The sequence below is a fragment of the Eucalyptus grandis genome, chromosome 4 (assembly GCF_016545825.1).
Source record: "Eucalyptus grandis isolate ANBG69807.140 chromosome 4, ASM1654582v1, whole genome shotgun sequence".
NCBI classification, from domain to species: Eukaryota; Viridiplantae; Streptophyta; class Magnoliopsida; order Myrtales; family Myrtaceae; genus Eucalyptus; species Eucalyptus grandis.
This window is the reverse complement of record NC_052615.1, coordinates 11,153,556-11,297,734: the sequence shown is the minus strand read 5'-3', so window position 1 is coordinate 11,297,734 and position 144,179 is coordinate 11,153,556. Positions and strand designations below refer to the sequence as shown.

Here is a 144,179-nt window from a genome sequence, read left to right as displayed (position 1 = left end):
TCCAATACAAAACTGTGTCTATTTTCCAAAAGTTTGTTTTCCGAAATCAATTTGGTTCAAAGTCTAAACCATGTCTATTTGATCTAAAATTTGAGTATGTTAAACTAGAAGATATGACAAACAACTTTTGTCAATTTTTTTTTTTTTTTTTTAAATTTGAACTCTAAGAGTCGGTAAAAACCCCTAGAATCCTCAAAGGTCACTTGTTACAGCACGGTCCGAGATTCTGTTTACAAATGACGGGAGCTGATATCTCCATCTTATAAATCTCTAAAAATCCTGAGTAAAATATAAGTTTTAGCTGATGATGTATAAAAAATTTATCAAAAAGACATTAACCTCAAATTCGTAACCCATTTCGATCTACAAAAATAGCAAATGGCGAGAGTCCAGAAATTAAAACTGCAGGGATTTCACTAGATTCGACTAATCTATCATCTATTGCACAAATCTCACTAATTAAGTTACACTAATCCATTCTAGCTTATCACTAATCCATACTTAAAATAATCTAAATAACCCTGAAGCATAATTAATCGACTAATAAAGGATTAGTGAGCAAAACTCACTTGATTAACCATCCGCTCATATTGAAACGTTGGGAACGTCGCAAAGGACGTTTTTCTCCAAAATGGGCCTAGGTTCCAAGGTCTATAACCACCTTAAAAAGGGCTTGGAGCGGTGTTGAAAACCCACTGGAAAAGCTTCTGTTCTTGGCTGGTTGGTGCAGCTTTGGCGGCTGAAATGGCAAGCAAAGGCCAGTAATAGCTAGGCGGAGCTTCAGCGGGTTGAACGGTGGCTCCGACAAGCCTCCTCAACCACTCATGGCTACTGGAACGATGGGAGAGAGGGCTGTATAGCGTGGGGGAAGCATGATCGAGGGCAGACGGCATGTGGGCACGGTAGAGCGTGCGGGCGACGTTCCGGCGACGGTGGCGGCGTGCGGCTGGCTCCGTTGGTTGCTGCTCCTTCTCCTCTTATTGCTGGTCAAAAAACAGGATGGAGGGAGAGAATGAAGTGATTTTGGCTAGCCAAAGGGAGAAGATGAGGGAGAGAGAGGAGTGTGTGGGGCAAGTTTGCTTTGGTGGGGTCTCTTGGCCAACTTCTTCCACACTCTTGTCCCCAAAAGACTTGTCCATCAAGCCAATAACCATGGTTGCTATTAAGCCACCAACACCTTCTCCACAACATATGAAATGGTCCAAAATGCTAGAGGAAAGGGGGAGTTACGAATTTGTAATAAATGGGTTTCAATTGGATACTTCATCTCTCTTGATTTAATCTCATATGGCTTCAATTAATTCAATTGACACCCAAATACTTCAATTGATATTTTCCTCACCCATGAATCCATCTTGCTTCCCAATTTTGTAATCAAAATTAATCCCCATCTTTTCGCACAAAAACGGTTTTAAGCCAACCTTTTTTCCAAAAAAATCTCGGTTGTCAGAAAATCTTATGAGACTAAGTCGATACTCCTAAAATTTATTGTGACATGACATAATCTTCAATTTTTGAAATCGGACTTGAATTGACGGTTAATTTTCATTCTGCACATTTTTAGCGTAACCTAAACTATCGGGTAGTTTTCAGAGATTTTTAATGCAAATGACTTGTGGTCGATTTTCTTCGAGCCACAATGAACCCACTCGACACATTAATGACTCTCGATTGTCGTAAAAATCTCGAGAATTCAATTATGGACATAGGGTACTAAAACGATAGAAGAATCAGTCTAGGGTCGGTTGATGAGAATTTTCCAATTTAGTGATGTCACCCATGATCAGCCACACATCTCAGTCAAATCGACCTATCTCTAATCTCAAATTGATTTTATACTGTGCCGTAATGGCCTCTAAAGATGAGCACGGTCAAGAAGTCGATTCCTAGTCGAATTCTCAAGTCTATTGCCTTAAAATCTCTTAATAGCTTCCCTAGATAGTCTAGTTATCTCGAGGGTGATCAGCTCTAAGAACAGCCCTATAGGTGCATCAATGAAATGTCCGATTTATTCAATAGAAAACATAACGGAAAATCTGGAATGTCACAATACTCACCAGAAGCTGCTAGATCCATTGATCCGCTAATCTAATATATATGCTCACCAGAAACTGCTCAGTCCATTGATCCGCTAATCTAATATGCTCGCCAGAAGCTGCTAGCCATACTTTCATAATATGATGATAAATGTATATATGCTCGTCAGAAGCTGCCAGCCATACTTTCCTAGTATGTTGATAATTAATCATTTAATCAATCCATCATTTTTATCTTTCTTGATAAAAATATCGGTGCGTGAGTACACGGTCGGCCTTAGCCAAAATATAAGATTTTCACTTTTGAACCTCCCACTATTTTCAATAATCCCAAAATAGATTTTTGGCGCTGTAGACCGACGCTTGATAATTTTCCACTTAATTACCAAATTTAATTAATTTAGGAATAAAATCCTAAAATCATAATCAATTCAATTCGGCACAAATCAACGCTCAAATAAATAAAAGGACTACACCACAATATTCAACATAAAATTTCGGTTGTTAGCTATCCTAGGTTAATTTTCGAAAAATAAATATTTAATTAAATAATTACGAAAATTATTAAATAAATTGCAATAAATCCAATTTACGCCCGTATTGCCTAATTAGAAGCTGAAACGGACCTAGAAAAATTTCGAAGTTTGTTCAATAAATACTATAAACTATTCACTAGCTAATATCACTAGCCACTTGCCTAACATGCATTGATGATGTACTAATTTAATTGCTCTAATCTAATCTATCTACCTAATTGCACTTAATTAAATCTACACAACCCCTAAGCATCATTAGCATACTAATAAGGAATTAGTGAGCAAAACTCATTTGTTTAAAAGCGGAGACCGGAACACCGCGACGACGGCGTGACAGCAGCCAAATTCTGAATTTTCAGTAGTGTCGATAGACAATTAAACCGGGCCAAGAAACCTCGCAAGCCCACAACAAAAAGCTGGGCTTGGGCCTTGGGCTTTGGCTGTAGACTGGGCCTGCCTTCGTGGGCTTTAATGGACTGGATCAAGGTTGAAGCGGGCTTAAAAAACTGGGCTGTTGGGCTTGATCATTCACGTGGGTTGAAGACACGGGCCCAAGACGCTGGATGGAGCAGAACATTTTGTGGGTTGGCGCAACAAAACCGAATTGGGCTGTGTGAAGATGGGCTTTGAAACTTGCCTCGGTGGAGATGATTTCGCTGGAGACGTGGACTGAATTGTAGTTGGGTTGCGGACATGTTGCTTCGGTGAGATGAACTGCATGAGGATGGGAGCAAGCTAGCGTGAGTCTTCGGTGGAATGGAGCTGCACGTGGGGATGGTAGCTGGCGGTCAAAGATGGGAGCTTCAGGCAAGGGATTGACTCAGCAGAGAAAGAATTTGGTGGACGTTCGAGCAGCTTGAGTCTTCGTTGGTGGGGAGGGCTTCTTCGATTGACCGTTGAAGAAGAAAAACGGGCAGGTGGCATGAAGAGGAGAAACGATGGGTGAAAGTGGGCGTGTGTGAGTGGGGAAAGGTTTTCGGTGGAGGGTGATGGTGAATGTTAGTGCGGTGTCGATGGAAAGAGAGAAAACGAGAGGATGAGAGGGGCTTCAGTTGAAGAGTAAACAAAAGAAAAGAAATTGCAAGAAGAGCTGATGGAGTTGGCGTCGAAGGGGAGGCAGCTGGCAAACGTGATGGAGAAACCACGGTTAAAGGGGCCAAAGTCAACATATTTATCTATTCAATTTATTGCTTGTCCCCCATTACTTTCCAACAAATTAAACCCATAAATTCACCAAATTGATGCCAAAATGCAGCCCTCAAACCATAGCTCCGAATTTCTTAAATTTCAACTCCAATTTCTTGCGAAATTTCCCAAATTGACGTCCAATTTCGATGAAGAAAAATCCCGAACAATTTTCTGTAAGTCCCCAACACTCAAAGGCTCGGTTTAGAAGTCTCAATTTCCATCGATTTAGCCAATTTGAATTTCCGCTAATTTTCTGCGACGTCTGAAACGGTTTTCCGTAAAAATCCTAGAATCTCTGAAAATTTTTCGAAGGATGAGTCGATGTTCCTAAAATAGATCGTGACACCACAGAACTTTCAATTTCTGAAATCGGGTTCAAATTCACGGTTAATTTTTATTCGGTGCGTTTTAGCGTGATCTAGGCTACCGAGTAATTTTTCGAAGATTTTTAGTGCAAATGACCCGTGGTCGATTTTCTTCGAGCCACAATGAAACCACTCAACACATTGGCGACTCTCGGTAGTCGTGAAAATCTCAAATTTTCAATTACGAACACTAGGTACCCAAAACGATAGAAAATCGGTCCAATCCTGTTTGACGAGAATTTTGCCATCAGATGGAATCACCCACATTTTGATCACACATCTCTGTCGAATCGACCAATCCTTGATCTCTTATCAATTTTGACAATGCTGTAATGACCCTTGCATACTAGCACGATCGAGGAGTCGACTTCTGGTCGAATTCTCAACTTCATTGCATTGAAATCTCTTAATGACTTTCCCAGATAGTCTAGTTATCTCACGAGTAATCGGCTCTGAGAATAGCACTATAGACGTGTGAATGAAAGGCCCGATTTATTCAATTGAAAACAGTACTGGAAATTCAGGATGTCATAGTTATGATGTGAAAATTGCACATGAAGACATAATCAATTCAACGGAAGAGTTCGACATTATGTATTGCATAGTGAGTGGATGTTACGGTAGTGTCTATATAGTACGATTGCCCAAGGAAAATTATGGCATTGGAGTAATTTCACTATCTTGAAGCAAATGACCCGTCTTTTGGCAAGAGCTTCCGAAATGAAGTGAAACAATTGACAGAAGTATGATATAGAAGCATAATTAAGTTTTATGGTTTCTGCTTACACAAGCGATGCATGTTCTTGGTTTATGAGTACATGATAAAAGGGGAAGTCTACTATGTGCTTTGAGAAATGATTCCAATAGGGTCACTATCATTGATGCACGACACGCTTTGATATTTATAGTGTGATTAGAATTACAAGGATTGTTTCCTTTCTAAGTTGAAGGCTTGTTAGTCAAAAGAAGAAAAGGCTGAAAAATTGGTCTATGACCTTTCCCTTACGAAGGGTTAGAAATTTTTAAGGCCAAACATCACCCAATAAAAGTGTCATAAAGACCTTGACTTCCCATGAACCATTGACCACGTACTAATCCAAAGTCAACACACATAAAACCCCAAAAGATCTTGACTTCTTGATGGATGTGCACAAGATCCATCCTTACATGGTTTACATCCTTTTGTTTTAGCCAGTATACTTGTTTAAATTCCAATCGAATCACAAAACTACGAAATTCAAAGATTTGCAAGAGTAGAATATTTTGTTTCCTCAGAAATTAGAGGCGTAACTTTTAAAAACCGAATATCTAAAATTACAATAATGATTTTTTTAACTTGAAAATTCATTGTGGCATTAATTTAATATTAAATAATCCAATTGATTTGCCAAGAATCAATGCCACATAGGAATTTCTAGTAAAAGAATCACCTATGTAACTTAAGTGAGCTAAAAACTATGACACTTAATTGATTACTTAAAAAGTCATAATATTACTATTGCTGATTTTATGTTGCATAAAATCACACCTGATGAAGATCCATTTATCATTAGTATTTTGGCACTTACCAACTCTTTCAGGAATTTATGGTTATGGAAGAAGATCCTTTTTTCTTTTTTCTTTTTTTTTTGTTTGAAATAATAGAATAGTCCTTGATGAAGCATTGTGACTCTGCAAGGACGTCAAAAGTAGAGATGATATTTGATACACAGTTTTTGGTTTGTAGGGGGATTGAACCTTGGATTGCTTCACAACCTAATTCAATTTTTAGTAATTAGTTCCCCTTTTACAGCCCTATGAGTTGATGGCAACTCCATCATCTCAAAAGAAAAAGGAAGGGAGGAAAGAATAAAAGACAGTAAGTGTCAACTCAGTACAAAGATAACGCGTGAATTGTGGAAATCGTGTTTCCTTTGACGCGTTGGTACAGTGTCTTGCTTTGCTTTTTAAATGCCATAGTCCAAAGAATATGGCAATAATAAGTGACTAGAGTTGCAACATGATGAGCATAATCTGCAACATGTCCTTAGCTATACCGATCACTATAGCTTTCTCCTGCTACAATTCGATCGTTACAGCACCAGCACCTTCTAAACAGTCAGAGGCAGGTGCGCTTTTCTACAGCGGGCGGTGGCCTCCCTCTGTCACTACCTTACCTCATTGCGAATGGCCTGGGGTATTATGCGACGCCTATGGGAGCGTCAACGGGATTCGCTTGCCATATGAGTACCAAATAGGAGGTAATTTCAGCAACATGAACTTCTCTCTACTTTCGAGCCTCACCTTACTTGATTTCTCTCATAACAGACTAGCCGGCAAAATCCCCCTTCAAATTTGTACTTTGTCAAGGCTAACTTACCTTGACTTGTCCTCCAATTCCCTCACTAGCGAGTTGCCTCCCTGTGTCCAAAACCTCACTAGGCTTCAAGTTCTTAATATCGGTGTTAATTACATTAGTGGCTCTATCCCTGCTAAGTTGGGAAATTTGGAGAGATTGACCAACTTGGATCTCGAGTACAATTTGCTTAATGGTGCAATCCCTCTGACTATTGGTTGCTTGCACAATTTACGATCCCTTAGATTTAGCTCAAACAATTTAAGTGGCTCAATCCCTCTTGAACTAGGGAACCTTGCAAAAATGAATGTTATTGATTTAAGTTTCAACAACTTCACTGGTCCCATTCCGTCCTCTATAGGGAATTTGACAAGCTTGACTAATCTCTCTTGGCGAGGAAACAAACTCGGTGGATCTATTCCTCCAGAAATAGGAAATTTGACAAGCTTGACTTATCTCTATTTGCAAGAAAACAAACTCGGTGGATGTATTCCGTCACAAATAGGCAATTTGAAAAGCTTGGTTGAGCTGAATTTACATGAAAATAGAATTGAGTGTGCCATCCCATCAGAAATGGGAGATTTAAGAGATCTCCAATAGCTAGATTTGAGCTCAAACAACTTGGTTGGGGAAATCCCCGTTGAACTTGGGAAACTGAGGTTGTTAAACTATCTCGATCTTCGCAATAATCCTCTTTTTGGCTCCATTCCAGATAATCTCAGGGGTATTATTCCTAATAGTGCTTTTCCCGACGACAAAGATTTGACCCAATTTTCTGAAACCCAAGGCCGCAAAAGAAGGTCTAGCAATATTGATTTTATGGTGGTGTTCATTCCACTTGTTGTGATTTCTTGTATAGTGGTCGAATATTGCTTTCTATTTCGACATGCAACAAAAACAGAGCAACCAGAGACTACAGAGAAAAATGGAAATTTCTTGTCAATATGGAATTATGACGGGAGGATTGCATATGAAGACATAATTGATGCAACAGAGGACTTTGATCTTAGATATTGCATCGGGACTGGTGGTTATGGTAGCGTCTATAGAGCACGATTGCCCAATGGGAAAGTTGTGGCATTGAAGAAACTTCACTGTCCTGAAGCAGAGGACCCGTCCTTCGACAAGAGCTTTCGAAATGAAGTGAAACTCTTGACAGAAGTAAGGCATAGAAGCATAATCAAGCTCCATGGTTTCTGCTTACACAAGCGATGCATGTTCTTAGTTTATGAATATATGGAAAATGGGAGTCTATTTTGTGCTTTGAGAGATGACATTGAAGCTGTAGAATTGGATTGGTCCCAAAGAGTCGATCTCGTTCGAGATATGGCACATGCTTTGTCTTACATGCACCATGAGTGCACTCGGCCAATTGTTCATCGAGACATATCTAGTAATAACATCTTACTTAATAGTAAAATGCAAGCTTTTGTATCAGATTTTGGCACTGCGAGACTTCTAGATCATGATTCCTCATCTAACTTCACTGCAAATATCGCTGGCACCTATGGATACATTGCACCAGGTGAGCAATACTTTATGCTTCATATATACTTTTTTTTTTTTTTTTTTACTGAAAGTTACTACTAGAGGTAGATGTTAAATAAACAACATTGTAGAAATTTCGCTATCCATGCATATCAGTGACTTGTAGACTATTATTGTACTTGCCAACAATAGCTAAGGATTGGTTGTGCCACGATTGGCAAAATGTCCCCCCGGAACCACCTTGTTTGCTGTGGCTCTCACTCTTGTATTCATTTTATTCATTTCTATATATTTGAATATTTTTGGAAAATGAATATTTATTTTGTATGCTACTATTGTTAGTATTACTAGGTTACTTATTTTAGAATAAAAATGTCTCATAAACTATAACTTTATGTTGCATCTAAGTAAAAGCATGTCGGAATAGTAAGATTTTTAGATTTTGTATCACATCTATATTGGCATTACTAAATCATTCATTTCTATTAAATGTTTTATTGTGGAAATAAAATTAACTGTTTTTAAATAAAAATTGGAGGGGCAAATGGAGCAGGGTGGGGTGCCGCACATAGTTATGTGGGCCACGATGAAGAGGGAAAAGTTGACCCTCGTGGGGCGGGCGGCTAAGGGTGTTGTCATCCCATCCAAAGCCTCAATTGCTAAAGTTTTGTATGCCTTTTGTGTTTTTTTTTTTCAGAGCTCGCGTATACTTTGGTCGTTAATGAGAAATGCGACGTATATAGTTTTGGAGTGGTAGTAATGGAAACAATGATGGGTGAGCATCCGGGAGATATTATATCTATCTTGTTGACATCCTCTGGAGAAGATGTCATGCTACATAAAATTCTAGACCGGCGGTTGCCTTTTCCAAGAGAGAACTCTATTGTAAGAAGTATAGTTTTGATAGTTTCTCTTGCACTTGCTTGCTTGAGTGCTAATCCAAAGTCTCGACCAACTATGAAGCAAGTCTAGGAAGCTTTTCTAGCTCAAAAGTCACCATTGGCTCAGCCCTTCCATGAGATATCATTGGCTCAGCTCCGATATATGAATAGATCACGGTTGGAAGGCGAATCAACAGAAGCTTCATCAGGATAGAGCGATGAGTAAGGGTCATTAAGTGTTTGTCCAGGAAAGGGATAATTGATAAATTGAAGCTGAAGTTTGGTGAAAGTGATTGAGGAAATAAAATTGTATGGCTTCTGCAAATTAGCAAGTCTTGGAGAACTCTTTTCCATTCTATGCTGTAAGAGTGAGATGCAGTTTATATATGACATCCGTTTATTTTTCATCTTTTCAACGAACAATGCATCAAGAAATGACTAAACCGACTCTAGTCCCAATATAAAACACGAGTATCCATTCACAATTTCCATAATGTAATTGATTATATTCAGATGAACTCATAGAGTAAGTCTATCTGATATTATATTTCGCTCCATAAAAGATGGGTATTTTCCAAGGCCAAACATCGGCAAAAAGTCTCTGTAAGGCCATCATTTCTCACGAACCATGTAACGCGTAGTCGTCCAGAAAATCAACATATCAAACCCCAAGGACCCGCTGTATGTTGTAGTTCTCACGGTCTGAATATCTACACATAAAACCACGAAGACCATGACTTCTAGTGACACTCGAATTACATACTCTCCACAGAAGACCTTGATGAACGGGTACAAGTACCATTGAAAAAATGCCTTTTCATTTAAGCTCTGATTCTTTTCTTGTCTTACTCCTCTCTTCTATGTACATGTATATTCTATAGTCATGGAGATCAAACATCGGGTCCAGTACTCTCTGGCCCCACCCCTCAATCCCCTTACCAACAAGGTAGCATGCCTATTGGTGGTTTAAGTTCTGATTGAATCGTTAAAAGTTATTGATTTTTGAACGAGTAGTATTATTTCTCGACGGAGAGGCCGAAACTTCTTTAGGATGTAAGATTCTTAGAATACTTCAGCTTAAGACTCGCTCCTTTGTATTATCCTTCGCTTGTGAATTAGTTAATCCTGTTGCAGATCCAATTTTTATCCCATATATTAGAGGCGAAGTCCCCCTCTGTGAGATCAAACAAAAGCAACATGTGTTAAGCCACTAAAATTGAACGTGCCTTGTACTAACCTGTGAGAAGACTTTTTCGTCTTCATGATCGCTTTAGACATGGTTGGCCTGAACTCGAACCCAAGAAATATAACACCGATATCATCTAACAATTGAAATTCATTGGGATATTGTGCTTCTGATTCATGCACGTTTGGCTTGTATCTACACTAAAACCATGGGCCCAACGCCTCATGACCATGTAATGTCTAGTATAGGGAGATGTGGTGACGGTGACATTAGACTCGTGCCGCTTTCTCGGTGCAAGAAGGCTTCGAGGCGTCTTGAAGTCTTTCAAAGAACAACACAAATTGCTAGAGAAAAAGTAAATAAACGAGAAATTGCATCCGCCATGTTACATCTGGAGGAGGACCTTTCTCAATGACTTGTGACGTGTGATTGTTGCCACCTCCCTTTCGGGATAAGGAATATGTTTAGAGATATTATCTAAAAGATGAACTTACAGCCCATGATTAAGCATGGGCTCTCCCAAGCCCATACCTTGTGCACTTTGGGACGTTCATAAGAATTTTGTAATAAAAAGTCGCTACTAGTCTATTGGGATCAGTTAGAAATCAAGTGAGACATATCAGTGTATCTCAATTCTTACGCAACTAGAAAGTCTAAGATCGGGACTTGATTACACTAATTAACCAATTAGTACATTTTCGATACCTAATAATGACTCATTTTGCAATGGTAAGTGACAACTATATTATCATCGGAATAAGTAGAAAGCAGTATTGGTGTAAATGGGACAAAGATGAAAAAGCTGACATTTTTCATTTTGATTTGGATCACTCAATGATGACGAAGGATTGGGGACTCCTCATGTTTTCAGATAAAGAGAAGAAAGCCCCAAGTGCATCTTATACAAAACTAGCTTAGCATCCTAAAGTACTAATCATTTGATTTAAAGTGGTCATACAATTAAAATTACTTTCTCCAAGCAGGAAATAGTCGAACAACTATGGTGCTCAGACTCCTGGTGTGAAACGCCAATCCTCAGTCGGGCGCAGCAAATGTGGCTGCGCTCTTCCACCATGCCATACACGGGAGCACGGCGCACGGATAATCATGAGAACAAGTTTGCAGTAAAACCACAAACAAAGTTTTTTTAATAGGGCCACACACAGATTCACGGAAAGCAACAGAAACAGCACAAGCCAGAGGATGGAGTGGAATGGGTCATGGAGCAGCAACCACGTGAGTGAAAACACCGATGCCAAGCCGGTGAAGTGGAAGAGGAGGTGCGCTGCTCCATCACGAGATGGAGCAAGGCCTTGAGGTGGTGGTGCCCAATTAGCGAAACGCAGCAACGAGAAATGTAGGAGGAGGCTGCAAATGGCGACGCGGGTGGTGAGGGGTGGGTTTCAAAAGGTGAAATCAACTTCCCCTAGTATTTCACTTCCATGAAGTCGATCAGGATAGAGACAATTGAGGTAAAATACATGGCACCGTGTTGGGTGAAGGCAGGGACATCAGTTCTTTTATTCAAAGTGGCTCTAACTAAAAGGAACTGATTTCCCTACCTTTACCCCGTCACTGGAGTGGACAGTGGAATAATGCCTTTGAAATTTCCTATTTTTTTTTCTTGGGTTAAAAAAAAAAAAAGACTTATGTGTTGTCCAACTTGAATTCTTTCATGAAGCTGACCGCATCAACTGAAATAAATGGAGTCTAATTCTCCTCTCTCTTTTCAGTAGAATAAGGAAGTCAGACTTCATATCTGAAACTAAACCTCCTCATCCCACATGGCTCATCCCATTCAATTTTCTTACCACCAGGAAAAATCACCTTATTCTCTCTCCACATAGTTTTGCATCAATACATAACAACCGAATAGATTTATCTCTCTGATTAACGTTTCAATAACCGGGCTTGCAAACCATAACAAATAAGAGCAAAACATTAAGCCCAAGCCCAAATGTATCGTTTAAGCGCTTTCTTTGTCTTGCTTTGGACTTGCTTCACTTGTTGCCGTTCCAAGGGAATTTCTATGGCGGAAAGAGAGAGACAAAGAAAGAAAACATAGTCTGGCCAAGAAGAACCCAAAAAAAAAAAAAAAAAAAACCAAAAAGGAAAGCAAAAAGACAGAGAGAGGAAAATTAATGCAAGGTAGGCCCGATGCGACATGTGTTGCTCAATGAATGGACTGGTAATTTGTTGAGTTAGCCTCCCTAATGTACCCAATATTTTCTCAAAACAAAGGGGGCTCTTGATGTATGCACGTTTGAGAGGCTTTATCAAGCCCAATTATTTTTGTTTTGTAGCAATCAATAAGGATTTGAAACTTTTATTTCTGTGAGAGAGAGAGAGAGAGAGAGAGATGTAATCGTTGTCACAAAAATTAGCCAGCGCTCGCATGGAGAGACAATGGCTTTGTCCGGAGAGAGAGAGAGAGAGATGTAATCATTGTCACAAAAATTAGCCAGCGCTCGCATGGAGAGACAATGGCTTTGTCCGGTAGGCTGAGAAGCTGTTGAAGAGAGGTTTTCATATATCCACGCGCACACCTTAACAGGAGAGGATGAATATGATAAAAAGAGAGAATTCTATCTTCTTCCTCTTTTTGGCTGGGGAAAAAGGATGTGACCTGGTTCAAACAAGGATTGACCCTTATTAGCATAATAAATTCAGAAATTTTAGCAGAAGGAATATACATATTAGTGGAATGAAGATGATCACCATAGATGAAAAATGCGTGTGCATCACAATCTTTATTTCATCCAAATTGCATCGTACATAAATTTCATCTTTTTGAGATAGAGAAAAATTAGGGTATTTTCTTTTTGGTTGGAAAAAACAAAAGGTATCGATGAGGAATATTTGTGGAAACTTTTAGAGAAGTGAGAGAAATGGGGGGAGGAGGGCACGTGAAAGCGGCAAACTGGGGATGAGAAATGAGTAAAAGAAGGGAGGAATGAGAAGGTTGTAAGGGGACACATATGATGAGGGAAAAGTGCCAAAAAAGTACTAAACCTTTTGCTTTTGTACCAATTTAGTCCTAAACATTTTTTCGGTGCCAATTCAATCCTAAACCTTTTTAAGTTGTGCCAATTCAGTCATTTCCGGCAATTTTGACCGGACTTTACTGACTGGACGCCGGCCGGCTAACATGGCTTGATAGGTGTTGACGTGGACAACTTTTAATAATATTTTAATATTTTTTTAAATATTTTAATATTTTTATATTTTTGTCTTTTTCTCTAGCCGATCGCCGGGGGTCCGGCAACCGCCGGCGAGGCGAGGCCGACCTCGCCGGATCGGCAGGCGAGCCTCGCCCATGGCCGCCTTGCCGGATCCGGCCATGGGCGATGGGCGAGGCTCGCCTCGTCGGATCTAGCGAGTTCGAGCCTCACCGGCCCTTGCCCGACCTCGCCGGATTAGGCCATGGGCGAGGCTCGCCCTCGCCGGATCTCGGCAAGGTCGAGCCTCACCGGCCATGGGCGAGGGCCGGCGAGGCTTGACCTCGCCGATCCGGCGAGGGCAAGCCTTGCCCATGGCCACCTCACCAAGTTAGGCCATGGGCGAGGCTCACCCTTGCCGGCCTCGCTAGATCCGGCGAGGCTTGCCCTCGCCGACCCTCGCCCATGGCCGGCGAGGCTCGACCTTGCCGAGATCCGGCGAGGTCGACCTCGCCCTCGCCGGCGGTCACTTCGGCCGGTCGCCGGACCTCATTGACCGACTGGAGGAAAAAGAAAAAAAGAAAAAAATATTTAAAAAGTATTAAAATATTATTAAAAGTTGTCCACGTCGGCGTCGATCATGCCACGTCAGCCGGCCGGCGTCCAGTTAGCAAAATCAGGCTAAAATTGGCCGGAAATGACTGAATTGGCACAACTTAAAAGGTTTAGGACTGAATCAGCCAAAAAAAAAAAAAAAGGTTTAAGACTTTTTGGCACTTTTCCCCATCTGATGACTAGGTTTAATTACAAAGAAACTACATTAAACTCGTCATTGTCTTCACCGCTTACCTGTTGTCTTCAAAAGATACTTTGCTCCTTATATCTTTATGTTGGTGTCTTGATTCGCCCAACCGTAAGGTGCATTTATATACAATATCATCTTATTTTCCTAACAAACTTGGTCATGGCATGATGAGATATGCGACCTCACTAGTCTAGTGATATATGTAGTTATATATTCCAATCAATATTTCACCTTTATATATGAAAACCTTCCCTTTCATTCGGATGTGTCTATTGTTAATGCATGGCCCAATGTAGCTTCATCTGCCTAGTTGCAACTAAGCTCCGACAAGGATTCTCAGAATGTGGCCATCCAACAAATGCACAAGATCATCTAGTCACATTCCATCATCTCAGGATTAAAAGTAGAATCAAATGCAAAGACTACGAGCAATCGATCTTGGGGTAGGTCTGTGGTGCTATGCGTGCATACTTTTCTCCACAAAACTTGCATCGAGTCTCCCGCGAAGATGACACTCTCTCTCTCTTGCTTTCGAACAAATGGAGGAGCTAAATTTAATGATTAGGGAGGATTTGGTAACTCTCTTCGAAACACGTATTTCCGTCTTTTTGTTCTCTAGAATAGAAATAGGATAGAATCGCATTTGGTAATTTTTTTTTATTGGAAACAATTTGTTTCTGAGAATAGATTTAGAACGGAAACAAAAAACAAAAATAAAATTGTTTCTTGTTCCAGGAAACAATTCTAGAAATAAAAAATAAGTTTTTTCTTTCTTTCTTTTCTTCCTATTCTTTTCTTTCTTTCTCTTCCTCTCTTCTTCCCCTAGCCGGTCAAGCAACCTGCCAAACGAGGTTCAACGACCTCGGCAACGTTGGTGTCGCTCAGCCATGACCTTGCCCAGCCACCGTGAGGCTCGGGGGACCTCGCCGGCCCTTGTCGGCCGGTCGCTGGCCGACCATGGCCAAGGTTGGCAGTTGGCTAAGAGGGAGAAGAAGAAAAAGAAAAAGAAAAGAAAAGATGCAATAAAATTATTAATAAATTAAAAAAATTCTTAATCATAAAAATATTTGCATATCAAATGTATTTTTGTTCTAGGAACAAAAATTTTATATATTTACCAAACGTCTTAAAATACTCAGAAATTGTTCCTGAGAACAAAAATAAAAAAAAGTGCTTCCGAAAAAAAACTGTTTCCTAGAACAGAAACGTTACCAAATATGTCCTTAGTTGTTTATCATGGTTTCCGACTGCAAAAAATGCAAATTCAGCTTCGACATGGATTGCACGCATGGCTTTATCTCTATGTTCGCAAGATCTGGAGGCACTAAGGACTCGGTTCTCTACCATTTCGACCGTCAGCATCCACTGGTCTTCCACACGAAGCTCTAAAACAGAATCAGGTGCACAGGTCCATGGTTGTCTTGGTTGCCCCTTCTTTCTGCACTGCACTATCACCCTCTGCCGCTGGAACTATCATATGAAGGCTGGTCCGTGCAAGACTTCTGATGAATGCATCAAATGTTTAGCCTATCGCTGGCTGGAGCAAAGGTGCTCTTTCCTGCTCCATAAATCATGTGCTGAATTGCCCTCAGTTATGCAACAACCTGTTCACCTGCACATCCTACCTTCTTCTCATATCAGGATGGAGCACTGTTGACATGTCATGAAGAGTGTCGATGCTCTGCTGTAAACTTTGCAGGTTCGAATTTTACAGTTGTCGGCATTGCAATCTTAATCATCACAGATTGCCTTCCACTACAGTAAAAGATTCCCATTAACTTCCATCAACTCACACTTTACGCTTCGATAAAATGATACCAGTGAGTACTACTGTGACCTTTGCAAGAAGACAAGGGACCTGAATCTGGGTGCTTATGACTGCAATGGAAGCCCTTGCCCATCGATTACTCATATCAAATGCGTTTTACCCACGGTGCATTTTCATCCCAGAAGTGCTCTCTCACCAAATAGACTTTATCCATCTAATGGATACAAGATGCTGCCAGCGCCATTTGCTGTGGTGAATAGCCTTGCTCCTTTTTAACATCATATAGATAGACTCATCCTCCACAATAAGTAATAATTAACAGAAAACTTGCTAGTACCAAATACAGGTTGCTGGGATAGTGGAAGCACCTGAAGACCCTGCCGTGGCTGAACTAGATGAAACAATTGCAATTCTGCAGGAAAAAGAGGACAGAGCGAGCACACAACTGAGGGTACTAAAAAAAAGATGGGCAATGCTGGTCTCAAAAAGATGCAACCAAACCACATGTAGTTGCAGAGTTGGGTAGGCACTTATCGATAAGAAAAGAATTGCGGAGGCGGGAGACCACCTTCCTGTTTGATGTTTCAACTTACAGGGATCACTGCAGACACTCGACATCTGAGATTGTTATTCTCTGCAGCAAAGCAGATAAATGTCATATTTTTTAGTGTAAAACTTGTGTGCTCAATGTTATGAGTTGGAGTACTCACATAGGGATGCATAATTTGATTATGAATCAACTTGTCAGGAAGCTTGCCGGTCTTATTATTTTTGAAAAATAAATGTCAGATGTGAATAGTTTGCATGGACTAGTCTCAGCCTTTGCAAACTACCTACAGGGCTTTGCATTCATGAACTGCAAAAATTCTTTTCCAGCACATGAAGATGGGAAAGTTCAATTCTAACATCTGCAGTCTACCAAAAGTCAGTTATATTAAACTAAAGCCTCCGGAAAACGAAATCTGTATTTCAACCTTCTTTTCTCACCTTGGCCCCGGCAACTTGAGTCTCTGACAGAAGCTACAATTCTAGCTCCTGACGAAAACCAATCAGCCAGTGAGACAACAGTCTTAGATTGCATTACTCAGACCCAAGAGCTTCCAGATTCATACAGGATCCATCACAAAAGAAGTCGCTGCCTTTATAAATATTATTTGCTGAAGCAAGTTGACGCATTCACAGCAACAAAGATCTAGTTGTCACCTCTGAGAGGAAAAGTGCTGACTATATGATGTAAGTACTCGTCATTCTGCGATGACAAACTCAAACGAAATTATCATGAGAATAGCTAGTAAGCAATACCTGTGCATATGGGACAGAGATGAAAAAACTGACATTTTTCATTTGATATGGATAACTCTGTCATGAAAGAACAAAGCTTCTATATTGTAGCCGTTCTCGTGTCTCCAAGGTATCCTAGTTCATGACTTTCTTTTGGCAACTAGAAACGACCATGTGACAACATTTGACACGTGCCAATGCGATAATAAAGAGTTAATATATGAAAATGCTAGTAAAAGCGCCATTTTTCATTAACGTGCCTCTTTTTCTCTTTTCAGTAAAGAAAAAACTTCTTAATCTTTTGGTCTACCAGGATCTTGGTTACCCTTGAAACAAACAATGAAACATCTCCCCATCCTCCTTGTCATAGTGATTGTTGAAGTATTTTGGTCTCTCCAGTAACATTTGCACTCCAGTTAAAGGTTACAAGTTTTAAGCATCTGCTACTGAATTAGCAGAAGGATTTGACAGTCCTGAGAACAATGATCTAGTTGTCTTAGATTGCAAGTTCCACGATAAGCATTCAGGCTTTTATAAAACCGAGAAGAATATCAACTTCCAAGTTCATATCAAATGATGAAGAAACCTGCTGAAAATTAAAATCAATATGATTTGGTCCTCCTACAGGAATCTGCAGGGATTAGTGACAAAGTAGTCTTGGATTGCAAGTAGATGCATTTGCCACAACAATGATCTAGTTGTCACCTCTCAAGAGGTCAAATGAAGACTATATGATATAACCACTTTCATTCTGCAATGACAAACTAAAACTTTATCATCATCGGAATAGCTAGTAAGCAGTAATGGGGTATGTGGGACAGAGATGAAAAAACAGACGTCTTTCATTTTGATTTGGATCACTCAGTGATGTTAGAACAGAGCTTTTGAAATTGCAGCTGTGCTCGTGTCTCCAAGGCATCTATGTATCCTAGTTCATACGGATATATGAGCAAAACCATAGTATACTAGCAAAGAATGTAAAATGGCACATGTTGATCAGAGGGCCAAACAGAAAGCTACAAAGAGATTCACCAGAAAAAGAAGGAAACCTGCAACGCTCGCAATGTTTTCAAAGAGGTCAGAAGCTTTAACCTCAAGAACAATTTCTACGCTTCATATGGCTACTCGAAACGATTATTCTCCTTGTAACAATTTTTGAGATTATCTTTGATCTCTTTGATAACAAATAGATCCCAATTTCTTTTGAGGGCCACTGTCCATAAAAAGAACCACAAATGATGTCCCTGCCTTCATCCCTCATGGCGTCATGGATTTAACCTCCATTGTCTCTATCCTGGTCGACTTCATCAAAGTAAAATACCAGGGAAGTTGACTTCACCCTTTGAAACTCACCCCGTCACCACCATTGTCGCCATCTGCAGCCTGCTCCTGCATTTCTTGTTGCTGCGTTTCGCTTATCTGGCAGCCATGCTCCTTCTTGTGATGGAGCATCATCCTTCCTCATTGACTTCACCGGTTCGATATATTCGCTTGGTTGCTGTTCCACGACTCCTTCCACTCCGTTCCCTGGTTTGTGCCACTCCTGTTGCTTTCCGTGAGTCTGTTGCAAGGCCCCATTCAAAAACTTTGGCTGTGGTTTTACTGCAAATCATTCTCATAATAATCCATGCGGTGCAGTCTCGTGTATGGCATGATGGAAGAGCGCAGCCGTACTCGCCTCGCACAGTCGTGTATCTGCATTTCATGTTGGAAGTCTGAGTGCCATAGTTGTTCAACTGTTCCCTGCTTGGAAAAAATAATCTTGTTCTATATGGCCACTTTAAAACAAGTGACAAGTACTTTAGGAAGCTAGCTAGTATTTTATAAGAGGCATTTGGGGCTTTCTTCTCTTTATCTGAAACCTTAAGGAGTTCCCAAGCCTTTGGAATCATCAAATTATCTTCCGACCATAAGAAAGTAAAAACTACCCATGTATCGTGCCAATACCTAGCCATGAATGGGAATGCACCTTGTAGCAACTAAACTCCAAACTGACAGTGGCAGTGATCCTCCCAGTTCCAGACTGTCATCTTTTATGCCACTCTGCTATCCCTGCCATCAACCCACCACTGGAGTGGAGGAACGCCTTTGAACTTAACTTTCCTATTGAAGTTTCAAAAACCGGGCTGGCAAAAAACAATAAATAAGAGCAAAACAGTAAGCCCAAGTCCAAGTGTCTCGTTTAAGCACTTTCTTTGGTCTTGCTTCAGTTGATGCCATTGCAACGAAATTACTAGAGCAGATAGAGAGAAAATAAAAGAACAGTCTGGCCAAGAAGAACCCCAAAAGAGGAGGAAAGCAGAGTCCGGAGAAACAGACAAAAAGACAAAGTGAGACGGGGGCTCTCGCTGCATGCACTTTTGAGCAGCTTGGTCAAGCCAGATTATTTGTGTTTCTTAGCAATTGGTAAGGATTTGAAACTTTTATTTATCTAATTGAAGAAGTTTTTGTAGTTAAACTGTAAATTAGGTTTTTGCAGTTGTGCGCAGTGCAATCTTAATCCTCACAGATTGCCTTCCACTTCAGTAAAAGATTGCCATTAACTTTCATCAACCCACACTTATGCTTTGTTCATCAAAGATAATACCAGTTAGCAATACTATTGTCCCCTTTGTAATAAGATAAGAGACACGAATCTGGGTGCTTATGACTGTGATTAATGCCCTTGCCCATCTATTACTCATATCAAATATGTTTTACCATGGTGCGCTTGTATCACAGTAGAACTCTCATGCTAAACAGATTTTAGCCAAAATTGGATACAAGATGCTGCCGTACAATGTGGTGAATAGTCATGTTCCTTTTTAATATCATATATAGAGACTAATCTCCACAGTAAGTAATAATCAACCGAAAATGCGCCAATACCAAACAGTGTTTAATACAAGTTGCTGGAATAGTGCAAGTACCTGAAGACCCTGCTATTGCTGAACTAGATGAAAAAAATTAAAATTCTGCAGAAAAAAGTGGGCACAGCTTGGAGGTACTCAAGAAAAGACGTGCGATGCTGGTTTCCAAAAGCCACAAGCAAATTACATGTAGTTGCAGAGTTCGAAAGGCACTTAACAAGATGAAAAGAATGTGGGAGTCGGGGGAACCTACCTTTCTGTTTGATTTTTCAACTTGCATTCTTATGCAAGTCAATTGGACTCACTGCTAGAGTCAACATCCAAGATTGTTGTTCTCTGCAGTAAAAGCAGATAAATATCATATTTTTGAAGTGCAAGACTTGTGTGCTCCATTTTATGAATCGGAGTATTAACATTGGGCTGCATAATGTGACGATGAATCAACTTGTCAGGTAGCTTGCCAGTCTAATTATTTCCACAGATACGAACATTAGAGATGTGTAGTTTGTACAGAATTGTCTCAAGTGTCTGCATACTATCTATCTAGCTTTGCATACATAAACTGTAAATTCTATAGCACATGAAGATGGGAAAAGTTTGGTTTTAACATCTACAGTCTGCCAAAATTTAGTAATCTTGAAATAAAGCCTACAGAAAAAAAAAAAAAAAAAATCAACATTTCAGCATTCTTTTCTCACCTTGGCCCTGGCAACTTGAATGTCAATCAGCCAGCAAGACAATGTAGTCTTAGATTGCAAGTTAATGCTTTTGCCACAACAAAGATCTAGTTGTCACCTCTCAGAGGTCAAATGAAGACTATATGATGTAATGACTCCCACATTCTGCAATGACAAACTACAACTATATTATCATCGGAATAGCTATTAAACAGTAATGGTGTATATGGGACAGAAATGAAAGAGCTGACATCTTTCATTTTTATTTGGATCACTCGTTGATGTTACCGTTAGATCAAAGCTTTTGAAATTGTAGTTGTGCTCGCCTCTCCAAGGCATCAATTTATCCCAGTTCATATGGAAAAATGAGCAAAACCATAGTACACCAGCAAAGAATGTAAAATGACACATATGGATCCACTGGCCAAACAGAAAGCTACGAAGAGATTCACCAGAAAAAGAAGGAAAATCTGCAACACTAAACAATGTTTTCAAAGAGATCAGAAGCTTTAACCTCAAGAACAATTACTATCTCTTACCTGGCTACTAGAGTAGACCTACTCGTCAAAAACGATTCTTTGAGGTTATCTTCGATCTCTTCAATAACAGTAGATCCCAATTTCTTTTGAGGGCTTAGCTTATCTTAATCAGATCTAGTCGCTACAAGGTCCATCACCATTCATAGGTGGTTTGTACTTGTCCCCTGCTCTCCTTTCTTATGGTTGGGAGATAATTTGATGATGCCGAAGGCTTGGGACTCCTTATGTTTTCATATAAACAGAAGAAAGGCCCGAGTGCATCTTATACAAAACTAGCTTAGACATGCGGCCTTAAACGCTGATCCACGACCGGGAGACCACGATGCACGGCACGGATGATCATCATGAGGATTTTGTCGTAAAACCACAGACAAAGTTTTTGCATGAGGCCGCACAACAGCCTCACGGAAAGCAGCAGGAGCAGCACGAACAACCAGGGGACGGAGTGGGAGGAGTCATGGAGCAGCAACCACGCGAACGAAGCCACCAATATCGAACCGACGAAGTCGATGAAGAGGTGCCATGCTCCATCCCGAGAAGGAGCACGGCCGCTAGACAGTGGTGCCCGATCAGCGAGACGCAGCAACAAGAAACGCAGGAGCAGGCTGCAGATGGCAACGCCGATGGTGACGGGGTGGGTTTCAAAGGACGAAGTCGACTTCCCCTATATCTCACTTGGATGAAATCGACGAGGATAGAGACGATGGGGTAAGATCCATGGCGCCGTGTTGGGCGCAGGGCAGGGACATCATTGATGCTTCGCTTCTGCTTCTTTTATTCGAAGTGAAATTTGGACATCATTCATATTCACAGCATGAATAGGTGCAAATGTCACCTCGAATAAAAGAAGCAGAAACATCAATCATGTCCCTGCGTTCACCCCACTGCTGGAGTGGACAGTGGGGAGACGCCTTTAAACTTGCCGATTTAGTTTTTACTGTGTTTCTGCATTGTGTGCAATTAACCCGGAAGATTCATGTACAAGAATAAAGTTTCAATAACCGGGCTGGCAAAATTAATAAATAAGAGCATAACAGTAAGCCCAAGACCAATTATCTCGTTAGAGCCCTTTCGTGGTAAGGGAATTATTAGAGCAAAAAGGGAGAAAAAAATGAAAACAGAGTCTGGCCAAGAGGAGCACGAAAAAATAAATAAAAAAAGATCCCACTTTCTTCGACGTGAGACTTTGGATTATTTTGATGGAAGCATGAATCATTATGGGCTAATTTCCTAAAAATATGCACAACTTTAATTCTAATCTCAATTTTACTTCAATTTTTTTTGGTTAAAAAAAAATCTCCAACTTCAATTGAGATCTCATATGTGCCCCATGGAGACATAGGATCATCATGTGACGCCACATGGTCCAACCCTATGCGGTTCGTCGGACCATAATAAATTTGAATTTTAGCAAAAAAATCATACAAACTAGTGAAATGAAGATGATCGCCATAGGTGAAAAATGCCTATGCATCCTAATCTTTATTTCATCCAAATTGCATCATAAATGTCATCTTTTCGTGACAAAGAAAGAACGAGGAATTGGGGAGGAATATTTGTGAAAACTTTTAGAGAGGAGAGAGAAATGGGGAGAGGCCACGTGAAAGGGACAAACAGGGGATGAGAAATGAGTAAACGAAGGGAGGAATGAGAAGGGCATTAAGTTGTCACCGCTTGCTTGTCGTCTTTCAGAGATGCTTTTCATCCATTTATGTCGCCGCCTTGATTCACCCAACCATGACACGCATACATAAACAGTATCATTTTATTTTCCTAGCAAAGTTGATCACGACACGATGAAATACACGACCTCACCGGTCTAGTGATATAGATATTATATATATTCCAATGAATATTTCGCCTTTTATATATGAAAACCTTCTCTTGCCATTCGAATGGGTCGATTGTTATTGCACAGCCCGATATAGCTTCGTCTGCCTAGTCACGACTAAGCCTCGATGAGGATTCTCAGAATATGGCCATCCAATATATGCTCAAGAGCCGCTCACATCCCATCATCTCAGGATGAAAAGTAGAAATAAATGCAAAACCTGCGAGCAAGCGATCTTGGGGGAGGTCTATTGAGGCCATGCGTGCATCTTCTTTTTCCACAAAAGCTGCGCCGAATCCCCCACAGAGATGCAACACCTGTCTCTCCATGATCACCCTCTCTCTCTCTCTTGCTTTCGATCAATTGGAGGAGCTCAATGTAATGCTTACCATGGTTTCCTACAGCAGCGAATGCAAATTCAGCCGCGACATGGACTGCACGGCTACGTTCACAAGATCTGGAGCCAATAAGGACTCGGTTTTTAACCATTTCAACAATCAGCATCGACTGGTCTTACACACAAAGCTCGAGAGCAGAATCCAGTGCAAAGCTTGGGAAGAGAACATACCAGGTGAGGTCTCTGCTAGTCTTGATTGCCTCTTCTTTCTCACGTTCATCCTCTGCCGCTGGTATTGTCATATGAAGGATGGTCCGTGCAAGACTCGTGATGAATGCGTCAAATGTTTAGCCTATCACTGGCTGGAGCAGAGCAGCTCTTTTCAGCTCCATAATTCTTGTGATGAATTGCCCTCTGTTATGCAATAACCTATTCACCCCGCACATGCTTTTTCTTTTAGTATCAGGAAGGAGCATTGTTGAAATATGTCGTAAAGATTGTCGACGCTCTTTCACTGCACAGAAAGTGACTACGGCTTCAATATTCCATGCACTTTTGACAGGCCCACTTTGAAACATCACCTCCACAACCAATTACTCTTTCTTAATTTAGACCTACCGAACTGCTTCCTATGCAATGTCTGCGGTAAATTTTGCAGGTTCAACTTCTACAGTTGTGTGCATTGCACTCATAATCATCACAGATTGCCTACCACTACAGTAAAGGATTCCCATTAACTTCCATCAACTCACACTCTACGCTTCGTTCATCGAAGATGATACTGGTGAGTACTATTGTGACCTTTGCAAGAAGATAAGGGACTTGAGTCCGGGTGCTTACAAGTGCAATGATTGCCCTTGCCCATTGATTCCTCATATCAAACGCGTTTTACCCACAGTGCATTTTCATCCCAGAAGTGCTCTCTTACTAAACAGACTCTAGCCATCTAATGGATATAAGATGCCGCCAGTGCCATTTGCTGCGGTGAATAGCTTAGTTCCTTTTTAACACCACATATATAGACTCATCCTCCACAATAAGTAATAATTAACAGAAAACTTGCTAGTACCAAATACAGGTTGCTGGAATAGTGGAAGTACCTGAAGACCCTGCTATGGCTGAAATAGGTGAAACAATTGCAACTCTGCAGGAAAAAGAGGACAGAGCGAGCACACAACTGGGGGTACTAAAAACAAGATGAGCAATGCTGGTCTCAAAAAGATGCAACCAAAGCGCATGTAGTCACACAGAATCACTGCTGACACTCACATCTGAGATTGTTATTCTCTGCAGCAAAAGCACATAGATATCATATTTTTGAGTGTAAGACTTGTTTGGTCTATGTTAAGAGTTGGAGTGCTAACAAAAGGACGCATAATTTGATTATGAATCAACTTGTCAGGAAGCTTGTGGGTCTTATTATTTCCTCAAAAAAAGAATATCAGATGTAAGTAGTATGCACAGACTAGTCTCCAGCTTTTGCATGCTATCCATATGGCTTTGCATTCATGAACTGCAAAAATTCTTTTCGAGCACATGACGATGGGAAAAGTTCAGTTCTAACATCTGCAGTCTACCAAAAGTCGGTTATATTGAACTAAAGCCTCCCATAAAAGAAATCCATATTTCAGCATTCTTTTCTCACCTTGGCCCTGGCACCTTGAATCTCTGACTGAAGCCACAATTGTAGGTCCCCACGAAAACCAATCAGCCTGTGAGACAACATAGTCTTAGATTGCATCACCCAGATCCAAGAGCTTCCAGATACAAACAGGATATGTCACAAAAGAAGTCGCTGCCTTTATAAATATTATTTGCCAAAGCAAGTTGACACATTTGCAGCAACAAAGATCTAGTTGTCACCTCTGAGAGATGGTGCTGACTATATGACATAACCACTCTTGTCATTCTGCAATGACAAACTCAAACAAAATTATCATCAGAATAGCTAAGAAGCGGTACCCGTGCATATGGGACAGAGATGAAAAAACTGACATTTTTCATTTTGATATGGATAACTCTGTCACGATAGAACAAAACTTCTATATTGCAGCTGTGCTCGCGTCTCCAAGGCATCTTATTTATCCTAGTTCATAACTCTATTTTGGCAACTAGAAATGACCATATGACAACATTTGACACGTGCCAATGTGTTAGTAAAGAGTCAATATCTAAAAATGCTAGTAAAAGCACCATTTTTCATGAACGTGCCTCTTTTTCTCTTTTCAGTAAAGAAAAAAACTTCCAAATCTTTTGGATCTTCGGTAACCTTGAAACAAACAATGAAACATCTCCCCAACCTCCTCGTTGTAATGATTGTCAAAGTATTTTTGGTCTCTTCAGTAACATTCACACTCCAGTTAAAGGTTACAATTTTTAAGTATCTGCCATTGAATTAGCAGAAGCATCCTGCAGTCTTAAGTTCTTCTGTAGATCATGTACTTAGCTTCATTATTTGACTTAGGATGATGATAACTCTCCTGGGAATTGTTTTCCACAATATGCATTCAGGCTTTTATAAACCTGAGAAGAAGATTAACTTCCAAGTTCATATCAAATGATAAAGGAACCTGCTGAAAATTCAAATCAATAGGATTTGGTCCTCCCACAGGAATCTGTAGGGATTAGTGTGTGAAAGCGTGATCCACAAACTGATGCATGGGACTCACCCTTGCCTGTGGAATGCAGAGGGGACAGAACCATGCTTATATTAGATCTACCAAACCATGCTTCCTATGGAGCATCTGTGGTAAATTTTGCAGGTTTGACTTTTACGGTAGTGTGCAGTGCAATCTTAATCATCACAGATTAACCTCCACTGCAGTAAAAGATTGCCCTCAACTTCCTTCAACTCATATTTTACACTTTGTCCATCAAAGATGATAACCAGTGAGTATTTATATGACCTTCGCAAGATGATAAGGGACTTAGGACTCCAATGAATTCCCTTGCCCATTGATTACTCATATCAAATGTGTTTTGACCCACGATGCACTTCCATCACACAAGGGCTCTCTTACTAAACAGACTTTAGCCAACAAATGGATACAAGATGCTGCCATATAATGTGGTAAATAGCCATATTCCTTTTTGAACGTCATATGTATGGACTCATCCTCCACAATACCAAACTTTTTTTTAATAATCAACAGAAATTGCGCTTATACCAAACATTTTTTAATACAGGTTGCTGGAATAGTGGAAGTACCTGAAAACCCTGCTATAGCTGAATTAGATGAAAAAAATTGCAACTCTACAGGAAAAAGCAGAAAGAACAAGCACATAATTGGAAGTACTCAAGAAAAGACTTGCAATGCTGGTCTCTAAAAGCTGCAAGTGAAGTACATGCAGTTGTAGTGTTGGGGAGGCACTTACCAAGAAGAAAAAAAATTCAGGAGTCAGGAGAACCTGCCTTTCTGTTTGATGTTTCAAGTCACGTTCTTATGCAAGTCAATTGGACTCACTGCTACAGTCAACATCCAAGATCATTGTTCTCTGCAGAAAAAGCAGATAAATATCATATTTTTGAAGTGCAAAACTTGTGTGCTCTGTCAAATTTCAAAGTACTAACATTGGAATGCATGATTTGATTATGAATCAACTTGTCAAGAAGCTTGTTGGTCTAATTATTTCCTCAGATACGAACATCAAATGTGTGTAGTTTGTACAGACTTGTCTCGAGCATCTGCATGCTATCTATCTAGCTTTGCATACATGAACTGTAAATTCTTAGCACATGCAGGATGGGAAAATTTCGGTTCTAACATCTGTAGTCAACCAAAATTCAGTTATCTTGAAATAAAGCCTCCTGAAAAATAATCTACATTTCAGTATTCTTTTCTCACCTTGGCCCCAGCAACTTGAATGTCAATGAGCCAGCCAGACGGCGTAGTCTTAAATTGCAAGTTAACGCATTTGCCACAGCAAAGATCTAGTTGTCACCTCTCAAGAGGTAAAATAAAGATTATACGATGTAACCACTCCCACATTCTGCAATGACAAACTACAATTATATTATCATCGGAATAGCTAGTAAGCAGCAATGGTGTATATGCGAGACAGATGGAAAAAGCTGGCATCTTTCATTTTGATTTGGATCACTCAATGATGTTAGTGTTAGATCAAAGCTTTTGAAATTTTAGCTGTGCTTGCGTCTCCAAGGCATCAATTTATCCCAGTTCATATGGATAAATGAGCAAAACCATAGCACACCAGCAAAGAATGTAAAATGACACAAATCCATCCACTGGCCAAACAGAAAGCTACAGAGAGATTCACCAGAAAAAAAGAAGGAAATCTGCAACATTCAGCAATGCTTTCAAAGAGGTCAGAAGCTTTAACCTCAAGAACAATTACTACCCCTTACATGGCTGCTAGAAACGACCATTCTACTCGTTGTAACAATTGTTGAGGTCATCTTCAATCTCTTCGACAGATCCCAATTTCTAGTCACTGCAAGGTGCATCACCATTCATGGCTAGGAACAGGAAAGATACATAGGTGGTTTTTACTTGTTCCCTGCTCTCGTTTATTATGATCGGGAGATAATTTGACGCCGAAGGCTTGGGGATTCCTCATGGCTATGGCTTCAGATAAAGAGAAGAAAGCCCCAAGTGCCTCTTACACTAATCTTGCTTAGCTTCCTAAAGTACTAATAATTTGATTTAAAGAGATCACAGAATTAAAATTACTTCTTCCAAGCAAGGAGCAGTCAGTTGAACAACTACGGCGCTCAGACTTCCAGCATGAAACGCATATCCACAACCGGGCGTGGCAAATGTGGCTGCGCTCTTCCACCGTGCCATACACGGGAGCCCCCCTCACGGATAAGAAAGCGTTTGCGGAAAAACCACAGACAAAGTTTTTGAATTGGGCCGTGCAACAGATTCACGGAAAGCAACACGAACAGCATGAACCAGAGGGTGGAGTGGAAGGAGTCGTGGAGCAGCAACCACGCGAGCAAAAACACGGATGCCAAACCGGTGAAGTGGAAGAGGAGGCGTGCTGCTCCATCCCAAGAAAGAGCAGGGCCGCGAGGCGGTGGAACATTTTATAGAACACTATATTTTGGATGCTGTGCAACATTTTATACTCTTTCTTTTAGATTTAATGTAACTTGTATTTTATAAAATGTTCCAGATATTCCGGGCATCCTGTAGGAATCCGGAACATTTTATAAAATATAAGGTACATTAAATCTAAAAAAAAGAGTATAAAATGTTCTGCAACATCCAAAATATATTGCGAAACATGTTGCGAAACATTTTATAAAATATAAAGTACACTAAACCTAAAAGAAAGAGTATAAAATGTTTACAACATCCAAAATATAAAGTGCCCTAAACCTAGAAGGAGTATAAATTGTTTCACAACATCCAAAATATTGTTCAAATTCACCCAAAAGAAAGAGTATGAAATGACGTCCCCGTTTTTTCATCCCATTTGGGTGCAGATCATCAATGGTTTGGACCTAAAAGAAAGAGTATAAAATGTTTTGCAACATCCCAAAGTGTTCAAATTCACCCAAAAGAAATAGTATAAAATGACGTCCCGTCTTTTCATCCCTAACGACGCCCCGCAGCACCCAAAATAAAAACAATGTCCTATGCCCAGACCCAAAAAAAAAAAAAAAAAAAAAAAAAAATTATGTCCTGTGCCACTTTCCATGAAAAAACAAATATCAAATGATGTCCCTAACTTAACCATGACGACGCCATGGAGTGAACGAAGGCCTTCAACTGTCCGATTTATTTTTTATTTGGTTATATTCATAAGGGAGAAAAATACCAAAGAAAATCGTTCGTGGTTCTTGTATGGAAGTAAAACACTAGAACCTTCTATTACCATAACTTAAAATAATAATGCCACTCTCGAAAACAATGTCCCTGCCTTCACCCCACCACTGGAGAGGAGGAAGGGCCTGTGAACTTTCCTATTTATTTTTTCTTGTGTTAGAAAAAGACAAAGACTTTGTTCGGTGCTGATTGAATTCTCCTTTTTCTTTTCTCGGCAATGTGTCCGCATAGTTACATCAATACATAACAACCAGTAAGATTCATGTGCAAGAGTAAAGTTCCAATAACCGGGCCGGCAAAAAATAATAAATAAGAGCAAAGCAGTAAGCCCAAGCCCAAGCCCAAGTGTCTCGTTAAAGTCCTTTCTTTAGTCTTGCCTCAGTTGATGCCGTGGTAAGGGAATTACTATACCGAAAAGAGAGAAAAAAGATGAAAACAGAGTCTGGCCAAGAAGAACACGAAAAAAGAGAGAGAGAAGGAAAGCAGAGTCCGGAGAAACTGAGAAAAAGACAGAGGAGACAAAAGGGGGCTCTTGCTGCATGCGCCAGATTAATTCTGCTTCTTGGTAATTGGTAAGGATTCGAAACTTTTGTTTATCTAATTGAAGGCATTTTTATAATTAATTCGTAAATTAGGTTTTGTATGGATTCTATGCTAGGTTGATTGTAGAGATTATTAAGCTATGAAATTATGTTGTAAATAAATTTTAGGGTATTGTAGAACAAGACTTTAGGAAAATCAATATAGGTTTATGATTTGATTGGGATAAATTTTTAAAATTTTACACATTGCTAGAAATAGTTTTCAAATTGTTGTATTTGGCCATGGATACCATCTTTTGGCTTTATGGTCTCTTAGTAATTCAAAAGTGAAAGTAAGCTCACTTGAATTGGAGTTTTAAAATGAGGTCGACTCTATTTGCAAAGTAATTGTTCAAAGGTCTTTTGTCAAGTGGATGATTTGACTCAAGAACATGGTATCACCTACTAAATTTTTAGTTGAGGTTAGTTGACACGTAAGTTTGACATTTAGTTAATCTTTGATAGGACTTTGAAACTTTTCAAGCGGCATAACTTTCAATTTGGATTTTATTTAGGGGTTGTTGTTATCCTCTACAAATTTATAAGCTTATGTCTTGAAAGTGATTGGGATTTGATATATTATAAGTTTTGAAAAGCATTGCACAATCTGATTTTTTAAAATGAAAAAGTAATGTTTAAAACATATTTGTTGCATAAAATCGGATAGAGCGTTTACTACCCTTTTGGTATTTGAAATTTGAATGAATATAATTGATTAGTATAAAGTTGCATTATAGTGATATTACTCATATTTTGATTCTATTGTACATAATATATTGGATTTGCATAAATGAATTTTTGGTATTGCTTTATCATAGCAAATGCTTGATTTGCTTAGGAGAGATTTGGATTAGTCACTAAGCTATGGTTACTCACACTATTCATTCTAAATCTTTTTTAAGTCAGCTAAAGTAGGATGTGAGCATTATTGACGAAATTTTTTTTTACAGTTGGATTTGGATGTGAGTTTAGATATTTGTATATGTTTGGGATGATACTTGAGGGGTTTAATTGAGTTTCAAGGTATGCTTACACTTTTTTTTTTTTTTTAATGAATTTCAAAACTTTTGATTTTGTAACCAACTCACTATTTATCAAGTATATAGATGAATATATATTTTGATAATTTGAAGCTGCGTCCTTTGGGCAAGACCATGGTAGTGTCGTTTTCCTTATTTTATAGAGTTGGGGTGTGACAATAGATTGATGACATATCTTATTCACAAAGTCAACAAAATGAAAACGTGCATCAATATATCATTATTGTTTCTCTAAATAAATAAATAAAATAACTCGTAAAATTAAAAATAGGTGAATTTGGTTTTTTAAACAATTATGACAAAACTGTTATCACAAAATTGTCTTACGTGAGTTACTTTTAGAGTAAGTTGGATAAGAACTCTCTGATGAATGTATAGACTAGCCCAAGGTGAATGCACTTTTAAGACCTCATATAATTGCAGCTGACTTTAAATGAACAAGACATAAAACTTTTCATGGGCCACTTTAGTTTTATTAACTATTGCGTAGAAGCATAAATGAAATAAAATAAAAATGTAGAAATGAACACTGAAATACGTCAAATAATACGAGAGTAGGGTACGATTCATGTCACCTCATTTACTTCGTGTTGACATCACTCAATAACTCCATACAAAACGCTTTTTTATCTCCTAGTTTGCCTTGACGATCATGCATCGAGTCTCCGGAACCTAAGTGGAAGTTGTAGTTCCTTGGAATGTCTCGCGTGCTGGTCTTCGCTCGGCAGCTCAGCCCACTGCCGTGAATCGTGTCAATTTTTCTTTCACCAGTTGCACTGAATTTGGCATGCTGTCCGCCCTAGGACCCCGTTTCACCTGCTGCCCCGACTTGACCGCCCAGTAGGCGATGATGCGGAGGATTGTCGGAGTTGCCATGCGTGTGAGCAGGCTTCCTTCTTGCTGTTCGGATGGTTAAGCGTTGCTGCACGGCCGATATTGCTTCGTCTACCCAGTCACAACTCTAAGCCTGATGAGGGACCATCCAACATTTTGCTCATTAGCATCTGCTCACATCCCATCATCTCGGAGACGAAAAGTAGAATCAAATGCGAAGCCTGCGAGGAGGTCTATCGATGGTACACGTGTGTATTCTTTCTCCATGAGAGCTGCGCCAAATCTCCCCCCAGAGATGCAATGCCCGTCTCTCCATGATCACCATCTCTCTTGCTTTCGGTCAATTGGTAGACCTCCAATGTAATGCCTGCCATACAGTTTCCCGCTGCAGCGAGTGCAATTTCAGCCTTGACATGGACTGTGCGGCTATAGTCTAGGTTCACAAGACCTGGAGGGCAAGAAAGGCTCAGTTTTTTTGCCATTTCGCCCATCAGCATCTACTGGTGTCCCTCCACGTGAAGCTTGAAACCAGAATCGACTGCAAAGCATACTAGGTGACGTCTATGGTTGCCTGGATTGCCTCTTCTTTCTCCAATTCACGATCATCCACTGCCGATGGAGCAGTGCTGCTCTCATCTGCTCCATAAATCATGTGCTGAATTGCCCTCAGTTATGCAACACCCTGTTCGCCCTGGCACAGCCACTTCTTCCCATATCAGGAAGGAACGCTCACTAACGCATGTTGTGAAGAGCATTGACGCTGTCTTTCTCCGCGTAAAATGCAACTTTGACTTCAACATTCCATGCACTTTTAATAGGCCCACTTTGAAACATCACCTCCAAGAGCATATGCTCTTTCTTGTATTAGATCTACCGACCCACGCTTCCTATGCATTGTCTGGTAAATTTTGCACTTTCAACTTTCACGTTCTTGTGCAGTGCAGTCTTAATGTCAATCATGATTGCCTTCCACAATTACCACCAACAATAAAAGATCACCATCACCTCCATCAACTCACACTTTACACTTCGTCCTTCAAAGATCATGCCTGTGAGTACTATTGCGACCTTTGAGAGAAAAAAGACCTGAATCTAGGTGCTTCCAGCTGCGATGAATGCCCGTGCATTGATTACTCATATCGAATGCATTTTACCTACGGTATGCCTTCATCACAGAAGTGCTTTCTCACTAAACTGACAACTAGCCAACAAAGAGATACAAGATGCTGCCTTGTGATGTGGTGAATAGCCCTATTCTTTTTTCTTTCTTTAACATCGTCTATAGACTCATTCTCCACAATAAGTTATAATCAACAGAAAATATGGTAATACCAAATGTTTTTTAAAGTAATGGAAGTACCTGAAGACCTTGCTATTGCTGAACTAGATGAAAAAATTGCAATTCTGCAGGAAAAGCAGAGAGAGTGAGCACACAACTGAGGGTACTGAAAAAGAAAAATAACGGGCAATGCTGGTCTCAAAAAGATGCAAGCAAAGTGTATGTAGTTGCAGAATTGGGGGGGCACTTATCCAGAAGAAAAGAATTGGGGAGGCAGGAGACAACCTTCCTGTTTGATGGTTCAACTTACGTTCTCAAGCAAGTCAATCAGAATCACTGCTAACACTCGACATCCGATATTGTTATTCTCTGCATCAAAAGCAGATAAATATCCTATTTTAGAGTGTGAGACTTGTTTACTTCATGTTATGAATTAATGCACTAAAATTGGGGATGCATAAGTTGATTATGAATCAACTCGTCAGGAAGCTTGCCGGTCTTATTATTTCCTCGAAAAATGAATATCAGACAGGTGTAGTTTGTACTGACTAGACTCAAGCTTTAGCATACTATCAATATGGCTTTGCATTCATGAACTGTAAATTCTTTTCCAGCACATGAAGATGGGAAAAGTTCCGTTCTAACATCTGCAGTCTACCAAAATTCGGTTATATTGGACTAAAGCCTCCCAAAAAAGAAATCTATATTTCAGCGCTCTTTTCTCACCTTGGCCCTATAACTTGAATCTCTGACTGAAGGAACAATTCTAGCTCCTGGATGAAAACCAATCAACCAATGAGACAACATAATCTTAGATTGTATTATTCAGATCCAAGAGCTTCTGGATACAAACAGGATACATCACAAAAGAAGTCACTGTCTTTATAAATCCTATTTGCTGAAGCAAGTTGATGCATTCACTGGAACAAAGATCTAGTTCTCACCTCTCAAAGGTAAAGTGCTGACTATATGATGTACCCAATCTGTCATTCTGCAACGACAAACTCAAACAATATTATCATCAGAATAGTTAGTTGTCCTTCTGGAGGCACAAAGGACTTGGTTTTTTACCATTTCGACCATCAGCATCCACTGGTCTTCCACACTCAGCTTGACTGCAAAATTGGGTGTGAAGCTTGTGAATGGAACATATAGGTGAGGTCCATGGTTGTCTTGATTGCCTCTTCTTTCTCCAATGCACTATCATTCTCTGCCGCTGGAACTGCCATACGAAGGATGGTGTGTGCAAGGCTTGTGTTGAATGTGTCGAATGTTTAGCCTATTGCCATGCAGCGCAGAGATGCTCTTCTCTGCTCCATAAATTATGTGCTGAATTGCCCTCAGATGCAACGACCTGCTCACCCTGCACATCCTTTTTCTCCTCGTATCAGGAGCACTGTTGACATATGTCACGAAGAGCATGGATGCTCTGTCTTTCACTGCACGGAAGTGACGACTTCAACACTCCATGCACTTTTAAAGGGTGCACTTTGAAACATCACCTCCGCAAGCATATACTCTCTCATTTTAAATCTACCTAACCATGCTACTATGAAGCGTCTGGTAAATTGTGCAGCTTCAGCTTTTGCAGTTGTGTGCAATGCAATCTTAATCATCACTGATTGCCTTCCACTACAGTAAAAGATTGCCATTAAATTCCATCAACTCACACTTTATGCCTTTGTTCATCAAAGATAATACCAGTGAGCAGTACTATTGTGCCCTTTGTAATATCATAAGGGACACAAATCTGGGTGCTTATGACTGATGAATGCCCTTGCCCATTGATTACTCATATCAAATGCGTTTTACCATGGTGTGCTTGTATCACAGTAGTGCTCTCTTGCTAAACAGCCTTTAGAAAAACTGGATTCAAGATGCTGCCATGTGATGTGGTGAATAGCCACGCTCCTTTTTAACATCATATATATAGACTCATCTACACAATAAGTAATAATCAGCAGAAAATGCGCTAATACCAAACAGTGTTTAATACATGTTGCTAGGATAGTGCAAGTACCTGAAGACCCTGCTATTGGTGAACAGCCTGAACTAGATGAAAAAGTTGAAATTCTGCAGGAAAAAGTGGGCACATAATTGGAGGTACTCAAGAAAAGATGTGTAATGCTGGTCTCCAAAAGCTGCAAGCAAAGTGCATTTAATTGCAGAGTTGGGGATGCCCTTATCAAGGCGAAAAGAATTCGGGAGTCAGGAGAAAATCCTTTTGTTTGATGTTTCAACTTACGTTTTTATGCAAGTCAATTGGACTCACTACTACAGTCGACATCCAAGATTGTTGTTCTCTGCAGTAAAAACAGACAAATTTCATATTTTTGAAGTGCAAGGCTTTTGTGCTCCGCCATTTATCAAAGTGTTGACATTGGGATGCCTCATTTGATTATGAATCAACTTGTGAGGAAGCTAGCTGGTCTAATTATTTCCACAAATATGAACATCAGATGAGTGTAGTTTGTACAGAATTGTCTCGAGCATCTGCATACTATCTATCTAGCTTTGCATACATGAACTGTAAATTCTACAGCACATGAAGATGGGAAAAGTTCGGTTCTAACATCTACAGTCTGCCAAAATTCAGTAATCTTGAACTAAAGCCTACAGAAAAAATTACCTTGGCCTCGGCAGCTTGAATGTTAATCAGCCAGGGAGACAACATAGTCTTTGATTGCAAGTTAATGTATCGCAACCTAATTTTTCGGGTTCACCACCTAAAACTTTAATGGATTACTAAGTCTTTAAGCTTAGTTCGGGCTCTCTCAAGCCCATACCAATTCGCGACTTAAAGTTTTAACATGTACAAAATTATTATTTAGGAGTCGCCACTAATCGGTTTAGGTAGGTCGATTAGACACCTTAGGTAAAATAAATTAAGCATTATTTTACTCATGCGAACCAAAGACTAAAGGGTTTGGGGACTTGGTTACACCAGACTATCCTAGTGCCCTTTTGGTACCTTTCTATTTCATTTTCAAAAAAAAAAGATGTTTGGCAATTTAATTGATTTTAATTTAACTTCCTAACATTATAAGTGCGCATACCACCAATTTAACACTTAAGAAAGTAATTAAATAATGCAGAACATACCTCGAAGCAACGAAAGCATCTGTATTGTTAAATTAGAAATTCATATCAGCAATCCTATATATGATTTCTAATTAACACGCAATTTTAATTTTTTATTTTCATTTATTTAATGAAAATCATGACTTATGCAATGCATGTCACTATTCTAACATGAAATGATATGATAACATGACCAAAATTGTATGACATAAATAAGCATGCAATCTATCCTAAAGCATGAAATGAATTCATTCTAATTCTTTTATATTTTTCATGAAATTTGAAATTAAAGAAATGCAACAATTAAATATGCAATCTAAATTAATCAAATGACATAATTCTAATAACGGGTAATGCGATGCTATGACATACAAAATTATTTCAACTAAAATGACATGCAACATACAATTTAATATGCGAGTTATATGTCATGCGACATTTATTAAATGACTTAATCTAATGACGAGGAAGTTCTAATTAAATGAACCTAATAAAAACTAAATGACGTGTTTGATATTTCTATTTTTAAAAATGCAAAAATGATCTAGTTAGATTAAAATTCTATCTAATTTAAACTAAGGATTAAGTCATATTAAATCATAATTTAAACTAAGACATTATCTTAATCTAACATGCAATCTAATGCAATAATGTGCGGAGCATGCCCTAATTTTACATGACATATGCATGATATTTTTTATTATTTTTTTGTTTTTTTATAAAATTCGAAATTTAAAATTGCCACGTAATTAAACATGCAACTTAAATTAAACAAAAACTAAAATCTTAAATGAATGCATTTTTTTTTTCGAGCTGAAATCCCCTATCCTAGATATGCAATAACAAGAAATATTCTAAAATAAACTGAATCTTAATTCGAATATTTTTTTGATTTTTCTTAGTGGTTTTCCAAAACAAGCGATTATCAACTAAACCTTAAATCTAAACAAACAAGATATTCAACAAATAAATGATTAAAATAAACAAAAAAAAATATATTTATCTCACAGGTCAAATTAACGATTAATTTTAATCCAGAACATCACAACAAAAATCAAAATAATTAAAAATTTGATCCGAAATCTTACGGATCAAATTAATAATTATATTGATTCAACAATTAAGATGCTATCAACAAACCCAAAAATTAATATAATTAAAAAAATGACCCAACATCTTACGGGTCAAATTAATAATTACAATAATTTTAAGGATAACTCATGTCGATAATGCCTACAATATCCATAAAATAACACCGAATCCTCTAAATTACTTAATAACAAGTAAATTTGATAAAATAAATAAATAAATAAATAAAACTACCTAAGATTGAGAACCAAAGGGAGGAAGGCAGCACGATGGGTATGGGCACAACAACAGTTGCTGATCGGCGCCAAAACTTCAGCAGGGACAACGACAAAGCACGGGTGAAGAGACCAATGCTCAAACACAGGCAAAAGTAGGGGTGTGCAAAATACCGAGAACCGCCCGGAACCGCCCAGAACAGACGGTTCTTGAGGGAACCGGTCCGGTTCCCGATTCCAATTTTTCGAAACCGGTGGATACCGGTCCGGTTCCCAATTCCATGGGCAGATCCATCCACTTGGACCGGACTGAAACCTTTTTAATATTAAAAAAATAATTTACTAAAAAAACCCTAGATTAGATCTCATATCCATCTCTTCACTTCCTTCGTCTTCGGTTTTCTCTCTTTGTCTCTTCCTTGATTCCTTCTAATCCTATCGCCATTTCAATTCCTCCCCGAGCGTTGACGTCGCCGCCATTGCTCCTCCACCACTGTTGTTTGCCCCCTCGCGTCAGCCGCCACCCGCCACCGCCACGGAAAAGTGTTTTGTGACCGTTCTGTGTTGAAAACTCAATCATAAACCTCCTCCCCTCCTTCCCAACACCTGACTGTTCTATGTTTAAAATCAAAATTGTTTTACGTTAAGATCGGTTTAATGGATCCATCCGGGAACCAGACCGAATCGGACCGGCGGTCCTGTTCCCGAGTGGATCCATGCAACAAACGAGTGGATCCGGTTTCAATTTTTCCGAACCGGTTCTTAACGGGTGATTCCGGTTCTAAGTCGGAACCGCCCGCTCGGACCATGCACACCCTAGGCAAAAGGGGCGCGAGATCTGAAAATCACAGTGATTGCGAAGGCGGGTCTAGCTGCAGGAACGGCAGAGAACTCTGGGGCGTGCGTCGCGGGCGTAGGGCTCCAGATCCGGTTCGGGTGGTCACTCGGAGGGCGGCGAGGTGATCGATCGGCAGATCTCGGACCGGCGAGTAGAACCCAGACGGCTGCAGGAGTGTGTACGCGTCGGTATGGACAACAGAGGTGTCGAGTGAGCTCGGGATCAACCGGGGCGAGGCGCGGGCTCGGACTTTGGAGGCTGGGCGACGGGCGACGCACGGGTCTTCGGCTCCGAAGAGCAGGTGGATCGCGGGTCTTTGGCTCCGAGCAGCAGGTGTCGCGATTCAGGCGAGGCCGGGGAGCAGCGTTCGGTTGCTGGTGCGGGACCGACTCAGGCGAGCGGAGGCGTCAGGCTAGGCTGCAATGGGCTTTGGGTCGCAGCGGCGGCGAAGACGGTCTCCGGCGGCAACGAACAGCAGGATCTTGGGTCGGCGCGGCACGGGGAGGCGTTGGGCGGCAACGGGTCACCGAAATCGTGGGTCGGCGCGGCACGAACGGGAGAGCTCGGGCGGATACCGGCGGGGCTTCGAGCGAGGTGGCCGCGGCTGGCCTCGGCTTCCAGGCGGCGTCGGCGTGGCAAGACGGCAGCGTCCGGCGGGCAACGTCGGTGGCCGATCGGGATGCTGGCGGAGCGGCGGTGGGCGCGGGGGTCTTCGCGGATGGAAGTTGCAGGGGGTGCGAGCAAAGGGGGTCGGTGGTTCACCGAAGAAGAAGCACAGTGTTTTCTCTCTCCTCTGCTGGCCTCCTCACGTCACTTTCCTCTCTGCTTTTTTGTTGCACTTTTTCAGCAGAAGGAAAAACTCTCTTTTGACTTTTGACAACCCCTAAAGCACGAAAACACGAAAACTCCCTTCATTTTCAGTGAATTTTTACTTCGAAAACTAATAAAAAAGCCCCTCTTCTTCACCGTACACGAAAATAAGATGTGATTTCCGTGAAATATTTCATCCACTTTTCAATATACACCGAAGATTTTCCTATAACCTCCTAATCATAAAAATCCTCTTATCTTCCTTATCTCCTAGATATTTTCTATTGATTTTTAAAGATAAGATTACAACCCGATTTTCTTAAATTCCAAAAATTTTCATTTCAAATCTCAATTTTAGAATACGGACTCGAGCCAATTTGTACTCAAAATCACTAATTCAACTCATCCGCTATCGGTCTAGTAAACAAATGTAAAAAATGCAAATTTAAAACAAGTGTACCTAAATCTATATGCTATGCAATTGAATTATAATATTTTTTCTTAGGGGTTAAAAATTAATCCCTAATTTTTATGTAATAAATGATTAAATAGGTTGCCAAAAATTTAGGTGTCAACATAATGCATTTGCCACAGCAAAGATCTAGCCGTCGCTTAGCAGAGGTAAAATGAGGACTACATGACTCCCACATTCTACAATGACAAACTACAACTATATTATCATTGGAATAGCTAGTAAGCAATAATGATTTATATGCGAGAGAGATGGAAAAAGCAGACATCTTTCATTTTGATTTGGATCACTCAATGATGTTAGTGTTAGATCAAAGCTTTTGAAATTGTAGTTGCGCTCGCATCACCAAGGTATCAATTTATCCCATGGATAAATGAACAAGAACATAGTACACCAGCTAAAAATGTAAAACGACACATATCCACCCACTGGCCAAACAGAAAGCTACAAAGAAATTCATGAGAAAAAAGAAGGAAATCTGCAACACTCAACAATGTTTTCAAAGAGGTCAGGAGCTTTAACCTCAAGAACAATTACTACCCCTTATATGGCTGCTAGAAACGACCATTCTACTCGTCATAACAATTGTTGAGGTCATCTTCAGTCTCTTCGATAAGAACAGATCCCAATTTCTAGTCACTACAAGGTGCATCACCATTCATGGCTAGGAACGGGAAAGATACATAGGTGGTTTTTACTTGCTCCCTACTCTCCTTTCTTATGATTGGGAGATAGCCGAAGGCTTGGGGATTCCTTACGGCTTTGGCTCCAGATAAAGAGAAGAAAACCCCAAGTGCATCTTATACAAAACTAGCTTAGGTTCCTAACGTACTAATCATTTGATTTAAAGTGGTCATACAATTAAAATTACTTCTTCCAAGCAGGGAGCAGTCACTCGAACAACTACGGCGCTCAAACTTCCAGCATGAAACGCAGATCCACGACCGGGCGTGGCAAATGTGGCTGCGCTCTTCCACCGTGCCATACACGGGAGCCCCCCGCACAAATAATCATGAGAACGAGTTTGTGGTAAAACCACAGCCAAAGTCTTAGAATGAGGCCCCATAACAGACGCACGGGAAGCAATAGGAACAACGCAAACCAAAGGAGGGAGTGGAAGGAGTCATGGAGCAGCAACCACGCGAGCGAAAACACCGATGTCAAACCGGTGAAGTGGAAGAGGAGGCACGCTGCTCCATCATAGGAAAGAGCAGGGCCGAGAGGCGGTGGTACTCGAGTAGCGACACGCCCCAAAGAGAAATGCAAGAGGAGGCTGCAAATGGCGACACGGGTGGCGAGGGGGTGGGTTTCAAAGGGTGAAGGCGACTTCCCCTGGAATTTCACTTGGATGAAGTTGATCAGGACAGAGACAATGGAGGGAAGATCCATGGTGCTGTGAGGAGCAAAGACCGGGACATTATTTATACTTTCCATCTATGTGCAAGGAAGTCATGGTTCAAGGACATACTTTTCACGTCCAAAAGAAAAGGACATACTTTTCCGACTTTAATAATTCGTCATCCGACACATCATTAAAGTTGGAAAAATATGTCCTTAAACCGGTGTAGGATGATGAATCATTAAAGTCGGAAAAGTATTTCATTGAACCATGACTCCCTTAAAAAATGTTAAGGATATCTTTAAAGGAAGATACCCGTTGCATCCCTAAAATTTTGAAAAGGGAACTTGGAAAAAGGGCATTTGGATGTCCTTGATTGGAATGGACGTCCAAAATAAAGAGTATTAGATTGATGTCAAAAGAAGATTATTAACTTGATGTCCGTGCCACTTTCCATGAAAAAATAAATATCAAATGATGCCCCTACCCTCACTCCTCACCACACTATAAAGAGGATGAAGGCCTTAAACTTTCTGATTTATTTTTTATTTGGTTATATTGACCGGGGAGAAAAGCCATAAGCCTATCACATTTATATTTATTTAGTCTTAAATTTTATAATTATATCAATTTAGTCATTTTAGTTCATTTTGATTAGATACTCATATGGACGGCCATGGAAAACTTTTAATAATAATTTAATATATATTTTTTATTTTCTCTCATTTTTCTCTAATTTTTTTCTTTTTCCTTTCTCTCTTCTTTTGCTGATAATAGGCAATAGCCGAGCAAGCTGGCCTCACCAAATCTAGCCTAGGCGAGGCTAACCCTCGTAAGGCCTCGCCCAAGCCAAGGCAGCCTTGCTTGGGATCGCTCTCGCTTGGCCTAGCCTAGCCTGTGGTGGGCAACAACAACCCTCACCTAGGCGAGGCCAACCCGCTCAACAATGGTCAAGGAAGAATAAAGAAAAAAAGAAAAATAATAATAATAACAAATAAAAAATTGAATTACTATAAAAAAAATTATCTATATTATGGCTAGACGTGCCATGCAGGACAACTAATATCCATATCAGTAATTTCTGATTAAAATTAGTCGAAATGACTGAATTGACACTAATTCGAATTGACACAAATATAATAGATTTATAATTTTTCTTTAAAAAGTGATATGTCCAACTTTAATTTTGAGTGACCTTATCCTCACTCCGAATAGGATCCATCAGTACATAATAACCTAAAGTATTTATCTTCATGAATGAAATTGCAAGAAATGAGCTTGCAAAAAATAATAAATAAGAGCAAAACATTATACCCAAGCCTAAGCCCAAGCCTAAGTGTTTCGTTTTAGCCCTTTCTTTAGTCTTGCTTCATTGCAAGAGAAATTACAAGAGAAGAAAGAAGGAGAGAAAACGGAGCCTGGCCAAGAAGAGCAAAAAAAAAAAAAAAAAGAAAAGAAAAGAAAAGAAGGAAAGAAACGGAGAAAGAGAGAGAGAGAGAAACAAAGGGGGCTTTCGCTCCATGCACGCTTGGGAGAACTCGACAAGACGGATTAATTCTATTTGGTAGCAACAACTTTTATTTATCTAAGTGCAGGAATTTTCGTAATTAAGCCATAAATTATAATTATTCAGATTATGCAGTGTAGACAACAAAAGAGAAGGAGACGTTTTGGGATGCTTCATGTTCTCTGTAATGTGTTTCGTTTCCCTGTTAACTTGTCATTATGCGATTGGTTTTGCTATGACCACATTGCATTTCTGATTCTCCTCATGCCTTTCATTTCCTCATGAATGATAAGTCAGAGGAAATAATTTCTCAAGTCAAAGGGGAAAATTAATGGAAGTTAAGCCTAACGCAACATGTATCACCCAATGAATGGATTGGTGATTTGTTGAGTTAGCCTCCCTAGTATACCCAATATTTTCTCAAGTCAAAGGGGACTCTCAATGCATGCACATTTGAGACTTTTATTTATCTAATGGAACAAGTTTTTGTAGTTAATCTATAAATTAGGTTTTGTATGGATTCTACGTTGTCGGGTTGATTTTAGAGGTTTTCAAGTTGTGAAATTATGTTGTTAAAAAAAATTAGGGTGTTGCATAGCAAGACTTCATGAAAGTTGATTTAGGTTTATGGTTTGGTCGTGATAAATTTTTAAAATTTTGCATGCTGTTGGAAACAATTTCCCAATTACTATGTTTGGCAATGGACTTTGCCCTTCTCGGGCCATCTTTTGGCTTTATGGTCTCTTAATAATTCGAAAGAGTTTTTTTGTTGAAAGTAAGCTCGCTTGAATTAGAGTTCTGAAATGAGGTTGACTTTGTTTGCAAAGTAGTTGTTAAGAGCTCTTTGTCAAGTGAACGATTTGACTTAAGAATATGGCATCACCTACTGAAGTTTTAGTCGAGGTTAGTTGACACGTAAGTTTGAATATGGCATCGCCTTCAATAGGATTTTGAAACTTTTTGATTGGTGTAACTTTCAATTTGGATTTTGGTTAAGGGTAAGTTGTGATATTCTATAAATTTGTAAAAACTCATGTTTTAAAAGTAATAAATTATATGTTAAGAAAGGCATTGCATGATATGATTTTGTTAAAGGCATTGCATGATATGATTTTGTTAAAAAAAAAAATACAGTTTAAAACAAATTTATCGCATAAAGCCGGATGGAGTGTATACTACCCTTTTGGTATTTGAAATTTGAATGAATATTTCCGATCAGTATAAAACCAAGTTGAAGTGATATTGCTCATATTTGGATTTTACTATACATTATATATTGGATTTGGATAAATGAGCATGTAGTAGTACTTTATAATATGCATGGCGAATGCCCATTTGCTTAGAAGAGATTTGTGTTAGTCACTGAATTGTGGTTGCTCACATTATCTATATCAAATCTTTTTCAAATTCTTCAACTAAGGTAGGATGTGAGAGTTATCGACAAGAAAATTTTATAGTTGGATTTTGATATGAGTTTAGATACTCGTATATGTCTAAAATGATATTTGTGGAGTTTAATTGAGTTTTTTTTTTTTTTTTGTCGAAGGGTTTAATTGAGTTTGGAAATACATATTATATACACTTACTTTTTTGATGAATTTCAGAATCTTGATTTTGTAACTTACTCACCATTATATCAAGTATATAGATGAAGACATATTTTGATAACATGTTTACGTTGGTTTATGCTTAAGGCTATCTTTTCTAGGCAGGAGGACCTTGATGTTGTTTTCCCTATTTTTATAGAGTTGGGGGATGACAAATGTCAATGACAGGTCTTATTCACAAAATCAACAAAATAAAAACATCCAGTAATATATAGTTATTGTTTCTCCATTTCAATATAATCTTATCAATTTTATATTGCAATAGTAGCTGCTCATCCCTTTCTTTAAATACCCATCTATAGTGCAACATATTTTAAGCACGAACACACCTATTTTTGTAATTGTTGGATGTACTAGATCCTGTCAAAATACTTTCAAAGCAATTGAACATTTCCTTTTTTGGTAAATATTACGAAAATAGGTTCCCATCTTGACAAGAGATCGCATTTTCTTCAATTTGAGATATCTTGGATTGTTGATGGAATCATGAATTTTTATGGGTTAATTCCCTAAAAAAATTCCAACTTTAATTTCAATTTCAGTTCTATCTTGAACTTTTTTTGTCCCAACTTTCACTATGGTCCCACATATATCCATATGGTAAGGGTCATCACGTGACTCCCCATGGTCCCATTGCAACGTTAACATCGAAGCCTCTTGGAAACTTACTCTCAGAGAGAGAGATGGAATCGTTGTCATGGAAATTACCCAGTGCCTGCGTCTATATATATGAGAGAGAGAGAGAGAGAGGTTTTGGCTGGGAGAGGTTTTTTCTAGTTTTTTCTGGTCAATAAAGGAGACTAAAGGAAACTGAGAAGTTGTTGAAGAGAGGTTTTTTCTAGTTTTTTCTGGTCAATAAAGGAGACTAAAGGAAACTGAGAAGTTGTTGAAGAGAGGTCTAGTGGGAGAGAATAAATATGACATAAAAAAGAAAATTTCTATATCCTTCTTCTTTCTTCCCATAAAAAGTATGTGACCGGGTTCAAATGAGGGTTAGATCCTTATTAGTATAATGTATTTGAATTTTAGCATAAGGAATATACAAATGTCATCTTTTTGAGAGAGAGGAAAAAAAAAGTTATTAAGGAGGAATATTTGTGGAAACTTTTAAAGAGGAGAGAGATATGGGAAAGGGCATGTGAAAGGGACCACGACTGATTGATTGATGAGAAATTAGTGAAAAAGGGAAGGAACGAGAAGGGCATAAGTGGAAACATCTTATGACTAAAAGTCTTGTTACAAAGAAATTACATTAACTAGGTCATTGTCGTTACAAATTATTTCCGAATGATACTTTCCTCCATTTTTTTAAGGAAAAATATCAAAAAAATTCTAAATCTATTACACTTGTACTAATTCAACCCTAAACTTTATAGGCAAAAAAAATAATAATTCTAAACCTTTCAATTTTACTTATTTAGTCCTCAAACTTAAGACAATTTATCAAATAATCTTTTAAGTCAATTTTGATTGGAAAATGCTAGTCCCAACTAGTCGTCATGTGGCGTACCGGCGCTAATGTTGACAACATTTTAATTTTTTTTTTAATTTTTCATCCTTTTTTTTTTTTTTTTTTTCCTTTTTCTGCTTTTTTTTTTTTTTTTTTTTTTGCTTTTGTTTCCTTTCGCTAGTGGTGGGTCTTAGGCGATGGCTAACAAACTTGTCATGACACAAGAAAATACGTGACCTCACCAATCTAGTAATGCACATTCCAATCAATATTTCGCTTTTATATATGAAATTTTTCTCGTCATTTGGATGCGTCGATTGTTATTGCACAGTCCAATATAGCTTCATCTGCCTTGTCACAACTAAGCCCCGATGAGGATTCTCAGAATGTGACCATCCAACAAATGCTCAAGAGCTGCAAAACCTACGAACAAGCGATCTTGGGGCAAGTCTATGGATGCCATGCGTGCATATTCTTTCTCCACAAAAGCTGCACCAAGTCTTCCATAGAGGTGCAACACTCGTCTCTCCATGATCACCCTCTCTCTCTCTCTCTCTTTTGATTAATTGGAGGAGTTAAATGTAATGCTTACTAGGGTTGTCAAATAGGTAGGTTGGGAGTCAAAAAATGGTTCGATTCAAATCAACCCATTTAATTTGTTTTGATTCATTTACATGCAATATAAATCCAGTGACCCAAACTTGACCTGTACCTGAATTGCTAAAACACGTCTATATTTAACTAAATCTATGAAAATTCATATCTACTCATTTAAAACTCATTAGTAGCCATTATTTACGATGCATATACGTATATAACTATTTTTTTTCTATATTTGCTTTACTCTTTCTAATTTTCTACATGGATCGCTATTTTATGATATTTTTACGAGGTGAAGGATGATGAATCGTACTCGATGACAAGCAATATCCTTGCTCTCATCAACCAGTGCGCTTCCAAACCCATATTCAACCTCCACTGGACCCAACCTAACCCAACCCGACCCAACCTGCTTCGCTTTGCCCACATATATATTTTTCTTTTTGGGGTAATCTTGGCCATATCGATCACAAAGAACAGCCCACGGGTGGTTTTTTATTGGGCTTAGAATTGGGGCTTGAGACAAATTGGGTCTCAAATGAATGTGCTACCTCTTTAATTCACAATAATAGTTCGACTTCAAGGTTCTCTTTTAACACAATACAGAGAGACTGAGAAGTGAAGGAAGATCTAGAAGTGCAAAGCGTGCAGGAAGCGGAGTAGATCTAGAAGCACAAGGACAGGAGAGAAACAAGGTGGTGTTGTTCACATTGATTGGAGGCCTGACCATCAACCAGTTGCTGTGTTGAGAGCAGGAAGATGAGTACTCTACCTCGTTGCATGTCCAACTCAGTCGATACAGTCTCACCTCTGTCCCAGCCCCACAACGCCACCGTCGAGGCCCCAAATTTTGTCATCGCACCGAACATTTAGGTCTTTTTAAATCCATTTAGGCCTGGCCCTTATAAGTTTGAAAAACTTGTATGACACGCTTCTGAGAATATGAGTCAAAAAATGGGTCATGGACCCATTTTGACTGACCCATTCTTTGACACCCTCTAATGCTTACCATGGTCTCCTACTGCAGCGATTGCAAATTCAGCCTCGACATGGACATGGCTTTAACTCTAAGTTCGCGAGATCTGGAGGGCAAGGACTCGGTTTTCTACCATTTCGACCATCAGCATCCACTGGTCTTCCACACGAAGCTCGAAAGCAGAATCAGGTGCAAAGCTTGTGAAAAGAACATACCAGGTGAGGTCCATGGTTGGCTTGATTGCCTCTTCTTTCTCCTCTGCCCGATCATCCTCTGCTGCTGGAACCGTCATACGAAGGATGGTGCATGCAAGGCTCGTAATGCATGCATCTATCGCTGGCTGAACCTGGGCTGCTCTTTTTTGCTCCATAAATCATGTGCTGAATCGCCCTCTATCATGCAACAACCTGTTCACCCCGCACATCATTTTTCTTCTTGCATCAGGAAGGAGCGCTGTTGACATATGCCGTGAAGAGTGTTGACGCTCTGTCTTTCGCTGCATGGAAAGTGACTACGACTTCAACATTCCATGCACTTTTGAAAGGCCCACTTTGAAACATCACCTCCACGAGCATGTACTCTTTCTTAATTTAGATCTTCCGAACTGTGCTTCCTATGCAGTGTCTGTATTAAATTTTGCACGTTTGACTTTTATGGTTGTGTGCATTGCAACCTTAATCATCACAGATTGCCTTCAACTACACTAAAGATTGCCATTAACTTCCATCAACTCACACTTTATGCTTCGTTCATCGAAGATGATACCAGTGAGTTCTTTTGTGACCTTTGTGAGAAGATAAGGGACCCAAGTCTGGGTGCTTACCCTTGCCCATTGTTAACTCATATCAAATGAGTTTTACCCATGGTGCGCTTTCATCACAGAAGTGCTCTCTTACTAAACAGACTTATAGCCAACAAATTGATACAAGATGCTGCCATGTAATGTGGTGAATAGCCATATTCCTTTTTAACATCATATATATAGACTCATCATCCGCAATCAGTAATAATTAAAACAAAATGCACTAATAGCAAACATTTCTACGACAGGTTGCTGGAATAGTGGAAGTACCTGAAGACCCTGCTATTGCTGAACTAGATGAAAAAAAATTGCAAATCTGCGGAAAAAAAAATGGAAAGAATGAGCACATAGTTGCAGGTACTCAAGAAAAGACATGCAATGCTGGTCTCGAAAAGCCGCAAGTAAAGTGCATGTAGTTGCAGAGTTGGGGAGGCACTTACCAAGATGAAAAGAATTTGGGAGTCGGGAGGACACGTTTCTGTTTGATGTTTCAACTTGCGTTCTTATGCAAGTCAATTGGACTCACAGCTACAGTTGACATCCAAGATTGTCGTTCTCTGCAGTAAAAGCAGAAAAAAAACATATTTCTGAAGTGCAAGACTTGTGTGCTCTATGTTATGAATCAGAGTATTAAAATATGGGATGCATAATTTGATGATCAATCAACCTGTCAGGAAGTTTGCTGGTCTAATTACTTCCACATATAAGCACAACAGATGTGTGTTGTTTGTACAGACTTGTCTCGAGCATCAGCATACTATCTATCTAGCTTTGCATACATAAACTGTAAATCTTTAGCACATGAAGATGGGAAAAGTTCGGTTCTAAAATCTACAGTCAACCAAAATGCAGTTAAATTGAACTAAAGCCTCCTGACGAAAAATCTACTTTTCAGCATTCTTTTCTCACCTTGGCCCCAGCTACTTGAATGTCCGACTGAAGCAACAATTCAAGCTCCTGGCCAAAAACCAATCAGCCAGTGAGACAACTTCTTACATTGCAAGTTGACACATTTTCCACAGCAAAGATCTAGTTGTCACCTCTCAGAGGTAAAATGAAGACTATATGATGTAACAACTCTCATTCCGCAATGACAAACTAAAACTATATTATCATTGGAATAGCTAGTAAGCAGTAATGGTGTATAGGGGACAGAGATGCAAAGGCTGACAACTTTCATTTTGATTTGGATCACTGAGTGATAGAACAAAGCTTTTGAAATTGCAGCCATGCTCATGTATCCAAGGCATCTATTATCCTAGTTCATATGGATAAATGAACAAAACCATAATACACCAGCAAAGAATGTAAAATGACACATATCCATCCGCTAGCCAAACAGAAAGCTACAAAAAATATCCTTTTTTGTTAACTAATGAAATCTTATAATGTCAGTTAAGAGGACAAGTGCCAGAGAAGACAAGAGACAAAGAGTTGATATACAAATACAGGTTGAATCAACATCACAACCAGCTGTCGTTGAACTTCTAGTTAAAGCAATAGGCCCATCAAGAAAGAAGAAAAATATGGAGAGGAAGCAACTCCAACGTACAAGAAAAAGTAATAGGAAGTAGTGTTGTGGTTGTGTTTCTGTTTGTCGCTGATGAGTTCAATGAAGTGGCATCATCGCCCATATTGTTTGTCAATGATAGGTTGGTTCAGTGAAGTAGTGTCGTGGGTTTCTTTTTCTGTTTTTTGGCTCGATGATGGCTCATTGGATTGGAGGATCGATATACTGTCAGCACTAATATATTGTCATCAGCAACAAACATAGTTGCTTTCTTTTTGTTGGGGGATCAATATACTGTCAGCACAAATATAGTGTTGTTTTTCAGGACAGATTGCTTTGAGGACAAGAAATACAATTTACTATCAGTAAAGATTGCTCTAGATTTTACATAATTCTTCCTTGTGTATCTTCCACATTCGAGCTATTAAGAATACATTTGTATATCAGATTTCATGGGCGAAAAGAAGAAGAATCTTGAATGAGATTTTTTCTCTTCAGCATCAACAACAAAGCTACGAGAGGTGCAGAAAAGAATTGACTTAATTAAATCCCCAATTCCATACTTACCATTGAGGTTGTAGAAACCTTTTTTTTAAAACAGGGCTATAACGCTTTGAACTATTAAAAACCCCAACATCATAAAGAACATTGCCACAAACATATGTGCTTTTTAGATTGCAAAAAGCCTTCACTTCATTTATGCCACAAACAGTGTACATGCATGTAAAAACATGTCGATGAATGCAAAACATGTTCAAAATAACACACTATGGCAAACTCATAATGAATTATTACTATAAATATCAACACTTCCAGGTTTGCCAAATCTTGTTTCACATGTTTCAGTTGTGCCTTGAGAGATTTGACATCAGTGTCCATCAAACAACCATCATCGTCATTATGGGTCGACATTGGTTTTTGTTCAACATTGCTCTGGTGAAAACTTTTGGACAAACTCCTTGCCCATTGGACATGCCGGAATTTCCTTTTGTGATTTTACCATATGCAAGGGAAAAAGTGAGGATAGCATAAGATTAAAGAGAATCTAGAGGGACACTTCCAAAAGGCAAGACAACAAGCAAAAATGATGAATAAACGAATGGATGCTATCAGGTGAATGCTTCCAGTAGGAGCGCTTCCAATGGGAACATATGCTAGAAGAGAATTCAAATGCATTCACAATCAGAAAGTGCACACTTCAAGTATTTTCCTTAGTGATTGTGGGGAGCATCTAGTCACTCATAACGCGGTGAAGCAAGTTCCACTAATAGAAAAAGAGAAAGCAGTTAAGGCAAAAAAAATAAAAAAGAGTTCATCCACTCCTACACCTTTCCCAAAACTTGACTCCTTGTTTGGGAGAACTCGGGTACAATAATTCACTACGAGCCAAATGCAATCCAAGATCAATTTCTCCTCCAAAACTAAACTATCTGAAATTTTCTTAACCCCCAGTAACAATCAGCAATATATAACCTCACAATATGCAAATATAATCCCGAAATGATAAATAGACAAAGCAAATAACGATACCAAGAATTTAACGTGGAAAACCTAATGCGGGAAAAAACCACGGACCGCCCAAAACATCCACCAATTATCAAGAATAGCATAATATACAAATTATTTTTCTTTAGTCACACACTAGAAACACAATATCAATATTACAATCTCATTTCTATTTTCGTCTTCGTCGATCTCTATAACTCATTCATGTCCGTGCATCACTATATAGATGGGCAAACAAATTTGTAGCAAGAAAACCATAATCGCTATTGGAAAATTTGGAGGTGGTTCTTGATGAATAAAAATCATTAACTCGTAGTCCTTGGTCTCACGAACAACATACTCAAATTTGAATCGATTTCGTTAATGTTTAGCCTTCAAATTTGGATTTAAAAAAATTCGGTGCTCTCCTTTCTGCGCTTTCTCTCGGTGGGTCTCTCTTCTTCTACTTTTTCTTTTCTCTCTCTTCTAGTCTGCACAAAGCAACACTACTTTTCTTTTTTCTCTCTCTCCTCACTTTGGGCACACGCGCACACACGCACGAAGGCACTTGTCAAAGTAAAATAACTAGAGTATCATCTATGATTTACACTTCTAAACCTTTAAAACCAAGCATCACTATCGTTCACATACGCTCATTATCAATCCACCGCCAGAGTCACGGGTCACCACCACCTTCCACCACGACAGATTTCCAACCATTCAACATATACAGGTCATATGTCAACACAACACACGGTACATGAACATAAAAGAAGTTGGGGTGCTACCAGCGAGAAAATCACCATGCGTATCAACGATTCCAGACCATCTCTCCAAGCGGAAACTACCATATAAGGCCACAAACCATAGCACATTAAACAGAGAAACAAACATCCTTAGGTTGTTCTCACTTCCGGATTCAAATATCATAAAACGAGAGTAAACGAATTAATCAAAAGCGCTCATTATGATTTGGATACGTGATGTACGTTCAGAAGATATCTAGATCCAGAGGGGAAATCTTTTACAAAAGTTCGCTTGGGCATTTTAACAAACGGCTAGCAGACCACTTCAACCAAGCGATATACAAGTGAGAGTGAAACAATCATTTGTACCCAACTAATGAACAAGTCGTCAAAACACAATTTACATCGGCAGCAAGGCTTCCATTGCGAATGATTTTTTTTTATACAAATCATGTTTAGAGCAGTTCGAACTCCAAGCTATAAAGCAGCTTCCACTGTAATTCGCGGTTTGAGTTGAGGTTGTTCAGAAAAACAAACATCTGCGGTTTCTCTTAAATGTGGAAAAAAAGCGACTCGGGCTTGAGCAAGAATCGTTCGATTTGAGTTGAGATTTGAAGAGATTTGAACGAGATCTCAGTTGATTTCAGGTTAGAGTTCTTTGGACTGGGGCAGCGTTCGAGGATTTGGGCAAGACAAGAGCACAGTGACGATTTTTTTTTTTTTTTTTAATTGTGAAAAATGCTGCCGTTTTGATCTTCGAAGATCACGTCAGCACGGGCTTCCCGCTGGTCCGGCCGTGCAGAACGGCGGGTGCTGATTGGACATTCATGTGGCCAGATGGAAAAATCAAATTAGTAAATTGTTTTTTTATTGTCGATAATTAATAAATTGTTAAAAGAATTAAGATTTTTTTGGTAATATTCCCAAGAAATTCACCAAAAAAAAAGAAGGAAATCTGTAACACTCACAATTTGTTTTCAAAGAGATCAGAAGCTTCAACGTCAAAAATAACATTACTTAATATAGCTACTAGAATCAACCATTCTTCTCCTAGTAACAATTGTTGAGGTTATCTTCGATCTCTTCGATAACAAAAGATTACAATTCCTTTTGAGGGCTTAGCCTATCTTAATCAGATTTAGTTGCTCCAAGGTGCGTGACCATTCAAGGCTAGGACTTGGAAAGACACAGGTGGTTTTATACTTGTTCCCTGTTCTCCTTTCTTATTATCGTCGGGAGATAATTTGATGCTAACTCTTGGGAACTCCTTTTAGCTTCAGATAAAGAGAAGAAAGCCCCAAGCGCCTCTTCTACAAAACTAGCAGAGTTTCCTGAAGTACTAATCACTTGTTTTAACGTGGTCTAACTAGTTTTTCCAAGCAAGGAACAGCAGAACGATCAAGGCACTCAGATTTCCCGCCTGAAATGCAGATCCACGACCGCGCACGGCAAAAGTGGCCACGCTCTTCCACCACGCCATACATGAGACCACGCCCCACGGATAATCATGAGAACGAGTTTGCGGTAAAACCACAGACAGTTTTTGAATGGGGCCGTGCAATAGATTCACAGAAAGCAACAGGAACAGCATGAACCATAGGACGGAGTGGAAGCAGTCGTGGAGCAGCAACCACGCGAGCGAAAACACCGATGTCAAACCGGTGAAGTGGAAGAGGAGGTGCATTGCTCCATCACAAGAAGGAGCACGGCCGCTGGACAGTGGCGCCCGATTAGCGACATGCCCGAAAAAGAAATGTAGGAGCAGGCTGAGATGGCGATGCGGGTGGCAACCAGGTGGATTTCGAAGGGTGAAATCAACTTCCCTGGTAATCCACTTGGATGATGTTGACCAGGATAGAGATGATAGAGGTAAGATCCATGGCGTGGTGAGGGATGAAAAGACAGGGACGTCATTTATACTTTCTATTCCCCTGGTGATCCACCTCGGACATCAATTTGATACTCTTTCTTTTGAACCTTTGGAAACCCTTTCGCAGTCTGATACTCCTTTTGAACCAATGGTTCGGAAGCTTGCTGTCTGATACTCTTTAAACCGATGGTTCGGAAGCAACCAAAGGTTCAAAGAAAGAGCATCAGATTGATGTCAACCAAAGGTTCAAAAGGAAGAGTATCAGATTGACGTCCGTGCCACTTTCCGTGAAAAAACAAATATCAAATGATGTCCCTACCCTCACCCCTCACCATGCCATGGAGTGGATGAAGGCCTTGAATTGTCCGATTTATTTTTTATTTGGTTATATTAGAATGGGAGAAAAGTGTAAAAAAAAAAAAGCCATAAGCCTATTGTATTTGTGCAAATTTAATATTAAACCTTATCATTATGCTAATTTAGTCATTCTGATTAATTTTGGCCAGATCTTGCTCATGTGGATAGTCATGGAAAATTTTATAATAATTATTTAATTTTTTTCGATTTTTTCTAATTGTTTTCCTTTCTTCTTCCTTTTGCCATACATAGGCAATGCCCAAGTTGGGTTGGCCTCACCAAATCTGGCCTTGACAAGGATGAGGGCAAGAGCGAGGTCTTCCCTCCCCCAGGCCAAGGCAGCCTCGCCAAGGATCGCTCTTGCCTGGTCAGGCCTCACCTATGGTGGGCAACAGCAACCCTCATCCAAGTGGGGCTGGAGGCTGATTATTGGCAAAAGGAAGAAGAAATGGGCAAAAAAATAAAATAAAGAGAGAGATGAAAAATAATAATAAAATTGAAAAATATTAAAATATTATTGAAATATTCTATGCTAGCGCTGGTTGTACCACGTTGGATAGTCGATGTCTATGTAAGTAATTTTTTATCAAAATTAGTCCGAAAGATTGAATTAGCACTAGATCAAAAGTTTATGACTAAATTGTTGCAATTAAAAGGTTAAGATTAGATTGACACAAATGTAATATATTTAAAACTTTTATGATATTTTTCCCATTAAAGAGGCCTTGATCTAGCCAACAATTTTTCCCCTAGTGACCTATCCTCACCCCTAGCATAGTTTGCATCATTGCGTAATAACCCAAAAGATTTATCTCAGTGATTAATGTTGGGCAAAAGTACATCCAAGTGTTAAAATTTGGCATGGTAGACACTTAAGTACCAAAATTTTCAAAATGTATAGTTAAGTGACAATTTCAACGTTGTTGAATTTTCAATGTGGCATTATTTCAATAATAAAACTGGTCTACATCACTCATAAGAATGTCTCAATGCTTGTCTCAAAACAACATCATTCTGCCCCAAATATTATTTTTAATATAAATATTAATTAAATTAAATTAAAAAACCTTAAAAAAGAGAGAGAGAGAGATAATAGGGGCAGCAAATTAGCGAGGGTCTCTACAGCTCTCGCCGCCATTGCCCCACCATCGTCATAAAGGGTCAGCAACGGTGGGGCGATGGTCGGTAGGGGTCATCGGGCCTCGGCCAAGTTGCGCGACCTTGGCTGACCGTAGGTGAGGGCCAATCGACCCTTGCCCTACAATTGTCAACCCTTTTCGGCAATGGTGGGGTAGTGACAGCAAGGGCCTCCCTTGTTCCCTTTTTTTTTTTAATAATAATTTTAGTTCTTAAATTTATTTTAATTAAAATTTATATTAATTAAATCAAATTTGGACCAAAACAACGTCGTTTTGGGCTATTTAGTCACATTAGTGTCACGTGGATAATTTTTTTTTTTAAGGAAATGCCACATCATTTTAATTTAATTTAATTAATATTTAATTTATGTTAACACCTAAATTTTGGCGATCCAGTCATTGATTTTTTGCATAAAAAGTAGGGATTAATTTTAACCCCTAAAATCTTTACCAAAAAAAAAAAAAAAATTAACCCTAAAAAATGCATCAAAACAAAAAAAAATGAAAAAAAATGGAAAATTAATTTGATTTATTATACATATGGAAATTTGAAATTCTAATGAGTATTCAGATTTTGATAAATGCAGAAACAATTGAAAAATCAGGTGAATAAGTGGCAAAGATTTCTATAAAATGGAAAGGAACCAAGCAAAATCGAACTGATTGCGAAATCAAACTCCGATTTGCAGGTTTGATTTAATGCAACAGAAGATGGAAACTCGAAAGTTGCCATGGAAAGCGGCTGTCTGAAAATCACTATAAAAGAGAGACATAATTTTCGTGCAGAGGGGGCGATTTTCGAAAAAATTTCAGAGCAAAAATTGGAGAGAAATTCATGCACAAAAAATAAAAGAAAGAGAATTTGTTTTCTTTCTCCCTTCTTTCGTTGGGGAAGAGGGAAAGTTAAAAAGAAAGAGTGAAGGAGACGTGAGTACAGTGAGAGAGACGTGTGAATAGACAGGGAGGAGAGAGAAAAAAAAAAAAAAGAAGAGGACTGTTCCTCTTCTTCGTAGACTCCTCGCCGGCGTCCGCCGGTTTCCCCGTTCGCGCCGACCACTGCCGCCGCTCCGCCAGCCGTCCGCGACCGCCCGGTGCCCGCCCGCAGCAGCCGAGCCTCCGCTTGCCTTCCTCCGCACCGGCCGTCTACGCATCAGCATCACCTCCGCCGGACTCACCCCCGACGCACAGCACCGCCAACGACGCCGGCAGATCAGCTCCCAGCGACGCCACTGCTCGCCGCCGCTGCCCTCCAGCGCTCGACCCCCTTTGCTCACCGCGCCACCGCCGCCTGTAGGACCTCCACGAGCAGCTCGCCGCACCCAGCGCCTGACGTCCCGAACACCACCGCGACGCCATCAACCTGCGTCTCCGCCACCGCTGCTTGCTGCTCCTGCTACACCCGCTTCGCCGCGATCAGCCCTCTGCACGCCGCCTGCACCTGAAATTGCTTGCTGCCGCTGTTCCTCACCGAAGTTTCGAGTTCTGCCGAGTAGCAGCCCGCTCGCCGTTTTCCTCCTCTGTCGCCGACGCAGCAGCGCCCGACTCCTCCGCACCCGACGACCGCGCTCCTGCCCTCGCCGACGCCGCGCCACTGCACCACCTCCGCTCGTCCGCTTCCCCGCCACCGGAGTCCGACGCCGCCGCACTTCCCGCCTGCCCTCCGCCGTGCTCCGCCCCTCACTGATCGGCGCCGTTGCTCCCTCTTTCCAAGTCCCCCTTCAGGTGGCTTTTGTTATTTGTATATATATATTTTTTATTTCATGGTATTTTAGTTTATTTTTATTTTCAATATTATTGTACAGGAATGTGATTTTCATTTTATGCATATTCTGATATTATCCGAGGATTTTGTCCAAATTATTATAATTATTAATTTGATCCGTAAGACGTTGGATCATTTTTTTTAGTTACATTAATTTTTGGGCATTTTTGTAGAATTTTAATTGTTAAATCATTATAATTATTAATTTGATCTGTAAGATTTCGAATAAGATTTTTAATTATTTTGAATTCTCTGTGTGATGTTTAGATTAGAGTAATCGTTAATTTGACTTGTGAGACAACATGTTATTTTTTTGATTATTTTAATCCTTTATTTGTTAAATATTTTGATTAGTTTATTCGACATTTGCTTGTCTCGGAAAAACACTAAAAATATAAAAATAAAAAAATCAAATTTTACATCAAAGCATGTCGATTTAGTAAATTAGATATGTAGGTTTAGTAAATTAGAATTTTTTTAGGAGTGCATTTTTAGATAATTTTTGAAATAGGTTAGGGTTGGACTTAGATAATTTATTTATATAAATAGGGTTTTAGACGATGTTTGCACATTTTAATTATCTCATTTTTCTAAAAATAGTTTTTTAAAATAGGATAGGTTTAAGTCAAATTAATCTCTAAAATAAATTAGAAAATTATTCATTTTTTTAGATAGTTTAATTAGGATTTTTATTAATTCCAAATTTCAAAATACAAAAATATTAGGTGCATGTTAATTAATTTGCATAATAGGATAATTTAACTATAATTTGTTTATTAGTAAAATCAGGTCATGTAGTTAAAATGCATGTTTTATAAAAAATTTCTAATTTCAAGAAGACTAAAAAAAAATTGATTGATTGCTTTGTTTGATGCAATTTATTTATTTATTTATTTTATTTGAATGTTTAACAGTGGATGAGCATCCGTGTGGTCACCATACTTACATGATAGTAAGTTAGGTTAAAATAAATCAGTTGCATGCAAATTTTTTTTTTTAAAATTAAAAAGAAATGGTATTGAAAGGGCATTAGAGCAATGTAGTGTAACCAAGTCCCCCGTACCCTTAGTATTTGGTTCGTAGAAGTAAAATAATCCTCAAATTATTTTACTTAGGTGTTTAATCGACCTATCATAAATTGATTAGTGGCGACTCCTAGATAAAATCCATTTGCATGCTAAAAACTTGAACCTAAGTCGTGAATTGATATGAGCTTGAGAGAGCCCGAGCTAAGTTTAAAACTTAGTAGTCCATTAACCTAAACCCTAGGTGGTGCACCCGAATTTTAATCCGTGACAATTTACAAATCAAATTTGAGGGAAAAACGACGTCATTTTGGGGCTTATATAACCACGTTTGTGCCACGTGGATAATTGTTTTTAAAATAATTGCCACGTTAGTAAAAAAATATCTCCTAAAAATGCCATGTCAGTGGTTTGGAAAGAAATTCTCGTCGTTAGCACTTAATTGTTCATTTCTTCTTCATTTTTAGTACTTAAGTGTACATTTTGAAAGTTTTTGACACTTAAATATTCATCCGTGCTAAGTTTTGGCACTTACGGTATCCAACACTTATTAAAGTTACAATAAATAGGCTTGTAAAAAATAATAATTAAGAGCAAAAAATTAAGCCTAGGCCCAAGACCAAGCCCGAGTGTCTCGTTTTAGCCCTTTCTTTAGTCTTGCTTCATCGCAAGGGAAATTACAAGAGCAGAAAGAAAGAGAGAAATCAGTGTCTGGCCAAGAAGAGCAAAAAAGAAAAGAAAAGAAAGAAAAACAGAACAAAGTTCGGAGAAACCGAGAAAAAGAGAGGAAACAAAGGGGGGCTTTCGCTCCATAAACGCTGGGGAAAATTCGACAAGACTGATTAATTCTATTTGGTAGCAACGGCTTTTATTTATCTAAATGGAGGAATTTTCGTAATTAAGCGTAAATTATGATTATTCAGATTATGCAGTGCAAAAAACAAAAGAGAAAGAGATGTTCCGGGATGCTTCGCGTTCTCTGTAATGTGTTTCGTTTCCCGAAACGAGCTGAAAGTACTGCAATATCTATGCTAAATTGCTCTTGCATGTTCCTTGTTAACTTGTTATCTTGCAATTAGTTTTGCTATGGCCACATAGCGTTTCTGATTCTCCTCTTGCCTTCCATTTCCTGATGAATGGAGGGAATAATTTGATCTAGGCGTTCTAATATTCGTCGCAATTTACTTGTTTCAAGTAAGTTGGTGTTTTGAAGTATGTAACGTGCCTCCTGATCTTGCCATGGCTTTTTTGCTACCGATGACTATAGCAGCAAAAGCAATTGTACTACTATAATTTGGTTCACAATCTGACTATTACAGCTCCTAGCAAAGTTAAGTTAGAATAGAATGGCTTCCAATAACCTTTTGATATGAGCTCTACAAAACTCTGGTTTTTCTTTTTCCAAACGTAGTTCATTCTATCATTTGGACAGTTTTACTTTCAATTCCTCGAAAGAGTACCTCCCTATTTTGTTTGTTCTTTGCAAAAATATTCTCCTGGGTCTTAGTCTTCATAGTTTATATAAACGCGGACTTTTGACCTGTGGATCTAAATTCAGTTAAATTCAGTTTGACTGGCTAAAGTCGTAGCTTGTATATGTGAACTAGGTCTATAACAACTTCATTCTATAATTTGTTTTCAAGGGTAAAAATGCAGACAAATATTTAATTTTTGAAAATGAAATCGAGTTTTATTCAAAGATAATAAACATTGCAAGTTTAATGGTAACTACTACTTTGGTGAACCTTATCGACATAACTTACGGACCATTGTATTGTATGTAACTCTCTTTTGATAATGTGGAATTCAAGATTGCTGCAGAACTTGCACATTTATGGATAAACCGATAGCTAGAAAAAAGTAGATTTGGCTCATACCATTGGTACCATTGTTACGTATTGTATTTAATAGCAAATTTAAACATTACATATAAAGTGAAGTTAGTTTTATAGACTATTAAGTTATGTCAAGTTACATCCATTTTAGCAATTTACAAAACTATTATCTCAATATCGTCTTAAGTAAGTTACTTTATAGTAAGTTGGATAAGAACTTTGTAGTAAATTTATAGACAAACCGAAGGTGAATGCACCTTTATGACATTATACAATGTTTGGAGTTTCATTTGTTAGTTAATTCATGGAAAATTATATTATCATTGCGGCTAATTATAAATGAACATGAAATGAAACTTTTCACCGGCCACGACAGTTTTATAAACCATTGCATTAAAGCATCAATTATATATATATTACAAATTAGCACTGAAATACAACATCAGATAATGCGGGAGTTGAGGTACATCTCATTTCACCCCATTTGCTTCGCGTTGATATCACTCAGCAACTATAACTCCATTCACAACGCCTTTGGGTTTCTTAATTTGCCTCGGTGATCATGCATTGAATCTCTGGAACCTGAGTGGAAGGTCGTACTTGCTTGGAATATCAGTTACTGCACTGAGGTTAGGTCGCGACAGCATTTATACATGAAAACCTTCTCTTGCCAGTCGGATCAGTCAATTGTTACTGCACAGCCCAATATTGCTTGTCCTCCTAATGAGGATTCTCAGAACGTGGCCATCCAACAAATGCTCAAGAGCATCCCCTCACATTCCATCATCTCAAGATGAAATGTAGAATCAAATGCAAAGCCTGCGAGCAAGCAATCTTGGGGCAGGTCTATGGATGCTATGCGTGCATATTCTTTCTCCACAAAACTTGCACCGAGTCTCCCCCAGAGATGACCCTCTCTCTCTTGTTTTCGATCAAATGGAGGAGCTAAATGTAATGCTTATTTGCTTACCATGGTTTCTGACTGCGACAAATGCAAATTCAGCCTTGACATGGATTGCACGCATGGCTTTAACTCTATGTTCGCAAGATCTGGAGGCACTAGCGACTCGGTTTTTTACCATTTCGACCTTCAGAATCCACCGGTCTTCTACATGAAGCTCTAAAACAGAATCGGATGCAAAGGTCAATGGTTGTCTTGGTTGCCTCTGCTTTCTGCACTGCATGATCACCCTCGGCTGCTGGAACTGTCACATGAAGGCTGGTCCGTGCAAGGCTTGTTATGAATGCATCAAATGTTTAGCCTATCGCTGGCTGGAGCAGAGCTGATCTTTCCTGCTCCATAAATCATGTGCTGAATTGCCCTCAGTTATGCAACAACCTGTTCACCCGCACATCCTTTTTCCTTCTCATATCAGGAAGGAGCGCTGTTGACATATGTTGTGAAGAGTGTCGACGCTCTGTCTTTCACTGCACAGAATGATACTGCAACTTCAAGATTCCATGCACTTTTGATAGATTCACTTTGAAACATTACCTCCATGACCATATACTCTTTCTTAATTTAGATCTACTGCACCGTGCTTCCTATGCAGTGTCTGTGGTAAAATTTTCAGGTTTGACTTTTAAAGTGGTGTGCCTTGCAATCTTAATAGTCACAGATTTCCTTCCATTACAGTAAAAGATTTCCATTAGCTTCCAGCAACTCACACTCTATGCTTCGTTCATCAAAGATGATACCAGTGAGTAAAATTGTGACCTTTGCGAGAAGATAAGGGACCTGAATCTGGGTGCGTATGACTGCAATGAATGCCCTTGCTCATTGATTACTCATATCAATTGCGTTTTACCCATGGTGCATTTTCATCCCAGAATTACTGAACAGATTTTAGCCATCTAATGGATACAAGATGCTGCCAGTGCCATTTGCTGTGGTGAATAGCCTTGTTCCTTTTTAACATCATATATATAGACTCATCCTCCACAATAAGTAATAATTAACAGAAAACTTGCTAGTACCAAATACAGGTTGCTGGAATATTGGGAGTACCTGAAGACACTGCTATGGCTGAACTAGATGAAACAATTGCAACTCTGCAGGAAAAAAAGAGGAGAGCAAGCACACAACTGAGGGTACTAAAAAAAAGATGTGCAATGCCGGTCTCAAAAAGATGCAACCAAAGCGCATGTAGTTGCAGAGTTGGGGAGTCACTTGTCGAGAAGAAAAGAATTGGGGAGGCAGGAGACCACCTTCCTGTTTGTTGTGTCAACTTACAGGGAATCACTGCTGACACTCAACATCTGAGATTGTTATTCTCTGCAGCAAAGCAGATAAATATCATATTTTTGAGTGTAAGACTTGTGTGCTCTATGTCATGAGTTGGAATACTAACATAAGGATGCATAATTTGATTATGAATCAACTTGTCAGCAGCTAGCCGGTCTTATTATTTCCTCAAAAAATGAATATCAGATGTGAGTAGTTTGTACGGACTAGTCTCAAGCTTTTGCTTACTATCTGTATGGCTTTGCATTCATGACCTGTAAAAATTCTTTTCCAGCACATGAAGATGGGGGAAAGTTCAGTTCTAACATCTGCAGTCTACCAAAAGTCAGTTATATTAAACTAAAGCCTCCCAAAAAAGAAATCTATATTTCAGCCTTCTTTTCTCACCTTGGCCCTGGCAACTTGAATCTCAGACTGAAGCCACAATTCTAGCTCCTGCCAAAAACCAATCAGCCAGTGAGACAACATAGTCTTAGATAGCATTACTCAGATCCAAGAGCTTCCAGATACGTACAGGATACATCACAAAGAAGTCTCTGCCTTTATAAATCTTATTTGCTGAAGCAAGTTGATGCATTCGCAGCAACAAAGATCTAGTTGTCACCTCTAAGACATAAAGTGCTGACTATATGATGTAACCACTCTTGTCATTCTGCAATGACAAACTGAAAAAAAATTATCATCAGAATAGCTAGTAAGCAGTACCCATGCATATGGGGCAGGGATGAAAAAACTGACATTTTTCATTTTGATATGGATAACTCTGTGACGATAGAACAAAGCTTCTATATTGCAGCTGTGCTCGTGTCTCCAAGGCATCTATTTATCCTAGTTCATAACTTTATTTTGGCAACTAGAAATGATCATATGACAACATTTGACACGTGGCAATGTGATAATAAAGAGTTAATATCTGAAAATGCTAGTAAAAGCGCCATTTTTCATTAACGTGCCTCTATTTCTCTTTTCAGTAAAGAAAAATCTTCCAAATGTTTTCGTCTAGTAGTATCTTCGGTAACCTTGAAACAAACAACGAAACATCTCCCCATCCTCCTTGTCGTAATGATTGTCGAAGTATTTTCAGTCTCTTCAGAAACATTTGCACTCCAGTTAAAGGTTACAATTTTTAAGTATCTTCTACTGAATTAGCATAAGCATTTGACGGTCCTGCAGTCTTAAGTTCTTCTGTAGATCATGTACTTAGCTTCATTATTTGACTTAGTATCATGATAACTCTCTTGGGAATCGTTTTCCACAATAAGCATTCTGGCTTTTATAAACCTGAGAAGAAGATCAACTTCCAAGTTCATATCAAATGGTGAAGGAACCTGCATGAAAATTAAAATCAATATGATTTGGTCCTCCTACAGGAATCTGTAGGGATTAGTGTGTGAGACCGCGATCCACAAACTGATGCATGGGACTCACCCTTGACTATGGAATGCAGAAGGGACTGAACCATGCTTGTATTAGATCTACCACAAACTGATGCTTGTATTAGATCTACCAAACTGTGCTTCCTATGCAGCATCTGTGGTAAATTTTGCAGGTTCAACTACAGTAAAAGATTGTCATTAACTTCCATCAACTCACATTTTATGCTTTATTCATCAAAGATGATACCAGTGAGTACTAATGTGACCTTCGCAAGATGATAAGGGACCCAATTCTGGGCGCTTAGAACTCCGATGAATTCCTTGCCCATTGATTACTCATATCAAATGTGTTTAACCCACAACGCGCTTTCATCACAAAAGTGCTCTCTTACTAAACAGACTTCAGCCAACAAATGGATACAAGATGCTGCCATGTAATGTGGTGAATAGCCATATTCCTTTTTGAACATCATATATATCGACTCATCCTCCACAAACCAAACATTTTTTAATAATCAACAGAAAATGCGCTAATACCAAACAAAATTTAATCCAGGTTGCTGGAATAGTGGAAATACCTGAAATCCCCGCTATTGCTGAACTAGATGAAAAAAACTGCACTTCTGCAGGAAAAAAGTGGAAAGAACAAGCACATAACTGGAGGTACTCAAGAAAAGACATGCGATGCTGGTCTCCAAAAGCCGCAAGGGAAGTGCACATAGTTGCAGAGTTGGGGAGGCACTTACCAAGATGAAAAGAATTTGGGGGTCAGGAGAACACCTTTCTGTTTGATGCTTGAACTTGCGTTCTTATGCAAGTCAATTGTACTCGATGCTACAGTCGACATCCAAGATTGTGGTTCTCTGCAGCAAAAGCAGATAAATATCATATTTTTGAAGTGCAAGACTTGGGTGCTCTGTCATATATCAACATATTAACATTGAGATGCAGAATTTAATTATGAATCAACTAGTCAGGAAGCTTGCCGGTCTAATTATTTCCTCAAATACAAAAAACAGATGTCTGTAGTTTGCAGACTTGTCTCAAGCATCTGCATACTCTGTCTAGCTTTGCATACATGAACTGTAAATTCTTTAGCACATGAAGAGTGGGAAAAGTTCGGTTCTAACACCTACAGTAAACCAAAATTCAGTTATCTTGAATTAAAGCCTCCCGGGAAAAGGAAAAAAAAAATCTTCTTTCAGCATTCTTCTCTCACCTTGGCCCCAGCAACTTGAATGTCTGACTGAAGCAACAATTCAAGCTCCTGGCCAAAAACCAATCAGCCAGTGAGACAACGTAGCCTTAGATTGCAGATTGACGCATTTGCCACAGCAAATTTGTAATTGTCACCTCTCAGAGGTCAAATGAAGACTGTATGATGTAACGACTCCCACGTTCTCAATGACAAACTACAACTATATTATCATCGGAATAGCTAGTAAGCAGTAATGGTGTATACAGGACTGAGATGAAAAGGCTGACATCTTTCATTTTGATTTGGATCACTCAATGATGTTAGTGTTACTGTTAGATCAAAGCTTTTGATATTGAAGCTGTGCTCTCGTCTCCAAGGCATCAATTTATCCTAGTTCATGTGGATAATTGAGCAAAACCATAGCACACCAGCAAGGAATGTAAAATGACAAGTCCATCCACTGGCCAAACAGAGAGCTACAAAGAGATTCACCAGAAAAAAATAAGGAAATCTGCAATACTCAGCAATGCTTTCAAAGAGGTCAGAAGCTATAACCTCAAGAACAATTACTACCCCTCATATGTGCCGTAACAATTGTTGAGGCATCTTCAATCTCTTCGATAACAATAGATCACAATTTCTTTTGAGGGCTAGCTTAGCTTAAACAGATCTAGTCGCTACAAGGTCCATCACTGTTCATGGCTGGGAATAGGGAAGATACATAGGTGGTTTTTACTTGTTCCCTGCTCTCCTTTCTTATGGTCGGGAGCTAATTCGATGATGCCGAAGGCTTGGGGACTCCTTATGTTCTGAGATAAACAGAAGAAAGGCCCGGGTGCATCTTATACAAAACTAGCTGATTTAAATTGGTCATACAATATAAATTAGATTTTCCAAGCAGGGAACAGTCGAATAACTACGGCGCTCTGAACAACTATGGCGCTCAAACTTCCAACATAAAACGTGGATTCACGATCGGGCGCGGCAAATGTGGTGGCGCTCTTCCACCATGCCATAGACGAGACGGCACCGCAAGGAAAATCATGGCAAAGATTTTGTTGTAAAACCAAAGCCAAAGTTTTTGAATGAGGCCGCGCAATAGACTCACGGAAAGCAACAGGAGCAGCACGAACAACCAGAGGACGGAGTGGGAGGAGTCGTGGAGCAGCAACCACGCGAGCGAAGCCACCGATATCGAACCGGCGAAGTGGATGAGGAGGTGCGATGCTCCATGGCAAGGAGGAGCGCGGCGGCTAGACGGTGGTGCCCGTTCAGCAAGATGCAGCAATAAGAAATGCAGGAGCAGACTGCAGATGGCGATGCCAGTGGCGACGGGGTGGGTTTCGAAGGGCGAAATCAACTTGCCCTGGAATTTAACTTGGATGAAATTGACGAGGATAGAGACGATGGTTGTAAAATCCATGGCTGCGTGAGGGGAGAAGGCAGGGACACCGTTAATATATCATATTGATGAGTACTATGGGTCAGGGGGCCGTGGTCCCCACAGTCCAAAATCTTAAAATCTTTCCATGGGTCAGGGACCCATAGTACTCATCTTTCTCTAAAAATATTCCAATGACGATCCTGTCATCAGCCCTCAGTCTCATCCCATCATAGAGTGGAGAAAGGCCTTTGAACTTTTTGATTAACTTTTTTTGTATAAAAAAAAGATTAATGCCACAAAAAACTCAAAATTAATATATTTATGATAAATTTATCTCAAATTATTTTTTTAACTATAAAAAATCCCGAATTAATATATCTTTGATAATTTCATCTAAACTATTACACTTGCAATAAATTTACCATATATTAATTTCCGTTAAATTTTACTATCAAATTATTGAGTTGAATGACACGTAATACTTGGCTGGTATATTTTACCAAAAAAAAAAAAAAAAAACAGTTGGTTGGTATACTTGATTTGGAATTATACTTTTTCATTTGTTGCCATTGTAATAGTTTTGTTGTTTTTATACTATTAAACTAATTTAACAAAAGATATATTTGTCATAAATATAACGGTTTGAGATTTTCGTTAGTCCAAAAATTAGTTTGAGATAAATTTGGCCAATTTAGTTTTTTTTTCTCATTTGTGATAAGTTTATCACAGATATACCAATTTGAGATTTTTCATGATATTAATCCAAAAGAAAAAAGTGCCAAACATTGCAACTGTCAAAATTTGGTTTGGGTGGACACTTGAGAGATACAATTAAATGCTAAAATTAGAGAAAAATGGAAGACTTAAGTGTCAATAGCAATAAATTCTGATCAAATTGCTGACGTGGCATTTTTCCGTTGAGTTCTTTTTCTAAGGGGTGCAGAGAGAGGTCTTGGAACTCAATGAAAAAAAACTTCCTTCAGAAAAAGGCAAGTGTTGGTTATGTTGATACAATTATAAAAAATAGAATCTAAAAAAGTGTTGGTTATGTTGATGCAATTATAAAAAATAGAATCTAAGAAAGTTTTTGTCTTTTTCTGAAAATAAAATTTGGAAATATCAATACAAAATCAGTCACGAGCAAGGTCGTCGACCCTCAACGGTGTCGCTAGCTCTTGACGGCCGATCGTCGACCATGGTCGAGGCCGGCGACTAGCCAAAAGAAAAAGAAAAAGAAAAGAAGAAACAAAAGAGAAGAAAAAGAGAGGAGAGAGAAAATTTGTTTTTAAAAATTGTTAAAACAAGAAACACATTTTTCTTATTTTTTGTTTCCGTTCCAAATATGTTCTTAGAATAAAAAAATAGATTTGGAAAAAAACGCAAACAAACACGTTTTTGTTCTTTTTTGTTCCCTGAACAAAAAATATAAATTTTGCTCATAAACAGAAATAAAGAACGTTAACAAAGAGGGCCTAAGCAAGCCGAGAAAAATTCATCCTGTTTACTTCCCCAACTCCACGGCAGCCTCGACCAGCCGGAGCTAGGTTAGGAGAGTGGCGCCGCGACACCTGTCCCCGCCACCTGTATGGGGGGAACTGTCAACTTCACGTAGATAGATGACCCAGAAGCAATTATCTTTTGCATGGGATTTGTATGGATGGAGTCTTGACAAAAGAAATCCCTTAGGAAAAAAGACAAGTGTTGATTACGTTGATGCAATTATAAAAAATAAAATTTAAATTTTTTTATCTTTTTCGAAGGGCGAAAATGTTAGATGCCTCAAAGGACTACGCCATCCTTATTCTGTACCATTCAGAGATCGACATCTGTCTTTCGGGGCTCACGTGTCAGCCAATTTTAAACCGAGCCCGCGAGAGATGGCCTCTTCTCTCTCTACTCAACTCAGCGCTTCATTTCTCTCTCCTCTCTCTTCTCTCTTCTCACTTCTCACTATCTCCATGACGACGTTCTCTTCTCTCCCAAATAGCGCTCACTCCGACAACGCTCCCTCCAGACGACGGCCTCTTCCTCCCGATGGCATTCTCTCCGCTCACTCTCGTGACCTCTGTCTGCCTGAATTCCGCTCTCTCCCGACGACCGATTGGGCTCGGCTTTCTCCGTCCCTCCCGACTGGCGGCCGAGAAGCAATGGCTCTGCTCTCTCGTCTAATCTTCCATTGACGACTCGCTTCCACTTTCCGCTCTGCTCAAAGCCGTCTCTCCTGAGAAGCCCTAAATCTGCGACGACAAGTCCCGCTTTCCAGGTTTTTTTTTTACTGGTTTTTATATCCGCATATATGTTTTGGGTGAAGCTCGCCTGCTGATTGTCAAAATTTATTGTTTTGCCACAATGTGTAGGGGTGGTTCTCTTCACTGGTCCTGTTCGATCCTCTCAGCTCAGCATGTAAGCCCCTCCTCTTCGTTCCTTTTTTTTTTTCTTTTCTTTTTCTGTTTTGTTATATCTCTTCTTTAGTTTCTCTCGGTATTCGAATTCCTTAATATTTTCTGTACTCTTTCGTGGGTCCTCGCTGGTTTTCGCTTTGTTGGTAGCATCAGATTCTTTGCTAGAAATGAAAGAATTTTTTATTTATTTAAAAATTGCGTGCCTGAGAGTTCTGCTCGGTGGAGTTTAAAATAGAGTCAAACCTTGATGGTCTTGTTTAATCGGAACTGGGGGATGGGTGTTTCACTGGTGCAATAAAGAGGGATGCAACTGCTCCACCATAGGTCCATATCTTATCAGCTTTCTGCTGAGGAGATTCTGTGAAAACTATATCTGGATCATTGGTGTTTTTCTCGATTATCGGCTTTTTGTTCAGGGATTTAGTGAAAAATATATCTGGATTATCGGTAGTTTTCTTGTTTGCCAAGAACTAACCAACCGATATTGCAGGATAACACAATGGCTTCTCTGGCAACAGCCAAAGCTGCGACTCAAATGCATCAGTCATGGCAGTTGCATCAAATTGGGGGTGTTAAAGAAGTTTGAGAGGCCTCCGTCCGCAAATTTGGAGAGCCCACCTACTATAGAATGTGTAAAAAGACAGGAGAATGAATGCATGTAATTTGAAAGAGATGACGAGTATTCTAACGAGTTACTCATTAGCCATGTTTATGGCCTACCAGAATATTTCTTGCACACATGGGAAAACAAACGAACCAATTGCTGCCATCTCCGTGTCCTATGTATCCTCTGAAATGTGGCTTCTGTTTCTTCAATGTAAAAAGGATTGTTGCATAGAAGATGTGTATCTATGGGTACAAATTAGAGTATGTACCGATTGCACTGGCAGGTGAGATTCCTTGTGAGAATTCTCTGCTGAGACAAATAACTAGTCTTCTCGAAAGATTGCCAGCTATTGAATCAGGGAAATTTTAGGACGACTTTTTGATGGCAAGTATTCTGTTTAGTTTGACATGCCCTGAAGTTGAGGTTTCGTTTTTTCCTTTTTAAATTTCTTTTTATACATAAGTCGCTGAATAATTTTGATGTTCACTTTCGAGGAGTGCAATGATACATTGTTGATTACTTACCTGGCCATGCTCGCCAATTGCTCAAGGTATGAACAAACTTTTGAATTATTTACTTTTGACATATTTTGAGTATGTCCAGGAGTCATGATTTAGGATGAAAATATTGCTCTGGACCATCTTTTGGGTTATAATGCTTGAGGATTGTGTATATAAATCAAACCACACCAGTCATGTGCCTGAAAGCTTATCCAATGATGCGAGTTATTAGCTGAATCTGGAAGAATATATACTATAAGTTGAAATTTTCATCGGGAACAATTTGACTGAGATGACATCTCCCTAGTATTTGACTTTTGTGCAATCTACTTGTTAGGAATTGCTCTAGCAGATATGGTGTTGGGAAAACCTTCTCCAATATTTGGCCTCGAGCAACACAATGCATTTGTTCTTTCACAAGATTTCAAGTTAGTCTGTTTATAGGAAGCCTTGGAACATGATAAACCTTTGGTACGGGTCAGCTAAGCTTTGGGGAAAGTAGCAAAGTCGAGAGCTTTCTTTTGTGAAATATGCTTAATTTTGGTTTGTTGGCTTTATAACTTAGAAGTTTCTATGGTGCACAGACAAATTGATAATGACTGGATTGACATTAACTTGTCAATGCGTGGGTTTGCTCTCAACATTGCGAGGCTTCATTTTAGAAACTCAGATAATTCTTCTCCTTTCTGCAGCAAAATGAACGAGCTAATTGACAAATTCAACACTGCTTATGACAGACACAGTAGGAGGGGAGGAAGGACCCCCTTTGTTTGAAAGATTCCTTATTTCTATCAGACCGCCTTCAATTGATTATGGTTCTGCATCTCTCCCGGCATTGCGCTTGTGCATGATGCAAGATCATGGCTGAGACATATCAAGCAAGTTTCTTTACCGAGGCCTATACCACATAGAAGATGGGATCAGGGAGATGACATCAAAATCTAATAGAAATTCTTATACATCCCCATTTTACTGGGGTTCTCTCACTATTTGCTTGGGATGTTTCAGTTCCTGGGGCTAACCATAGTGAACTAGGAACCTTGCTGCAAGATTTTCATATTTTATAGGGCATGTTTTGACCTTTTGGTGTTGCCCTGAGATGATGTTCATGCTATAGCTTTTAGTATCCTGTAGTGATTCTATATATTAACTTCATGGATTTTGAGCATTGTCGCCGAACTTGTATACTTGGATCCTGTAAAAGGCTCCTGCGTTCACTTCTATTTTCCATCTCTTTTATCCAATGACTTTGGCAACTTGCTAGGAGAAAGGGGCATTCTTTTAAGCCTTCAAGGATGTCATGTGGCTGGTGTTTGTATTTAAAACATAAACGGCGTGATTTGTACAAATGAACAAATATAGACAAACTTCATTTTCGTTTTATTCCAGCTCTCATTGGGAGTATTTTACGACATTCAGCATATAACAAGAAGCTTGGAATTTCTTGCCCATTGGCTTTGACCACTACCAAATGCGAAATCAATGAGAAGGAAACAAATTGCAAATTGGCAAAGTACAATTTCTTGTTGAGTTGCGCCAGAAAAAAGCTCTCTTAAAGATTCATACAGACGGTTCAGTTGGAGACAACAATCCCATCGCCATCTGCATACAACCATCACCGTTGTAAATCAATGCGCGGCAATCTAGAGAGGGACATGCTTTTCCCCGACCCCTTTCTTGCTCGATTTCAGGGGATGCGAAGCCAAGGCCCTAAAGTCGATCGCACACTCATTGATCTTGTCCACGTCTCTAATGCGGCCATTCATAACAATCCCAGCCCATCCCATGTTCTAAGCCAACTGTCTCGTGTCCCCACTCACCAGAGTGCATCTCAAGCTTCCTCCGCCATTGACAACCAACGCTCTCCCTTTGTCTCTAGTTTCGAGCAGCTCCGGAACCAGGATGTTGTCCTCGAATCAGGATGTGGTCATCGAATCCATTGAGAGTGACAACAGGACCCAAGAACATTTTGCTCTGGCCATATATCCGGAATATTGGATGCAGCACAAGCAGGTCGCCGCTTGCCACGACTGACGCATTTGAGTTGCAGAGTTCGGCTATTGCCAGAGAGCCATTGTGTCATCCTGCAATATTGGTTGGTTAGTTCTTGGCAACCAAGAAAAACACCAACAATCCACATATTTTTCACTAAATCCCCTAAACAGAAAGCCGATAATCGAGAAAAACACCGCCAAGATATGACCTATGGTTGAGCATTTGCATCCCTCTTTATTCCACTACTGATATATCCATTACCAGACTGCTTACATCATACATCAATCTTAGGGAATACCTAATGATGCGATCGTGACCTCAAGCAAAGCAACTTATGTGTATTTGCACATTTTGAGACCGATGCATTGGGGTTCTGTTTCCTAAAGGAGAAGAAGAAAATAGTTAGTGCGCACCTTAGCTTATGCCATAAGATCTGCACAAAAGTTGCAGCTGCGACAAATGCTGCAATAAGCATCAGCTGCAACAAACACTAGTACATTAGTCCTAGTTTCTCATTATTACATCCGTATTGTACCGCATGAGCCAAAGAAAATTCAGAGCTCCAACTCAATGAATTGCTCCTTCAATCACATTTTGCTAGCAACAAGCATCACCAGACACCATTTAGACCATTCCAAAATGATTGAAAGATCAGTTTTAACATTGTCAAGGGATTATTCATTCAACCTAAGTGTTTAGAGGATGATTTTGCTCCAAAAGCCACTGAACTAGTTTGGTACTACCATCAAACCTATCTCATTGATCATTGCATCCTTTTCGGTAAATCTCACATCATTTACCACATAGTAGGTTAGGTTGATATATTGAACACTCAAGAATGCGACAGCTAATTCCCATGTGATCTCTCAAGCATTCATTATAATTTTGAAGAATCACTTTTTCAGTAACATGAGTTTCTGCACAGCCACAACTCGCAATACTCCACATTTGTTAATGAGACTTATCAAATTCAATTCTTGGAAAGTAGCAATCAGGTAGTTAGCTAACATCAATAGAACAGAATGAAAGAACTACAAAGTTGTCGACGTTCAAATTGTAATCCCTCGCCATTTATGCGATGAGCTTTATCAGATGCTGCTGCAGACTCATCACCACCAGATAATTCTAAGGCATCTTAATCCATGGATGCCACCGTCACTCAGCCTCTCATTAGCATTGTCAACCGGCAAATTCCTCCTAATTTTCTTTAAAGCAAGCAGCATGAGCTAACAGGGACGAGATAACAAGTAACGGCACCTTTTCTTTCTTTTAATAATCCAGAGTCAACGTCCCACATAAGCTGGGAAATGAGCAGTAACCAAGGTAGACTGAAATCACATCATTACGCAACAGAAAACTTCCGGCCAAAAGAAATTAGTCTTTCCCATTGACCAAAAGAAATAAAAAAAACCACCGTGAACCCAACTAGAAAACACAAGAATGAAACAGACAGAGTACAAATAATTCTTAATTTCAGGCGTAACGACCCATCCCGGTAAACTAATCAAAAGCGATTAAGGATGACTAGGTTCACGCATTTGCTATCTGGAACTCTCCATCCGCACTATTAAATCTGATCAAAAGATTGCATTATGCATAATAGAGAGGCCAACTAATGCTTCTAACCCATTCCCCATCCCCCAGTTCCGATTAAACAAGAATTTGACTCTATTTTAAACAAGACCAGAGACCAGTGAAGACAACCCAAAGCGAAATGATGAGGCCTGGTCGGATTGTGGTGTGCCACTGATTTAGGGCTTCCCGGGAGGGACGGCTTTGAACCGAGCCGAGTGTGGAAGCGATTGAAGATTAGACCAGAGGGCAAAGCGACTGCTTCTCCATTCTGCAAGAATCATCCCTACACACATTGTTGCAAAACAAGGAATTTTGACAAACAACATGCGAGCTTCACCCAAAACAAATATGCGGACATAAGAACGCGGCAAAAAGAAAAAATTGAACCTGAAAAGCGGGGCTTGTCGTCGCAGATCTAGGGCTTTTCGGGAGAGACGGCTTTGAACGGAGCATGGAAGCGAGTCATCGATGGACGATTAGCCGAGAGAGTAGAGCGATGGCTTCTCGGTCGCCAGTCGGGAGGGACGGAGAAAGCCGAGCCCAATCGGTCGTCGGGAGAGAGCGGAATTCAGGCAGACAGAGGTCACGAGAGTGAGCGGAGAGAATGCCATAGGGAGCGGAAGAGGCCGTCGTCTGGAGGGAGCGTTGCCGTCGGCGGAGAGAGAGCGTGGCCGTCGTCGGAGAAATTGTCGTCGGGTCGGGAAACAGGGGAGAGGGTCAGAAGAGAGAGGAGAGAGAAATGAAGCGTTAAGTTGAGAAAATAGAGAAGAGGCCAGCGCGCTCCCGCGCCACTCTCCTAACCTAGCTCCGGCTGGTCGAGGCTGCCGCCGGAGTTGAGGAAGTAAACAGGATGAATTTTTCTGGGCTTGCTTAGCTTTTGATCTTATATAAACCCTGATTTTGTATCGATGTTTCCAAATTTTATTTTCGAAAAAAGACAAAAAAAAATTTTAGATTCTATTTTTTATAATTGCATCAATGTAATCAATACTGTTTTAGATTCTATTTTTTATAATTGTATCCACATAATCAACAACATAATCAACACTTGTCTTTTTCCAAAGGGAGTTATTTTATTGAAGGGGTGGATCCATATGTGTCATTTTACATTCTTTGCTGGTGTACTATGATTTTGCCCATATATCCATATGAACCGGGATAAATAGAAGTCTTGGCAATGTAGGCACTGCTACAATTTCAAAAGCTTTGATCTAACACTAACATCATTGAGTGATCCAAATCAAAATGAAAAATGTCAGCGCTTTCATCTCTGTTCCATATACACCATTATTGCTTGCTAGCTATTCTGATGATAATATAGTTGTAGTTTGTCATTGTAGAATGTGGGAATCGTTACATCATAGTCTCTATTTGACCTCCCAAAGGTGACAACTAGATCTTTGCTGTGGCAAATGCGTTGACTTGCAATCTAAGACTACGTTGTCTCGCTGGCTGATTGGTTTTTGGCCTGGAGCTTGAATTGTTGCTTCAGTTGGACATTCAAGTTTCTAGGGCCAAGGTGAGAATAGAATGCTGAAATGTCGATTTATTTATTTATTTATTTTCTGGCGGGCTTTAGCTCAAGATTACTGAATTCTGGTTCACTGTAGATGTTAGAATTGAACTTTTCCCACTCTTCATGTGCTAAGGAATTTATAGTTCATGCATGCAAAGCTAGATAGATAGTATGCAGATGCACGAGACAAGTCTGTATAAGCTACACCCATCTGATTTTGGTATCTGAGGAAATAATTAGACCGATGAGCTTCCTGCCAAGTTGATTCACAATCAAATTATGCATCCCAGTGTCGACACTTTATTTCACTACGTAGAGCACTCAAGTCTCGCACTTAAAAAATATGATATTGATCTACTTTTACTGCAGAGATCTACAATCTTGGATGTTGACTGTAGCAGTGAGTCCAATTGACTTGCATGGGAGCGTAAGTTGAGACATCAGACAGAAAGGAAATTCTTTGTCTTGGTAAGTGCCTCCCAAACTGTGCAACTAAATGCACTTAAATTTGCGGCTTTTGGAGACCAACATTGCCCATCTTTTCTTGAGTACCTCCAATTGTATGTTCATTCTTTCAAATTTTTCCTACAGAAATGCAATATTTTCATGGAGTTCAGAGTAGCAGGGTCTTCAGGTACTTACTCTATTCCAGCAACCTGTATTAAAAAATGTTTGGTATTGGAGCATTTTCTCTTGATTATTACTTATTGTGGAGGATGAGTCTATATATATGATGTTAAAAAGGATCGTGGCTATTCACCACATCACAGGGAATTGTGTCCATTTGTTGCCTAAAGTCTGTTTAGTAAGATAGCACTTGTGACGAAAGTGCACGGTCGGCAATACGCATTTGAAATGAGTAATCAATTGACAGGGCCATTCATTGCAGACATAAGCACCCAGACTCAGGTTCCTTATCTTCTCACAAAGGTCACAATAGCACTCACTGGTATCATCTTTGATGAACGAAGCGTAGAGTGTGAGTTGATGAAAGTTAATGGTAATCTTATACTGTAGTGGAAGGCAATCTGTGATGTCTAAGATTGCACTGCCCAAAACCATAAAAGTCGAACCTGCAAAATTTACCAGAGACACTGCATAGGAAGCACAGTTCTGTAGACTAAATAAGAAAGAGTATATGCTCGTGGAGGTGATTTTTCAAAGTGGGCCTTTCAAAAGTGCATGAAATGTTGAAGTCGTAGTCACATTCCATGCAGTGAAAGACAGAGCGTCAACACTCTTCACGACGTATGTCAACAACGCTCCTTCCTAATATGAGAAGAAAAAGGATGTGTGGCGTGAACAGGTTGTTGCATAACTGAGGGCAATTCAGCACATGATTTATGGAGCAGAAAAGAGCAGCTCTGCTCCAGCCAGCGATAGGTTAAACATCTGACGGATTCATCACAAGTCTTGCATGGACCATCCTTCATATGACAGTTCCAGCAGCAGGGGATGATCGTGCAGGGAAGAAAGAAGAGGCAATCAAGACAACCATAGACCTCACCTGGTATGTTCTCTTCACAAGCTTTGCACCTGATTCTGCTTTCGAGTTTCATGTAGAAGACCAGTGAGTGCTGATGGTCAAAATTGTAAAAAACCAAGTCCTTCTTGCCCTCTAGGTCTTGTGAACATAGAGTTAAAGCCGTGCAGTCCATGTTGAGGCTGAATTTGCATTCACTGCAGTAGGAAACCATGGCAGGCGTTACATTTAGCTCCTCCAATTGATTGAAAGCAAAAGACAGAGAGAGGGTGATCATGGAGAGACAGGTGTTGCATCTCTGGGGGAGATTTGGTGCAGCTTTTGTGGAGAAAGAATATGCATGCAGAGCATCCATAGGCCTCCCCCAAGATTGCTTGCTCGCAGGCTTTGCATTTGATTCTATTTTTCATCCCGAGATGATGGGATGTCAGCGGATGCTCATGAGCATTTTTTAGATGGCCACATTCTGAGAGTCCTCATTGGGAGGACAAGCAATCTTGGGCCGCGCACTAAGAATTGACGGATCCAACTGGTAAGAGAAGGTTGTCATATATAAATGCAAAATATTGATTGAAATATATATATATCTCACAAGACTAGTGAGGTCACGTATTTCCTTGTGACCAAGTTTGTTAGGAATATGGACAAGCCTTGATAAGCCATTCCCTCTTGGGTCCATTCATCGATCATGTCTTACTTCTACCATGTTAGACTTAGTGTTCCAGACAATGAGTGACTAAGTTTGTCAGGAAATAATATGATAGCGCAGCTTCAAGATGAGTATTTATAGATATCTCTTAGTGATTTTACAGTGCTCAAAACGAGCAATTTCTCAAGAACGGATCAGATAAAGCATATAACCTTGGAGCATAATCACACATGTCATTATTTGAAGAGCTAAAGAGAAATATGCAATGTTATTTGAGGACTGGACTAATGATTTAGATGCAGATGGTAATAAATTCTTTTATGGACTCTGAAGGTTAGTCATTTTGTATGAGATATGCAGGATTGTAGGTATCATAAAGTAAATCAAATTATGTTAGCAAAAAATTTGGTACCGTCATCTCCAATGAAAGCTAAATGTGTGATAAATGTTGTTGGCCATGGAAACTTAAAAGAGCAATAGATGATTCATCTTCAGTGAAAGCATGTGTCACAGACGACAGTATCTTTCTCTTCTTGGTTGACCATTCTTCCTCGTCGGGCAATTGTTTCTATCTACTTCATCAATTATGTATGCTATCCTTTAATGCATGCGAACTTCTCATCAGTTGCAGGGTTTGGTTGCCCAAAATCGGCTTGGCTTCGCCAAAACTCCTCTTCTCTAGAAGCCTGGCTGGCAAGGCATCCCACTGGCAGTAGGGTGGTCAACCTTGCATCGGTTTCGTGACATGCTATCTTTCCCCTCTGCATTCCATAGTCAAGGGTGAGTCCCAAGTGTCAGCTTGTGGATAGCGGTCTCACACACAAATCCCTATAGATTTCTATAGGTGGTTCGAATTATATCTATTTTAATTTTCATGTGGTTCGTTCATCATTTGATTTGACATTGGAAGTTGGTTTTCTTCTTTTTTATTTACAAGCCTAAATGCTTATTGTAAAAAATGATTCCCAGGAGAGTATCATGATAATAAGTCAAACAATGAAGCTAACTAGGTGATCGACTGGATAACTTAAGATGGCAGCACTATCAAATGCTTCTGCTAATTCGGTGGCAGATCTTAAAATTGTTACCATTAATGGAAGGGCAAATGCTATTGAAAAGACCAAAAATACTTCGACAATTATTGCGAGGAGTAGAATGGAGAGATTTTCATTGCTTGTTTCAAGGTTACCTAAGATCCTACTAGACCAAAAGATTTTGAAGTTTTTTCTTTACTGAAGAGAGAAAAAGAGGGATGTTCATGAAAAATGGCACTTTTACTAGCATTTTCAGATAGCAGCACCTTATTATCACATTGCCACGTGTCAAACCTTGTCATATGGTTGTTACTAGTTGCCAAAATAAAGTCAAAATTGTTCTTGAGGTTGAAGCTTCTTAATTCTTTGAAAATATCGCGAGTGTGACAGTTTTGCTTTTCTTTTTCTGGCAAATCTCTTCATAATCAAAAGGATTTCGTGCGTGAGCCGAAAAGGAAAAGAAAAAAATACATGTCTGCTGAGCTCGAGTCTTTTTTGTTTTTCAAAAGGGAGTTCTTTTTCGTTGAGGGGGGTGAAGGTCAACGAAGAAGGGGTTTGTATTTTTCTGAAGGGGTGCAGAGAGAAGGGACGTGAGAGTGGACAGGTGAGAGAGAAAAACAAGAAAAAAGGAGAAGAAGAACAGGGTCTTCTTCTTCGTGCAGCTCCTCGCCGGTTGCCGCGCCTCCGCCCCTGCACTCGCTGCCACTGCTGCCGACGCCAGCAGCCGAAGCTCCGCCCCTGCTCACTGCGCCACCGCCGCTCCTGCAACCAGCAGCCCGAGCCCCCTCGCCGCGCCACCGCTGCAGCAACCCGAGCCGGTCGCTGCGTTCCCCGAAGTCCGCTTGCCGCTGCTGCAACCTGCACCTCCGCGCCCCTGCTCTGCCGTGCCTCCGCCACTGTTCGGCGCCTCTGTCCGAGCCGGTCGCCGCGCCCCCGTGCCCGCCACCGCTGCAGCAACCTTAGCCGATCGCCGCGCCCCCCGCGTCCGCCACCGCTGCAGCAACCTGTGAGCACCGCCGCCAGCAGCCCGATCCTTCTGCCGGTCACCGCCTCCGCTCCACTGCTGCAGCACCCGCGACTCTGGCTGCTCGCTGCCCCTCGCCGGAGCTCGAACGCTGGCGCCTCCGTCTGCCATCGCTGCCGTCCGCCCACAGCTGTCCGTCCTGGTAGCTAACCGAGCACCACCACACACCGTCGGTCAACCGTTGAGCGGATTCTGTTTTGTTTAAATTTGGTAATATTATTTACGGAATCAGATAATTATCTTATCTAAATTTGATTTGGATATTTTATTACCTAAAACATGCTTTTCAATATTTTACATGCATATTTAAATCATAGGTGTATTTTCAGTTAGGATTTATTGCCTAAGGCGCAATTGCATGTCGATTTTTTATTTCATTTATAAGGTTTTAGATGGAATAATTAATCACGTGAGAATAAAATTGATATTTTGATCTTTAAGGCTTAAGATCAATTTATTGATTTTATTAGCAAAATAATCAAATTGATTAGATATTGTTTCCTAATTCGAAAAATGAATAATGTCTTTGATGACCGTGAATGATTTGGTGCTTATCTTTTAATCACTTTATTTATCCCGAAAATACAAAAAAATTACATTTGCATATTATGTAGATTATAATTAATTTCCTAGATAGAATTGCATGATAGAATAGTTAGGTACCGTTCTAATTATATTAGAATGCATGTTTAGATGATATCTAGATTAGATTGTATCTTGGAATTAAATTAAATGTTGAGATAAATTTCTAAGTTAAGATCGGATTTAGATTAATCTATTTCCTAACTTAAAATATATAATATCTCATTTTAGTTAGATTTTTATTTTTAGCAATTTTTAATTACGATTTTTTATAAAAATGCATAAAAAATATCATGCACATGTCATATAGAATTAGGTTAATGAAATGCATGTCATTTAATGATTGTTGTTAGGTTCATTTAATTAGAAATTGTCCATCATTAGAATTAGGTCATTTGGTTAGATTGCATTGCACATAGATTAGATTTTCTTAAACAAGCGAAAATCCTTAAAAATTTGAGTGATGCATGTTAATTAAGAATCACATCTAGGGCTTTTGATGTGACTTTTGAGCTAACATTACAGATGTTTTCGTTCTTTATGAGGTAAGTCTCGTAATTTATTACTTTATTGGGTGTTAAATTGGTGGTTTGCATACCTGCATGGTCACCTCATATCTTAGGGAAATAAATTAAAATCAATTCAAACTACTTGCAATTTTTTTTTTCAAAATAAAAGAGAAATGTACCAAAAGGGCGTTAGAAAAATCTATCGTAACCAAGTCCCCGAACTCATAATCTCTAGTTCGAGAAGTAAAGTAGATCTCCCGTTACTTTACTTGGATTTCTAATCGACCTTATAAAAATGGATTTGTGACGACTCCTAATTAAAAATCAATTATATGTTAAGAATTTGAATCTAAGTCGTGAATTTGTATAGGCTTGGAAGAGCCCAAGCCAAATTTAGGTTTAGTAATCCATTAATCAAACCCTAGATGGTTCACTCGAGATTAGGTCGTGACACCATGGTAGTGTTGTTTTCCTTATTTTATAGAGTTGAGGGTGTAACAATAGATAAATGACATATCATTATTGTTTCTCTATATCATTACAATCTTACCAATTCCATACTCCAATAACGGCCGCCCCTCCCTTTCTATAATTATCCATTTATTGTGCAAATAATATATCGTGACATGAGCATCCTCATGTCGCCATGTTTTATGCACGAACTCACCTATTTCTATAATTGTTGGATATACAAAATCCTATCAAAATACTTTTGAAGCGGCGGGCATTTTTTTCTTGGTGAAATATTGCGAAAATATGTTTTTATCTTACAAAAGATTGCATTTTCTTCAGTTTAAGACACCTTGGATTGTTGATGGAAGTATGAATATTGCTAATTTCCTAAAAAAATCTCTAATTTTAATTTTAATGTCGATTCTACTTGAATTGGTTTTTTGTTTTAAAAAGTTCCCAACTTTCATGAAGGCCCCATTTCTACCCATGAGTGGCCATACGATTATCATGTAACGCCACAAAGTCCAACCATAGAGAGAGAGAGAGAGAGAGAGAGAGAGAGAGTCAATAAAGGAGATTAAAAAGAGGTTTATATATACATGTGAACACCCAAATAGGAGAGAATAAATATGACAAAAAAGAGAGCATTTTGTCTTCTTTCTTTTTTGCCCCAGAGAGAGAGAGAGAGAGAGAGAGAGAGAGAGAGAGAGAGAGAGAGAGTCAATAAAGGAGATTGAAAAGAGGTTTATATATACATGTAAACACCCAAGTAGGAGAGAATAAATATGACAAAAAAAGAGCATTTTGTCTTCTTTCTTTTTTGCCCCAGAAAAAGGGTGTGACCCAGTTTAAAATCAAGGTTGGACCAACCGTAATCAAATTCAAAGTTTTAGCAACCATAGATGATAAATGTGCATGCATCATAATCTTTATTTCATCCAAATGTAGTTCATTCTATCATTTGTATAGGTTTACTTGCAATTACTCAAAAGAGCACCTCTCTATTTTGTTTTGCTCTTTCTAGAAATGTTTTCCTTGGTCTTAGTTTTCATAGATCTGTGGATCTAAATTCAGTTTAATTAGTTAAAGTTGTAGGTTATATATGTGAATTGGATTTGTAACAACTTCAATTTGTATTTTTTTTAAATAACCAATGCGGATAATTGTTTAGTTTATGAAAATAAAATCGAGTTTTATTCAAAGATTTAAAAGAAAACTTTAGTTTAATTACAATTGTTGCTTCAATGAGCCATATCGACATAGCTTACGGATCAAGGGTGTTGTAGAACATATGCATTTATAGAGAAATTGATAACTAGAAAAAAAGTAGATTCGGCTCATACTAATTGTACGAATTGTATTTAATGGCAAATGTAAACATTACTTTTACATGTAAATGCAATCGACTAATAAATTAAAAAATAACTCGTAAAATTAAAAATAGGTGAATTTGGTTTTTTAAACAATTATGACAAAACTGTCGTCGCAAAATTGTCTAACGTAAGTTACTTTTAGAATAAGTTGGATAAGAACTCTTTAATGAATGTATAGACTAGCTCAAGGTGAATGCACTTTTAAGACCTCATATAATTGCAGCTGACTTTAAATCAACAAGATATAAAACTTTTCATGGGCCACTTTAGTTTTATTAACTATTGCGTTGAAGCATAAATAAAACAAAATAAAATTGTAGAAATGAACACTGAATACAACATCAAATAATAGGGTAGTAGGGTACAATTCATGTCACCTCAATTACTTCGTGTTGACATCACTCCACTATAACTCCATTCAAAACGCTTTTTTATCTCCTAATTTGCCTTGGCGATCATGCATTGAGTCTCCGGAACCTAAGCGGAAGTTGTAGTTGCTCGGAATGTCTCGCGTGCTGGTCTTCGCTCCGTGGCTCAACCCACTGCCGTGAATCGTGTCAATTTTTCTTTCACCAGTTGCGCTGATTTGGCATGCTGTCCGCCCTAGGACGCCCATTTCACCCGCCGCCCCAACTTGACCGCCTAGTAGGCGATGATGAGGAGGATCGGTGGAGTTGCCATGCGTGAGCGGGCTTCCTTCTTGCCATTTGGATGGTTGACCGTTGCTGCACGGCCTGATATTGCTTCGTCTACCTAGTCACAACTCTAAGCCTGATGAGGAATCTGAGAATGCGACCATCCAACATTTTGCTCATTAGCATCTGCTCACATCTCATCATCCGAGGACGAAAAGTAGAATAAAATGTGAAGCCTGCAAGGAGGTCTATCGATGGAACACGTGTATATTCTTTCTCCATGAGAGCTGTGCCAAATCTCTCCCCAGAGATGTAATGCCCGTCTCCATGATCACCATCTCTCTTGCTTTCGATCAATTGGTAGACCTCCAATGCAATGCCTGCCATAGAGTTTCCCGCTGCAGCAAATGCAATTTCAGCCTTGACATGGACTGTGCGGCTATTAGTCTAAATACACAAGACATGGAGGGCAAGAAAGGCTCAGTTTTTTGGCCATTTCACCCATCAGCATCTACTGGTGTCCCTCCACGTGCAGCTTGAGACCAGAATCGAGTGCAAAGCATACTAGGTGAGGTCTATGGTTGGGTGGATTGCCTCTTCTTTCTCCAATTCATGATCATCCACTGCCGCTGGAGCAGTGCTGCTCTCATCTGCTCCATAAATCATGTGCTGAATTGCCCTCAGTTATGCAACACCCTGTTCACCCTGGCACAGCCACTTCTTCCCATATCAGGAAGGAACGCTCACTGATGCATGTCGTGAAGAGCATTGACGCTGTCTTTCTCTGCGCAAAATGCGGTTTTGACTTCAACATTCCATGCACTTTTAAGAGGCCCACTTTCAAACATCACCTCCACGAGCATATGCTCTTTCTTATACTAGATCTACTGATGTGCACTTCCTATGCATTGTCTGGTAAATTTGGCATTTTCAACTTTCATATTCTTGTGCAGTGCATTCTTAATGTCAATCATGATTGCCTTCCATAATTACCACCAAGAATAAAAGATCACCATCACCTCCATCAACTCACACTTTACACTTCGTCCATCGAATATCATGCCGGTGAGCACTATTGTGACCTTCGAGAGAAAAAAAGACCTGAATCTAGGTGCTTCCAGCTGCGATGAATGCCTCTGTGCATTGATTACTCATATCGAATGCGTTTTACCCATGGTATGCTTTCATCACAGAAGTGCTTTCTCACAAAACTGACAATTAGCCAACAAAGAGATACAAGATGCTGCCTCGTGATGTGGTGAATAGCCCTGTTCTTTTTTCTTTCTTTAACATCATATATAGACTCATTCTCCACAATAAGTTATATTCAACAGAAAATATGGTAATACCAAATGTTTTTTAAAGTAACGGAAGTACCTGAAGACCTTGCTATTGCTGAACTAGATGAAAAAATTGCAATTCTGCAGGAAAGGCAGAGAGAGTGAGCACACAACTGAGGGTACTGAAAAAAACAATAACAGGCAATGCTGGTCTCAAAAAGATGCAAGCAAAGTGCATGTAGTTGCAGAGTTGGGGAGGCGCTTATCCAGAAGAAAAGAATTGGGGAGGCAGGAGACAGCCTTCCTGTTTGATGGTTCAACTTACGTTCTCAAGCAAGTCAATCAAATCACTGCTAACACTTGACATCCAATATTGTTATTCTCTGCATCAAAAGCAGATAATTATCATATTTTTGAGTGTGAGACTTGTTTGCTTCATGTTATGAATTAATGAACTGAAATTGGGATGCATAAGTTGATTATGAATCAATGAGTCAGGAAGCTTGCCGGTCTTATTATTTCCTTGAAAAATGAATATCAGACAGGTGTAGTTTGTACAGACTAGACTCAAGCTTTAGCATACTATCAATATGGCTTTGCATTCATGAACTGTAAATTCTTTTCCAGCACATGAAGATGGGAAAAGTTCTGTTCTAACATCTGCAGTATACCAAAATTCGGTTATATTGGACTAAAGCCTCCCAAAAAAGATATCTATATTTCAGCATTCTTTTCTCACCTTGGCCCTGGCAACTTGAATCTCTGACTGAAGCAACAATTCTAGCTCCTGGACGAAAACCAATCAACCAGTGAGACAACATAGTCTTAGATTGCATTATTCAGATCCAAGAGCTTCTGGATACAAACAGGATACATCACAAAAGAAGTCGCTGTCTTTATAAATCTTATTTGCTGAAGCAAGTTAATGCATTCGCCGGAACAAAGATCTAGTTCTCACCTCTCAAAGGTAAAGTGCTGACTATATGATGTAACCAATCTATCATTCTGCAACGACAAAACAATATTATCATCAGAATAGCTAGTTGTCCTTCTGGAGGCACAAAGGACTCAGTTTTTTACCATTTCGACCATCAGCATCCACTGGTCTTCCACACGCAGCTTGACTGCAAAATCGGATGTGAAGCTTGTGAATGGAACATATAGGTGAGGTCTATGCTTGTCTTGATTGCCTCTTCTTTCTCCACTGCACTATCATTCTCTGCCGCTGGAACTACCATATGAAGGATGGTGCGTGCAAGGCTTGTGTTGAGTATGTCAAATGTTTAGCCTATTGCCATGCAGAGCAGAGATGCTCTTCTCTGCTCCATCAATTATGTGCTGAATTGCCCTCGGATGCAACGACCTGCTCACCCTGCACATCCTTTTTCTTCTCCTATCAGGAGCACTGTTGACATATGTCGTGAAGAGCATGGATACTCTGTCTTTCACTGCACGGAAGAGACGACTTCAACACTCCATGCGCTTTTAAAAGGCCCACTTTGAAACATCACCTCCGCAAGCATATACTCTTTCTTATTTTAAATATACCAAACCATGCTACTATGAAGTGTCTCTGGTAAATTGTGCAGCTTTGGCTTTTGCAGTTGTGTGCAATGCAATCTTAATCATCACAGATTGCCTTCCACTACAGTATAAGATTGCCATTAAATTCCATCAACTCACACTTTATGCTTTGTTCATCGAAGATAATACCAGTGAGCAGTACTATTGTGCCCTTTGTAATATTTAATGGGCACAAATCTGGGTGCTTATGAATGATGAATGCCCTTGCCCATTGATTACTCATATTAAATGTGTTTTCCATGGTGCGCTTGTATCACAGTAGTGCTCTCTTGCTAAACAGCCTTTAGCCAAAACTGGTTACAAGATGTTGCCATGTGATGTGGTGAATAGCCATGCTCCTTTTTAACATCATATATATAGACTCATCTCCACAATAAGTAATAATCAGCAGAAAATGTGCTAATACCAAACAGTGTTTAATACAAGTTGCTAGAATAGTGCAAGTACCTGAAGACCCTGCTATTGCTGAACAGCCTGAACTAGATGAAAAAGTTGAAATTCTGCAGGAAAAAGTGGGCACATAACTGGAGGTACTCAAGAAAAGACGTGTAATGCTGGTCTCCGAAAGCTGCAAGCGAAGTGCATTTAGTTGCAGATTTGGAGATGCCCTTACCAAGACAAAAAGAATTCGGGAGTCAGGAGAACACCCTTCTGTTTAATGTTTCAACTTACGTTTTTATGCAAGTCAATTGGACTCACTGCTACAGTCGACATCCAAGATTGTTGTTCTCTGCAGTAAAAACAGACAAATATCATATTTTTGAAGTGCAAGGCTTTTGTGCTCTGTCATATGTCAAAGTATTAACATTGGGATGCCTAATTTGATTATGAATCAACTTGTCAGGAAGCTAGCTGGTCTAATTATTTCCACAAATATGAACATCAGATGAGTGTAGTTTGTACAGAATTGTCTCAAGCATCTGCATACTATCTATCTAGCTTTGCCTACATGAACTGTAAATTCTACAGCACATGAAGATGGGAAAAGTTCGGTTCTAACATCTACAGTCTGCCAAAATTCAGTAATCTTGAGCTAAAGCCTACAGAAAAAAATCAACATTTCAGCATTCTTTTCTTACCTTAGCCTCGGCGGCTTGAATGTTAATCAGCCAGGGAGACAACATAGTCTTTGATTGCAAGTTAATGCATTTGCCACAGCAAAGATCTAGTTGTCGCCTCTCAGAGGTAAAATGAAGACTACATGATGTAACGACTCCCACATTCTGCAATGACAGACTACAACTATATTATCATCTGAATAGCTAGTAAGCAGTAATGGTGTATATGCGAGAGAGATGGAAAGAGCTGACATGTTTCATTTTGATTTGGATCACTCAATGATGTTAGTGTTAGACCAAAGCTTTTGAAATTGCAGCTGTGCTCACGTCACCAAGGCATCAATTTATCCCATGGATAAATGAACAAGAACATAGTACACCAGCAAAGAATGTAAAACGACACATATCCACCCACTGGCCAAACAGAAAGCTACAAAGAGATTCACCAGAAAAAAGAAGGAAATCTACAACACTCAACCATGTATTCAAAGAGGTGAGAAGCTCTAACCTCAAGAACAATTACTACCCCTTATATGGCCACTAGAAACGACCATTCTACTCGTTATAACAATTGTTGAGGTCATCTTCAATCTCTTCGATAACAATAGATCCAAATTTCTTTCAAGGGCTTAGCCTATCTTAGTCAGATCTAGTCACTACAAGGTCCATCACCGTTCATGGCTAGGAATAGGAAAGATACATAGGTGGGTTTGTACTTGTTCCCTGCTCTCCTTTCTTATGATCAGGAGATAATTTGACGCCGAAGGCTTGGGGATTCCTTACGGCTTTGGCTCCAGATAAAGAGAAGAAAACCCCGAGTGCATCTTATACAAAACTAGTTTAGGTTAAAATTACTTCTCCCAAGCAGGGAACAGTCGAACAACTACGGCGCTCGGACTTCCGGCGTGAAACGCCGATCCACAGCCGGGCGTGGCAAATGTGGCTGCGCTCTTCCACCATGCCATACATTGGAGCGGGCCGCACGGATAATCATGAGAACGAGTTTGCGGTAAAACCACAGCCAAAATTTTTGAATGAGGCCCCGCAAGAGACGCACGGAAAGCAACAGGAACAGCACGAACCAGAGGAGGGAGTGGAAGGAGTCGTGGAGCAGCAACCACGCGAGCGAAAACACCGATGTCAAACCGGTGAAGTGGAAGAGGAGGAGCGCTGCTCCATCCCAAGAAAGAGCAGGGCCGCGAGGCGGTGGTGCTCGATTAGCGACACGCCCCAAAGAGAAATGCAGGAGGAGGCTGCAGATGGCGACGCGGGTGGCAACGGGGTGGGTTTCCAAGGGTGAAATCGACTTCCCCTGGGAAGCCACTTGGATGATGTTGACCAGGATAGAGACGATGGAGGTAAGATCCATGGCGTCGTGAGGGGATGAAAAGACGGGGACGACATTTTATAGAACACTATCCAGAAATTGGAAATTGGAAATTATGCTTTTTTACTTTTTCGATTTTTCGATAGATTATGCTGTTTTACTTTTGGGAACCGTTCCAAAAGTAAAACAGCTTGGGAAGCGTTCCAGAAGTAAAACAGCATAATCTATCCAAAAGTTCTAAAAGTAAAAGATTATAATTTTCATTTTTCAATTTCTGGAAAAGTAGAAGAAAACAAAAGAGTATAAACACCAAGAAAGAGTATGTCCCATTTTACTTTCTGGACCTGAACGAAAGAGTATAAAATGTTTTATCCAAAATATAGTGTTCAAATTCACCCAAAAGAAAGAGTATAACGTCCCCATCTTTTCATCCCTCTGGGTGCAAATCATCAATGGTCTGGACCTAAAAGAAAGAGTATAAAATGACGTCCCGTCTGCACCAAAAATAAAAACAACGTCCTATGCCCAGACCAAAAAAAGAATTATGTCCGGTGCCACTTTCCATGAAAAAACAAATATCAAATGATGTCCCTACTCTCACTCCTTACGACGCCATGGAGTGAACGAAGGCCTTGAACTGTCCGATTTATTTTTATTTGGTTATATTCAAAAAAGGGAGAAAAGTACCTAAGAAAACCATAAGCCCATTACATTTATCCAAATTTAGTCATAAATCTTATAATTGTGTCAATTTAATAATTCTGATTAATTTTGGCTAAATATTTCTTTTGTGGACGGTTGTTAAAATAATAATAATAATAATAATTTAATATATTTTCAATTTTTACAATTTTTACAAATTTTTTTCCATTCTTCTTCCTTTTGCCATTCATAGACAATGGCCAAGTGAGCTAGCCTCACCAAATCTAGCCTAGGCGAGGGTGAGGGCAAGGGCTCCACTCACCTAGGCCAAGGCAGCCTCATCGAGGATCGCTCTCGCTTGGTCAAGCCGATGATCCTCACCCAAGTGAGGCCAACCTGCCCAGCCGAATCACGTTGAATAACTAGCGTCTATATCAGTAATTTTCAATTAAAATTAGTTTGAAGGATTGAATTAGCAAAAATTTATAATTAAATTGTTATAATTTAGAGATTTAAGATTAAATTGACACAAATGTAATAAATTTAAAAAAATTCTGACATTTTTCTCCAATAAAGAGGCCTTGATCGGCCAACATTTTTCCGCCCATGACCTATCCTCACCCCTAGCATAGTTTGCAATATATATTGCGACATGAACATTTGTTTGTTGCCATGTTTTAAGCACGAACTCATCTATTTCTAAGATTGTTGCATATATTAAATCCTCCTAAAATACTTTTGAAGCAGTTGGATATCTTTTCGATGAAATATTGCGAAAATAGGTTAAGACGCCTTGGATTGTTGATGAAAGCATGACTTTTTATGGGCTGATTTCTTGAAAAGATGCCCAACTTTAATTTTAATCTCATTCTGCCTTGATTTTCTTTTAAAAAAAAATTCGCAACTTTAATTAAGATCTCATATGCGCACCTGGACATAGGATCATCATCTGATGCCACATGGTCCAATCATTGTTGCGGTTGCATCGAAGCCTCCCCTAAGACCCTTGGGAAACTCTCTGAGAGAGAGAGAGAGAGAGAGAGAGAGAGAGAGAGAGAGAGAGAGAGAGGTGTAGTCAATAATGGGGACTCTTAAGTTTTTGAAGAGTGGTTTATGTGTCCATGCATACACACAGCCGAGTAGAAGAGAATAAATATGATAAAAAGAGAGAATTCTTCTTCTTTTGCCTTGAAAAAAGGACTTGAACCAGTTCAAATCAGGGTCAGACCTTGATTAGTATAATAAATTCAAAATTTCAGCAAATTTAAAATTTTAGCAAAAGAAACATACAAATTAGTGGAATGAAGATGATACATTACAGATGAAAAATACGTGTGCATCATAATATTTATTTCATCCAAATTGAATCATAAATATCATCTTTTGAGAAAATAGAAAAAAACAAGGTATAGGGGAGGAATATTTGTGGAAACTTTTAAAGAAGAGAGAAATGGGGAAGGCCACGTGAAAGCACAGCGGGGATGAGAGGTGAGAAAAAGAGGGAAAGAATAGGGAAGGGCATGAGTGAAAATCTAATGACTAAGGGTTTGTTTGGCAACTTACCAAACTGTGATAATTTATGTTCTTTTGTTCTCGGAAGTAGATTTGGAACAGTAATTTGTTTGGCAAAATTTTTGTTCCCAAGAACAAATTTCTATTTTTTTTGTTCTCGGAAGTAAATTTGGAACAAAATCGAGAAGTAAAAAAAAAATTGATTCTTTGTTCTTAGGAACAATACTAGAATCAACCAACCTATTTTCTCTATTTTCTTTTCTTTTTTCTTGTTATTCTTCTCTCTTTCTTCTTCTTCAACTGCCGCTACCGCCGTCGTTACCATCCATCACCACCGTCGTTCGCCGCCCACCGCTACCGGTTGCCGGTCGTCGGCGACCCAGTTGGGCAAGGTCTGGCGAGCTTGTCGGAGGCTCGGGCCTCCCTAGCCACCGACGAGCCTCGCTTGGCCGAGCGAGGCTTGATCTCCGGTGAGGTTGCCGGCCCTTGTCTGGTCGGTCACCGATCATTCCAAGGCCAATGATTGACAACCTTGAAGAAGAAGAAGAAGAAGAAGAAGAAGAAGAAAGGAAAAAAAGCAAAGAAGAGAAAAGAAAAAAAATTATTTTAAAATTAAAGAAAATGATTTGAAGTAGAAATTTTGATGAGGGTGCAAAACACAATTCTATTTTGGAAATTGAAATTTTGGATAATTACCAAATTGCTTAAAATGTTTAGAGATTATTCCTGAGAACAAAAGCGTTACCAAACACGCCTTAAGTCTTGTTCACAAAAAAACTACATTAGGATGGTCAATAAGGGAGACTCAAAAGTTTTTGAAGAGAGGTTTATGTATACATACATGCGCACACCCTAACAGGAGAGAATAAATATTATAAAAAGAGAGAACTTTGTCCTCTTCTTTTCTTTTTTTCTTTTCCTTTTTTTTGCCATAAAAAAAGGTCAAACAAGGTAGGACCTCGATTAGTCTAATAAATTCAAAATTTAAGCAAAAGGAACATACAAATTAGTGGAATGAAGATGATACACTGTAGATGAAAAATGTGCATGCATAATCTTTATTTCATCCAAATTGAATCATAAATTATCTTTTTGAGAAAACAGAAAAAACAAGGTATGGCGGAGGAATATTTGTGGAAACTTTTAAAGAGGAGAGAGAAATGGATTGAGGTCATGTGAAAGCACAATAGGGGACGAGGAGAGCAGGGTTGTGCAAAGGAATCTTGAATCGTCTAGATAGCCTAAGAACCAATGATTTCTAAGGAAATTGGTTTGGTTCTCGTTTTAGGTGTGGAACTGCCCACCGGACTAGACCGATAATATATATTATATTTAATTTTTAATTAAAAATGAAAAATCGTAAATCCTAGGTTTGATTAGTTTTTATGTTAGATAACGGCAAATGTGGCTGCACTCTTCCACCATGCCATACATGGGAGCGTGCCACACAGATAATCATGAGAAGTTTGTGGTAAAACCACAGCTAGAGTTTTTGAATGAGGCCCCGCAATGGACTCACGAAAAGCAACAGGAACAGAACGAACCAGAGGACGGAGTGGAAGGAGTTGTGAAGTAGTAACCATGCGAGCAAAAACACCGATATCAAACGGTGAAGTGGAAGAGGAGGCACGCTACTCCATCACGAGAAGGAGGAGGGCCGCTTGACAGTGGTTGTGACGGCCCGAGCGACGGTCTTCAGACATGCGCAAGGAAGGAGTCCCTCTCTTCTCCCACATCGCCTAGGGAGGGAGGTCTTAGTTAGCTTATAAGGCTTGGGTCCCTCTAATCTGTGTAACACGTTTTAAAGCCGTGAGGGAAAATACCGTGGCTGGGATGACGGTTCGTCCGCGCCAGGGCAGGTGACCCAAAGCAGTAAATATTACACAGTGGGGCCCGGGATGTTACAGTGGTGCCGGATTAGCGATACGCCCGAAAAAGAAATGCAAGAGTAGATTGCAATCAAAAGCGGTCAATATTACACAAGGGGCCCGGAATGTTACGGTGGTGCTTAGGATTAGCGATACGCCCGAAAAAGAAATGCAAGAGTAGACTGCAGTCAAAAGCGGTCAAATATTACACAAAGGGGCCCGGGATGTTACAGTGGTGCCGGATTAGCGATACGCTCGAAAAAGAAATGCAAGAGCAGGCTGCAGATGGTGTCGCCAATATTACACAAAGTGAGGCCCGGATGTTACGGTGGTGCCGGATTAGCGATACGCCCGAAAAAGAAATGCAAGAGCATGCTGCAGATGGTGACGCGGGTGGCGACGGGGTGTTAATATTACACAGTGGGGCCCGGGATGTTACAGTGGTGCCGGATTAGCGATACGCCCGAAAAAGAAATGCAAGAGCAAGCTGCAGATGGTGACGCGGGTGGCGACGGGGTGAGTTTCAAAGGGTGAAGGCGACTTCCCCTAGTGTTTCACTTGGATGAAGTTGACCAGGGATAGAGACATTGGAGGTAAGATCCATGGAGTTGTGAGGGGCGACGATGGGAGCATCGTTTATACTTCTATTTATGTGGAAGTGAATCATGGTCCACAGACATCTAAATTCACTTTTGATGCGGTGATTTGGCAATGGTCCCTGACATCCAAATTCATTTTTGGTGCGGTGTTTTGCTGAAACACCGGACTCCAAAATTTGATATAACACCGAACTCCAAAATTTGATTTTGGCAGTGGTCCACAGACATCCAAATTCACTTTTGGTGCAGTGTTTTGCCGAAATACTTGGACTCCAAAATTTGATACAAGGCACCAAAAGTCATATTGGATGTCGCGGACCATGATTCCCTTCCCAAACACCAAAAAGTGATTTGAGGCAGTGGAAATTTTTTAATAATAATATAATATATATTTTTGTTTTTTCTAATTTTTTTTTTCTTTTTTTCTTTTTTTCTTTCTTCTTCCTTTTGCCGGTTATAGGCAATGACCAAGCAAGCCGGGCTCTCAAGTCTCGGCTTGGTCGAGGCTAACTCTCGCAAGGCCTCGCCTAGGCACAAGTGAGGGCTTGACCTTTTCCAAGAATGATATGGAGTGGCAAGCTTGACTAGGATCACTCTTGTTTGGCTAGGCCTCACTTGTGGTGGGCGACGGCAACCCTCGCCTAGGTGAGGCCAGCCCGCCCAACAATGGCCAAGAAGAATGAAGGAAAAAAAAAGAAAATAATAATAACGATAAATTAAAAAAATATTGAATTACTATAAAAAAATTATCCATATTAGGACAGGCATGTCATGCAAGATAGCCAATGTCCATGTCGGTAATTTCTGACCAAAATTAGTTGAGATGATTAAATTGATAGTAGGTCAAATTGACACCAATATAATAGATTTAGAATTTTTCTAACATTTTTCCTATTAAAAATATTAATGTGCCCAACTTTAATTTCGAGTAACCTATCCTCACTCCACATAGGATCCATCAGTACATAATAACCTAAAAGATTTATCTTCATGAATAAAGTTGCAAGAAACGGGCTTGCAAAAGATAATAAATAAGAGCAAAACATTAACCCCAAGCCCGAGTGTCTTGTTTTAGCCCTTTCTTTAGTCTTGCTTCGTTGCAAGATAAATTACAAGAGCAGAAAGAAAGAAAACAAAGCCTGGCCAAGAAGAACGAACAAAAAAAATGAAACGAAAAGAAAGAAGGAAAGCAGAGTTCGGAGAAACCGAGAAAAAGAGAGTGGAAACAAGGGGGGCTTTCGCTTCATGCACGCTTGGGAGAGCTTGACAAGACTGATTAATTATATTTGGTAGCAACAATTTTAATTTATCTAATTGGAGGAATTTTCGTAATTAAGCTATAAATTATGATTCTTCAAATTATGCTGTGCAAACAACAAGAGAGAAGGAGACATTCCGGGATGCTTCATGTTCTCTAAATGTGTTTTGTTTCCCGAAACTAGCTGAAAGTACTGCAACATTTTTGCTAAATTGCTCTTGCATGTTCCTCGTTAACTTGTTATCTTGCAATTAGTTTTGCTATGGCCACATAGCGTTTTCTGATTCTCCTCTTGCCTTTGATTCGGGAGTTCTGATATTCGTAGCAATTTACTTGTTTCGGGGAAGTTGGTGTATTGAAGTATGTAATGTACCTCTTGACCTTTCCATGGCTTTTTTGCTACTGGTGACAGAAGCAGCTAAAGCAATTGTACTACTAGAATTTGGTTTACAATCCGACTATTATAGCTCCTAATAAAGTTAGGTTAGAATAGAACAGCTTCCAAGAACCTTTTGATATGAGCTCTACACAGCTCTAGTTTTTCTCTTTCAAAATGTAGTTCTTTCTATCATTTGGATAGGTTTACTTATTATTATTTGGAAGAGTACTTCCCTGTTTTGTTTGTTCTTTCTTGAAATGTTCTCCTGGATCTTAGTCTTCATTATTTTATACAAATGCCAACTTTTGACTTGTGAATCTGAATTCAATTTAACTGGCTGAAGTTGTAGGTTATATATGTGAATTGGGTTTGTAACAACTTAGATCTTCATTTTGTTTCCAAAAGTAAACAATGTGGACCATTATTAAATTTTTGAAAATGAAATTGAGTTTTATTCAAAGATAATAAAATTGCAAGTTTAATTCTAACTACTTTGGTGAACCTTATTGACGTAACTTACGAAGCATCATATTATATGCAACTGCTTTTCAATAATGTGGAATTCAAGATTGCTGCAGAACATGCACATTTATGGATAAATTGATAACCAGAAAAAAGTAGATTTGGCTCATCCCATTTGTACAAATTGTATTGAATAGCAGATGTAAACATTACTTTTAGATATAAGGTGAACTTAGATCTCTAGACTATTAAGTTATGTCAAGTTACATCCATTTTAGCAATTTATAAAACTGTCATCTTAATATTGTCTTAAGTAAGTTACTTTTATAGTAAGTTGGACAAGAACTTTCTAATAAATGTATAGACAAGCTGAAGGTGAGTGCATCTTTATGACATTATACAATGTTTGGAGTTTTATTTATTAGTTGTTATATGAAAAATTATATTATAATGTAGCTGACTACTAAATGAAAAAATGAAATGAAATGAAACTTTTCATGGCCCACTTTAGTTTTATTAACTATTGCATTAAAGCATAAATAATATAAAAGAATTGTACAAATTAGCGCTGAAATACAACATCAAATAATACAGGAGTGATGTACAATTCATTTCATCCCGTTTGCTTCGTGTTGATATCACTCAGCAACTAAAACTCCATTCAAAGCGCCTTTTTTATTTCTTAATTTGCCTTGGTGATCATGCATTGAATCTCCGGAACCTGAGCGGAAGGTTAAGCTAGCTTGGAATGTCTCGCGTGCTGGTCTTCGATCCGCAGCTCAGCCCTACTGCTGTAAATTGTGTCGATTCTTCTTTCACGAGTCAGCCCCGAATTTAGCATGCTGTCCGCCCGAGAAAACCCGTTTCACCCACAGCCCCCGCTTGAACGCCTAGTAGGCGGACAATGGGCAGGATCGTCGTAGTTGCCATGCATTTGAGCAGGCTTCCTTCTTGCCATTCCGATGGCCAAGCGTCACTGCATGGCCCGATATTGCTTCGTTTGCCTAGTCACAACTCTACAGCGCTCAGACTTCCAGCATGAAACGCTGATCCACGACCGGGCACGGTGAAAATGGACGTGCTCTTTCATCACGCCATGCATAAGACCTCGCCACTTGGATAATCATGAGGACAACTTTGCAGTAAAACCACAGACAAAGTTTTTGAATGGGGCCGTGCAACAGATTCACGGAAAGCACTGGAAGCAGCAGGAACCAGTGGATGGAGTGGAAGGAGTCTTGGAGCAGCAACCACACGAGTGAAAACACCAATGTCAAACCGTTGAAGTGGAAAAGGAGGCGTGCTGCTCCATCACAAGGAGCATGGCCGCGAGAAGGTGGTGCCTGCTTAGTGACACGCCCCAAAAAGAAATGCAGGAGCAGGCTGCAGATGGTGACGCCAGTGGTGACGCAGTGGGTTTCAAAGGGCGAAATCAACTTCCGCTGGTATTTCACTTCAATGAAGTCAGCCAGGATAGAGACGATGGACGTAAGATCCATGGCGCCGTGAGGGGTGAAGGCAGGGACGTCACTGGTGGTTCTCAAATACCACAGTTCGAAGCTGACTTTGAAAGCTGTGAAAAAGTGGAGACTTCCCCACTTTTTAACAGCTTCAGACTGTCGTCTTCTATTCCATTTTGCACTCCCTGCCTTCACCCCCACCACTGGAGTGGAGGAAAGCCTTTGAACTTTCCTATTTATTTTTCCTTGGATTAGAAAAGAAAAAAATACTTTCTTCTGTCCCACTTGTATTCTCCTCTCTTTTCTCAGCAGAGTGCGCCCTTGTCTGACATGGTTCGCATCAATAGGTAATAACCTGGAAGATTCATGGGCATGAATAAAGTTTCAACAACCGGGCTGGCAAAAAACAATGAAGAAGAGCAAAACAATAAGCCCAAGCCCAAGTGTCTCCTTAAAGCCTTTTCTTTAGTTTTGCTTCAGTCGATGCCGTGGGAAGGGAATTACTAGAGCAAACCTGGCCAAGAAGAGAGGAAAAAAAGAAGAAAAAAAAAGAAGATAGATACCGCAGCGAATACGACGACCATGTCCTTTTTGTCATTGTACTCAGCAACCTTGTGAACAAAAATACCCCTTTAAGATGGGAGATGGCTTGGGCCAGCAGCCCCTTGGGCTCGAACGCATGTGATGGTGATGGCAAAGCAAGGGGAACCACGTGGGCTGCATTACTACTATTTTTGGAGACTGGATCCAACACGTAATGCAATGCGCTCAACTACCACGTGCCGCATTCCCCTCCCCTTTCTAAAGTTTATGGTTTGATCGGGATAAATTTTTAAAGTTTTGCACACTACCAAGAAATAATTTTTGAATTACTATGTTTGGCAATGGATTTCGCCTTTCTCCGACCATCTTTTGGTTTTATGATTTCTTAATATGCATTTGTTAACTATTCTACTCCGTTTTCTAATTTTGTTCCTTATGCGAGTTTCTAAATATTCGAAGATGTTTGGTAATTGTTTAAAATTTCTATTCTCGAAATAGAAATGCATTCAGTACGACCCTCCAATTCTTGTGTAATTTAGAATTTCTGTTAATTTTTAAATAATTTTATTACATTTTTCTTCTTTTTCTTTTTTCCTTTTCTTCTTCTTTTTCTTCCTTTAGGATGTTGCCGGCCTTGGTCATGGCTAGCAATCGGCTAGACAAGGGTCGGTGACCTTGTCAAAGCGTCGCTGGCCCAAACCTTATCCAAATCTAGCGAGATCGAGCTCGCTCAACCACCAACAAAGCTCGACCTCATTGAGGGCCGATGATAGTCCGCGAGGTTGCCGCCCCCTCGGCGGGTTGATCATCAACCATGATCAAGATTGGCGACCGATAAGAGGAGGAAGAAGAATAAGAAGAAAAGAAAAGAGAAAAAAATGAGCTTGCTTTTAGAGTTGTTTTCGGGAAGAAATAACCAACTTATTTTTACTTCTTGATTTTGTTATTAGGAACAAAAATCTTACCAAACAAAATTATGTTCTTTTTTTGTTTGGAGGAACAAAAAAAAGAAATATTTACCATTTGGCCGATTACCAAACAGAGCCTCAATACTTCAAAAGAATTTTCTATTGAAAGTAAGCTCGCTTAAATTAGAGTTCTGAATGAGATTGACTCCGTTGGCAAGTAGCTGTTCATAGGTCTTTCATCAAATGGACGATTTGACTCAAGAATTTGGTCTTGCCTACTAAAATTTTAGTCAATTTTAGTTGATATGTAAGTTTGACATTTAGTTGATCTTCGATAGGACTTTGAAACTTTCCGAGTAGCGTAACCTTTGATTTGGATTTTGGTTAGGGGTGAGCCGTGATCTTTCATGAATTTGTAAACTCATATCTTAAAAGTGATATGGATTTGATATATTATAAGTTGTAAAAGGCATTGCACGATATAATTTTGTAAAAACAAAAAGTAATGTTTCAAACATATTTGCTGCATAAAACTAGACGGACCGTTTGTTACTCTTTGATATTTGAAAGTTGAAAGAATATTTTCAATAAGTACCGTTTGTTACTCTTTGATATTTGAAAGTTGAAAGAATATTTTCAATAAGTATAAAGCTGCGTTGAAATGATATTACTCATATTTGGTTTTGTTGTACATTAGATACTAGATTTTGATAAAGCTCTAGTATTACTTTATATATATGCACAATTGATACTTGATCTACTTAGGAAAATTTTAGGTTATTTACTAAGCTATGGTTGCTCACACTATTTACTCCAAATCTTTTTAAATTTCTTCAACTAAAGTAGGATGTGAGCATTATTGACAGGAAATTTTTTATAGTTGCATTTTGGACATGAGTTTAGATATTTGTATATGTTTGAGATGATATTTATGGAGTTTAATTGAGTTTGAAGACACACTTTTTTTTTTTATTTTATGAATTTCAGAACTCTTGATTCTGTCACCAATTCACCGTTTTATCAAGTACATAACATGTTTACATTAGTTTGTAATTGAGGCTGCATCCTTTGAATAAGAGCACAATGGTGTCGATCTTCCCATTCTATAAAGTTGAGGTGTGACAAAAAGATAAGGATAGATCTTATTCACAATATCAACAAAATGAATACATACATCAATATATCATTATTGTTTATCTAATTCATTATAATCTTACCAATTTCATTATGCAATAATAGCCGCTTATTTCTTTTTCAATTACCCATTTATAGTGCAAATTATATATCGCGACATGAGCATTCTCTTGTCAAGTCGCTACCTAGACCCACCGAATGGGTCCAATTTAGGTTGCTTCTATTATTTCGGTATGTCTTGCCATGTTTTTATGCACGAAGTCACCTATTTCTATAATTGTTGGATATACTAAATTCTACTAAAATGCTTTTTGAAGCAGTGAACATTTTTTCTTGCTGAAATATTGCAAAAATAGATTCCTATCTTAACAGAAGATTGCATTTTATTCGGTTTGAGACATCTTGGACTGTTGATGGAAGCATGAATAGTTATGGGCTAATTTCTTTTAAAAAAAATCCCAAATTTTAATTTTAATTTTAATTTTAATTTCAATTCTACCTCTAACTTTAAAAAAAAAAAAAAAAATCCAACTTGATTTTTGCCTACGATTGGACATAGGATCATCATGTAACGCCACATGGTCCAACCGATACTGGGTGAACACTGAAGCTTCCCTAAGACCCTTTGGAAACTGTGAGAGAGAGAGAGAGAGAGAGAGAGAGAGAGAGAGAGAGAGTCAATAAAGGAGATAGAAAAGTTGTTGAAGTGGGGTTTATATATACATGCACACACCCTAGTAGGAGAGAATAAATATAATAAAAATAGAGGATTCTATCCTTTGCCTCTAAAAAAGGACGTGACCTAGTTCAAAATCAGAGTCATACAAATTGCAACTTTGATTAGTATAATAAACTCAAAATTTTAGTAAAAGGAATGTACAAATTAGTGGAATGAAAATGATCACCATAAAAGAAAAATGTGCATGCATCATAATCTTTATTTCATCCGAATGTAGTTTATTCTATCATTTGGACAGGTTTATTTATAATTACTCGGAAGAGCACCTCTTCATTTTATCTTGTTCTTTCTAGATATGTTCCCCCAGGTTGGTCTTCATAGTTTATATAGACACCAACTTTTCACTTGTGTATCTAAATTCAATTTCACTTAGCTGAAGGTGTGGATTGGATATATATGAACCGAGCCTGTAACAACTTGGATATATATATATTTTTTGAGGATAACCAAAGTAGATAATTATTTAGTTTTTGAAAATGAAATCGAGTTGTATGCAAAGATTTCAAAGGAAATTACAAGTTTAATTAAAATTTCTACTTTGCTTGATCATATCAACATAGCGTACGGACCATTGTATAACTCTTTTTTGATAATGTGGGATTCGAGATTGTTGCAGAATGTGTACATTTATGGATATTTTTTTTTTTTATGACCAAGGGACCGTCGGAGATCACCCTTCAATGATCACACGACCCTCTGGTGCTCGGTAGCACCGGTGGAGCCTCGCTTGGGTCAAAAGAAAATGTCATTTTGGAGTTTTATCAACAATTTGTTTGTGTAGGCAGAGATCCGGTATTTTCTGTTATTTAAACGTAAATCCTCAGGGGGGCTAGCCCAGTAAATCACCCTAGGAGCCCCACTTAAGTTGCGAGTATCTAGATATTCGAACTCGTTCCCTCGGCGATGAGGTAGTAAAGCCCAACCATCACGGCTACCTACGGCCTACGGGTGGGTTTTATGGATCAATTGATAACTACAAAAAAGTAGATTCAGCTCATGCCATTTGTACGAACTGTATTTAATAGCAAATGTAAACATTACTTTTACATAAAAGGTGAATATAGTTTTATAGACTATTAAGTTATGTCAAGTGACATTTATTTTAGCAATTTTTACGACCGTCATCGCGATAGTGTTTTTAAGTAAGTTACTTTTATAGTAAGTTGGCTAACAACTTTTTAATTAATGTATAGACAAGCCGAATGTGAATGCACCTTTATGGCCTTATACAATGTTTGGATTTTATTTATTAGTTAATTTATGGCAAAAGAACAAGATATGAAACTTTTCATGGGCCAATTCAGTTTTATTAACTATTGCATTAAACCGTAAGTAAAATAAAATAAAACCGTACAAATTAACACTAAAATACAGCATCAAATTATATGGGAGTGCAGTACAATTCATGTCACCTCATTTGCTTCGTGTTGATGTCACTCAGCAACTATTTAACTCCATTCAAAACGCCTTTTTATTTTCTAATTTGCCTTGGTGATCGTGCATTGTATCTCCGGAACACTGAATGAAATATGAAATGAAACTTTCCATGGACCACTGTATTTTTATTAACTATTGCATTAAAGCATATATAATATAAAAAAATTTATACAAATTAGCACTAAAATACAACATCAAATAATACGGGAGTGAGGTACAATTCATTTCACCCCGTTCGCTTCGGGTTGATATCACTCAGCAACTATAACTCCATTCAAAGCGCCTTTTTATTTCCTAATTTGCCTTGGTGATCAGGCATTGAATCTCCCCACCCTGAGTGGAAGGTTGTACTAGTTTGGAATGTCTCGCGTGCTGGTCTCCGATCTGCAGCTCAGCCCCACAGCTTCACGAATCATGCCCCGAATTTAGCATGCTGTCCGCCCAAGAAAACCCGTTTCATCAACAGCACCTGCTTGAACACCTAGTAGGCGGACGGTGAGGAGGATCGTTGTAGTTGCCATGCGTGTGAGCAGGCTTCCTTCTTGCTATTTGGATGGTTGAGCGTTACTGCATGGCCCGATATAGCTTTGTTTGCCTAGTCACAACTCTAAGCCTGACGACGATTCTAAGAACGTCACCATCCAACATTTTGCTCATTAGCATCTGCTCACAGCCCATCATGTGGGCACCAAAAGTCGAATCAAATGCAAAGCCTGCGAGGAGGTCTATGGTTGCTACACGGTGCATATTCTTAATTCACAAGAGCTGCGCCAAATCTACCCCTGAGAAGCAACGCCGGTCTTTCCATTTCGCCCATCAGCATCCACTGGTGTCCCCCCACGTGAAGCTCGAAACCAGAATCTAGTGCAAAGCTTATGAATAGAACATACTAGGTGAGTTCTATGCTTGTCTGGATTGCCTCTTCTTTCTGCAATTCATGCTCATCCACTGCCGCTGGAGCTAGGTCATATGAAAGATGGTGCGGGCAAGGCTTGTAATGAATATGTCAAAAGGTTTATCCCATCACTGCCTGGAGCAGAGCTGCTTTCTGCTCCAGAAATCATGTGCTGAATTGCCCTCAGGCATGCAACACCCCGTTCACCCGGCACATCCACTTTTCCCGTATCAGGAAGGAACGATTACTGACGCATGTGGTGAAGAGCATTGACGCTGTCTTTCACTGCGTTAGGACACGACTTCGACTTCAACATTCCATGCACTTTTGGAAGGCCCACTTTGAAACATCACCTCCACGAGCATCTACTCTTTCTTACATTAGATCTACTGACCCACGCTTCCTATGCAGTGTCTGGTAAATTTTGCACTTTCGACCTTCATGTTCTTGTGCAGGGCAGTCTTAATGTCAACCACGATTGCCTTCCACAATTAACACCAATGATAAAAGATCACCATCACCTCCATCAACTCACACTTTACACTTCGTCCATCAAAGATCAGGCCGGTGAGCATTATTGTGACCTTTGAGAGATAAAAGACCTGAATCTATGTACTTCCAGCTGCGATGAATGCCCTTGCGTATCGATTACTCATATTGAATGCGTTTTACCCACAGTATGCTTTCATCACAGAAGTGCTCTCTCATTAAACTGACATTAGCCAACGAAGAAATACAAGATGCTGCCTTGTGAAGTGGTCAAAAGCCCGATTCTTTTTTTTCTTTCTTTAACATGATATATAGACTTATTCTCCACAATAAGTTATAATCAACAGAAAATATGGTAATACCAAATTTTTTTTCAAATAATGGAAGTACCTGAAGACCCTGCATTTGCTGAACTAGATGAAAAAATTGCAATTCTGCGGGAAAAAGAGGACTGAGTGAGCACACAACTGAAGGTACTAAAAATAACGGGCAATGCTGGTCTCAAAAAGGTGCAAGCGAAGCACATGTAGTTGCAGAGGTGGGGAGGCACTTATCCAGAAGAAAAGAATTGGGGTGGCAGGAGACAACCTTTTTGTTTGATGTTTCAGCTTACGTTCCTAAGCAAGTCAATCAGAATCACTGCTAACACTCGACATCCGAGATTGTTATTCTCTGCAGCAAAGCAGATATATATCATATTTTTGAGTGTGAGACTTGTTTGCTTCATGTTATGAATTAATGTACTAACATTGTGATGCATAAATTGATTTTGGCAGGAACCTTGCAGGTCACTATTTCCTCGAAAAATGAATATCAGATGTGTGTAGTTTGTACAGATTAGTCTCAAGCTTTTGTGTACTATCTATATGGCTTGGCATTCATGAGCTGCAAATTCTTTTCCACGCATGAAGATGGGAAAAGTTCAGTTCTAACATTTGCAGTCTACCAAAATTTGGTTACATTGGACTAAAGCCTCCCAAAAAGAATCTATATTTCAGCATTCTTTTCTCACCTTGGCCCTGGTAACTTGAATCTCTGACTGAAGCAACAATTCTAGCTCCTGGACAAAAACCAATCAACCAATGAGACAAAATAGTCTTAGATTGTATTATTCAGATCCAAGAGCTTCTAGATACATACAGGATACATCACAAAAGAAGTCACTGTCTTTATAAATCTTATTTGCTTAAGCAAGTTGATGCATTCGCTGCGACAAAGATCTAGTTGTCACCTCTCAGAGGTAAGATGCTTACTATATGATGTAACCAATCTGTCTTTCTGCAATGACAAACTCAGACATTATTATCATCAGAACAGCTAAGAATAGCTAGTTGTGCTTCTGGAGGCACTAAGGACTCGGTTTTTTACCATTTTTCAACCATCAGCATCCACTGGTCTTCCACATGCAGCTCCACTGCAAAATCAAGTGCAAAGCTTGTGAAGGGAACATATAGGTGAGGTCTGTCTATAATTGTCTTGATTGCCTCTTCTTTCTCCACTGCACCATCATTCTCTGCCGCTGGAACTTTCATATGAAGGATGGTGTGTGCAAGGCTTGTGTTGAATGTGTCAAATGTTTAGCCTATCGCCAGGCGGAGCAGAGCTGCTCTTCTCTGCTCTATAAATTATGTGCTGAATTGCCTCAGATACAACGATCTGCTCACCCTGCACATCCCTTTTCTTCTCGTATAAGGAGGAGCACTGTTGACGTATGTCGTGAAGAGCGACGACGCTCTGTCTTTCACTGCACAGAAGTGACAATGACTTCAACACTCCATGCACTTTTGAAAGGCCCACTTTGAAACATCACATCCACAATTTGCATTTTGGAAAACTCCTTTAACTCAATGGCCTTTGCATTTCCCCACAGACTTTCCCCAAAAGCCTTCCCAAATGCACCCTTACTCTTTCTTATTTTAAATCTGCCTAACTGTGCCACTATGAAGTGTCTGTGGTAAATTTTGCAAGTTCGGCTTTCGCAGTTGTGTGCAGTGCAATCTTAATCATCACAGATTGCCTTCCACTACAGCAAAATATTGCCATTAACTTCCATCAACTCACACTTTACGCTTTGTTCATCGAAGATAATACCAATGAGTAGTACTATTGTGCCTTTTGCAATAAGATAAGGAGCATGAATCTGGGTGCTCATGACTCTGATCAATGCCTCACTCATTGACTACTCATATCAAATGCGTTTTGCCATGGTGCGCTTGAATCACAGTAGTGCTCTCTTGCTAAACAGACTTTAGCCAAAATTGGATACAAGATGCTGCCATGTGAGGTGAATAGCCATGTTCCTTTTTAACATCATATATATAGACTCATCTCCATTATAAGTAATAATCAACAGAAAATGTGCTAATACCAAATAGTGTTTAATACAAGTCGCTGGAATAGTGCAAGTGCCTGAAGACCCTGCGATTGCTGAACTAGATGAAAAAAAATTAAAATTCTGCAGGAAAAAGTGGGCACATAATTGGAGGTGCTCAAGAAAAGACACACAATGCTGGTCTCCAAAAGCCGGAAGCAAAGTGCATGTAGTTGCAGAGTTGAGGAGGGACTTACCAAAATGAAAAGAATATAGTAGTCAGGGGAACCTACCTTTCTGTTTGATGTTTCAACTTACGTTCTTATGCAAGTCAATTGGATTCACTGCTACAGTTGACATCCAAGATTGTTGTTCTCTGCAGTAAAAACAGATTTAAAATCATATTTTTGAACTGGAAGACTTTTGTGCTTTGTGTCATTTATTGAAGTATTAACATTGGGATGCATAATTTGATTATGAATCAATTTATCAGGAAGCTAGTTGGTCTAATTCTTTCCACAAATAGGAACATTGGATGCGTATAGTTTGTACAGACAAGTCTTGAGCTTCTGCATACTATCTATCTAGCTTTGCATTCATGAACTGAAAATTCTTTTTCAGCACATGACGATATGAGGAGTTCTTATCTAACATCTACAGTCTGCCAAAATTCAGTTATCTTGAACTAAAGCCTCTTGAAAAAAAAAAAAAAAAAATCTACATTCAGCATTCCTTTTTCGTTGGCCCTGGCAACTTGAATGTCCAACTGAAGCAGCAATTCAAGCTCCCAGCCAAAAACCAATCAGCCAGTGAGACAACGTAGTCTTAGATTGCAAGTTGATGCGTTTGCCACAGCAAATTTCTATTTGTCACCTCTCAGAGGTAAAATGAAGACTATATAATCTAACGGCTCTCATTCTGCAATGGTAAGCTGCAACTATATTATCATCGGAATAGGTAGAAAGCAGTAGTGGTGTATATGGGACAGAGATGAAAAAGCTGACATCTTTCATTTTGATTTGGATCACTCAATGATGACGAAGGATTGGGGACTCCTCATGTTTTCAGATAAAGAGAAGAAGGCACCAGGTGCATCTTATACAAAACTAGCTTAGCGTCCTAAAGTACTAATCATTTGATTTAAAGTGGTCTTACAATTAAAATTACTTTTTCCAAGCGGGGAACAGTCAAACAACTACAGTGCTCAGACTCCCGGTGTGAAATGCCGATCCACAGCCGGACGTGGCAAATGTGGCTGCGCTCTTCCACCATGCCATACATGGGAGCGCGCCGCATGGATAATCATGAGAACGAGTTTGCGGTAAAACCACAGACAAAGTTTTTGAATGGGGCCGCACAACAGATTCACGGAAAGCAACCGGAACAGCACGAGCCAGAGGACGGAGTGGAAGGAGTCATGGAGCAGCAACCACGTGAGCAAAAACACCGATGCCAAACTGGTGAAGTGGGAGGCGCACTGCTCCATCACGATAAGGAGCAGGGCCGCGAGGTGGTGGTGCCCTATTAGCGAGACGCAGCAACGAGAAATGCAGGAGGAGGCTGCAGATGGCGACCCGGGTGGCCAAGGGGTGGGTTTCAAAGGTTGAAATCAACTGCCCCTGGTATTTCACTTCTATGAAGTCGACCAAGATAGAGACAGTGGAGGTAAAATCCATGGCGCCATGTTGGGTGAAGGCAGGAACATCAGTTCTTTTATTCAAAGTGGCTCTAACTAAAAGGAACTGACGTCCCTGCCTTTATCCCGCCATTTACCCCGCCACCGGAGTGAACAGTGGAAGAACGCCTTTGAACTTTCCTATTTATTTTTTATTGGGGTTTTTTTTTTTTTAAAAGGACTTACCCTTTGTCCAACTTGAATTCTTTCGTGAAGCCCGACCACATCAACTAAAACAAATGGGGAGCGTTTGTTTGTGTTTCGTTCAAAAGTGTTCCACGGAACAAATAGAAAAAAATATTTCTGTTCCTGGGAACAATTTTTTATCAGAAAATGCGTTTGGTAAACTTGTTCCGGGAATAAAAAGAATAGAAACATGTTTGATAAATTTGTGTTCTTTTTTTGTTTCTTTTAATTTTTTAATATTTTTATTTTTTCCTTTTTCTTTTATTCTTTTGGCGGGCGGCCTCGCCTTGGCTAGGTGAGCTCGGACTCACCGGATCTGCGGGCCGAGCTCGCCCAACTACCGGGTCGCCTAGCGGTGGCCCGGCGAGGCCGAGCCTCGCTAGTGGTTGGGCGAGCTCGGCCTCGCGGATCTCGGGCGAGCCCGAGCTGCCCAGCCAAGGCGAGGCCAAGCCTCGCTAGGGGCCGGCGATGCTTGGCCTCGCCGGGGGCCGGCAAGGTCGCCGGCCCTCAACGGTTAGTCATCGGCCATGGCCGAGGCCGGCGACCGACCAAAGAAAGAAGAAGAAGAAAAAAAAGAGAAGAAAAGGAAGGAGAGAGAAAATTTGTTCTTAAAAATTGTTCAAGAAACAAAAAAAAACAAGTTTTTTTTTATTTATTTCTTGTTTCTGTTTCAATTTGATCCTGGGAACAAGAAAAAGATTTGGAACAAAAACGCAAACAAATGCGTTTCTATTCTTTTTTTGTTTCCGGGAACAAAAAAACAGAAAATTTGTTCTTGAACAGAAAAATAGAATACATGCAGGCCCATGGAGTCTAATTCTCCTCTCTCTTTCTCGAGTAGAATATGGAAGTCGAGACTTCGTATCTGAAACTAAACCTCCTCATCCCACTTGCCTCATCACATTCAATTTTCTTACCACCGAGCAAAATCACCTTAGGGGCTGTTTGTTTGTGTTTATTTTTTTTTGTTCCGGGAAATAAAAAAGAATAAAAACATGTTTGTTTACGTTTTTATTTTAAATTTATTTTTTTTATTATTAGGAACAAATTTGGAACAGCCGTTGAGGTCGGCGACCTCGTTGGAATGTCGTCGGCCTGGCGAGGCCGAGCGTCGCCGGTGGCTGGGCAAGCTTGGCCTCACCGGATCTAGGTGAGCTCGAGCTCGCCTAGCCAAAGCGAGGCCGACCTCGCGTCGGTCGCCGAGCCTCACCATGGCTGGGTGAGGCCGCCGGCCCTCATCGGCCGATCGCCGGCCATGGGCCGAGGCCGGCGACCGGCCAAAAGGAAGGAAAAAAAAAGAAAAAGAAAAAGGAAAAATAAAATAAAATAATTAAAAATTAAAAGAAACAAAAAATCATACAAGTTTACCAAACGTGTTCCTCGTTCTTTTTCTATTCCAGGAACAAGTTTACCAAACGCGTTATTCTGTTGAAAAATTATTCTCCGGAACAGAAATAGATTTATGTTTCCCTGAAATAATTTTTGAACAGAAATGTTACCAAACACACTCTTATTCTCTCTCCACATAGTTTTGCATCAAGACATAAAAACCTAATAGATTTATCTCCCCGATTAACGTTTCAATAACCGCGCTTGCAAACTATGACAAATAAGAGCAAAACAGTAAGCCCAAGCCCAAATGTAACGTTTCATCCCGAGGGAATTTCTATGGCAGAAAGAAGAAAGAAAACATAGTCTGGTCAAGAAGAATCCAAAAAAAAAAAAAACAACAACAACAACAACAAAAAAGGAAAGCAAAAAGACGGAGAGAGGAAAATTAATGCAAGGTAGGCCTGATGCGACATGTGTTCCTCAATGAATGGACCGGTAATTTGTTGAGTTAGCCTCTTTAATGTACCAAATATTTTCTCAAAACAAAGGGGGCTCTCCATGTATGCACGTTTGAGAGGCTTTATCAAGCCCAATTATTTTTGTTTATAGCAATCAATAAGGATTTGAAACTTTTATTTCTCAGAGAGAGAGAGAGAGAGAGAGATGGAATCAATAGAAATTACCCAGCGCTGGCATGGAGAGACAATGACTTTGTCCGGTTTTGTCTAGTCAATAAAGGAGGCTGAGAAGCTATTGAAGAGAGGTTTTTGTATACACACCTTAGCAGGAGAGGATAAATATAATAAAAAGAGAGAATTTTATCTTCTTCCTCTTTTTGGCTTGGGAAAAAGGATGTGACCTGGTTCAAACAAAGATTGACCCTTATTAGTATAATAAATTCAGAAATTTTAGCAAAAGGAATATACGTATTAGTGGAACAAAGATGATCACCATAGATGAAAATGGCGTGTGCATCATAATCTTTATTTCATCCAAATTGCATCGTATATAAGTTTCATCTTTTCGAGATAGAGAAAAATTAAGGTATTTTCTTTTTGGTTGAAAATAAAAAGGTATCAATGAGGAATATTTGTGGAAACGTTTAGAGAAGAGAGAGAAATGGGGGGGGGCACGTGAAAGCGGCAAACTGGGGATGAGAAATGAGTAAAAGAAGGGAGGAATGAGAAGGTTATAAGGGGACACATCTGATGACTAGGTTTAATTACAAAGAAACTACATTAAACTGGTCATTGTCTTCACCAAGCTTACCTGTCGTCTTCAAAAGATACTTTGCTCCTTATATCTTTATGTTGGTGTCTTGATTCGCCCAACCGTAAGGTGCATTTATATACAATATCATCTTATTTTCCTAACAAACTTGGTTATGGCATGATGAGATATGCGACCTCACTAGTCTAGTGATAGATGTAGTTATATATTCCAATCAATATTTCACCTTTATATATGAAAACCTTCCCTTTCATTCGGATGTGTCTATTGTTAATGCATGGCCCAATGTAGCTTCATCTGCCTAGTTGCAACTAAGCTCCGACAAGGATCCTCAGAATTTGGCCATCCAACAAATGCTCAAGATCATCTACTCACATTCCATCATCTCAGGATGAAAAGTAGAATCAAATGCAAAGCCTGCGAGCAAGCGATCTTGGGGCAGGTCTGTGGTGCTATGCATGCATACTTTTCTCCACAAAACTTGCATCAAGTCTCCCGCGAAGATCGACACTCTCTCTCTTGCTTTCGAACAAATGGAGGAGCTAAATTTAATGCTTAGGGAGGGTTTGGTAACACTCTCCAAAACACGTATTTCTATCTTTTTGTTCTTTGGAATAGAAATAGAATAGAAACGCATTTGGTAATTTTTTTATTATTGGAAACAATTTGTTCTTGAGAATAGATTTAGAACGGAAACAAAAAACAAAAATAAAATTGTTTCTTGTTCCAGGAAACAATTCTAGAAATAAGAAACAAGTTTTTTCTTTCTTTCTTTCTTTTCCTATTCTTTTCTTTCTTTCTCTTCCTCTCTTCTTCCCTCAGCTGGTCAAACGACCTGCCGACGCAGGTTCAACGACCACGGCAACATCGGTGTCGCTCGGCCATGACCTTGCCCAGCCACTGTGAGGCTTGGGGGGACCTCGTCGGCTAAGAGAGAGGAGAAGAACAAGAAAAAAGAAAAGAAAAAAATGCAATAAAATTATTAATAAATTAAAAGAAATTCTAAATCATAAAAATATTTGCGTATCAAACGTATTTTTGTCCAGGGAACAAAAATTTTATATATTTACCAAACGTTTTAAAAGACTCAGAAATTGTTCCTGAGAACAAAAATAGAAAAAATTGCTTCCGAAAAAAAACTGTTTCCTAGAACAGAAACATTACCAAATGCGTCCTTAGTTGCTTATCATGGTTTCCGACTGCAAAAAATGCAAATTCAGCCTCGACATGGATTGCACGCATGGCTTTATCTCTATGTTCGCAAGATCTGGAGGCACTAAGGACTCGGTTCTCTACCATTTCGACCGTCAGCATCCACTGGTCTTCCACACGAAGCTCTAAAACAGAATCAGGTGCAAAGGTCCATGGTTGTCTTGGTTGCCCCTTCTTTCTGCACTGCAAGATCACCCTCTGCCGCTGGAACTGTCATATGAAGGCTGGTCCGTGCAAGGCTTCTGATGAATGCATCAAATGTTTAGCCTGTCGCTGGCTGGAGCAAAGGTGCTCTTTCCTTCTCCATAAATCATGTGCTGAATTGCCCTCAGTTATGCAACAACCTGTTCACCTGCACATCCTACCTTCTTCTCATATCAGGATGGAGCACTGTTGACATGTCATAAAGAGTGTCGATGCTCTGCTGTAAACTTTGCAGGTTCGAATTTTACAGTTGTCTGCATTGCAATCTTAATCATCACAGATTGCCTTCCACTACAGTAAAAGATTCCCATTAACTTCCATCAACTCACACTTTACGCTTCGATAAAATGATACCAGTGAGTACTACTGTGACCTTTGCAAGAAGACAAGGGACCTGAATCTGGGTGCTTATGACTGCAATGTAAGCCCTTGCCCATCGATTAATCATATCAAATGCGTTTTACCCACGGTGCATTTTTATCCCAGAAGTGCTCTCTTACCAAATAGACTTTATCCATCTAATGGATACAAGATGCTGCCAGCGCCATTTGCTGTGGTGAATAGCCTTGCTCCTTTTTAACATCATATAGATAGACTCATCCTCTACAATAAGTAATAATTAACAGAAAACTTGCTAGTACCAAATACAGGTTGCTGGGATAGTGGAAGCACCTGAAGACCCTGCCGTGGCTGAACTAGATGAAACAATTGCAATTCTGCAGGAAAAAGAGGACAGAGCGAGCACACAACTGAGGGTACTAAAAAAAAGATGTGCAATGCTGGTCTCAAAAAGATGCAACCAAAGTGCATGTAGTTGCAGAGTTGGGTAGGCACTTATCGATAAGAAAAGAATTGCGGAGGCAGGAGACCACCTTCCTGTTTGATGTTTCAACTTACAGGGATCACTGCAGACACTCGACATCTGAGATTGTTATTCTCTGCAGCAAAGCAGATAAATGTCATATTTTTTTTAGTGTAAAACTTGTGTGCTCAATGTTATGAGTTGGAGTACTCACATAGGGATGCATAATTTGATTATGAATCAACTTGTCAGAAGCTTGCCGGTCTTATTATTTCTTTGAAAATAAATGTCAGATGTGAATAGTTTGCATGGACTAGTCTCAGCCTTTGCAAACTACCTACAGGGCTTTGCATTCATGAACTGCAAAAATTCTTTTCCAGCACATGAAGATGGGAAAGTTCAATTCTAACATCTGCAGTCTACCAAAAGTCAGTTATATTAAACTAAAGCCTCTGGAAAACGAAATCTGTATTTCAACCTTCTTTTCTCACCTTGGCCCTGGCAACTTGAGTCTCTGACAGAAGCTACAATTCTAGCTCCTGAAGAAAACCAATCAGCCAGTGAGACAACAGTCTTAGATTGCATTACTCGGACCCAAGAGCTTCCAGATTCATACAGGATCCATCACAAAAGAAGTCGCTGCCTTTATAAATATTATTTGCTGAAGCAAGTTGACGCATTCACAGCAACAAAGATCTAGTTGCCACCTCCGAGAGGAAAAGTGCTGACTATACGATGTAAGTACTCGTCATTCTGCGATGACAAACTCAAACGAAATTATCATGAGAATAGCTAGTAAGCGATACCTGTGCATATGGGACAGAGATGAAAAACTGGCATTTTTCATTTGATATGGATAACTCTGTCATGAAAGAACAAAGCTTCTATATTGTAGCTGTTCTCGCGTCTCCAAGGTATCCTAGTTCACGACTTTATTTTGGCAACTAGAAACGACCATGTGACAACATTTGACACGTGCCAATGCGATAATAAAGAGTTAATATATGAAAATGCTAGTAAAAGCGCCATTTTTCATTAACATGCCTCTTTTTCTCTTTTCAGTAAAGAAAAGACTTCTTAATCTTTTGGTCTACCAGGATCTTGGTTACCCTTGAAAAAACAATGAAACATCTCCCCATCCTCCTTGTCATAGTGATTGTTGAAGTATTTTGGTCTCTCCAGTAACATTTGCACTCCAGTTAAAGGTTACAAGTTTTAAGCATCTGCTACTGAATTAGCAGAAGCATTTGACTGTCCTGGAACAATGATCTAGTTGTCTTAGATCGCAAGTTCCACGATAAGCATTCAGGCTTTTATAAAACCGAGAAGAATTTCAACTTCCAAGTTCATATCAAATGATGAAGAAACCTGCTGAAAATTAAAATCAATATGATTTGGTCCTCCTACAGGAATCTGCAGGGATTAGTGACAAAGTAGTCTTGGATTGCAAGTAGATGCATTTGCCACAACAATGATCTAGTTGTCACCTCTCAAGAGGTCAAATGAAGACTATATGATATAACCACTTTCATTCTGCAATGACAAACTAAAACTTTATCATCATCGGAATAGCTAGTAAGCAGTAATGGGGTATGTGGGACAGAGATGAAAAAACAGACGTCTTTCATTTTGATTTGGATCACTCCGTGATGTTAGAACAGAGCTTTTGAAATTGCAGCTGTACTCGTGTCTCCAAGGCATCTATGTATCCTAGTTCATACGGATATATGAGCAAAACCATAGTATACTAGCAAAGAATGTAAAATGGCACATGTTGATCAGAGGGCCAAACAGAAAGCTACAAAGAGATTCACCAGAAAAGAAGGAAACCTGCAATGCTCGCAATGTTTTCAAAGAGGTCAGAAGCTTTAACCTCAAGAACAATTTCTACGCTTCATATGGCTACTAGAAACAATTATTCTACTCCTTGTAACAATTTTTGAGATTATCTTTGATCCCAATTTCTTTTGAGGGCCACTGTCCATAAAAAGAACCACAAATGATGTCCCTGCCTTCATCCCTCATGGCGTCATGGATTTAACCTCCATTGTCTCTATCCTGGTCGACTTCATCAAAGTAAAATACCAGGGGAAGTTGACTTCACCCTTTGAAACTCACCCCGTCACCACCATCGTCGCCATCTGCAGCCTGCTCCTGCATTTCTTGTTGATGCGTTTCGCTTATCTGGCAGCCATGCTCCTTCTTGTGATGGAGCATCATCCTTCCTTATTGACTTCACCGGTTCGATATCGGTGGATTCACTCGCTTGGTTGCTGTTCCACGACTCCTTCCACTCCGTTCCCTGGTTCGTGCCACTCCTGTTGCTTTCCGTGAGTCTGTTGCAAGGCCCCATTCAAAAACTTTGGCTGTGGTTTTACTGCAAACTCATTCTCATAATAATCCATGTGGTGCAGTCTCGTGTATGGCATGGTGGAAGAGCGCAGCCGTATTCGCCTCGCACAGTCGTGTATCTGCATTTCATGTTAGAAGTCTGAGTGCCATAGTTGTTCAACTATTCCCTGCTTGGAAAAAGTAATCTTGTCTATATGGCCACTTTAAAACAAGTGACAAGTACTTTAGGAAGCTAGCTAGTATTTTATAAGAGGCATTTGGGGCTTTCTTCTCTTTATCTGAAACCATAAGGAGTTCCCAAGCCTTTGAATCATCAAATTATCTTCCGACCATAAGAAAGTAAAAACTACCCATGTATCGTGCCAATACCTAGCCATGAATGGGAATGCACCTTGTAGCAACTAAACTCCAAACTGACAGTGGCATTGATCCTCCCAGTTCCAGACTGTCATCTTTTATGCCACTCTGCTATCCCTGCCTTCAACCCACCACTGGAGTGGAGGAACGCCTTTGAACTTAACTTTCCTCTTAAAGTTTCAATAACCAGGCTGACAAAAAATAATAAATAAGAGCAAAAAAGTAAGCCCACGCCCAAGTGTCTTGTTTAAGCACTTTCTTTGGTCTTGCTTCAGTTGATGCCATCGCAAAGGAATTACTAGAGCAGATAGAACGAAAATAAGAAAAACAGAGTCTAGCCAAGAAGAACCCCAAAAAAGGAGGAAAGCAGAATCTGGAGAAACAGACAAAAAGACATAGATGAGACAGGGGGCTCTCACTGCATGCACCTTTAAGAGGCTTGGTCAAGCCGGAATATTTATGTTTCTTAGCAATTGGTAAGGATTTGAAACTGTTATTTATCTAATTGAAGAAGTTTTCGTGGTTAAACTGTAAATTAGGTTTTTGCAGTTGTGCGCAGTGCAATCTTAATCCTCACAGATTGCCTTCCACTTCAGTAAAAGATTGCCATTAACTTTCATCAGCCCACACTTATGCTTTGTTCATCAAAGATAATACCAGTTAGCAGTACCATTGTCCCCTTTGTAATAAGATAAGAGACACGAATCTGGGTGCTTATGACTGTGATTAATGCCCTTGCCCAGCTATTACTCATATCAAATATGTTTTACCATGGTGCGCTTGTATCACAGTAGAACTCTCATGCTAAACAGACTTTAGCCAAAATTGGATACAAGATGCTGCCGTACAATGTGGTGAATAGTCATGTTCCTTTTTAATATCATATATAGAGACTAATCTCCACAGTAAGTAATAATCAACCGAAAATGCACCAATACCAAACAGTGTTTAAGCAAGTTGCTGGAATAGTGCAAGTACCTGAAAGACCCTGCTATTGCTGAACTAGATGAAAAAAATTAAAATTCTGCAGAAAAAAGTGGGCACATACTTGGAGGTACTCAAGAAAAGACGTGCGATGCTGGTTTCCAAAAGCCACAAGCAAATTACATGTAATTGCAGAGTTCGAAAGGCACTTAACAAGATGAAAAAGAATATGGGAGTCAGGGAACCTACCTTTCTGTTTGATTTTTCAACTTGCATTCTTATGCAAGTCAATTGACTCACTGCTAGAGTCAACATCCAAGATTGTTGTTCTCTGCAGTAAAAGCAGATAAATATCATATTTTTGAAGTGCAAGACTTGTGTGCTCCATTTTATGAATCGGAGTATTAACATTTGGCTGCATAATTTGATGATGAATCAACTTGTCAGGTAGCTTGCCAGTCTAATTATTTCCACAGATACGAACATTAGAGATGTGTAGTTTGTACAGAATTGTCTCGAGCGTCTGCATACTATCTATCTAGCTTTGCATACATAAACTGTAAATTCTATAGCACATGAAGATGGGAAAAGTTTGGTTTTAACATCTACAGTCTGCCAAAATTTAGTAATCTTGAAATAAAGCCTACAGAAAAAAAAATCAACATTTCAGCATTCTTTTCTCACCTTGGCCCTGGCAACTTGAATGTCAATCAGCCAGCAAGACAATGTAGTCTTAGATTGCAAGTTAATGCTTTTGCCACAGCAAAGATCTAGTTGTCACCTCTCAGAGGTCAAATGAAGACTATATGATGTAATGACTCCCACATTCTGCAATGACAAACTACAACTATGTTATCATCAGAATAGCTATTAAGCAGTAATGGTGTATATGGGACAGAAATGAAAGAGCTGACATCTTTCATTTTGATTTGGATCACTCGTTGATGTTAGCGTTAGATCAAAGCTTTTGAAATTGTAGTTGTGCTCGCCTCTCCAAGGCATCAATTTATCCCAGTTCATATGGAAAAATGAGCAAAACCAAAGTACACCAGCAAAGAATGTAAAATGACACATATCCATCAACTGGCCAAACGGAAAGCTACGAAGAGATTCACCAGAAAAAGAAGGAAAATCTGCAACACTCAACAATGTTTTCAAAGAGGTCAGAAGCTTTAACCTCAAGAACAATTACTATCGTTTGTCAGAGTGACATTTTCATGACAGTAAACGATGCCCCTACCTTGACCACCAGGAGAGGAGGAAGGGCCTGTGAACTTTCCTATTTATTTTTTCTTGTGTTAGAAAAAAAAAAAAAAAAAGACTTTGTTCGGTGCTGATTGAATTCTCATTTCTCTTTTCTCGGCAATGTGTCCGCATAGTTACATCAATACGTAATAACCTGGAAGATTCATGTGCAAGAGTGAAGTTCCAATAACCGGGCTGGCAAAAAATTAATAAATAAGAGCAAAGCAGTAAGCCCAAGCCCAAGTGTCTCGTCTAAGTCCTTTCTTTGGTCTTGCCTCGGTTGATGCCATGGTAAGGGAATTACTAGAGCAAAAGAGAGAAAAAGATGGAAACAGAGTCTGCCAAGAAGAACACGAAAAAAAAAAAAAAAGGAGGAAAGTAGAGTTAAAAAAAAACCGAGAAAAAGACAGAGGAGGCAAAAGGGGCTCTTGCTATATGCACCGGATTAATTCTGTTTCTTGGCAATCGGTAAGGATTCAAAACTTTTATTTATCTAATTGAAGGAGTTTTCATAATTAAACTGTAAATTAGATTTTGTATGGATTCTATGTTGCTAGGTTGATTCTAGAGATTATTAAGCTATGAAATTATGTTATAAAGAAATTTTAGGGAATTGAAGAATACAACTTCAGGAAAGTCAATATAGGTTTATGATTTGGTTGGGAGAAATTTTTAAAATTTTGTACATTGCTAGAAACAGTTTTCAAATTACTATATTTGGCAATGGATTTCATCCTTCTCCGACCATCTTCCGGCTTTATGGTCTCTTAGTAATTCAAAAGAGTTTCATGTTGAAAGTAAGCTCACTTGGATTGGAGTTTTAAAATGAGGTCGACTCTATTTGCACAGTAATTGTTCAAAGGTCTTTTGTCAAGTGGATGATTTGATTCAAGAATATGGTATTGCCTACTAAAGTTTTAGTCGAGGTTAGTTCACACGTAAGTTTGACATTTACTTAATCTTTGATAGGACTTTCAAACTTTTCGAGCACCCTAACTTTCGTTTTGGATTTTATTTAGGGGTGGTTGTTATCCTCTACAAATTTAAAAGCTCATGTCTTGAAAGTGACTGGGATTTGATATATTCTAAAAAGCATTGCACAATATGATTTTTTTTTAAATGAAAAAGTAATGTTTTAAACATATTTGTTGCATAAAATATGATGGAGCGTTTACTACCCTTTTGGTATTTGAAATTTGAATGAATATAATTGATTAGTATAAAGTTGCATTACGATATTACTCATATTTTGATTATGTTGCACATAATATATTGAATTTGGATAAATGAATCTTTGGTATTGCTTTATCATAACATATGCTTGATTTACTTAGGAGAGATTTGGATTAGTCACTAAGCTATGGTTACTCACACTATTCATTCTAAATCTTTTTCTGGTCAACTAAAGTAGGATGTGAGCGTTATCGGCGAAATTTTTTTACAGTTGGATTTGGATGTGAGCTTAGATACTTGTATGGGATGATATTTGTGGGGTTTAATTGAGTTTGGAGATACACTAACACTTTTTTAATTTTCATGAATTTCAAAACTCTTGATTTTGTAACCAACTCACTATTTATCAAGTATATAGATGAATATATATATATATATATATATATATATATATATATATATATATATTGATAATTTGAAGCTGCGTCCTTTGGGCAAGACCATGGTAGTGTCTTTTTCCTTATTTTATAGAGTTGGGGTGTGACGGTAGATAAATGACATATCTTATTCACAAAGTCAACAAAATGAAAGCATGCATCAATATATCATTATTGTTTCTCTATATCATTATCAATTCCATACTCCAATGATAGCCGCCCCTCCCTTTCTATAATTACCCATTTATTGTGCAAATAATATATCCTGATATGAGCATCCTCGTGTCACCATGTTTTATGCACGAATTCACCTATTTCTATAATTGGAGGATATATGAAATCCTACTAAAATACTTTTGAAGCAGTGGACATTTTTTCTTGGTGAAATATTGCAATAGGTTTTTATATTACAAAAGATTGCATTTTCTTCAGTTTAAGACACCTTGGATTGTTGATGAAAGGATGAATTTTGCTAATTTCCTAAAAAATTCTCAAATTTTAATTTTAATTGCGATTCTACTCGAATTGGCTTTTTGTTTTAAAAAAGTTCCCAACTTTCATGAAGGCCCCATCTCTACCCATGAGTGGCCATACGATCATCATGTAACGCCGCACAGTCCAACCATTGCAATGTGAACACCGGAGGTTCCCCTAAGACCCTTTGGTAACTCTCTCTGATAGAGAGAGAGGGAGAGGGAGAGGGACAGAGTCAATAAAGGAGATTGAAAAGTGGTAAGAGTCAATAAAGGAGACTATAAAGAGGTTTATATACACACGTAAACACCTAGTAGGAGAGAATAAATATGACAAAAAAGAGAAAGCATTTTGTCTTCTTTCTTTTTTGCCTCTGAAAAAGGATGTGAACCGGTTTAAATTCAAGGTTGGACCAACCATTACTTTGATTAGTATAATAAATTCAAAGTTTTAGCAAAAGGAGCAGATGATCACCATAGATGAAAAATGTGCATGCATCATAATCTTTATTTCATCCAAATGTAGTTCATTCTATCATTTAGATAGGTTTACTTGTAATTACTTGGAAGAGCGCTTCTATATTTTGTTTTGCTCTTCTTAGAAATGTTCTCCTTGGTCTTAGTCTTCATAGTTTATACAAATGTCAACTTTTTATCTGTTGGATCTAAATTCACTTTAATTAGTTGAAGTTGTAGGTTGTATATGTGAACTGGGTCAATAATAACTTCAATTTGTATTTTTTTTTTTAAATAACGAATGCGGATAATTTTTTAGTTTTTGAAAATAAAATCGAGTTCTATTTAAAGATTTAAAAGAAAATTACGTTTAATTACAATTACTGCTTCAATGAGCCATATCGACATAGCTTACAGATCAAGGGTGCTACAAAACATGTGCATTTATAGAGAAATTGATAACTAGAAAAAAGTAGATTCGGCTCATACTACTTGTACGAATTGTATTTAATGGAAAATGTAAACATTACTTTTACATGTAAGTGCAATCAACTAATAAATTAAAAAACATAACTCGTAATATTAAAATAGGTGAATTTGGTTTTTTAAACAATTATGACAAAAGTGTTATCGCAAAATTGTCTTACGTAAGTTACTTTTGGAGTAAGTTGGATAAGAACTCTTTGATGAATGTATAGACTAGCCCAAGGTAAATGCACTTTTAAGACCTCATATAATTGCAGCTGACTTTAAATGAACAAGATATAAAACTTTTCATGGGCCACTTTAGTTTTATTAACTATTGCGTTGAAGCATAAATAAGAAAAAAAAAAATGTACAGATGAACACTGAAATACCACATCAGATAATACGGGAGTAGGGTACAACTCATGTCACCTCATTTACTTTGTGTCGACATCACTCAACTATAACTACATTCAAAACGCTTTTCTATCTCCTAATTTGCCTTGACGAACATGCATTGAGTCTCCGGAACCTAAGTGGAAGTTGTAGTTGCTTGGAATGTCTCGCGTGCTGGTCTTCGCTCCGCGGCTTAGCCCACTGCCGTGAATCGTGTCAATTTTTCTTTCACCAGTTGCGCTGAATTTGTCATGCCGTCCGCCCTAGGACACCCCTTTCACCCGCCGCCCTGACTTGACCTTCTAGTAGGCGATGATGAGGAGGATTGGTGGAGTTGCCATGCGTGTGAGCGGGCTTCCTTCTTGCCATTTGGATGGTTGACCATTGCTGCACGGCCTGATATTGCTTCGTCTACCTAGTCACAACTCTAAGCCTGATGAGGAATCTGAGAATGCGACCATCCAACATTTTGCTCATTAGCATCTGCTCACATCTCATCATCTGAGGACGAAAAGTAGAATCAAATGTGAAGCCTGCGAGGAGGTCTATCGATAGTACACGTGTATATTCTTTCTCCATGAGAGCTGCGCCAAATCTCTTCCCAGAGATGTACCGCCCGTCTCCATGATCATTATCTCTCTTGCTTTCGATCAATTGGTAGACCTCCAATGCAATGCCTGCCATAGAGTTTCCCGCTGCAGCAAATGCAATTTCAGCCTTGACATGGACTGTGCGGCTATTAGTCTAAATACACAAGACCTGGAGGGCAAGAAAGGCTCAGTTTTTTGGTCATTTCGCCCATCAGCATCTACTGGTGTCCCACAACGTGAAGCTTGAAACCAGAATCGAGTGCAAAGCATACTAGGTGAGGTCTATGGTTGTGTGGATTGCCTCTTCTTTTTCAAATTCACGATCATCCACTGCCGCTGGAGCAGTGCTGCTCTCATCTGCTCCATAAATCATGTGCTGAATTGCCCTCAGTTATGCAACACCCCGTTCACCCTGGCACAGCCACTTCTTCCCATATCAGGAAGGAACGCTCACTGATGCATGTCGTGCAGAGCATTGACGCTGTCCTTCTCTGCACAAAATGTGGCTTTGACTTCAACATTCCATGCACTTTTAAGAGGCCCACTTTCAAACATCACCTCCACGAGCATATGCTCTTTCTTATATTAGATCTACTGATGTGCACTTCCTATGCATTGCCTGGTAAATTTTGCACTTTCAACTTTCACGTTCTTGTGCAGTGCAGTCTTAATGTCAATCATGATTGCCTTCCACAATTACCACCAACAATAAAAGATCATCATCACCTCCATCAACTCACACTTTACACTTTGTCCAACGAAGATCATGCCGGTGAGTACTATTGTGACCTTTGAGAGAAAAAAGACCTGAATCTAGGTGCTTCCAGCTGCGATGAATGCCCCTGTGCATTGATTACTCATATCGAATGCGTTTTACCCACGGTATGCTTTCATCACAGAAGTGCTGTCTCACAAAACTGACAATTACCCAACAAAGAGATACAAGATGCTGCCTTGTGATGTGGAGAATAGCCCTGTTCTTTTTTCTTTCTTTAACATCATATATAGACTCGTTCTCCACAATAAGTTATAATCAACTGAAAATATGGTAATACCAAATGTTTTTTAAAGTAATGGAAGTACCTGAAGACCTTGCTATTGCTGAACTCGATGAAAAAATTGCAATTCTGCAGGTAAAGCAGAGAGAGTGAGCACACAACTGAGGGTACTGAAAAAAAAAATGGGCAATGATGGTCTCAAAAAGATGCAAGCAAAGTGCATTTAGTTGCAGAGTTGGGGAGGCACTTATCCAGAAGAAAAGAATTGGGGAGGCAGGAGACAGCCTTCCTGTTTGATGGTTCAACTTACGTTCTCAAGCAAGTCAATCAGAATCACCGCTAACACTCGACATCCGATATTGTTATTCTCTCCATCATATCTTTGAGTGTGAGACTTGTTTGCTTCATGTTATGAATTAATGCACTAAAATTGGGATGCATAAGTTGATTATGAATCAACTCATCAGGAAGCTTGCTGGTCTTATTATTTCCTCGAAAAATGAATATCAGCCTGGTGTAGTTTTTTTTTTGGTAAAACAGACTGGTGTAGTTTGTACAGACTAGACTCGAGCTTTTGCATACTATCAATATGGCTTTGCATTCATGAACTGTAAATTCTTTTCCAGCAGATGAAGATGGGAAAAGTTCCGTTCTAACATCTGCAGTATACCAAAATTCGGTTACATTGGACTAAAGCTTCCCAAAAGAAATCTATATTTCAGCATTCTTTTCACCATGGCCCTGGCAACTTGAATCTCTGACTGAAGCAACAATTCTAGCTCCTGGACGAAAACCAATCAACCAGTGAGACAACATAGTCTTAGATTGCATTATTCACATCCAAGAGCTTCTGGATACAAACAGGATACATCATAAAAGAAGTTGCTGTCTTTATAAATCTTATTTGCTGAAGCAAGTTGATGCATTCGCCGGAACAAAGATCTAGTTCTCACCTCTCAAAGGTAAAGTGCTGACTATATGATGTAACCAATCTGTCATTCTGCAACGACAAACTCAAACAATATTATCATCAGAATAGCTAGTTGTCCTTCTGGAGGCACAAAGGACTCGGTTTTTTACCATTTCGACCATCAGCATCCACTGCTCTTCCACACACAGCATCCACTGGTCTTCCACACACAGCTTGACTGCAAAATCAGGTGTGAAGCTTGTGAATGGAACATATAGGTGAGGCCTATGGTTGTCTTGATTGCCTCTTCTTTCTCCACTGCACTATCATTCTCTGCCGCTGAAACTGCCATATGAAGGATGGTGCGTGCAAGGCTTGTGTTGAATGTGTCAAATGTTTAGCCTATTGCCATGAAGAGCAGAGATGCTCTTCTCTGCTCCATAAATTATGTGCTGAATTGCCCTCAGATGCAACGACCTGCTCACCCTGCGTATCCTTTTTCTTCTCATATCAGGAGCACTGTTGACATATGTTGTGAAGAGCATGGATGCTCTGTCTTTCACTGCATGGAAGTGACGACTTCAACACTCCATGCACTTTTAAAAGGCCCACTTCAAAACATCACCTCCACAAGCATATACTCTTTCTTATTTTAAATCTACCTAACCATGCTACTATGAAGTGTCTGTGGTAAATTGTGCAGCTTCGTCTTTTGCAGTTGTGTGCAATGCAATCTTAATCATCACAGATTGCCTTCCACTACAGTAAAAGATTGCCATTAAATTCCATCAACTCACACTTTATGCTTTGTTCGTCGAAGATAATACCAGTGAGCAGTGCTATTGTGCCCTTTGTAATATTACAAGGGACACAAATCTGGGTGCTTATGACTGATGAATGCCCTTGCCCATTGATTACTATATCAAATGCATTTTACCATGGTGCGCTTGTATCACAGTAGTGCTCTCTTGCTAAACAGCCTTTACCCAAAATTGGATACAAGATGCTGCCATGTGATGTTTAACATCATATATATAGACTCATCTCCACAATATGTAATAATCAGCAGAAAATGCGCTAATACCAAACAGTGTTTAATACAAGTTGCTAGAACAGTGCAAGTACCTGAAGACCCTGCTATTGCTGAACAGCCTGAACTAGATGTAAAAGTTGAAATTCTGCAGGAAAAAGTGGGCACATGATTGGAGGTGCTCAAGAAAAGACGTGTAATGCTGGTCTCCAAAAGCCACAAGCGAAGTGCATTTAGTTGCACAGTTGGGAATGCCCTTACCAAGATGAAAAGAATTCGGGAGTCAGGAGAACACCCTTCTGTTTGATGTTTCAACTTACGTTTTTATGCAAGTCAACTGGGCTCACTGCTACCGTCAACATCCAAGATTGTTGTTCTCTGCAGTAAAAACAGACAAATATCATATTTTTGAAGTGCAAGGCTTTTGTGCTCTGTCATTTATCAAAGTATTAACATTGGGATGCTTAATTTGATTATGAATCAACTTGTCAGGAAGCTAGCTGGTCTAATTGTTTCCACAAATATGAACATCAGATGAGTGTAGTTTGTACAGAATTGTCTTGAGCATCTGTATACTATCTATCTAGCTTTGCATACATGAACTGTAAATTCTACGGCACATGAAGATGGGAAAAGTTTGGTTCTAACATCTACAGTCTGCCAAAATTCAGTAATCTTGAACTAAAGCCTACAGAAAAAAAATCAAAATTTCAGCTTTCTTTTCTTACCTTGGCCTCGGCAGCTTGAATGTTAATCAGCCAGGGAGACAACATAGTCTTTGATTGCAAGTTAACGCATTTGCCACAGCAAAGATCTAGCCGTCGCCTCTCAGAGGTAAAATGAAGACTACATGATGTAACGACTCCCACATTCTGCAATGACAAACTACAAGTATATTATCATCGGAATAGCTAATAAGCAGTAATGGTGTATATGCGAGAGATGGAAAAAGCTGACATGTTTCATTTTGATTTGGATCACTCAATGATGTTAGTGTTAGATCAAAGCTTTTGAAATTGTAGCTGTGCTCGCGTCACCAAGGCATCAATTTATCCCATGGACAAATGAACAAGAACATAGTACACCAGCAAAGAATGTAAAACGACACATATCCATCCACTGGCCAAACAGAAAGCAACACTTAACAACGTTTTCAAAGAGGTCAGAAGCTTTAACCTCAAGAACCATTACTACCCCTTATATGGCCACTACAAACGACCATTCTACTCATCGTAACAGTTGTTGAGGTCATCTTCAATCTCCTCAATAACGATAGATCCCAATTTCTTTTGAGGGCTTAGCTTATCTTAAACAGATCTAGTCACTACAAGGTCCATCACCGTTCATGGCTAGGAATAGGAAAGATACATAGGTAGTTTTTGCTTGTTCCCTGCTCTCCTTTCTTATGATCGGGAGATAATTTGACGCCGAAGGCTTGGGGATTCCTTACGGGTTTGGCTCCAGATACAGAGAAGAAAACCCCAAGTGCATCTTATACAAAACTAGCTTAGGTTCCTAAAGTACTGATCATTTGATTTAAAGTGGTCATACAATTAAAATTACTTCTCTGAAGCAGGGAACAGTCGAACAACTACAGCGCTCGGACTCCCGGCGTGAAACGCCCATCCACAGCCGGGCGCGGCAAATGTGACTGCGCCCTTCCACCATGCCATACACGGGAGCGCGCTGCACGGATAATCATGAGAACGAGTTTGCGGTAAAACCACAGCCAAAGGTTTTGAATGAGGCCCCGTGACAGGCGCACTGAAAGCAACAGGAACAGCACGAACCAGAGGACGGAGTGGAAGGAGTCGTGGAGCAGCAACCACGCGAGCGAAAACACCGATGTCAAACCGGTGAAGTGGAAGAGGAGGCGCGCTGCTCCATCCCAAGAAAGAGCAGGGCCGCGAGGCGGTGGTGCCCGAGTAGCGACACGCCCCAAAGAGAAATGCAGGAGGAGGCTGCAGATGGCGACGCGGGTGGCGACGGGGTGGGTTTCAAAGGGTGAAATCGACTTCCCCTGGTAAACCACTTGGATGATGTTGACCAGGATAGAGACGATGGAGCTAAGGTCCATGGCGTCGTGAGGGATGAAATTCTTTTTGGTCAGGGTAAGGCACATGTTGCGAAACGTTTTATACTCTCTTTTTTCGGCTTCGGCCATCGTCGCCATGGTGCTTCGGCCGACGCCGCCATGCGAAACATTTTATGACCGACGCCGCCATGCGAAACATTTAATACTCTCTTTTTTCGGCTCAGGCCATGGTGCCTCGACCGACGCCGCCATGCGAAATATTTAATACCCTCTTTTTTCGGCTAACGCCATGGTGCCTTAGTCTCGATTCAAAAAAAGAGTATAAAATGTTTCACAACATCCAAAGTAGTGAGCACGGTAGTGTAGACTCAAAAGAAAGAGTATAAAATGTTTCGCAACATCCAAAGTATAGAGTATTCAAATTGACCCGAAAGAAAGAGTATAAAATGACGTCCCCGTTTTTTCATCCCTCGCTACGCCCCGCAGCACCCAAAATAAAAACAATGTCCTGTGCCCAGACCAAAAATATTTATGTCCTATGCCACTTTCCATGAAAAAACAAATATCAAATGATGTCCCTACCCTCACCCCTTATGACGCCATGGAGTGAATGAAGGCCTTGAACTGTCCGATTTATTTTTTTATTTGGTTATATTCAAAAGGGAGAAAAGTACCCAAAAAAAAAACCATAAACCTATTGTATTCATCCAAATTTAGTCTTAAACCTTATACTAGTGCCAATTTAGTAATTCCGATTAATTTTGGTTGAATATTGCTTATGTGGATGGTTGTAAAAAAACTATAATAATAATTTAATATTTTTTCGATTTCTTACATTTTTTTCCTTTCTTCTTCCTTTTGCCATTCATAGGCAATGGCCGAGCGAGCTGGCCTTACCAAATCTAGCCTAGGCGAGGGCGAGGGTGAGGGGCGAGCTCATCAAGGATCCCTCTCGCCTAGTCGAGCCGATGATCCTCACCCAAGTGAGGCCAACCCCTTGGCCGAGTCACGTTGAATAACCCACATTTATATCAATAATTTTCAATTAAAATTAATTTGAAGGATTGAATTAGCAAAAATTTATGATTAAATTGTTATAATTTAAAGGTTTAAGATTATGACACAAGTGCAATAGATTAAAAACTTTTCTGACATTTTTCCCCATTAAAGAGGCCTTGATCTAGCCAACACCCTCACCCCTAACATAGTTCGCAATATATATTGTGACATGAACATTTGTTTGTTGCCATGTTTTATGCACGAACTCATCTATTTCTATGATTGTTGCATATATTAAGTCCTTCTAAAATACTTTAGAAGTAGCTGGATATCTTTTCGATGAAATATTGCGAAAATAGGTTTAAGATGCCTTGGATTGTTGATAGAAGCATGACTTTTTTATGGGCTAATATATAGAGAGAGAGAGAGAGAGAGATAGAAGCATGACTTTTTTATGGGCTAATAGAGAGAGAGAGTGAGAGAGAGAGAGAGAGAGAGACGCACAGCCTAGTAGAAGAGAATAAATATGATAAAAAGAGAGAATTCTTCTTCTTTTGCCTCAAAAAAAGGACTTGAACCAGTTCAAATCAAGGTAGGACCTTGATTAGTATAATAAATTCAAATTTTAGCAAATTCAAAATTTTACCAAAAGAAACGTACAAATTAGTGGAATGAAGATGATACATCGCAGATGAAATATACATGTGCATCATAATCTTTATTTCATCCAAATTGAATAATAAATATCATCTTTTTGAGAAAATAGAAAAAACAAGGTATAGGGGAGGAATATTTGTGGAAACTTTTAAAGAAGAGAGAGAAATGGGGGAAGGCCATGCGAAAGCACAGCAGGGGATGAGGGGTGAGCAAAAGGGGTAAGGAACGGGAAGGAACGGGAAGGGCATGAGTGAAAATTTGATGACTAAGGGGGTGCATGACAACCATTCTCATTCCAGAAATAATTTACTGAACAGAAATAGATTTTTCTATTTCTATTTCTAGAAGAGTTTCTAAAAAAATAACCATTTGATAACGAAACAAAATTTCTATTCTAAAAATAGAAATTCGTTTGATAACGATACAAAATTTCTTTATTTCCGGGTCGTCGACCGGCGACGGCGACCAGCGGCGGGGCGGCGGCGGGCGGTGGTCGACGGCGGCGGGCGGCGGCGGGCGGGGCCGGCGACGGGCGGCCGATGGCGGGTGGCGCGGGCGGCAACCGGCGGAGGAGGAGGAGGAGGCAAGATGTCATAGAGGAGATGAGAGTTACCGAAATTAGGGTTTGTGGGAGAAATTATTTCTGATTTCTATTTCAGAAATAGAGAAGTAGATTTTTTCTATTTCTGATTTCTCTTCCAAATCTATTTCTGGAATAGAAATCTATTCCAGAAATAGAAAAACGGAATAGGTTTATCAAACGGATTTCTATTCCAAAAATAGGCCTGGAACAGAAAAACTATTTCTGGAACAGAAATTTTGGTTATCATGCGCGTCCTAAGTCTAGTTCACAAAGAAACTACATTGGGATAGTCAATAAGGGAGACTCAGAAGTTTTTGAAGAGAGGTTTATGTATTCATACATGCGCACACCCCAGCAGGAGAGAATAAATATTAAAAAAAGAGAGAACTTTGTCGTCTTCTTCTTCTTCATTTTTTTCTTTTTTTGCCTCGGAAAAAAGCCAAACAAGATAGGACCTTGATTAGTCTAATAAATTCAAAATTTAAGCAAAAGGAACATACAAATTAATGGAATGAAGACGATACACCGTAAGTGAAAATGTGCATGCATTATAATTTTTATTTCATCCAAATTGAATCATAAATGTCATCTTTTCGAGAAAACAGAAAAAAAAAAAAAAAACAAGGTTATTAAGGAGGAATGTTTGTGGAAACTCTTAAAGATGAGAGAAATGGGTGGAGGCCATGTGAAAGCACAACAGGGACGAGGAACAGGGTTGTGCAAATGAATCGAGAACAGTCTAGATTGCCCAAGAATCAATGATTTCTAAGGAAATCAGTTTGGTTCTCGTTTTAGGTGTAAAACCACCACTTGGACTAGATCGATAATATATATTTATATTTAATTTTTAATTAAAAAAATGAAAAATCTTAGATCCTAGGTTTGATTAGTTTTTACGTAAGATAACGGCAAATGTGGCTGAGCTCTTCCACCATGCCATACGCGGAATTGAATCTCCATTCAAAGCGCCTTTTTATTTCCTAATTTGCCTTGGTGATCAGGCATCGAATCTCCTCACCCTGAGCGGAAGGTTGTACTTGCTTGGAATGTCTGGCGTGCTGGTCTCCGATCTGCAGCTCAGCCCCACAGCTGTAAATTGTGTCGATTCTTCTTTCACGAGTCATGCCCCGAATTTAGCATGCTGTCCGCCCAAGAAAACCCGTTTCACCAACAGCCCCTGCTTGAACACCTAGTAGGCGGACGATGAGGAGGATCGTTGTAGTTGCCATGCGTGTGAGCAGGCTTCCTTCTTGCTATTTGGATGGTTGAGCGTTATTGCATGCCCCGATATAGCATTGTTTGCCTAGTCACAACTCTAAGCCTGACGACGATTCTAAGAACGTGACCATCCAACATTTTGCTCATTGGCATCTCCTCACAGCCCATCATGTCGGCACCAAAAGTTGAATCAAATGCAAAGCCTGCAAGGAGGTCTATGGTTGCTACACGGTGCATATTCTTAATTCACAAAAGCTGCGCGGAATCTACCCCAGAGAAGCAACGCCCGTCTTTCCATTTCGCCCATCAGCATCCACTGGTGTCCCCCCACGTGAAGCTCGAAACCAGAATCTAGTGCAAAGCTTGTGAATAGAACATACTAGGTGAGTTCTATGCTTGTCTGGATTGCCACTTCTTTCTGCAATTCACGCTCATCCACTGCCGCTGGAGCTAGGTCATATGAAAGATGGTGCGGGCAAGGCTTGTAATGAATATGTCAAAAGGTTTAGCCCATCACTGCCTGGAGCAGAGCTGCTTTCTGCTCCAGAAATCATGTGCTGAATTGCCCTCAGGCATGCGACACCCCGTTCGCCCGGCACATCCACTTTTCCCGTATCAGGAAGGAACGATTACTGACGCATGTGGTGAAGAGCATTGACACTGTCTTTCACTGCGTAGGACGCGACTTCGACTTCAACATTCCATGCACTTTTGGAAGGCCCACTTTGAAACATCACCTCCACGAGCATCTACTCTTTCTTATATTAGATCTACTGACTCATGCTTCCTATGCAGTGTCTGGTAAATTTTGCACTTTCGACCTTCATGTTCTTGTGCAGGGCAGTCTTAATGTCAACCACGATTGCCTTCCACACCTCCATCAACTCACACTTTACACTTCGTCCATCAAAGATCAGGCCGGTGAGCATTATTGTGACCTTTGAGAGATAAAAGACCTGAATCTATGTACTTCCAGCTGCGATGAATGCCCTTGCGTATCGATTACTCATATTGAATGCGTTTTACCCACAGTATGCTTTCATCACAGAAGTGCTCTCTCATTAAACTGACATTAGCCAACGAAGAAATACAAGATGCTGCCTTGTGAAGTGGTCAAAAGCCCGGTTCTTTTTTCTTCCTTTAAAATGATATATAGACTTATTCTCCACAATAAGTTATAATCAACAGAAAATATGGTAATACCAATTTTTTTTTCAAATAATGGAAGTACCTGAAAACCCTGCTATTGCTGAACTAGATGAAAAAATTGCAATTCTGCGGGAAAAAGCGGACTGAGTGAGCACACAACTGAAGGTACTAAAAAAATAACGGGCAATGCTGGTCTCAAAAAGATGCAAGCGAAGCACATGTAGTTGCAGAGGTGGGGAGGCACTTATCCAGAAGAAAAGAATTGGGGTGGCAGGAGACAACCTTTTTTGTTTGATGTTTCAGCTTACGTTCCTAAGCAAGTCAATCAGAATCACTGCTAACACTCGACATCCGAGATTGTTATTCTCTGCAGCAAAAGCAGATATATATCATATTTTTGAGTGTGAGACTTGTTTGCTTCATGTTATGAATTAATGTACTAACATTGTGATGCATAAATTGATTTTGGCAGGAAGCTTGCAGGTCACTATTTCCTCAAAAAATGAATATCAGATGTGTGTAGTTTGTACAGATTAGTCTCAAGCTTTTGTGTACTATCTATATGGCTTGGCATTCATGAGCTGCAAATTCTTTTCCACACATGAAGATGGGAAAAGTTCAGTTCTAACATTTGCAGTCTACCAAAATTTGGTTACATTGGAGTAAAGCCTCCCAAAGAAGAATCTATATTTCAGCATTCTTTTCTCACCTTGGCCCTGGTAACTTGAATCTCTGACTGAAGCAACAATTCTAGCTCCTGGACAAAAACCAATCAACCAATGAGACAAAATAGTCTTAGATTGTATTATTCAGATCCAAGAGCTTCTAGATACATACAGGATACATCACAAAAGAAGTCACGGTCTTTATAAATCTTATTTGCTTAAGCAAGTTGATGCATTCGCTGCGACAAAGATCTAGTTGTCACCTCTCAGAGGTAAGATGCTGACTATATGATGTAACCAATCTGTCTTTCTGCAATGACAAACTCAGACATTATTATCATCAGAATAGCTAAGAATAGCTAGTTGTGCTTCTGGAGGTTCTAAGGACTCGGTTTTTTACCATTTTTCAACCATCACCATCCACTGGTCTTCCACATGCAGCTCGACTGCAAAATCAAGTGCAAAGCTTGTGAAGGGAACATATAGGTGAGGTCTGTCTATAATTGTCTTGATTGCCTCTTCTTTCTCCACTGCACCATCATTCTCTGCCGCTGGAACTTTCATATGAAGGATGGTGTGTGCAAGGCTTGTGTTGAATGTGTCAAATGTTTAGCCTATCGCCAGGCGGAGCAGAGCTGCTCTTCTCTGCTCTATATATTATGTGCTGAATTGCCTCAGATACAACGACCTGCTCACCCTGCACATCCTTTTTCTTCTCGTATAAGGAGGAGCACTGTTGACGTATGTCGTGAAGAGCGATGACGCTCTGTCTTTCACTGCACAGAAGTGACAATGACTTGAACACTCTATGCACTTTTGAAAGGCCCACTTTGAAACATCACATCCACAATTTGCATTTTGGAAAACTCCTTTAACTCAATGGCCTTTGCATTTCCCCACAGACTTTCCCCAAAAGCCTTCCCAAATGCACCCTTACTCTTTCTTATTTTAAATCTGCCTAACTGTGCCACTATGAAGTGTCTGGTAAATTTTGCAAGTTCGGCTTTTGCAGTTGTGTGCAGTGCAATCTTAATCATCACAGACTGCCTTCCACTACAGCAAAATATTGCATTAACTTCCATCAACTCACACTTTACGCTTTGTTCATCGAAGATAATACCAGTGAGTAGTACTATTGTGCCTTTTGCAATAAGATAAGGAGCATGAATCTGGGTGCTCATGACTCTGATCAATGCCTCACTCATTGACTACTCATATCAAATGCGTTTTGCCATGGTGCACTTGAATCACAGTAGTGCTCTCTTGCTAAACAGACTTTAGCCAAAATTGGATACAAGATGCTGCCATGTGAGGTGAATAGCCATGTTACTTTTTAACATCATATATATAGACTCATCTCCATGATAAGTAATAATCAACAGAAAATGTGCTAATACCAAAAAGTGTTTAATACAAGTCGCTGGAATAGTGCAAGTGCCTGAAGACCCTGCGATTGCTGAACTAGATGAAAAAAAATTAAAATTCTGCAGGAAAAAGTGGGCACATAATTGGAGGTGCTCAAGAAAAGACACACAATGCTGGTCTCCAAAAGCCGGAAGCAAAGTGCATGTAGTTGCAGAGTTGAGGAGGGACTTACCAAAATGAAAAGAATATAGTAGTCGGGGAACCTACCTTTCTGTTTGATGTTTCAACTTACGTTCTTATGCAAGTCAATTGGATTCACTGCTACAGTTGACATCCAAGATTGTTGTTCTCTGCAGTAAAAACAGATTTAAAATCATATTTTTGAACTGGAAGACTTTTGTGCTTTGTGTCATATATTGAAGTATTAACATTGGGATGCATAATTTGATTATGAATCAATTTATCAGGAAGCTAGTTGGTCTAATTCTTTCCACAAATAGGAACATTGGATGCGTATAGTTTGTACAGACAAGTCTTGAGCTTCTGCATACTATCTATCTAGCTTTGCATTCATGAACTGTAAATTCTTTTTCAGCACATGACGATGTGAAAAGTTCTTGTCTAACATCTACAGTCTGCCAAAATTCAGTTATCTTGAACTAAAGCCTCTTGAAAAAAAAAAAAAAAAAAATCTACATTCAGCATTCCTTTTTCACGTTGGCCCCGGCAACTTGAATGTCTAACTGAGACAACGTAGTCTTAGATTGCAAGTTGATGCGGTTGCCACAGCAAATTTCTAATTGTCACCTCTCAGAGGTAAAATGAAGACTATATGATCTAACGGCTCTCATTCTGCAATGGTAAGCTGCAACTATATTATCATCGGAATAGGTAGAAAGCAGTAGTGGTGTATATGGGACATATACTCTTTCTTATTTTAGATCTACTGAACTGTATTTCCTAAGCAGTGTCTCTAGTAAATTTTGCAGGTTTGACTTCAATGGTTGTGTGCAGTGCAATCTTAATCCTCACAGATTGCCTTCCACTTCAGTAAAAGATTGCCATTAACTTTCATCAACCCACACTTATGCTTTGTTCATCAAAGATAATACCAGTTAGCAGTGCTATTGTCCCCTTTGTAATAAGATAAGAGACACGAATCTGGGTGCTTATGACTGTGATTAATGCCCTTGCCCATCTATTACTCATATCAAATATGTTTTACCATGGTGCGCTTGTATCACAGTAGAACTCTCATGCTAAACAGACTTTAGCCAAAATTGGATACAAGATGCTGCCGTACAATGTGGTGAATAGTCATGTTCCTTTTTAATATCATATATAGAGACTAATCTCCACAGTAAGTAATAATCAACCAAAATGCACCAATACCAAACAGTGTTTAATACAAGTTGCTGGAATAGTGCAAGTACCTGAAGACCCTGCTATTGCTGAACTAGATGAAAAAAATTAAAATTCTGCAGAAAAAAAGTGGGTACATACTTGGAGGTACTCAATATAAGACGTGCGATGCTGGTTTCCAAAAGCCACAAGCAAATTACATGTAGTTGCAGAGTTCGAAAGGCATTTAACAAGATGAAAAGAATATGGGAGTCAGGGGAACCTACCTTTCTGTTTGATTTTTCAACTTGCATTCTTATGCAAGTCAATTGGACTCACTGCTAGAGTCAACATCCAAGATTGTTGTTCTCTCGCAGTAAAAGCAGATAAATATCATATTTTTGAAGTGCAAGACTTGTGTGCTCCATTTTATGAATCGGAGTATTAACATTGGGCTGCATAATTTGACAATGAATCAACTTGTCAGGTAGCTTGCCAGTCTAATTATTTCCACAGCTACGAACATTAGAGATGTGTAGTTTGTACAGAATTGTCTCGAGCGTCTGCATACTATCTATCTAGCTTTGCATACATAAACTGTAAATTCTATAGCACATGAAGATGGGAAAAGTTTGGTTTTAACATCTACAGTCTGCCAAAATTTAGTAATCTTGAAATAAAGCCTACAGAAAAAAAAAAATCAACATTTCATCATTCTTTTCTCACCTTGGCCCTGGCAACTTGAATGTCAATCAGCCAGCAAGACAATGTAGTCTTAGATTGCAAGTTGATGCTTTTGCCACAGCAAAGATCTAGTTGTCACCTCTCGAGAGGTCAAATGAAGACTATATGATGTAATGACTCCCACATTCTGCAATGACAAACTACAACTATGTTATCATCGTAATAGCTATTAAGCAAGTAATGGTGTATATGGGACGAAAATGAAAGAGCTGACATCTTTTATTTTGATTTGGATCACTCGTTGATGTTAGCGTTAGATCAAAGCTTTTGAAATTGTAGTTGTGCTCGCCTCTCCAAGGCATCAATTTATCCCAGTTCATATGGAAAAATGAGCAAAACCATAGTACACCGGCAAAGAATGTAAAATGACACATATCCATCCACTGGCCAAACAGAAAGCTACGAAGAGATTCACCAGAAAAAGAAGGAAAATCTGCAACACTCAACAATGTTTTCAAAGAGGTCAGAAGCTTTAACCTCAAGAACAATTACTATCTCTTACCTGGCTACTAGAGTAGACCTACTCGTCAAAACGATTGCTGAGGTTATCTTCGATCTCTTCAATAACAGTAGATCCCAATTTCTTTTGAGGGCTTAGCTTATCTTAATCAGATCTAGTCGATACAAGGTCCATCACCGTTCATAGGTGGTTTGTACTTGTCCCCTGCTCTCCTTTCTTATGGTTGGGAGATAATTTGATGATGCCGAAGGCTTGGGGACTCCTTATGTTTTCATATAAACGGAAGAAAGGCCCGAGTGCATCTTATAAAAAACTAGCTTAGACATGCGGCCTTAAACGCTGATCCACGACCGGGAGACCACGCTGCATGGCACGGATGATCACATGAGGATTTTGTCGTAAAACCACAGACAAAGTTTTTGCATGAGGCCGTACAACAGACTCACGGAAAGCAGCAGGAGCAGCACGAACAACCAGGGGACGGAGTGGAAGGAGTCATGGAGCAGCAACCACGCGAACGAAGCCACTGATATCGAACCAACGAAGTCGATGAAGAGGTGCCATGCTGCATCCCGAGAAGGAGCACGGCCGCTCGACGGTGGTGCCCGATCAGCGAGACGCAGCAACAAGAAACGCAGGAGCAGGCTGCAGATGGCAACCCCGATGGTGACGGGGTGGGTTTCAAAGGGCGAAGTCGACTTTCCCTATATCTCACTTGGATGAAATCAACGAGGATAGAGAGGATGGGGTAAGATCCATGGCGCCGTGTTGGGCGCAGGCAGGGACATCATTGATGCTTTGCTTCTGCTTATTTTATTCGAAGTGAAATTTGGACATCATTCATATTCACAGCATGAATAGGTGCAAATGTCACATCGGATAAAAGAAGCAGAAACATCAATCATGTCCCTGCGTTCACCCCACCACCGGGGTGGACAAAGTGGGGAAACGCCTTTAAAGTTTCCTATTTATTTGTTCCTGTGTTTCAGCAGTGTGTGCAAATAACCTGGAAGATTCACGTACAAGAATAAAGTTCCAATAACCAGGCCGGCAAAAAAGGGTTAATATCTTAAAAAATCCCAAACTGATACACTTGTGACAAATTTATCTTAAATTATTTTTTTTGACAACCAAAAATTTTAAATTGGTATGCCTTTGACAAATTTACCCCAAACCGATACACTTGTGACAAATTTACCCTCTGTTAATTTTTTGTTAAATTTTATTCTCAAATTATTAAGTTAAATAACACGTGACAGTTGACCAGTATACCAATTTAGGATTTTACGCTCCGTTTATCACATTTTACAATTTTTGTGATTTTTTTTGTGATATTAATCCAATTTAGCGGAGGGTATATTTGTCACAAATTGATCATTTTGGGAGTTTTTTGTAGTCGAATAAATTAGTTTGAGGGTAAATTTATCATAAATGTACCAGTTTATGATTTTTTATAATTAATCGGGGTAAATTTGTCACAGGTATACCAGTTTTGGGTTTTTCATGGTCAAAAAAATAATTCGAGATAAATTTATCATAAGTGTATAAGTTTGGGATTTTTCAGGGTATTAACCCGGCAAAAAATAATAAATAAGAGCAACACAGTAAGCCCAAGCCCAAGTATCTCGTTAAAGCCCTTTCTTTGGTCTTGCTTCACTTGACACCGTGGTAAGGTAATCATTAAAGCAAAAAGGGAGAAAAAAATGAAAACAGAATCTGGCCAAGAGGAGAACGAATAAAAAAAAAAAAAGATCCCACTTTCTTCGATGCGAGACCCTTTGGATTATTTTGATGGAATCATGAATCATTATGGGCTAATTTCCTAAGAAGATGCACAACTTTAATTCTAATCTCAATTTTACTTCAATTTTTTTTTTGTTAAAAAAAATCTCCAACTTCAATTGAGATCTCATATGTGCCCCATGGGGACATAGGATCGTCATGTGACGCCGCATGGTCCAACCATATGCGGTTCGTCGGATCATAATAAATTCGAATTTTAGCAAAAAAATCATACAAACTAGTGAAATGAAGATGATCGCCACATATGAAAAATGCCTATGCATCCTAATTTTTATTTCATCCAAATTGCATCATAAATGTCATATTTTCGTGACAAAGAAAGAACGAGGAATTGAGGGAATATTTGTGGAAACTTTTAGAGAGGAGAGAGAAATGGGGAGAGGCCACGTGAAAGGGACAAACGGGATGAGAAATGAGTAAAAGAAGGGAGGAATGAGAAGGGCATAAGTCGTCAGCGCTTGCTTGTCGTCTTTCAGAGATGCTTTTCACCCAACCATAACACGCATACATAAACAGTATCATTTTATTTTCCTAGCAAAGTTGATCACGACACGATGAAATACACGATCTCACCGGTCTAGTGATATAGATATTATGTATATTCCAATGAATATTTCGCTTTTTATATATGAAAATCTTCTCTTGCCATTCGAATGGGTCGATTGTTATTGCACAGCCTGATATAGCTTAGTCTGCCTAGTCACAACTAAGCCTCGATGAGGATTCTCAGAATATGGCCATCCAACATATGCTCAAGAGCCGCTCACATCCCATCATCTCAGGATGAAAAGTAGAAATAAATGCAAAACCTGCGAGCAAGCGATCTTGGGGGAGGTCTATTGAGGCCATGCGTGCATATTCTTTCTCCACAAAAGCTGCGCCGAATCCCCCACAAAGATGCAACACCCGTCTCTCCATGATCACCCTCTCTCTCTCTCTCTTGCTTTCGATCAATTGGAGGAGCTAAATGTAATGCTTACCATGGTTTCCTACTACAGCGAATGCAAATTCAGCCGCGACATGGACTGCATGGCTACGTTCACAAGATCTGGAGCCAATAAGGGCTCGGTTTTTAACCATTTCAACAATAAGCATCAACTGGTCTTACACACAAAGCTCGAGAGCAGAATCCAGTGCAAAGCTTGCGAAGAGAACATACCAGATGAGGTCTCTGCTTGTCTTGATTGCCTCTTCTTTCTCACGTTCATCCTCTGCCGCTGGTATTGTCATATGAAGGATGGTCTGTGCAAGACTCGTGATGAATGCGTCAAATGTTTAGCCTATCACTGGCTGGAGCAGAGCAGCTCTTTTCAGCTCCATAATTCTTGTGATGAATTGCCCTCTGTTATGTAATAACCTGTTCACCCCGCACATGCTTTCTCTTTTAGTATCAGGAAGGAGCATTGTTGAAAATATGTCGTAAAGATTGTCGATGCTCTTTCACTGCACGGAAAGTGACTACGGCTTCAACATTCCATGCACTTTTGACAGGCCCACTTTGAAACATCACCTCCACAACCAAATACTCTTTCTTAATTTAGACCTACCGAACCGTGCTTCCAATGCAATGTCTGTGGTAAATTTTGCAGGTTCGACTTCTACAGTGGTGTGCATTGCACTCATAATCATCACAGATTGCCTACCACTACAGTAAAGGATTCCCATTAACTTCCATCAACTCACACTCTACGCTTCGTTCATCGAAGATGATACCAGTGAGTACTATTGTGACCTTTGCAAGAGGATAAGGGACTTGAGTCCGGGTGCTTACAAGTGCAATGATTGCCCTTGCCGATTGATTCCTCATATCAAACGCGTTTTACCCACAGTGCATTTTCATCCCAGAAGTGCTCTCTTACCAGACAGACTCTAGCCATCTAATGGATACAAGATGCCGCCAGTGCCATTTGCTGCAGTGAATAGCCTTGTTCCTTTTTAATGTCATATATATATAGACTCATCCTCCACAATAAGTAAGAATTAATGGAAAACTTGCTAGTACCAAATACAGGTTGCTGGAAAAGTGGAAGTACCTGAAGACCCTACTATGGCTGAACTAGATGAAACAATTGTAACTCTGCAGGAAAAAGAGGACAGAGCGAGCACACGACTGGGGGTACTAAAAACAAGATGTGCAATGCTGGTCTCAAAATGATGCAACCAAAGCGCATGTAGTTGCAGAGTTGGGAAGGTACTTATCGAGAAGAAAAGAATTGGGGAGGCAGGAGACCACCTTCCTGTTTGATGTGTCAACTTACACAGAATCACTGCTGACACTCGACATCTGAGATTGTTATTCTCTGCAGCAAAAGCACAAAAATATCATATTTTTGAGTGTAAGACTTGTTTGGTCTATGTTATGAGTTGGAGTGCTAACAAAGGATGCATAATTTGATTATGAATCAACTTGTCAGGAAGCTTGTGGGTCTTATTATTTCCTCAAAAAAGAATATCAGATGTAAGTAGTATGCACAGACTAGTCTCAAGCTTTTGCATACTACCAAAAGTCGGTTATATTGAACTAAAGCCTCCCAAAAAAGAAATCCATATTTCAGCATTCTTTTCTCACCTTGGCCCTGGCACCTTGAATCTATGACTGAAGCCACAATTCTAGCTCCCCACGAAAACCAATCAGCCTGTGAGACAACATAGTCTTAGATTGCATCCCCAGATCCAAGAGCTTCCAGATACAAACAAGATATATCACAAAATAAGTCGCTGCCTTTATAAATATTATTTGCCAAAGCAAGTTGACACATTCGCAGCAACAAAGATCTAGTTGTCACCTCTGAGAGATAATGCTGACTATATGACATAACCACTCTTGTCATTCTGCAATGACAAACTCAAATAAAATTATCATCAGAACAGCTAAGAAGCGGTACCCGTGCATATGGGACAGAGATGAAAAAACTGACATTTTTCATTTTGATACGGATAACTCTGTCACGATAGAACAAAACTTCTATGTTGCAGCTGTGCTGGCGTCTCCAAGGCATCTTATTTATCCTAGTTCATAACTTTATTTTGGCAACTAGAAACGACCATATGACAACATTTGACACGTGCCAATGTGATAATAAAGAGTCAATATCTAAAAATGCTAGTAAAAGCACCATTTTTCATGAACGTGCCAATTTTTTTTCTTTTCAGTAAAGAAAAAAACTTCCAAATCTTTTGGTCTAGTAGGATCTTTGGTAACCTTGAAACAAACAATGAAACATATCCCCAACCTCCTCGTTGTAATGATTGTCAAAGTATTTTTGGTCTCTTCAGTGACATTCGCACTCCAGTTAAAGGTTACAATATCTAAGTATCTGCTATTGAATTAGCAGAAGCATTTGACAGTCCTGCAGTCTCAAGTTCTTCTGTAGATCATGTACTTAGCTTCATTATTTGACTAAAGATAATGATAAATCTCCTGGGAATTGTTTTCCACAATAAGGATTCAGGCTTTTATAAACCTGAGAAGAAGATTAACTTTCAAGTTCATATCAAATGATAAAGGAACCTGCTAAAAATTCAAATCAATAGGATTTGGTCCTCCCACAGGAATCTGTGGGGATTAGTGTGTGAAAGCGCGATCCACAAACTGATGCATGGGACTCACCCTTGCCTGTGGAATGCAGAGGGGACAGAACCGTGCTTATATTAGATCTACCAAACCATGCTTCCTATGCAGCATCTGTGGTAAATTTTGCAGGTTTGACTTTTATGGTAGTGTGCAGTGCAATCTTAATCATCACAGATTAACCTCCACTACAGTAAAAGATTGCCATCAACTTCCTTCAACTCATATTTTACACTTTGTCCATCAAAGATGATACCAGTGAGTACTAATATGACCTTCGCAAGATGATAAGGAACCCAAATCTAGGTGCTTAGGACTCCAATGAATTCCCTTGCCCATTGATTACTCATACCAAATGCGTTTGACCCACGATGCACTTCCATCACACAAGGGCTCTCCTACTAGACAGACTTTAGCCAACAAATGGATACAAGATGCTGCCATATAATGTGGTAAATAGCCATATTCCTTTTTGAACGTCATATGTATGGACTCATCCTCCACAATAACAAACATTTTTTTTAATAATCAACAGAAATTGCGCTTATACCAACATTTTTGAATACAGGTTGCTGGAATAGTGGAAGTACCTGAAAACCCTGCTATAGCTGAATTAGATGAAAAAAATTGCAACTCTACAAGAAAAAGCAGAAAGAAGAGCACATAATTGGAGGTACTCAAGAAAAGACGTGCAATGCTGGTCTCTAAAAGCTGCAAGGGAAGTGCATGCAGTTGTAGTGTTGGGGAGGCACTTACCAAGAAGAAAAAAAAATTCGGGAGTCAGGAGAACCTACCTTTTTTTGTTTAATGTTTCAAGTCACGTTCTTATGCAAGTCAATTGGACTCACTGCTACAGTCAACATCCAAGATCATTGTTCTCTGCAGAAAAAGCAGATAAATATCATATTTTTGAAGTGCAAGACTTGTGTGCTCTGTCATATTCCAAAGTACTAACATTGGAATGCATGATTTGATTATGAATCAACTTGTCAAGAAGCTTGCTGGTCTGATTATTTCCTCAGATACGAACATCAAATGTGTGTAGTTTGTACAGACTTGTCTCAAGCATCTGCATACTATCTATCTAGCTTTGCATACATGAACTGTAAATTCTTAGCACACGCAGGGTGGGAAAATTTTGGTTCTAACATCTGTAGTCAACCAAAATTCAGTTATCTTGAAAGAAAGCCTCCTGAAATATAATCTACATTTCAGTATTCTTTTCTCACCTTGGCCCCAGCAACTTGAATGTCAATGAGTGAGCGAGATGGCGTAGTCTTAAATTGCAAGTTAACGCATTTGCCACAGCAAAGATCTAGTTGTCACCTCTCAAGAGGTAAAATAAAGATTATATGATGTAACCACTCCCACATTCTGCAATGACAAACTACAATCATATTATCATCGGAATAGCTAGTAAGAAGTAATGGTGTATATGCGAGAGAAATGGAAAAAGCTGGCATCTTTCATTTTGATTTGGATCACTCAATGATGTTAGTGTTAGATCAAAGCTTTTGTAATTTTAGCTGTGCTTGCGTCTCCATGGCATCAATTTATCCCAGTTCATATGGATAAATGAGCAAAACCATAGCACACCAGCAAAAAATGTAAAATGACACAAATCCATCCACTGGCCAACCAGAAAGCTACAAAGGGATTCACCAGAACAAAAGAAGGAAATCTGCAACATTCAGCAATGCTTTCAAAGAGATCTGAAGCTATAACCTCAAGAACAATTACTACCCCCTATATGCCTACTAGAAAAGACCATTCTACTCATCGTAACAGTTGTTGAGGTCATCTGCAATCTCTTCGATAACAATAGATCCCAATTTCTTTTGAGGACTTAGCTCATGTTAAACAGATCTAGTCACTACAAGGTGCATCACCATTCATGGCTAGGAATAGGAAAGATAAATAGGTGGTTTTTACTTGTTTCCTGCTCTCCTTTCTTATGATCGGGAGATAATTTGAAGCCGAAGGCTTGGGGATTTGTTATGGCTTTGGCTTCAGATAAAGAGAAGAAAGCCCCATGTGCATCTTATAAAAAACCAGCTTAGGTTCCTAAAGTACTAATCATTTGCTTTAAAGTAGTCATACGATTAAATTTAGAGTTTCCAAGCAGGGAACAGTCAGTCGAACAGCTAGGGCGCTCGGACTTCCAGCAATAAATGCAGATCCTCGCCCGGGTGTGGCGGATGTGGCTGCGCTCTTCCAACAGGCCATACACGGGAGTGCGCCGCACGGATAATCATGAGAACGAGTCTGCGGTAAAGCCACAGACAAAGTTTTTGAATGAGGCTGCGCAAGAGACTCACGGAAAGCAACAGAAGCAGCACGAACAAAAAGGGGACGGAGTGGGAGGAGTCGTGGAGCAGCAACCATGCGAGCGAAGCCACCGATATCGAACCAGTGAAGTCGATGAGGAGCTGCGACGCTCCATCGGCAAGACGCAGCAACAAGAAATGCAGGAGCAGGCTGCAGATGGCAACGCCGGCGGCAACGGGGTGAGTTTCGAAGGGCGAAATCAACTTGCCCTGGAATTTAACTTGGATGAAATTGACGAGGATAGAGATGATGGAGGTAAAATCCATGGCGCCGATTGGCGTGAAGGTAGAGACATCGTTCGTGATTCTTTTATCATTTCGTAAAAGAACTAGGAACGATGATACCTTCACCTTAAAATAATAATGCCACTCTCCAGAACGATGTCCCTCCCTTCACCCCACCACTGGAGAGGAGGAAGGGCCTGTGAACTTTCCTATTTTTTTTTTTTTTTTTGTGTTATTAAAAAAAAAAAAAAGACTTTGTTCGGTGCTGATTGAATTCTCCTTTCTCTTTTCTCGGCAATGTGTGTCCGCATAGTCACATCAATACGTAATAACCGGAAGATTCATGTGCAAGAATAAAGTTCCAATAACCGGGCTGGCAAAAAATAATAAATAAGTGCAAAGCAGTAAGCTCAAGCCCAAGCGTCTCGTTAAAGTCCTTTCTTTAGTCTTGCCTCAGTTGATGCCGTGGTAAGGGAATTACTAGAGCGAAAAGAGAGAAAAAAAAGATGAAAACAGAGTCTGCCAAGAAGAACACGAGAGAGAGAGAGAGAGAGAGAGAGAGAGAGAGAGAGAGAGAGAGAGAGAGAGTCCGGAGAAACCGAGAAAAAGACAGAGGAGATAAAAGGGGGCTCTTGCTGCATGCACCAGATTAATTATGTTTCTTGGTAATCGATAACAATTCGAAACTTTTATTTATCTAATTGAAGGCGTTTTCATAATTAAATTGTAAATTTGGTTTTGTATGGATTCTATGTTGCAGAACATGACTTCGGGAAAATCAATATAGGTTTATGATTTGATTGGGATAAATTTTTAAAATTTTGCACATTGCTAGAAATGGTTTTCAAAGTGATGAATTTGGCAATGGATTTCACCCTTCTCTGACCATCTTTTGGCTTTATGGTCTCTTAGTAATTCAAAAGAGTTTTATGTTGAAAGTAAACTCACTTGAATTGGAGTTTTAAGATGAGGTCGACTCTATTTGCAAAGTAATTGTTCAAAGGTCTTTTGTCAGGTGGACGATTTTACTCAAGAATATGGTATTGCCTACTAAAGTTTTAGTTGAGGTTAGTTGACATGTAAGTGTGACATTTAGATAAACTTTGATGGGACTTTGAGACTCTTCGAGCGGTGTGACTTACAATTTGCATTTTATTTAGGGGTGGTTGTTATCCGCTACAAATTTATAAGCTCATGTCTTGAAAGTGATTGGGATTTGATATATTATATGTTCTTAAAAGCATTGCACAATATGATTTTTTTAAATGAAAAGGTAATGTTTAAAACATATTTGTTGCATAAAATCGGATAGAGCGTTTACTACCCTTTTGGTATTTGAAATTTGAATGAATATAATTGATTAGTATAAAGTTGCATTATAGTGATATTATTCATATTTTGATTCTATTGTACATAATATATTGGATTTGGATAAATGAATCTTTGGTATTGCTTTATCATAGCAAATGCTTGATTTGCTTAGGAGAGATTTGGATTAGTCACTAAGCTATGGTTACTCACACTATTCATTCTAAATCTTTTTCAGGTCAGCTAAAGTAGGACGTGAGCATTATCGGCGAAAAGCTTTTTACAGTTGGATTTGGATGTGAGTTTAGATGCTTTTATATGTTTGTGATGATATTTGTGGGGTTTAATTGAGTTTGGAGATAAACTTACACATTTTTTTCTTTTTAATGAATTTCAAAACTTTTGATTTTGTAACCAACTCACAATTTGTCAAGTATATAGATGAATATATATTTTGATAATTTGAAGGTGCGTCCTTTGGGCAAGACCATAGAAGTGTCATTTTCCTTATTTTATAGAGTTGGGGTATGACTATAGATAGATGACGTATCTTATTCACAAAGTCAACAAAATGAAAACATGCATCAATATATCATTATTGTTTCTCTATATCATTATAATCTTACCAATTCCATACTCCAATAATAGCTGCCCCTCCCTTTCTAAAATTACCCATTTATTGTGCAAATAATATATCGCGACATGAGCATCCTCGTGTCGCCATGTTTTATGCACGAACTCACCTATTTCTATAATTGCTGAATATACAAAATCCTACTAAAATACTTTTGAAGCAGCGAACATTTTTTCTTGGTGAAATATTGCAAAAATAGGTTTTTATCTTACAAAAGATTGCATTTTCTTCGGTTTAAGACACCTTGGATTGTTGATGGAAGTATGAATTTTGCTAATTTCCTAAAAAAAATCTTAAATTTTAATTTTAATGGCGATTCTACTCGAATTGGTTTTTTGTTTTAAAAAAAATCCCAAGTTTCATGAAGGCCCCATTTCTACCCATGAGTGGCCACACGATCATCATGTAACGCCGCATAGTCCAACCATTGCAATGTGAACACCGAAGGTTCCCCTAAGACCCTTTGGTAACTCTCTTAGAGAGAGAGAGAGAGAGAGAGTCAATAAAGGAGATTGAAAAGAGGTTTATACACACACACACGTAAACACCGTAGTAGGAGAGAATAGATATGACAAAAAAGAGAGCATCTTGTCTTCTTTCTTTTTTGCCTCAGAAAAAGGATGTGACCTGGTTTAAAATCAAGGTTGGACCAACCGTTACTTTGATTGGTATAATAAATTCAAAGTTTTAGCAAAAGGAGCAGATGATCACCATAAATGAAAATTGCATATGCATCGTAATCTTTATTTCATCAAAATGTAGTTCATTTTATCATTTGGATAGGTTCACTTGTAATTACTCAGAAGAGCACCTCTCTATTTTGTTTTGCTCTTTCTAAAAATGTTCTCCTTGGTCTTAGTCTTCATAGTTTTATACAAATGCCAACTTTTTATCCGTGGATCTAAATTCAATTTAATTA

The 144,179-nt window shown here is 39.4% G+C and overlaps 1 protein-coding gene and 13 long non-coding RNA genes across 17 annotated transcripts; 4 read left to right on the top strand and 10 right to left on the bottom strand.

Moving 5' to 3' along the window:
• Nucleotides 1-6,145: 6,145 nt before the first annotated feature.
• On the top strand, nt 6,146-8,575 carry LOC120292490 (MDIS1-interacting receptor like kinase 2-like). Its single transcript, XM_039310693.1, has 3 exons — nt 6,146-6,365; nt 7,173-7,985; nt 8,502-8,575. The coding sequence occupies exons 1-3, from the start codon at nt 6,146-6,148 to the stop codon at nt 8,573-8,575; spliced, it is 1,107 nt and encodes a 368-aa protein (XP_039166627.1).
• A 7,665-nt stretch (nt 8,576-16,240) lies between these two features.
• Nucleotides 16,241-25,641, bottom strand: LOC104440958. The gene is made up of 10 exons (XR_005550556.1): nt 25,124-25,641; nt 24,906-24,972; nt 24,361-24,547; nt 23,492-23,774; nt 20,575-20,718; nt 20,130-20,212; nt 18,975-19,153; nt 18,077-18,722; nt 16,734-16,995; nt 16,241-16,380 (listed from the first exon to the last, which is right to left on the bottom strand). It is a non-coding gene; the product is annotated as an uncharacterized LOC104440958 (long non-coding RNA).
• On the top strand, nt 23,236-24,449 carry LOC120292963. The gene is made up of 3 exons (XR_005550559.1): nt 23,236-23,494; nt 23,919-24,044; nt 24,339-24,449. It is a non-coding gene; the product is annotated as an uncharacterized LOC120292963 (long non-coding RNA).
• Nucleotides 25,642-59,685: 34,044 nt separating the features above from the next.
• LOC108958938 lies at nt 59,686-63,327 on the bottom strand. Of its 2 annotated transcripts, XR_005550558.1 has the most exons (4): nt 62,064-63,327; nt 61,937-61,984; nt 61,313-61,579; nt 59,686-60,732 (listed from the first exon to the last, which is right to left on the bottom strand). It is a non-coding gene; the product is annotated as an uncharacterized LOC108958938 (long non-coding RNA). The 2 variants fall into 2 exon arrangements; XR_005550557.1 differs by having other exon boundaries at nt 59,686-61,579.
• Nucleotides 63,328-67,433: 4,106 nt separating this feature from the next.
• On the top strand, nt 67,434-69,936 carry LOC104425917. Of its 2 annotated transcripts, XR_005550460.1 has the most exons (3): nt 67,434-67,910; nt 68,400-69,066; nt 69,709-69,936. It is a non-coding gene; the product is annotated as an uncharacterized LOC104425917 (long non-coding RNA). The 2 variants fall into 2 exon arrangements; XR_005550461.1 differs by lacking the exon at nt 69,709-69,936 and having other exon boundaries at nt 68,400-69,309.
• Nucleotides 69,937-70,390: 454 nt separating this feature from the next.
• On the bottom strand, nt 70,391-73,400 carry LOC108956274. 2 transcript variants are annotated; one of them, XR_005550382.1, is made up of 3 exons: nt 72,974-73,400; nt 71,310-72,869; nt 70,391-71,100 (listed from the first exon to the last, which is right to left on the bottom strand). It is a non-coding gene; the product is annotated as an uncharacterized LOC108956274 (long non-coding RNA). The 2 variants fall into 2 exon arrangements; XR_001982414.2 differs by having other exon boundaries at nt 71,425-72,869.
• A 1,230-nt stretch (nt 73,401-74,630) lies between these two features.
• LOC108958930 lies at nt 74,631-77,022 on the top strand. The gene is made up of 3 exons (XR_005550216.1): nt 74,631-74,736; nt 75,320-75,612; nt 76,860-77,022. It is a non-coding gene; the product is annotated as an uncharacterized LOC108958930 (long non-coding RNA).
• A 6,701-nt stretch (nt 77,023-83,723) lies between these two features.
• LOC108958941 lies at nt 83,724-84,554 on the bottom strand. The gene is made up of 3 exons (XR_001986372.2): nt 84,205-84,554; nt 84,083-84,129; nt 83,724-83,911 (listed from the first exon to the last, which is right to left on the bottom strand). It is a non-coding gene; the product is annotated as an uncharacterized LOC108958941 (long non-coding RNA).
• A 421-nt stretch (nt 84,555-84,975) lies between these two features.
• Nucleotides 84,976-87,127, bottom strand: LOC108959190. Its single transcript, XR_005550268.1, has 3 exons — nt 86,849-87,127; nt 85,788-85,931; nt 84,976-85,438 (listed from the first exon to the last, which is right to left on the bottom strand). It is a non-coding gene; the product is annotated as an uncharacterized LOC108959190 (long non-coding RNA).
• Nucleotides 87,128-112,217: 25,090 nt separating this feature from the next.
• Nucleotides 112,218-133,020, bottom strand: LOC120292693. The gene is made up of 4 exons (XR_005550294.1): nt 132,915-133,020; nt 132,476-132,558; nt 113,092-113,247; nt 112,218-112,841 (listed from the first exon to the last, which is right to left on the bottom strand). It is a non-coding gene; the product is annotated as an uncharacterized LOC120292693 (long non-coding RNA).
• Nucleotides 120,966-121,627, bottom strand: LOC120292694. Its single transcript, XR_005550296.1, has 3 exons — nt 121,317-121,627; nt 121,190-121,236; nt 120,966-121,018 (listed from the first exon to the last, which is right to left on the bottom strand). It is a non-coding gene; the product is annotated as an uncharacterized LOC120292694 (long non-coding RNA).
• LOC104440948 lies at nt 133,018-134,250 on the bottom strand. Its single transcript, XR_005550295.1, has 3 exons — nt 133,839-134,250; nt 133,435-133,755; nt 133,018-133,059 (listed from the first exon to the last, which is right to left on the bottom strand). It is a non-coding gene; the product is annotated as an uncharacterized LOC104440948 (long non-coding RNA).
• A 3,006-nt stretch (nt 134,251-137,256) lies between these two features.
• Nucleotides 137,257-138,029, bottom strand: LOC104440943. Its single transcript, XR_005550297.1, has 3 exons — nt 137,982-138,029; nt 137,765-137,831; nt 137,257-137,495 (listed from the first exon to the last, which is right to left on the bottom strand). It is a non-coding gene; the product is annotated as an uncharacterized LOC104440943 (long non-coding RNA).
• A 1,546-nt stretch (nt 138,030-139,575) lies between these two features.
• Nucleotides 139,576-141,131, bottom strand: LOC120292695. Its single transcript, XR_005550298.1, has 3 exons — nt 141,085-141,131; nt 139,996-140,140; nt 139,576-139,645 (listed from the first exon to the last, which is right to left on the bottom strand). It is a non-coding gene; the product is annotated as an uncharacterized LOC120292695 (long non-coding RNA).
• Nucleotides 141,132-144,179: the final 3,048 nt, after the last annotated feature.

What these genes read in the sequence shown, in the direction of transcription:
- LOC120292490 (XM_039310693.1), top strand. Translation starts at nt 6,146, where the DNA reads ATGTCCTTAGCTATACCGATCACTATAGCTTTCTCCTGCTACAATTCG. An exon ending in ATATGAGTACCAAATAGGAG is followed by an intron (nt 6,366 to 7,172) that starts GTAATTTCAGCA and finishes GCTCCATTCCAG; the next exon opens with ATAATCTCAGGGGTATTATT. An exon ending in CTATGGATACATTGCACCAG is followed by an intron (nt 7,986 to 8,501) that starts GTGAGCAATACT and finishes CAAATGGAGCAG; the next exon opens with GGTGGGGTGCCGCACATAGT.